Source organism: Mytilus californianus, unplaced genomic scaffold, assembly GCF_021869535.1.
Source record: "Mytilus californianus isolate M0D057914Y unplaced genomic scaffold, xbMytCali1.0.p SCAF_4, whole genome shotgun sequence".
NCBI lineage: Eukaryota > Metazoa > Mollusca > Bivalvia > Mytilida > Mytilidae > Mytilus > Mytilus californianus.
This window is the reverse complement of record NW_026262690.1, coordinates 15,579,687-15,682,280: the sequence shown is the minus strand read 5'-3', so window position 1 is coordinate 15,682,280 and position 102,594 is coordinate 15,579,687. Positions and strand designations below refer to the sequence as shown.

Here is a 102,594-nt window from a genome sequence, read left to right as displayed (position 1 = left end):
ATCGACAAGACCTACAAATACTTCACATGGCCGAAATTGTCCGACGATTCCTTTTTTGAGTTTTTGCTCTCTGATTTTTACCGGTTTTGTCTTATATTTAAAAAAAATAATAAAAAAGATAGATTTAAACTTAAATAAGCAAAACTTATCAGCAAGACAAGATGTACTTGTTAGTCTAATGACCAAAATCGTAATTTCAGTGTAGTATTCTTTTTTCATGATGAACCTTTTATTTTTGACATAATTGTCTGATATTAACATACTTGATTATATCTCTTTGCTTTTAAATTGATTATATTTTTAAACTATTGTTTTGATGTCTTTTCAAAATTAAAGCCTTTTCTTTTCAATTAATCAGTTAGAGAAATACAAACTAACATAACACTCTCTAAATTAACTCACGTATGCTCACTACTAACTTTCTGTTTTTGAATTTGCATTAGTTTAAATAAATGTTATTCTAACCTCTAAACTGTAGAATATAAAATTAACCTAAATTTTACACCGAAAAAGACTTCACTAAATTGCTGATGTATGAAATAAAATAACAAAATTTATTAAATCCAAGTAAAATAGATGACATTACAATCATTTGAAAATACTAAGACATTTTTTCTCTATAGAAATCCTCTATAGGGTCCCTTATTTTTATAAGGGGGGGGGTGTACTCAAATATTTTCACAATCTTTCAAAATCGTAGATATCAATCGTCTTTACGTTCAAAAAGAATCTTAAACTGGACACTTGAAGCTGTGATATTGTGAATTTATGTATAGAAAGTCCTTCTAAAAATGTCCTTTATATATTTAGTGTCCAGTAAGTACAGCGACAATTATATACTATTTTAAAAAAGCTGATAAACCAACCACACACGTTTGCATGCCCTCATTATTAATGAAAAAAAGTATAAGAAAACACGCTATTGTTAAAAAAATATCCACAATAACACATACAAAATAAGAAAAACTGGAAAGGAAAAACAAAGAAAAAACAGGGATTCTTTTTTTTTATAAAACCGGTAACATAAAAAATACATTTATGATTACCTTCATTTAACTGATACAGGTAAGTATTTTTGGTTATAATTTTGCCTTTATCTTTAGTCTCTTCTACCAAATCCAACGCTTGACTCAAATTGTCGTCTGTCTTATACCCGTCCATATTGACAACTGCATATAAGGAGCATGATGTATTTTTTTTTTGTAATAAAATACGAAACGGTCAACCTTGACCTGCTGATCCATATTAGCACATGAATTTAACGGGAATACGCAAAACAGCCAATTTGACATTTGTAAAATCTACTCACTTGTCAAAGTTTGAACGAAGATAGCCAAAAAAAGGTTACTAGGGTTTCATGTAAAAAAAAACAAAAACAAAATATAAATGGTTTGATATTGTCAATAAATATGCTATCCGTTCTTTTTCATTTAATAATCAATGTTAACAAATATAGGGTTTAGCATCGGGTGTAAGTTAGTTATACACCTCGGGATACGGCGTGTCTGGATAAGAAACCCCTCCGGCCTCCGGCCGTCGGGGTTTCTTATCCAGACACACCTATCCCTCGGTGTATAAATATTACAGAAACCATGGTAAATGAATAGGCTGACGTCACAACAATGGATTAATTTCAGTTAACTCATTCACCATTAACATTATTTGCGATGCACTACTGCACCGTGACGTTGTGAACCAGTGAGTTTAGCGCTGGTAGGTTAATCTCACTCCCATATGGTATGCATAGAATTGTTTGTCATTACAATTTCTTTATTTCGCAAAATTTTCTTAAATTTATAAACATCCATTAACTTAATAGATTAAATATTGATATTTTTGTCATACAATTTTGCAAAACCAGTATTGTTTTATTTGTTATTGGTATTTTGGATACGAGACCGAGAGAAAGTTTGCCATTCTCAAGATTATTGAAATAAATGGATATTCAAAGATCAAAAAGCTTCTGTCCATGCGATAAATACTGTTATCCCCTTCTGTATTAATCTTTTTTTATGAAATAAAATAGAACATGTTTCATAAAATTGAGAATGGAAATGGGGAATGTGTCAAAGAGACAATAACCCGACCATAGAACAGACAACAGCAGAAGGTCACCAACAGGTCTTCAATGCAGCGAGAAATTCCCGCACCCGGAGGCGTCCTTCAGCTGGCCCCTAAACAAAAATATATACTAGTTCAGTGATAATGAACGCCATACTAAACTCCAAATTGTACACAAGAAACTAAAATTAAAAATAATACAAGACAAACAAAGGCTAGAGGCTCCTGACTTAGGACAGGCGCAAAAATGCGGCGGGGTTAAACATGTTTATGAGATCTCAACCCTCCCCCTATACCTCTAGCCAATGTAGAAAAGTAAACGCATAACAATACGCACATTAAAATTCAGTTCAAGAGAAGTCCGAGTCTGATGTCAGAAGATGTAACCAAAGAAAATAATCATGATCAGCCAATCAAAATCGTTGTTTTACGTGATTATTGGGCTGATCATGATTGTCCACCTGGGCAAAATTTTAAACTTGTTTGGAACATCGGAATTGTACAAATCGTAATCATGGCAGATGAATTTTCATATGGAAGAAGGTTCTCACAAAGTACAACCATAATACGTTTGTTTTTAAAATATTAATGGTTTCAACATTTAAATACTTGAACAATTCCCGCTCAAATGTGTGTAATCGAGGTTAAAATAATCAATGTATCAGACGTAATCAGTGTATTTTAACCACGTTTCTTTTTTTTTCAGATATTAAATGCGTGTTTTATTTGCAACATTCTTTTTTAAAGACACATTTGATTCAGAGAAGAATGCCGTTTTTTCTCTCGGTTAATACATAGACTCTTAGTTTTATCGTGGGAATGTAATACATGTTCCTTTTACATTCGTACGTACCTTTTGTCAAAAGCTCGAATAGAGATTTCCAATAAAATGACATACGTACGTAACTCGACGTACGGACCTAATGGGACTGGTTTTTGCCAATCATTGAATTTGATTAAATACGTCGCTTAAGTTTAAACTAAGTATTCCAAGACTTTTAAAATCACACATTGGAATTTTCGTCCATATAAAATAATTCTATCATGACGAAAAATAATAGAAATCTTGCATTTTCATTTATCACGTGGTTCTCCAGATTCCCGCCTTTATTTTCACTGACATAAGATCATATAAAAACACGTATCATATACCTATCATACGATCGATTTGAGTTATCTTTCATGGTTTTTGATAATGACAATTATTTTTCAATATACTTTGCAGATGAACACCCCATTATGCCTTTTTTATCGTTATCCGATGTTTTTCTTTCTTTCTTTTTTCTTTATCCATCTTTCTATGATATTTGTTGCGGGGAAAACATTTAGCAGTATATTTTCGGACAATTTCAGAAATATCGAAACCAGTGTTTGTCGGAATCTGTCTCTCTATAAAAGTTGAAAATTGAGATAAAACTGTCGCTTCCATTTAATTTCTAAACAAAAGTGTTTTTCTTTTATCATAAAATGTATTGATAAAAAATTCCCTATATAGGTTGTATTTTAGAAGGTGTGCTCGATTAAGGATTGTTATGTGTTGTTTTGTTTAAGGGCATACGATACAATTTTGATCCCACGGTGAATTTGTTTACGAAAATTTGCATACAAGCTATTTTTCACCTAGCCAATTCAAATATGTAATAAAAAATATACCTTCATGTGCTACTTTAAGAGATAACAAAAGCGGATTTTTGTAAAAACATTTGGAAAATTTTCTTTACATAAATATGCTCTAAATTTGTATAACAATTCTTTGGAGATAATTATTTTTTTCAAAGTTTCATAATTTTACCCAAAAAAAACTGCATTTTTGCTGTATATTTATCTAATTTAAAAAAAATTTCAGCGGTGATTTTTTTATAAAAATTGGTACAAATAATCTTCATGCGTAATCAAACCTAGTGTCATTTTAAAAAAGAGGGATCCATGAACTCATTTTAAAGTTAAATCAGCCTGAATGATAAAAATCAGTCGAAAAAAACATCTTTTCACGATATGTCACAGTTTGAAGTCTCGAAAAGACATTTTACGTTAGCAACGTCATTACCTCCCCTGTAACTGTATCGTATGCCCTTAACGAGAATACTATCGGAGACATTTCAGGCATTTTTTTTTCTAATATCCCTTGAAGTAAATTAACTTATAGTATTTTTTTCATTTTATATATAAACAATTAATGGGGGGTCACCGAATTCGTTTTACTGCATAAATCATTAACTGAAATGTGCTAGGTAAGAAACATAGAACAAGATAAGATAATAAGATTTCGTTCCCAGATGTGGATGAAAAAGGGGGATCTAGGCAACGTTAGAAGTCGAACATGCCGCTTTCCCCTAAATCCTCCTTTTGGATGCGCTATGCAGTCAAAACAGCTCTTTCGACGTTTAATTCCCAATGCAGTGTAGAATATGACGATTTTGCGCAATGCTTAGATATAAGTATTTATAGGATGCAGGGCCATGTATATAAGTGTTCGTTGCATATGTATTTTACATATGCATATTTAGGACGAGAAGATAAATATGAACCAGACTTTGTATTATAACACAGAAAGACATGTCACCCTACCCGGACACATGATTCTGACTCCGGACCGACCAACCTCTGCTCTTAAAATTAGTTATATATACCATGCATTTTGACAAAAGCGCTAAACGTATAAAATTAGAAAACATAGTGAAACTTAAACTTTAATATCCCCAAATCTGTACAAAAGCATTTTAGAGGAGGTCATACATATACTTCTGTCAATTATTTTTGTTTTGATCAGGACATGTTTTTAATTCAATAATGAGAATTAAACCAACAGTTTCATTGGAATATATTGATTAATGCGCATTCGAAATATTATTATTTCATGATAAAATTCCACAAATCTGGATTTATTTTTCAAAGACAAGATATGTGTGCTAGTATGTGACCTATCAAGAGTATGGTCATCTACCATTCCCCTTTTGGGTGTTTCCTTAGCGTTGCAGAATGTACCAGTATGTACTCTATACAAGATTGTATTCAACATTATAACATGCTAAGAAGGGTCGTCCGTTTGGTTGTCCTGTATGTATAAATACACAGCCACGTCCAGTAGCAGTGAGGACGTCTAATCAAATCTAATGTAGGTGCGTACATTAGTTCTACACGGAACAGAACCAGGGATCCATAGGGAGCCTGTTGCAAGACAAAATGTCTGTCCCTTTGTAACATGCTCTTTTTTTCCAGGTACGATTGAAATTTATTCTGTTATGATGGTCGACCTAGTATACATATCTATGGTATTATTTTGTTTTACTTGTCCTGAATCTGCATGCAGTTTTCGTCTTTTAATGTCCGGCAACAACAATCAATTAATTAATCAATCAAACATGATTAAAATTATGATTTTTCTTGCATTCTGTAAATGCTGAAAACTATTTTTCAATTCAGATTTTCAATTAACCGTCCACTCCCTTTTGGCATTGACGTCTTTTAACAAAGTTGAGGCTTTTACTGCCAAGATTCATATCATTTGCTTCACCAGAAATAAAATTAAAGTTACGCTACTGTCGATTGATTGATTATTGGTTGCTTAACGTCCAATGGCAAATATTTCATGCATATTAAACGTGGAGAAAGCGTTGCATTCTCTCTACAAGTGGCATCGAATTTAACGTCCCCACTCTGACCGGACGTGACTGTGTACTTGTACATCCCGCACAGTCAAACGGACGCCCCACTCTGGCATTGGTTTAACTGCTGGTCGGAACAAGACCAATAGTGACCATATTTCTAATCCCCACTCACCCTGGAGGGGTTATTGTTGAGAAGCGCACGCTACCACAAGACCAATGAGACAGTAGTGAATATGGAAGATACATACACATTTTCATGTATTAATCAAAACATTTGCAACAAGAATATGTGGCCTTAAGTCTTAAGACACCGTGCCACTTCACATGATCATTATATTCAGTGCACCGCTTAATCCGGGTCAAACTCTAATTTGGTATATAATTTTAAACGTTACTTTTATATTTTGAACGGAACGGAAAAACTGACGGATGCACTGACCAGTAAATATAATATCCCTATTGCTATCATAAGTTGGTAATTAAACTGAAATGACTATCCTACTTAACAAAACTTTAAGCAAATATCCCGTGCATGTTCGTTTTTTGCATACGTATTTGCATAAGTTAAACGACAAACATTTTAGAAAAACAATTTAAGAGCATTGACGTTAAATTGCGCATACGTTTGTACGGACACTTCCTAGTATCAATGCATCACTATAATTAAAGACAAGAAGTAAAAACATTAACTGATTCAGGAAAGTGAAATCATATTTTTTCTTGAAGATGCGTCCTCATAAATTCCATTTGGTAAAATTCTACGGAAAGGTGACAAAGTACTACCAGAAATATGCATCAGTGATCTGAATTTCTACCTCTGACAAAAGTATCTTGAAATAAATTATAGAAGTATGTAAAAAAAAAAAAGGCAAGTCGTGTACACCTTTTACATTCCGGCGTGTATGAAACTTTTTTTTTTTTTTTTTTTTTTTTTTTTTCCAACTTCAGATACTTTATTTCACTAATAGGTTGTTAACAAAGCCCCTTAATGTTACAACAATGGCACCAAGGTTCTTCCCTGTATTGTTAATTACCAATAAAACCAGGGGATTTCATTGGCAAACTTTTTATAAATCTACATAGCATTACGTGTTAGTTACAATTTACAGATTAATTCTACAAGCATGTATACAATGAAAAAGAAAACGTAACTTTGACCGTCTTTTGTTTAGCTTTTAGTCTCGGATTTTAAAAGTGAAAGTAAAAGAGCATGGTTTCTGATTTATCGGATCAAGAGGTCAGTATAATTGAATTACGATTGTTTTTTAGATAGTATCTTATCATTCAAGTACACCAATACCATATCTGGTATTTAAACAAAAATTAAAGGAGCAGTTTTTGTTTAGAAATTTTTCTTCTTTTTATTTCGATGATATTTTTGTGATTCTAGGTCATCACATGCAAACAAAACAGATAGAGAATCAAATTTCTAAGATTTTCGTTATGAATTTTCTCAAAAAGGAATTTTTCGGATGATATAAAATTTGTGTTTCAATCTCATTTTTTAGGACTGACATCATATTCACATATTTAGTTCTCTTTTCTGATAAATAAAAGCATTTATAAATCACAAAGCAAACAATTGTAATAATATGATTAAGTACATAATATTCAACATCTTCAATTTTGTATCCTATTACAAGATTTTTAAGACAAAAAACATGTTGACCAATATTGAGATACATAAATATTTTGTGTAGTAATGTCCAATAACTTTTTACCCATGTGCATTCAAAGAAGAAATGATTATAGCTATCAGATTTGAAACATATCTCACAGTTTTCGCTGTTAACTACTTTCCAGCGGTACAGATTATGGTTGATAGCTAAAATATTATGCAGTAGTTTCCATCTGAACATTTTTAATCTATTATCTTTTAAAAAAAGAAAGGTAAAAGATAGATTTTTCTTAATGAAATAAATAACATTTTCGCATGATAATTGGTTTTTCCATGAGCAAAAACCTACTGGAAGCTCTTTATTTGACCTGATTATAATATTATAAATTTCTTTAAACTTAATTTTGTCTAGATTGTAATATAATCCATTACAAAACATTTTAATGTCTTGTGTTATGTTGATTTTAGTATGTTTTGATATATTACTCTTTAATTTTTGGATCCAACTTTTGGGTAAAGCTTTTCGAAGAGTACACAGTTCAGCGATCCAATTTTGTTTCTTTTTAAGTTTATGTAATACATTATGAGAAATTTCTCCTTTATCATCAATTACATCATTAACAAAAATTATGTTTTCCTCTACCCAATGACTAAAATATAAACTTTTGCCATGTGTTTTTATATATTGGTTTCCCCATATAACTTGCTTTCTAATATCTCTATACTTATCAGGTACTTTTGTCTTCCCCCCTCCGTTTTTAATCCAACATTTCAAGATTTCAAAGTAAAATGTAGGTAAGTTTTTTAGGTTTACTAGTGACTTATGAGAATTAAGATTCATTTTAAATATTAAATTATTTTCCCCAAACTCCCTGAAATAATAGGTAGGTATGATTTTCCAGTTAGCACAAGTTTCATCAGTTAATCTTTTAACCCAATTTATTTTGATAGCCTCAATGTATGCATCAATATCCGTCATTTGTAATCCCCCTTCAATATATTTTTTTCTTAACACTGAGCGTTTAACTTTCTCGCTACCACCCTCCCATAAAAAATTAAATAAGATTTTTTTAAATTGACTTATAATCTCAGTGCTCAGATTTATCAATGAAGCAACATATGTTATATTGGGAATAACTAGTGTTTTAATTATAGTTATTTTTCCAATCATACTCAATTTTCTTTTCTTCCAATCATTTAGTATCCTTTCTGATTTTTCAAACTGTTTATCTATATTTAGTGTTTCACATTCTTTTTTGTTAAGGCCGAAATGAATACCAAGACTTTTCACTTTATCTTTCCAATTGATACTTTCAAATTTGTCTTTGCAGTGTTTTAGTTTACCTAGCCATATACCTTCTGTTTTGTTTCTATTGAGTTTAAGTCCCGAAAAAGATCCAAAAGTTTCTATTAAATTTAGTGCATGTTTTATTTCATCTTTAGATCTTAAAAAGAGAGTTGTATCATCTGCTAGTTGTGAGATTTTTAGGCTATGAGTTTTTTTATCAATTTTTATTTGTATCCCTTTCAGATCATTATTATCTCTTATTCTACAAGCCAGTATTTCGACTGATAAAACAAATAATAAAGCGCTTAAAGTGCATCCTTGTCTAATTCCCCGTTGAATCCCGAAGGTTTCAGAGATCCACCCGTTATTTAAAATACATCCTTTTATGTCGTGATATAGTGTTTTGACCCACTTTTGAAAAGACTCGTTAAATCCAAATTTTTTTAATGATTCCAGCATAAAGTCCCATTCTAGTGAGTCGAACGCTTTAGAAAAGTCAATAAATAGTATAGCTCCATCAATATTAAGGTTTTCTGCATAATCTATAATATCTTGAATTAGACGTACGTTGAATCCTATATATCGATTTTTAACATAACCATTTTGATCTCTGTGTATGATAAGGGGTAAGATTTTTTTAAGTCTTTGTGCTAAAGTATATGTAATAAGTTTTACATCAGTATTCAACAAAGTAATTGGACGGTAGTTATCTAGGGACAAAGGGTCTTTTTTTTGAAAATCAATGATATTATCCCAATCTTTTGGGTATCAGATAGAGTTTCTTTGTCATAACATGTGTTAGAAAAATTCAATACAATATGTTTTAATTTTGGCCAAAATTGTAGATAAAACTCAACTGTTAAACCATCTTTTCCTGGAGTTTTGTTTAATTTCATATTATAAATAGAAGATGTTAACTCTTCTAAGGTTAATTTACCATCTACTTGTTTACTTTCACAAGGATTTAATAAGTGATCAATGGGGGTATTATCTATGTATGTCTTTAAAATTTCAGTTTCAGGACACGTGCTTTTGTACAGAGATTTATAATACTCTTTACTTGCATCTAAAATTTCACAGTAAATGATCAACAGTAACCTCACCGTTTTTAGTCATTAATTTATTAATAGATTTTTTAGCCTGCCTATTCTTTTCTAGGGATAAAAAGTACTTAGTATTTTTTTCCCCTTCCTCTACCCATTTTATTCTTGATCTAATTTGGGCTCCTTTGGCGTTTAAAGAGTATATCTCTTCTAATTCTTTTTCTAAGTTTTTTATTTGATTAGAAAGATCATTATTTTTTCTATCAGGCAGTTTGTCTAAGCTTTCATTTAAAAGATTTAGTTTGTTTTCCATTACTCAAATATTATTTTTCCTGTCTTGAGCTTTAGATTTACAGTATTGGATAGTGGACTCTCTTATGTCAGTTTTAAGCAGGTCCCACTGATTTAGGACATTCTTAAAATTAAAATTTTGCTCATACTTTTCAATTAACTTATTTATTAGTTTATTATACTGAGTATCAGTTAATATACTAATATTCATTTTAAAGTATCCCTTACCACGATTGTTTGCATAAATGTCTAATTTAAGCGAAATACCTAGATGGTCTGTGAATGAAATTTGTGCTGGCCTGATATCAGCAGATACAGTATTTATGCGTGCTTGTGTGCATATTATAAAAAAGTCTATTCTACTTTTTTTTAATCTTATAACTAATAAAATGAAAAATGAGAATATCATTTCGCTTCAAATTCCATTATTTTTATTTTTTCAAACTTAATTTTGATTTAGTTGCTTTTAGAATTCATTGCTTGAGAGATAAATATATGGGTCAAGTGAAATGACGAAGTAATGATCGTTGCATTTGATTACCGGTAACTGAATTAATTATTCTCTTGAAAGGTTGTTGTCAATACAATTATCCCAAATTTATTAACAAAATATGTAAAGAATTAAACTAACAGATTGTGTTAATTTTTAAATAGCATCTGTTACAACAAAGTATGTGTATTCAACGAGCCAAAATTCATGCAGTCAATGCTCCCTTCCGTCATCCTTCAATGCAATAGGCCGAGATATGGGTAGATAGGTTGGTTATGTCGAGTAATGTTAATTTATTGGAAATCTCTATTGAAACTGATTTTCTCCAATGTAACCTTGCATTAACACAAAAGTACAGATATCACTTTTAAAGACCTTCTAAAACATTCACCGTTGTTATTAGCATCTTATTAGTAATTATTATGTTTCTCGTACACAAAATAATATTAAACTATATTTGTCACTCTACATTTAACTGTTATATCTTTAATAGAACTAAACACTGAAAAATGATATATTCAGCTCTGAGAAATTATTCATTATTTAAAAGCAATTGCGTGATATACCTACTCATACAGTTAAATAGTCTTTCTTCCGATGATCTGATAATTTTAACTTCTTACTGGCCTCTCACATATAATTCCGATTTCAATTGAAATGTATGGTAAGTTCGAAACACCACCAAATTAGTTATTAATCAAATCTGTAGGAAGACAAATAACCTATAGTTGTTAATTTCTATGTCATTTCGTCTCTTGTGGAGAGTTTTCTCACGGGCAACCATATCACATCTTCTCTTCTTATTTTAAAAAATACAAATAAAACATTCAGATTTTCACGTACAGTGTCTGTCAACAAACCAATAATTTTCTACCGAGAGCCTCAATCAAAGAAAATTAATTTACCATTATAATTCTCTGCATAATTTGTTATTTTATATCAATGATTAAGAGTGATAGGTATAACAGTACATATTTATCATTTTAGTTACCTTATTCACCATTAACGTAATTTGCGATGCACTACTGCGCCGTGACATTGTGTGCCAAAGAGGTTATCGCTGGTAGGTTGATCTCACTCCATAATGTATGCATGGAATTGTTGGTCATTACAATTTCTATTTTCGCAACTTTTTTAAATAGATATAAGAAGATGTGTTATGAGTGCCAATGAGACAACTCTCCATCCAAGTCACAATTTGTAAAAGTAAACCATTATAGGTCAAAGTACGGCCTTCATCACGGAGCCTTGGCTCACACCAAATAGCAAGCTATAAAGGACCCCGAAATGGCTAGTGTGAAACCATTCAAACAGGAAAACCAACGGTCTAATCTATATAAAAAACGAGAAACGAGAAACACTTATGAACCACATCAACAACCACTGAACATTAGGTTCCTGACTTAAGCTAGTTAAAAGCCAAAAACAATTAATAATAAAAAACTTATTAACATCCAATTATTTCATTTCCTTGATACAAAATTGCATTTTTTTGTCGTACAATGTGACAAAACCAGTATTGTTTTTATTTGTTATTTTTGCTGATACTGTTCATCTTTTTTTTTAATAAACACTGGAAAAACTGGTACTTTGAATGGGAGACCGAGTGAAACTTTGCCATTCTCAATATCATTGAAATAAATGGATCTTTAAAGATCAAAAAGCTTAAAGTTCTGTCAATGCGATAAATACTACTATCCGCTTCTGTATTGATCTTTTTTTTTATAAAATAAAGTAGACCATTTTTGATGTTTACTTATAAAGTGAATGTAAAAATAGATAACCGATCTTTGTCTTGTGTGAATAACTATTGGAGCAGTTGTGAATTTTGATGTGCTTTATTTTTAAAAGTTTCTTTTTCATGATTTTATAGTATGCTTTCTTCTGTAAGACTGTTGTGTTAATTAAGGATGTATTCTTCTGACGTTTCAGTCTCTTTGAAATCTCGTTCTGGAATTATTTCCAAAACATGTAATACAAGTGGAAAATATCAATGAATTTAAAAAATATTATAATAAAACTTAACTCTGTAAAAAAAATCATGTATTTACAATAAGTAGTTTTTGAGTAATAAAATTTTCAAATTTTATAACCAATCAAGTCAGTCTCATTAGCCAAAATGTTGAGAAAATGGATGAGGGGTACAAGCAATGATTTTACCAGATACATGTACATCCCATATCAATTTTTTCTTTTCAAATTTCTTAGATATGTATTTTTTCAATCATTTATAACAAAGAATTTGAAATAACATGCTTTTTGTTCTAAAAAAGAGAAAAATCCCAAATTTACAAAATTGTCAACATTTGACACGAAAAAGCAACAAAATTTTATAAAACTTTCTTATATCAACACCTACCCATAGTTTTTTTTTTTAAGTTAACTTTATTCAGATTGGTCCACTTCATCTTTAGTGAAAGTAGGTATAAAAGTTTAATTGTGAAACTGTTTTTTTTTTCATGATAATAGGCCGAAAATGGGTAAAAATTAATGAAAAATGGGAAAATCAGCAAAATTGGGTACTTTTAAATGGCTGTAGCAAAAAAGAAGTGCACCACCATATGATTTTTTCTTCACCAATTATTTTTTTTACAGCCATATAAACCCAAAAATTAGGTAAAGAAAAAAATTTAATTCTAGAAATTTTTGGCTCCTCAGAGGTGTACATCCCCTATTGTCAAAACAGAGATTTACAATTAAACTTGACCTAAACATTTTGCAACACTTTTAAAATATTTATGTCTTCTACAAACAATAGATAAAATGAACTTTGCGTCGTAATATGTCTTTTATTTTTACAGTCTTCAAGAATCAGCTGGAAATGAAGATTAACAGCACTTTTATGACGTCAAATTTGTTCTTATTCTCCACTTATTCGATACGAATTTTTTGTTTGACTTCTTCTGTAAAGAGGAATTAAACATAACACGACTCCGCTAAATATAACCAGACCGCCAACAAAATAAAAAGGAATGCTGTAACTGCCGGTGCCATCATATAACCAACCTGAAAGTAACATTACTATATATTATATGAACACATTAAGTTAGATATAAACTTCAAGCTACAACATGTATAAGAGCAGTACTTCAGACAGAAATATGAAGTATGCCCTATTTGTTGCAGCTCAATTTTTTTGTGAATCATATATAAAACTGAAAGCTTTATTTTTGCATGGTTATGGTTAAGTCTAACATTTTTCGTATTGCCAAAGGTTATAGCTTTCATTGCTGTTTGTTTGGTCGGACACGTTCCCAATTGCTCTTGCATTCTCTTGTTTTGGTGTACATCCGTTTTACTGCCCTTGCTATTTTCTTGTGTGGTCATACATCTGCCTTGATACTCTTGATTCGTCTTGCTTTGTTGTTTATCTGTACTATTTCTCTCAATCTTTTTTAGCTGTACACTGTCTTGTTGTTTTTGATTTATTATGTTTGGTTGTACATCTGTCTTGTTTCTCATGATTTGTCTTGTTTTTCCATACGACAACCTTGGTTGACCGTACACCAGCCTTATTGCTTTTGATTTGTTTAATTTGTTTGTACATCTGCCTTGTTAGTACTAGGTATTATGAAGTCACTTTCTATGTTCATTGATTTGGTAGTTTTTGTTTTGTGCAGTGTTTATCGATGTCAATTATCTTAAGAGACGTCGCTTGGCCATATATTTTGTTAATGTCTGTGTTCCTTTTACCGGTAAAAGTCTTGTATATCCGTCGTCCTAAAATTCTTGTTTCTCACTTTTTATAATTTCAAATCGTTTTTAGGGTTTGAAAATTTGAATGATCGATGGATTACAAATTAGGTGATGTCTTAGGGTTAGGTAAGATTTAATTACCAATCCGCTGTTGTTAGATGTCCAATCTTTATTTCTTTTCAATGTATTTCATGAGAGTAACATGTGTCACATGTGTAGCTGGATCTTCTAACCTTTCCTGAGCCCCTGGGGACAATTGGTTTTAGATGATTTCTTGTTGGACAGTCTTTAGTTTTCAATGTAGTGTCCTGTAGAAAGGTTTTCATTTTAGTCGTATTTCGATTTTTGCAACGGAATTGTCAGTTTCTCTTCGACTAATGAGTTTTAAATGGGCCCTTGGTTACCTCCTGCATTCTTTTTGAATAACTTATAAACCTTACCACATATTGGTGGACCTAGGATAGTACCAATTCCCTGGAACATCATTAGTAGTCCTAATGCTTTATCTAAGCGTTCTGGCCCTATGAGGTCAACCAGTATCACAGTATTCAAACTTACAAATACACCTTTATTAATATAAAATCAAATATCTTTTAATTGAGAAAAAAATCTAACATAATTGTTTTTTTAGTATGACCTCTCATTTTATGATATTTAGAGTAATTATGAATATAATATGTGTTTTCAGCCGTGTATCACCTTCACTGGTGATCCAATGGATGAGTCTGTTGTAGAGTTGTCACCTGTTAAGACGTCCTTATCAAATAATTATTTCTGTGACTCCATCTTACGATCCTTTACGACAGATAATTTAGCTAATCTGCAATCAATTCCAACTTCATGCCTAATATATCATGTACAGTGTTACAACTCTAGATTCTACTAAAATTTTATGTTCAGTCTAGGTGGCCGAGTGGTCTAAAGCGCTGGACACAGTGCAGGCAGTGTTGGCTCGATATCTCAATAGCATGAGTTCGAATACCGGCGAGGGTAGAACAAAATATTTGCGAAAGCAAATTTACAGATCTAACATTGTTGGGCTGATGTTTAGACGAGTTGTATATACATAATGTACACAGCCATGTATCACCATCACTGCTGGTGATCCGATGGATAAATCTGTTGTAGAGTTGTCATTGGTTCAGACGTACTTATATATATAAATATATATATATATAAGTCTGAAAATTACACCCAACAGTGTTAGAATTAGACTTTTATGCGGACAAATTTTTGTCCCTCAACGGGATTCGAACTCACACCTTTGATACACTACAGCACCAATCGCTTAGCCTCATGTCCAGCGCTCTAGACCACACGACCACATCCGCTATATTAAAATATAACTTCAATAGTCGTAGTGTTACCTTGTCACGTAAGGCGAATCTAGAGATAGACATGAGACATGTGTTTTAAGCGTGTGAAGATGTTATATTATTATTTAATACACAATGTATTTGTTATTTGTAAGCAATCTAACTCAACAATTTTTATACGTATATATATACAAGTCTAAATTGAATACAACGTTCAAATTTATGTTTGCGTTGGATACAAATCGCAATTTTTATACGTGTGCATGCAAAACAAATTTCTTGGTAGAGGGGTCTAAATACAGCACAAACAACATTTTCCAAAAGACCGAAAAAGTGAAAAAGTATATTTTTAACAAAACGCATTTGACTAGCAGGTCGAACAACGGATGTTCTTAAACCCTGCTGACTGCCATTGGCGATTGCCAAATAAACGGATCACAAGATGTAACATAATGGATCTTAATTATTAATTTAATACAAAACAAAAAACAATAAACTTGCGGAAAAGATGGTATACCGCAAACAAAAGGTGCAAAATTTGTACACCATATCCGGATTTCGACAATTAATGTCTCTATATATATATATAACTACAATGCAATCATAGGTTTGAACGTTGTTTTCAATTTAGACTTATTTATATATAACTACAATGTATATTGATATATTTCCCAGTTGGTGGATTGATCAAGAGCGCTGGACACAGTGCAGGTTGAGTTGCCACTATGTCACATAAGCAAGGATTTGAATGCCGCTGAGGGAAGGACAAAATTTGCGAACGCAAATTTACAGATATCCGATGAAAAATGTCTGTCATTAAGTTGGCACATGTTTAGACGTATATACATATATTCGTTACGGCAGACAAAATAGCTGATATGAAAGGTACACCATCTACTTGCCACTATACATCATGTACTGTGTTATCTACTGTAACCATGGAAACAGCAAAAATATCCAAAATTTCCAAAAAAATCAAAATGCTGCAAACTGGATGAAACTTTACAGAAATGGTAACTGGCATGGGCACAGTTGCATTTTGAAGTTGGAATTTTCAAAATGGCCGCCGTAACCATGGAAACAGCAAAAATGTCAAAAATTTCAAAATGCTCCAAACTTAATATAACTTTACAAAAATTATAATTTGCATGTGTAGATGCGCTCTTTGACTTTGAAATTTTCAAAATGGCTGTCGTTACCATGGCAATGGGGGAAGGGTGCCATCCGTTATTGCTAGCAATTACAAAGCTAGTTATTATTATTTTTCTTCCACCTAATTTTGTCCGCCCGCTTTCTCAGAGCCAAAGCTACCAATCCGAATGATGGTTTACTATAACAAGGAACCCTGACTTTCCAGTTGCAGTGCAACTTTGAAACTAAAAGATGGCTGCCACCACCATGGAAACTGAAAAATGGTGAAAAAATATAATTTTGGAGTTCGCTGAATTATTTGAGAATGCTTAAGCTTAAAATCTTTAGCCCACTATATACTGGTTTGGGATGATTTTGGCAATCATTGGAACTGCTATGTTGCCATGGATACTACACCAAAAATTTCAAAAATATCGAAATGCTCCAAATTTAATAAAACTTTACAGTAACGATGAGCAACATTGGTAGATAAAGAATTTGGCGTTGGAATATCGAAAATGTCTGCCGTTATTATGGAAACAATGCAAAACAGGTCAAAATGCTCAAAAAACCTTATAGTGGCATTTACTTTCTTAATATGGTAGGTCAAATCCATTGAAATTTTGATGGTATGTTCCCTCCCATGTACCAATGTGGTATCTGCCAATAAATTTTTGGAATGGTCTCTGTAACCATAGGAACCATCTAAAATGTCAAAAATTTCAAAAATTTCAAAATGCACCAAAATTGATGAAACTTAATATGATTGTTGACTGGCAAGTCTGGATGAGACTTTTGACTTTGGAATTTCCAAAATGGCCACCGTTGCCATGGAAACTGCAAAAATGTCAAAAATTTTCAAAATGTTTCAAATTAATGAAACTTGATAGGATTGTTAACTGGCAAGTAAAGATGACACTTTCAAAATGGCTGCCGTTGCCATGGAAACCGCAAAAATGTGAATTTTTTTTAAATGCTCTTAATGTACTGAAAATTTACAGAAAGATGTACATGCATATATGTGCATTCACTAATTTTTTTGAAATGGCTGCCGCTTAGTGGCAATGGGGGAAGGGTGACATCCGCTATTGCTTGCAATGGCAATTCTGGTTATTATGGCACCCTCAACGGTGTTGGGATGACATACTGTTATTCTACGTTTCTTTTTTTTCTTATTTTTATTCCACACATTTTGTCCGCGCGAGTTCTTGGAATCCAATGGACCAATGTTGATGGAACTCTACTATAATAAGGACCCCCATGTAAAGTTGTGCACCTTGCTATGGAATGGTAAAAAATGGCCGCCGTTTCCATGGAAACAGCAAAAATGCGAAAAAAATCAAAATGTTCCAAACTGGAAGAAACTCCACAGGAATGGTAACTGGCATGTGCTGATTTGCAGTTTAACTTCGGAATTTTCAAAATGGCTGCCGTTACCATGGAAACAGCTACAATATCAAAAATTCTAAGTCTTTCGTTATAATATTTGGACAGTCCAAAATGGCCGCCGTTGTTATGGAAACTGGGGGCAAGTTTTACATTGTCCCTATAGGAAAATGCATAAAATCTGCATTTCTTAAAGAGTATTTCACCAAAGTAAATGAAACTTTATTAATATATAACATGACATGTGGCAATGAGATGTCTGCATTTAGAATTTTGGAATTATCCACTGTAACCATGGAAACAGCAAAAATGTCCAAAATTTCAAAACAACCAAAATGCTTCAAACTGGATGAAACTTTACAGAAATGGTAACTGGCATGGGCAGAGTTGCATTTTGAAGTTGGAATTTTCAAAATGGCCACCGTAACCATGGAAACAGCAAACATGTCCAAAATTTCAAAATGCTCCAAACTTAATGAAACTTCACAAAAATGATAATTTGCATGTGTAGATGCACTCTATGACTTTGGAATTTTCTAAATGGCTGTCGCTCGCCTGGCAATGGGGGTAGGGTGCCATCCGCTATTGCTTGCAATGGCAAATCTAGTTATTATTATTTTTCTTCCACCAAATTTTGTCCGCCAGTTTTCTCAGAGCCAAAGGAACCAATCTAAATGATGGTGCACTATAACAAGGAACCATGACTTTCGAATTGCAGTGCAACTTTGAAACTAAAAAATGGCAGCCGTTACCATGGAAACCGAAAAAAGATGAAAAAATAAAATTATAGGGTTTGGTGAATTATTTGGGTATGCTTTAACTTAAAATCATCAAATTTTAATACAATGTAGGTGTCCACCATATACTGGTTTTGGATGATTTTGGCAATCATCGGAACTACTATGTTGCCATGGAAACTACAACAAAAATTTCAAAAATATCAAAATGATTCAAACCTAATGAAACTTCACAGTGATGATGAGCAACATTAGTAGATGTGGTATTTGGCTTTGGAATTTCCAAAATGGCTGCCGTTACCATGGATACAATGCAAAAAAGGTCAAAATGCTTCAAAAACCTTAAAGTAGCCTTTACTCTCTTAAAATGGTAGGTCAAATCCATTGAAACTTTGTTGGTATGTTCCCTCCCATGTACCAATGTGGCATCTGTCATTACATTTTGGGAATGGTCTTTGTAACCATGGAAACCAGCAAAAATTTCAAAAATTTCAAAAATTTCAAAATGCCCCAAACTTGATAAAACTTCACAGAAATGTCAACTGAGATGTGCAGAGTTGCTATTTGTCTTTGGAATTTTCAAAATGGCCGGCGTTGCCATGGACACAGCAAAAAAAAAACTAACATAAACTGACTATGCAGTATGGGCTTTGCTCATTGTTGAAGGCCGTACGTTGACCTTTAGTTGTTAATTTCTGTGTCATTTGGTCTCTTGCGGAGAGTTGTCTCATTGGCAATCATACCACAACTTATTTTTTATATATAAAACACCTCGTAAATTTGAGGCAAAATTCCGTAAACAAGAGTATGTGCGTACGATCAAATACAAAATCTGTACTGCAAAACATTTTTCTAGAATATGCTAGAAGAAAAAAACATATAATTTAACGTGCTTCTATTCTACACAAAAATCGTTCTGTGAAGAGAAAATCGCCACCGAGAGAGAGAAAAACACTAAGAGTACATATTAGTGACATTTCTGTACTTGCATTACAGTAAACATCCGTGAATTACACACGTGCTAAAATATACACATTAGCTGATATCAATCGATGAACGTGTAATTTGATTGTACAAGATAAGAAACATGTATCGTGTGATACGCGAGCTATTGAAGAACAAAATTAACTGTTAGTATGCCGCTCCGTCAATATATACACATGTTTTCTGTTCAAGGTCCCCTCTAAAAAGAATATAAATGTGCTAAGTCCACGATAATATACTTGCGCATCACGTGACGCCACGTTCTTCCTCGCGCGTGGGTCTAATTTTAGATTCTAAAGAATTCCCAAAGTATGTATAGAACTCAAACTTATTCTACGGGAAGAGAAAAAAAAGGAGGGGGGGGGGGGGAGTCAAAGACATGCCAATTCCAGCATGGATTATAGATGTGCCATTTGACTTTGGTACACTCCAAATTGGGTGCTGCTACAATGTCCAGTACAGGGTGACATCCTCCGCTATTGCTAGCAATAGCAAATCTAGTTATGATTCTTATTTCACTGTGTGGTAATTCAAAGTAGAAACTGTGTTTAAACCTTTATGACTTACTAGTGATTAGTTTTCGTTAAAGGATTTAAAGACCGCTCTAATCTACGGTGTATAATTCATATTTGGCTGTCCATGACTGTCAATGACGTTAAAATAATAAATCCCTGGGATGTGTTTTAGTTGATTTTAGTCTCTGATGCATGATTTTTTATTATTAATTGTTTTTGGCTTTTTACTTTCTGTCAGTAACTGCGAGTACTCTCAAATCGTATTTTCTTGTTAATTTGACCTGTTGATACTATTTGTAATGCTTTTTTGTTATTTAATGTTTACTTATTCAGGGTTATATCTCGTCTATATAACAGCTTTGATAAGTGTTTGGTATGACTATAAATGTTCACTTCTTCGTACTATGAATAACAAAATTATTTATTTTGTAAAATATTTTTCCGTTCTCCATTTAAACTGTATACCTTACAACAAAATTATTTTCATTTACCTGTGTATATCATTGTATTTGGCGGCTTTTTGTTCAAGGCTGTTGTTGGTTTTTTTTTAAATTGTTTAACATCTCACAGCGGAATACTACTGTTGCCTTTATTTATTCACCCCTTATTTTATTGATTTTGTATTTACATTGTATCATAGATCAAATTTAGTCGTTCAGTGTATGTTCACTTGTGTTAATATGTCTTTTGATTGCGTTAAGCCATTTCAATTGATATTTTATAGTGTGTCTTTCTAAGTTGTGATGTTACACTATTGTTTCAGATAAGGGTAAGGTTGGTACCTATTAAAACGTTTAAATCCGCTGCATTTGTTTGCACCTGTCCTAAGTCAGGACATTGATTTTCAGTAGTTGTCGTTTGAAGATGTGGTTCATAAGTGTTTATCGCTTCTCGTTTTTTATATAGATTAGACTGTTGGTTTTCCCGTTTGAATGGTTTTACACTAGTCATTTTTGGGGGCCTTTATAGCTTGCTGTTTGGTGTGAGCCAAGGCTCCGTGTTGAAGACCGTACTTTGACCTATAATGGTTTACTTTTACAAATTGTGACTTGGATGGAGAGTTGTGTCATTGGCACTCATACCACATCTTCTTATATCTATTTGATAAAACAATTTTTCTTGAACTGGCATTGTATGGTATAACCGATAAAGCATAAAGCTGTTTAATGCATACAAGTATGTTAATTTGTTTTTAAACTTTTGTATTGTTCGATGTAGGGAAATGACAACTTTTTTGTTACTTTCGGAAAGTACTTTAACGTGACAGACAACTTGTCTTTTTTAAACAACATAATATATACCCGTGCTTTGGAATACACATTTCTTTCAACAAAATGATACAATGCATATTAATTTAAATATTAAATGAAAAATCTTGAACGTGTTAACTCATATTGTAAAAGTGAAAAATTCTTCATCATCTCAGATTCAAATACAGAAGTATATCTTCCACAATAAAGATATATTTCACCAGACCTGCAATCTCATAGCTATACAGTAGCAAAATCTTACATTATTGTTCGTATTCAGAAAAAAAACTTTTTTAAATCAAGTTGATAGATTCGGAGATGAGAGCAACAGGAACTCGTATCCACCAAAAAAATATCATTTCACAATTGGCCTACTAGATGTCCTCTTTTTATTAAAGGATTAAAAGATCGAGACTACAGTGGATACTTGACTTTTGCAACTTTATGCACATAAAAACAGTATTTTCACAAGAGTTTTCTGTTAAAAACATATTCAACAAAACCTGTGAATTTCTGACGTTAACTGGTCCATGTATAGTACATGTAACACGTAACAATGTAAACAGCTTAATACTTTTAATTTCTTTTGTTATGTTTCATGCCTCATGTAGTAACGTTGCCTTATACTGACCTATTAGAGATTTCCAATAACCTGACGTACGTACGTTACTCGACCTACGGACCTTATGGGACTGGACCTAATAGGACTGGTTATTGCCAACCATTGAATTTGGTTAAATACGTCGCTCAAGTTTAAACTAAATGTGCAAAGACTATTAAAACCAAACACTGGAATTTTCGTCCATATTAAAAAAATTACGTGATGAAAAATGAAAGCAATCAGGTATTTTTTATTGATAGCATGGTTCTACAGATTCCCGCCTTAATTTTCACTGACATAAGATCACGTAGAAACACGTATCCCTTACCTATCATAAGATCGATTTGAGTTATCTTTCATGGTTTTGATTATGACACTTATTTTGCCGTGACTGTACTTTGCAGATGAATGCTCCGTTATTCTATATTTTAAATGCTTATTTTTTCGTTAGCCGATGTTCTTTTATCTTTCGTTGTCTATTTATTTATATGTTTGTGGGGAAAAGATGTTTTTAAAAGAAGGATATTAAAATGTTCACAGTCAAGTTCGGAATTGTCAGATTTTATATAAAAGTTGAAAATTGAGATAAAACTATTTCTTCCATTTAATTTTAGTCAAATTCAAAGTATTTTTCATTTATCATAAAATTTATAGGTAAAAAAAATCCCTATATGGATTGTATTTTAAGGTGTGCTCGATTACGGTCTTGTTTAACGGGAATGGCAGTCTAAAATGTTATATGAGTCCAAATAGAAAAGACATTTCAAGGCAAAATATTTAATATCCAAGTACATTAACTTAAAGTATTTTATCCATTATATTGACTAACTGTTTATAGAGGGTCACCGAATTTGTTGTTACTGCATAAATCATTGAAGTTCATGTGTCATAAGTTCGAAACTTAGAAAAAAAGATAATAAGATTTCGATGCGCAATGCAGTCAAAAAAGCATGCTTATATTTTCCTTTTCGATGTTTTTATTCCCAATGCAGAGTAGAAGATCACGACTTTGCCCAACGCTAAAATATAAGTATCAACAGGATGTTGGATCATAAGTGTTCATTGCATATGTAGTTTGAGTATGCATATTCAGGACGAGAAGATGAATATGAACCCTGCTTGGTACTAAATCGACACGCTGATAAAAATTTTATAACGTGCTAGTTCACACGGTAACAGTCCGCAGGAAGACATGTCTTTTTGTGTGTTTTTGTTGTGCATGTACTGATTTTGTGTCATGGATGGATACCCCATATCCTTTGTTTTTCTATTCTGTCACTCTTCCCGGACACATTGTTCTGACTACGATCAGACCAATCTGACTGTGCTCTTACTCCTAGATTCCGACTGATTAGCAGAGAGGCTAACAATCTTTGATTTGAACCAGTCGAGGATCGAACCCAAGATCTCTCGCGTTCGAAGCGAGCACGCCACCTCAATACCTACGAGGCAGTTATGAATATTGGAGATACACATACATGTGCATGTATATTCAGAACATTTGAAACAAGAATGTATGGCCATAAGACACCTTGCCCTCGCATTTTATCACATTTTCATGTTCAGTAAGTCACTTTATCCGGGTAAAGTCCTAATTTGGTATATCATTTTCAAAATTGAAAATTTGAAAAGGGGGCGGATGAATGGACAGACATACAGACTAGAAAATATAATATCCCCTTGCTAGCATAAGTTGGTGATAAAAAATAATTGGATCCTACTTAACAAAACTGCAATCAATTATTCCACACGTCCATTTTTCAGACTATTTAAATAAGCTAAACGCCAAAAATTTCATAAAACAATTTGTGATCAATGACTTTAAATTACACAGCCACACTCTTCCGAGAACAAATGCATCTTTAATCTTTAACAAGAAGTAAAATAAATAACTGATTTGGTAAAGTGTAATCATTTTTATTTTGAAGATGCGTCATGACCTTATAAATTCCATTTTAAGAAATTCTACGGAAAGTTGACAAAGAACTCTCCGATAGATACATCAGTGATCTGAATATCTGCCTCTGACAAAAGAATATTGAAATAAATCATAGAACTATGCTAAAAGGAAGTTAGTCGTGTACAACTTTTACATTCCGGAGTGTTTGAAACTCTTGTTTTAAACTTATAACTTATAATAAAAAATGAGAATATCATCTCGCTTCAGTCTTTATTATTTAATTTTAATTTTAATTTTGATCCCCTCCGTCGTGTATCGATACAATAGGCCGAGATATGTTTAGATAGGTTGGTTATGTCGATTAATGTCAACCGATTGGAAATCTCTATTAAAAATGTAACGTCTGAATTTGCGGAAATTTACGTTACTGTGGTTAACTTTTCAAATTGTTTATTTTACTACATACATATCTATTTTGAAGTGTAAGGTTAACAGTGAATTAAAATTTCTCGCTAGTATCAACAGTCTTCGGCCTCTGTTTTTTAAATTGTTGAAGACTCTTTTTTTCTGTTGAATTGCATTGCGTGGAACACTGCAAAAATAAAAATTATCACCGACTAAATTTCAACCAAAGCAATTACGATAGTATTAACTTACATTTTTATCGTAGCGTCCTTCTTTACTTTTCCCTTTTTTCAACAATTGCCTTTAAATTGACAAGTAAATGTATTTATAAGGTCAAGATTTTAATATATTCACGCATGATTCAGTTATTTGTGAATCACTTTAACTCTAATGATTAATTTAAACAATTAAATATGATGGTTTACCTTAGTTTCAACAGTATACAATCCAAAATATGGCATTATACAATCTAAGTGACCAACGAAAGCTGACACCAGATTACCTATTGCTTTTAAAAGTTTTATAAGAAGGTCAATTGTATCAGATGTGTATAGAATTGTATAACGGTTTTTTTCATTTTTAAATATGCTGAAGTGAATCGCATTGTGAATATTCGTATCAATTTAATATTCAGAATATTTTACTCAATCGACTGATTTTTTTTCCTCCTCGTTAATAAGTGTTTCAGTATATCAGACATTTCATCGTTTTTTGAGGCATGGGTATGTTTTGCATATTTGTAAATTGTAGGTCACTTTATAATCTTAATCACAATCAAAACAAACAAATATGTCAACAAAGAAAAACAAAATTGCATATAGACAAAACACATGAGCAAAAATGAAAGTCAAGAATACAAAAAATGACCATAGCACAATAACCCTAGTTCATCATATTTCTGCTCAGACACTGCTTGTATTTTAATCTCAAATCAGTAGCGACACGATTCCGCAGTCTTATGTCTTTAGATACAGAAAATTCGACTGATAATTTTACTGATTGTTTCAAATTTTCAATAGTGACATTGTTACTGAGTATGGGTTGACATGGTGGGTGACAAATGATCAGTAGGAGACGCTTACACTGTTGACGCATCAGGGGTATACATTTTAAGGAAAAAAGGCTATTTTAAACAAGGCGGAGATTGCTTTAAATAGAACAACGCATATTCTTTTCGGAGGGCCAGCCGAAGCGCCTTTCTTAACTTGACTCTGGGATAAAATGCAATTTTCTGTGTAGAGTGGACGTATATTTTTTTTTCATTTAGGAAAAGTGTAAAAGAAACTGATTTCTTTAATAACTTTCAATCGAAGGAATGGGTGTTCAATAACTAAAATAAAAATGTGAATGACTGTATGATAAGTTACATTGACACCGTAAACACTTTTTTGGAGAAAATGATGAATCGCACATGTATAATATCGCCATGCTATAAAGCATATACTGTGCTTCTTCCCTAGATTGTGCCGAGTTGTCACACAAATAAACTCATCATAGATACAAGGATAAACATTTTGTATGCCTGACGCGCGTTTCGTCTACAAAAGACTCATCAGTGACGCTCTAATCGAAAAAGTTAAAAAGGCCAAATAAAGTACGAAGTTGGAGAGCATTGAGGACCTAAAATTCCGAATCCAAAAGGTTTTTCCGAATACAGCTAAGGTAATCTATTCCAAATCCGACTTATGGTCAAGGACGTTAAACACAATGAGACCGTGTTCTCTAATATATATACGGAGATTTACCTTATTCTATTCCATTTACACAATGTACATAAAAGTGCAGTTTATTTATATTTATATATTCATTTTGATATTTCTATAAGCAAATCACCACTAAGGCAGTCATCTGTTAAGTGCAGTGAGTGTAAAATTGTGACTTAAATCACCTTATTTTATTTGAATGTTTCTTTAGCAACATAGATTATTAAAGTTTACCTGATAAACGTTACCAATATCCGGATGTATCAGTAGCTACAGGAAATATTATTTATCTTACCTTTTGTGAGCTACGATATGCCAGTTGGACATTTGGACAGTGTTGATGGAACTACAACAACAAAAGTTAAAGATAAGAAGATAAAAAAATCGGTAACATTTTCGAATTTTATGTGTTAAATTTAGCATGTTTTAGTATTCAGGAATATATCTAAAAAGTTCAGATTTGTTTTACATGTATTACACATCGTGCTTGTTGTTTATCTGGCCAAGTACAAATAGGAATGTATTTTTGAAATAATAACTTAATATCCATTTTGGTATCCTAAAATACTATCTGAGGGTTAAACGTTGGACTTTTTTTGGATAGAAGTCTCATATGTTAAGATGAAGAACATACGTAGTATTTCCGAAGAGTATTGCAAAATAAACATTCACTTAGTAGTCCTTCCTTTTCGATTTCAATTGTATCGACAAGTTTGAAGTTTACAAATTAAGAGTAGCTTCAGAGTAAAGCATCGAATTTGCGCGGTCTTTACAATATAGAGGTGTTAGGTAAAAACTGTCACACATGGTAGTGTAATCTATACGAATCGCATTAAATCCAAAAGGAGGTAAATCAATGAGTCATTGTTAAAGTCTGGAACACGCAAAATGAGGATGAATACTTGTCAGAAGAACCATAGAGAAACCGTAAAAATCCGGAGATTGACTTTTGAACTTGTGATGAGAAAATACACTTACTACAGGAGTGATGTGATAGGACAATATGATAATACTTATTTTTAATTTATCAATTCAACATAAATTTCTTAATAATAATCAAGTATTTCAACAAATATGTCATTTGTAATAGGGTCACATTAGTTCTTAAGGGAGTAGCAACTCACTTTAGCCATATATTTCATTTGAGCTTCTTGGACTATTTCGTTTAAAAAAATAAAACGTTTTGCTCAGTTGACTCGTTTCTTTTCAATATTATTAAATACAACATTGCAATATCTGTTTACATCATTGGCATTTCTACAAAATATTTTTCAGTTTTACGACTTAATTGATATGGTGTAACAAAAAAAAACAAAGCCAACAATTTAACAAAATGAAGAAAATATATCCAATTTACAAAGTAATAGTACAGAGTAATAGATAAAACTAGAATGGGTTGTATTCGCTTAGTCTCTCTTTAGAAACTGACCAAACCAGACGAAATTAGATTTTGAATTTAGATAACCTAAAAAGTTTTAATATAAGATAAATGAAATAATTCGACCTTCAACAGGAAAAAATGGTATACGAGAGCACAATGTAAATAAAAAAAAAGAAAATGTAAAAAATAATTTAGACGATTTTTGTTTTAAATTAGTATAAAAAAAATAAAAGCCTAGAGTGTGGAAAATGCGATCATTTTGATATCGTTGCAAAATTTGATCAAACGGGTTAAAATATATGGTTAATCTGCAAGGTTCTAGATTCTTCATATAACTGACATCGCTGAAAGAGTTAACCTGTTCACACTGTTTTCGAAGGCCTCATTTCACGTTGTAATAATTGTGGGAATGATTTTGTTTAGCGTCTAGAAGACCACGCTGTATAATGTTTGTGATATGGTTTTTATATAATTTTGGCAAAGGTGCAGATTTTCATCAATTTACAAGGTACTAAAAAGTACAGACTTGAACCAAAGTTCCCTTTGAACATTTGTGAAGAGTAGAGCATGTTGATGTGTGCCTTAGGTAAAATGATTACTCATCAGACATCCTTATAGCTTTTGAAATTATATATAGTTTTCAAAAACCTGTAAAACTGTTTTACTGGACTATTTTTTTCTTTTAGGATAAGAAATACTACGATGTAAAGAAGACTATAGCTGAATGCTTGCTAGACTTGGCCATTCTGATAATCAACATCTTCATGGTAAAAGCCGTTGTGGATACTGGACCTAAAAATGCATATTTCGAAACACTAGTTGTTCTCCTTTCATTTTCAATTTTCTGTCAAATTTTTGTTGGTTTTCTTCTGTTGGTCATCGGAATTGGAGAAAGCAAGGATATCAGTAATAAAGTATGGCTGCATCGATTCAATACTGTCAACGTAGCGTTTATTATGCTGATTGCCATCTTGAATATTATCATCGGTGCTATAGGAATTGAACTCAATTCTGGTGATAATTCGAAATACAATAGGACTTTAGATGATTAATATCCTGAAGTGAAATTCCTGTTAAAACTTCAAACGAGATTTTGTTATATTTTATCACATTTAAATGAGATATCAACTATGAAAAATAAATTGAAATAAAACAATATTACCGCTTAAAATCTTTTACCGAAACGTTTTTAAATTATTGTTTGCTGTTGCTAAAACAATGTTGCCATGTACTAAAGTTATAAAGAAAAGGTTGACAACACACAAAGATCGTTTTATCAGAGATAAAGAGCACAAGTAACATTAAAACACATATAATCCAACAGGAATAACGTTGAAATATGCATAACACTTAAACAACTGGCATTTCATTTTACACACATACGAATTCCTTTGTGACATTTTGTCACAATATCAAAAATAAGATGCGGCTTAATCGTCAACGAAATTACTATCTACCAAAGGATAAGGATATAAACAACGACAAGTCGTTTAAACTCATCAAAGGCACCAGGCTTAACATAAGTACGCTACACGCGTGTTTTGTCTACATGAGATTCATTAGTCAATTTAATTCAACACAGTTTAACCAAATCAATGAAGGATTTAAAAACCTTTAAAAACCAAAAATGTCCTAAAATTGTGCCAAATCTTGCTACGGTAAACTACCCCTCTATGTTAACCAAACCTTATTGTTACGAATAATGATTTGAACATATTCTGATATATTTTGTATTGTCCTTTGTGTTTCTTTGCTTGAATATACTAGTTAGCTGATTAGCTTAAGTATTTACCCACTATTATTTTCAATTAAGATTCTAATTAAAGTCAGTGGTTTATTTTGATATACCTTTGTGAAAAAAATGGAATGAAATATTCTCATTTACTATACGATGGAAGTTTTACCCATTTCTCCTATTATTTGTTTTAACTTTTTGTAGTTCTTCAAAGATTTTCTTTTTCTCCAATCGTGTTAGGACGAAAAAGGTAGCTAATACATGTGATAATTTTTTCCTATTGTATATAATTTTTCTTTATTGGTTTACTATATGAATAAAAGAAGATGAGCGATAAATTTTATTACGACAAGTATTTCAAAATAGAGACGTTCAACATTTTCTTCCACACGTACTTATGATGCAATTGTAATAGTTGATGGAACATTTGAGTTATTTTTCAGTCGAAACAGTCCTTGTTCACGGGAGATAATCGTTTTTGAATTGTTCCCATTTGTAATTGCAAATACATTATATGACAATCTAATAGGTCTGATACGTAATTAAACACTAGAACGGTATTCATATTACACTATGACATACAGTAGTTCAGATTGCACAATAACTTAATGTTATTTGTATTACAAATTAGCATGAATTTATAAATTTACCCTATAACATGAAGTAATTCATAACACACAGTAACACAACATTATTCATAATGCTGTCCTGACAAATAGCATAGAAGATGTACAAGAAATCTGGATATAGTACAGTACCACACAAAGGGGCACCTTGTGAAAATCAACCGTAATAAATCTAAATATGTTTACCACAAAGCAAAAAGCTTAAATATAACATATTAAATAAAGACAATGTATTTAATAGAAACCAAAAGACCAACCTAGGTATAAAGAGAAACGAACACAACCAGGTATACATTTCAAAAGGAATAAGAAATGGTAGGCAACAATATATAATCTTCCATGAGCTGGTTTACATGTACAATGTGGCTTCTCACCAGTGGCAGCGTATAACCTATGTAGAACATATGCAGTACCAAGATGGACTTGAGGTAATGAACCTACTTGCGAAGGATAATGAAATGCTAGAATTGACAGAAAGAAAAATACTCAGACAGAAACAAGGATTGCCATAAAATATATCATAAACGGCTTTTCAAACTCTAGTAGGAGCAGAACCCATTGATATCATAGAGAAAAACGTACTTACCTTCTTTTTGTGTGTAGTCTTCTTTTGAAGCAATACACAAAACAAGTATCACAGGTTAAGGATTTTTTATTTCGTGCAATAAACATTATCCAAAAGTTACCCTGTAATAACAATGCATTATATTAATTAGCTTTCCCAGCATTTAAATAATAAATGAATAATATATATTTTCATTAAGTTTGGAGATAGTGGTCTCCGATTCTATTGATTTATGTAAAATAAGTAAATACCAAAATCTTATCTTAATGCATACTTCGATGCATTAGTATACATGACAACAGTCATGTAATGATCTGTTATATACCAAATTTAAACAAACATAATTAAAAATAACATAAACATGCAAAGCAAAAATATGCAAACAACACATCAAGCACTTTCAAAAGTGGACACTACAATAAGCAAAACGCACATAGATTCAACATAACAACACCTATCTCATTTGTGAATGCTTGGAATATATGTAAATAAAATCAGATCAGGTTGATGTCATCACAGTGCATCGTTCAAAATGGTGAATACCTGCATTACAAATATTAAAATCATAAGTAACCTATTATAAACATATAGCGTTGCTACAAATACATATCTAAATAAGATCATTGAGCATTTGAAATTATCATAAAGTATTCATCATATAGGATTAAATAGTTTATCCAATTCACTGAAAATTAGCCGTTTATTTAATTAACTGTATTGAACCATAAAGGCACATTTATTAAAGAGATTTTTTAAAGTTCTTTTATATTTTCTATTATTACACTTTAAGATCACATCTACATATCATTCATATATGCATTCATTCGAAACAGAGAGTAACTTACCTTTGAAACTTCAAAACCAAACTCCAGAACAGAATATAATGTTACAATTTACAAAGATTAGAAAATGGTGTCCATCAAAACAAAGTGACCATCTTGAATATAAACTTCTCGCAAAATAATTGAGAACTAATCAATATTAATAAAACTTAATTGAAACACCTGATACATTCACACCTGAAGGAGCCTGATATTTACACTCAGTCTAATTTAACCATGCATAATTTTAAGGTAATAAATATAATACTACAGTGGTATTGACTATATCTTCTGAAATAATAAAGTTAGATAAAAAATATAGAATTATCAAATTTAACATAAGATACAATATGATATAAAAATATACGAAACTACCACGTTACCACGTTACCACATTAATATTTCCAGAAAAACATAAATCATTAGGTGGGAATAAACTTATCATATATACGAGGATACAAAATGTGCACGCCAGACGTGCGTTTCGTCTACAAAAGACTCATCAGGGACGCTCGAATCAAAACGTTAAACAAAAAAAAACAAATAAAGTACGAAGTTGGCGAGCATTGAGACCTAAAATCCGAAAAGGTTTGGCCAAATACATCTAAAGTAATATATTTTATTTATAAATTAGACAAATAGCTGTTGCTGAACATAGAGACAAAGATTTTATCAATAGAGTAGGAAATAACCTGTTAGTTAAAAATCGTTTACTTCATTTATTTAATATATGAACTTAAAACTTGTGATGGATACATTCATGTTTATACGTTCTGATTTTGAAATAATCCCACCACCTACATTTATATTTATATACACCCAACATGTCTTCTATGAAATATGTACAGCCTTCGGCTGTTTTCTGCTCTTTGATCGGGCTGTTGTCTCTTTGACACATTCCCCGTTTCCATTCTCAATTTTATTTTTACAATGCATTACCTCTTGAAAATAATCGTATTTTATTTGTGTGACGTGAACATTCTTTTGTAACATACTGCACAGTTGCATTTTTTTAGTATGATTTCTTTAAAAGTAAATTATTATTTACATAGACATTTTTCTTTTTAAATGGGTGCGGATAGTTTTATTTCACACAAATATGCATAGTCTTCACTTTGATACCCTAGGGTAGTGCTCCATTATAAAAGAAAGGAAAGAAATGAAACTGAACAGTAGTAAATGACGAAAGCTGTCATCAAATCAAAATTGTGTTTTATGTCATATTTTATAAGAACACGCTAGTATAGGATAATGTGATTTATTCATATAAGACAGTTACAGGAAGAAAACAGGACATCATGATCTCCAATGCACAATAATATGAGGTTATCATATCAAACAATGATAAGAAGAAATCATATCAAACAAAATTATGAAGCAATCATATCAAACCATTATATGAAGTAATTATATCAAACGTTTATATGAAATAATTTATATAACTCAATAAATTTAAGTTATTAATACAACATGATAACGTGCATTTATACAAGATAAGACAATAACAAATAACAAATGTATCAAGATTCATATTATTCAGTTATACAGAATATCAAGAAGTGTATCTCGATTCCTATTGAAGAATAGCAGATAGCAATAATAACAGAAGATCAAAACTATCATGTACCTTTTGATGTATAAGGTAGGAAAATACATTTCAGTCAATTTTTATTGAGAGTGTTAAAATCGATACAACTGTCAATGGTCTATTCATTCTCCCTGGTATCCTGGTATAAAATATTTGAAAATGTGAATACACAAAATTGATAATGGGTCATATATGGATGGTATTGTGGGTTTATTCGCATCGTTTGCTAACAAAATTTTAATAACCTGGATCGTGATTTTCAGTCGATGTGAATAAATCACAACATAATTAGTAACCAAAACAGACTGTACCCACATATGAAATAAATCTTTTACGTTAAAAATACAACGGATGTGAATTTCAAGTCTTTTCTCTAATATTTTCTGACAAATTAGAAGAAAGGATGCCGAAAGGAAAATCTAATGAAGTAGTGGCGTCGGAAACATCAAAGCCAAGACAGCAAAATATTAAGAAATCGGTAAGTTGACATCTGTAAACAAATCTTTTATTTCTTATGAATACACACAATAGTGGCTGTGATATGTGGGATAAACGTCAGCTTGAAATAATCATATCAAAATAATAAAAAAAAAGCACTAATAGGGGAAACATTATAATTTAAGCACAATAACTCATATAGGAGTCAATTGTCAATTTCGATCATATTTGGCTTAAATGTAGATAATCATTTACTGATCATTTCAACTGCTTGTCGTTTCCCTCTATCAATTAGAGCTTTCAAGGAAAATACCTAAAAATGCAAAAGGAAAACGCGCATCACGTAAGGGAAATAACTCCATTACTGATCAAGAATTTTTTTATGGATTCATTTCTATCAAATTGAGAATGGAAATGGGGAATGTGTCAAAGAGACAACAACCCGACCATAGAACAGACAACAGCAGAAGGTCGCCAACAGGTCTTCAATGCAGCGAGAAATTCCTCACCCGGAGGCGTCCTTCAGCTGGCCCCTAAACAAATATATATACTATGTTTGTCGATCATTTACATTTTTATTTTATTCTACTATACCTTTTCAAAATTTTTGTATGTAAACATTCCTGGCTTTCAAACTTTTGGGTTTATGCCTTCTTATTTCAGGTAAATCCAATAAAGCACTTAAGAATATTATATTTAATTAATTTGTTTTTGGAATCAATACGGTTTTTCACAAAGTAAGACTTTTTATGATCTAAAACACGAAATTTGTTACTATGATTTTTGTAGAAAATGTATTCAATTTTCAATTGAGTATATTTAATATATTGAATTGTTGTTTATAAAAACAAAAGCCAATCATCTGACAGTCTAAAATAACGATCTGTAGAAAGAAACAGTCAGAAATCTCTGCAAGCTTCGTGTTTGCACATCGTTCAAAAGAAAATTTTGTATTTTCAAACAATGCTAGCATATTGTATATTCATCTATTATATGAAAATAAGGAGATGTGGTATGACTGCCAATGAGACATCTATCCACCAAAGGTCAAATGAAGTTTATGTAAGCAATTATAGGCAACCGTACGGCCTTCAGCTATGAGAAAAACCATGCTGTATAGTCGGCTGTCGTAAATTATTTCACGTACCTTGTTACTTAACAAAAGTGAATACTATATTCATAAGTTGGTCTTCATTTTCCAGGTACCTTACCAGGGGTAATATCAAACCGTAGTTTTTATTTAAATGATAATTATGTGACGAGATTTGAAATAAATGATTACATCCAAGTTCTGCTAATCATTTGCAAGTTAATAGTTCCTTTATCAAATCATCAATCTATCTGATAATGCTTTTTTTAGAGGTTTTTCTTTTCTTCTAAAGTTATGTTCGACTTTCGATTTTTGAAACTTGCTTCAAAATGCAATGCACTTTGCCGTATTATACATATTTAATTCATTGGCTCTTTTCAATATTTCAGGATAAAAGATCCTATGATAAGAAAAAAACATTAGGACAGGGACTATTGGATGTAGCATTGCTAGCATCAAATGTAGCTATACTGAAAGCAGTGATCAAGGCGGGACCGTCATATGAGTATTTTGTTCCTATGATTGTGTTCATTGCTCTATCGTTATTTGTTATAATTGTGGTCGCTGTTCTTTTACTGATCATCGGAACTACAGAATATATGAACAATATTAGAAAAAAATCATTGGAAAAACTTATAATTGCAAGCATTATTCTCATTCTGTTTGTATTGATTTTTAGTGCTTTTATTGGTGCCCTTGGTTTAAAGGCGGACGATGAAGACGATTAAATGTTACACACAATAAATCTTTATCTTATTTTATAATGACACTACTACAATATGATACAAGCAGGATTGTTGATCTTACCTTTACTTTTATACTTTGTTCATATCAAATTGTTTGATTGTTTCTGAAGATTTTGGATGTAAGGCCGAAGACGTATGGGGGTTTATTTTACTTACGGTAGTATGGGTTAAAATTTTCGCACCCCCTGTGCAGGTTGTTGCGCAATGATATCGTAAGTCGTGCTTATTGTCGTAACTGACAATTACAATTAATGTAGATTATTAATAATAATCGATTTTGTTTGAATACTGGTACAATTACGAAGAGTTTTGTAAATTTTGCACTTATGATTGATTGATTGTTGTCTGCTTAATGTCTTGTGGCAAATATTTCAAACATATTTCAGGACGAATACAAATTATCAATCGATATATTAGGTATGTCCTTTAATAGGGGTTTCCGGGATAAAGGTCGAGAAATGTGAACTGCCATTGGAAAGTTAGGGTAGATTGGATGGGAACATAAATTAAGAGTTGTGGCCAGGATTATTTACGTGCAGAGCGCGTGGCACTCTCTCTACATTTAATGGCATCGGATTTAACGTCCCTAATTCTGATTGGACTTTCATGCGTATTTATACATCCTACACAGCTAAACGGACGGCCCATTTTGACAAGTGTTTTACTTTCGATCACAAGAAGACCAAAAGTGACCTAATTCATATCCCCCAGTCGTCATTAGGAGTAACTGCACTTTTAAAACTGTATAAAATATATTATTGCAATTTTCATTGTCGCCGGAGAAGTGACAAAGACAAGATAATTCATAATAAACGAACACGTTTACTGCTAATCATGAATACTGTAATGGAGATTGAAAATTGTAGATAATATTTCGGTCGCTTATGATGTAGATTATACTTGTTTTACACTAAAAATGGACCAGCAGATAGAAAGAAATATGTAAACAAAAGAGGAACTTCTGTAAAGCAAGTATTTTACATCGTTTACTAATGATTTTGCAATATGCTAACGCTTATCCTGTCGACGCATCTGGTCTCGTTCCTTTTAGAGTTCGGGCTATTTCCTTTGTCAATTTCAAAACGAGAAGTCACTTTACTCATGATTCTGAAGTACATGTAATTTGAGCTATATAAACAGATAGTTACTGTCACAATATCAAAATCCTGTTTTTGTTGGAAATTCCTGAGAAGACAAAAACCTTTTTCTTAGAATTTCAACGGCTGAAGAGATAATCTTTATAAACGAAACACGAAACGAAAAAAGACGAAAAGACAACAATTATATAAAAAGAAATACGGACTGAGCAAAACAAACCCAACCAAATACCGGGGGAATTCTCATGTGCTTCGGAAGGGTAAGCAGTTCCTGCTCCTTATGTGCCACCCTTCGTGTTGTTCATGTAAGTACAAACCTAGTGATAAGTCTAATTCGGTAGGTCACATTCGGGGAAAATTGGACAGGATTGTGGTTATGACAATTAAAACATATCCGTCGTTATCTGTGAAAAAAAGATATTCCATAACTGTCAACCAACTCGTGATGACGTCCGTAGAATATTCGAAGAAATTATTTCAACTTCATCAATTGGAACTCTTGGTTCAGTATCTTCCTTGTATGCAGCAACCCTCTTTCAAGGCAATCATGATAGGATGTGCAACCTATGGATTTGTATCAACTGGGAGAAAAGTACTCCATATGCAGGCGCTGATTGAATGATGCTACATAGAAATGGAAAGTTCACAAACGGGAAGCTCCAATCATCTCTTTTGTTCTTAACAGACCCTCATTGTCATTTCTAGATGTAAGTCAAGATAGGAGGCAGATTTAACTGGGAGTGAAATATTGATAGAAATTACTTCAAGTTAATATTTTTGGCATTCTACCTCACAATCCTTGTGTTGTCAGTGATAAAACATCGTGTATAAACACAAATTAATTTACATATTGGGCTACCCTTACTTAGCTTTAAGTTGTAATTACTATTTTGAATCTCGTACCTCAGTTTGGATAATGAAAAACACTTTGAAAATGTTTTGAAAACTAGATCCAATAAGCACCAAAACACTTCGGGACCCCTTTTAGGGTGAAATTTCACTTTCAGTTATAGGAAATGAAGAACGGTTCACATTATCAACTTAAAAAAGGAGGTATGGTATGATTGTAAATAAACTAGCAATCTACAAATGAATACTGAATGTTTGATTATGCTTCATTTGAATAACCAAGTTATGCTAGAATAAGATTTATAAAAGTAAAAGACATATTAACTTAGGTGCATGTTACTCTCGGTCAGTACTTCAAAATTATTTCTCCCAACAACTGCTGCTTAGAATTAATTAAGGCTACAGAAGTTTTTCGATGTTCAAATCTCATTAATCGATGAAGATGAGACAATTCCAGATATCAAACAAAAATCAAAAACTGGGAGTAGTTGGAGTAAAATACATTTCAATGAGGTAATCTATTGTTTATATCCATTGTTGCTGTTAGATAATGTATAAGGGGGCAGCCGATATCTGAAATTAAAATTAAAGAATTTTGCAACATGGTTATGTTATTAAAAAAAATGTCTTAAAACTAAACGGTAAAGTATCGATGATGAGAAGACACAAAAAGACACAAAGGCGACATAAAATTGCTTTGGCTATTTGAAAGAGCAAATTGAAGAACGGTAAAGTGAATCCCTTGTCCAAGTTACCTAGCGCCGTGTGTATTCTCAAATATTACCTTTTTAAGAAGTCTTACAGTAAGTTCTTTGAGTCTGACAAAGCGTTTGATATCAACTTTGATATAGATGTAAAGCTTGTACTAGCTTTTTTTCAATTACTTCCACAAGCATATAAGATTCTAACAAAATACTTTCATATTTCTAATCAACTGCCTAAATATGATATCTTACCTTTTCACAATAAATCATAAATGGTAAATTTTTATTTAAACATGTATCTATATAAAAAAAAAAGTAGCTGTTCGACCTATCTTTTCTTAAGGGCAACTTACATTTGACCTACCGAATTAGACTTATTACCGGGTTTATACTAACATGAGCAACACGACGGGTGCCAAATGTGGAGCAAGATCTGCCTACCCTTCGAGACCACCTGAGATCACCCCCAGTTTTTGTTGAGGCTCGTGTTGCTCAGTCTTTAGTTTTCTCTGTTGTGCTTTGTGTACTATTTTTGTCTGTTGGTCTTTTTCTGTTTTGGCCATGGCGTTGTCAGTTTATTTTCGACTTATGAGTTTGAATGTCCCTTTGGTATCTTTCGCCTCTCTTTAACATGTAAAAAGATTTTAGAAGATGATCAAAATAGCATTTTATAATTTTGACAGTCAAGTCAGATAAATGTCACAAAGCAAATCTATTGTTTCATGATATGCCTTCTATATTGAATTCGCATCAACATATACTTTGTTTTATATAGATAAATTGGCACAAAGTACATGTGTAAATAAAATTTACTAATGTACTTTATGCCAATCTGTCTATATAAAAGAAAGTAGCTGTTCGACCTCTCTTTTTTCAGGGCAAATTACATGTAAAAATATGTTAGTAGGTGATCAATATAGTATTTTATACTTTTGAAAGTCAGATAAACGTTACAGAGAATATCTATGGTTTCATGATATGCCTTCTATTTTGGAATTCGCATCATCGTTAAATGGGCAGTGATTACATAGAAGCACCTTGGCTTTATTACAAATCAAAAACGACATTTGGGCAATAAAAACCTGAACGTTAATACGCAAAAGTAAATTGCATGAAAGAAATAATACACGCGTACATTGTAAGAAAATATATGTATACCTTGATTTTCGTATGCTCTTTCTATAGCTCACTCAAACATAAAATATATTTTTGCGATAATGTACATATATCGTATATTGTTCTTGCAGCTAGAATGAGTAATTTTACACAGTTTTTGCAATGGCTGGCATTTCATTTAATTGAAAAGAATGGAGAGGGTTTATGAAAAAAACCACACATTTCTTACATGCATATGCAAAAACCCATGGCAACTAAACAGCGCATATATTGCAGTGAGGGTCTCTTTTTTTTGCATACTCTTGACTTAAAGCAATTGTTTACATGTTTGAACAAAACAAAAGCTGCTATTATTATTATTTTCAGATTTATTGTCTTAGTTACACTTCTAGATTAGTCTTCACATCACCCCGGTTTTTCCGCATTGTTCAGCCTAAGTTTTTATGTTGACTTTTGTTATTTTTCGTTATTGGTAATGACTTTGTCGGTCTCTTTTTTGGCTTATGAGGTTTTATTCTTCTTTGGTATCATCCACTTCTTTTCAATTTTGTTATTCAATAGTATAAACTAGAATTAGGAATGTTACTCCCGTCCCCAGTATAACTTGTATTTTATGGTTCATGGCATTGTGTTAAAATTATTTTGCCATGTGGAACTCTTGGTTATCATCCGAATATCAAAGAAATCGCAATTGTTTAAGGTAAATTAAGGCAACAGTAGTTTAAAACCAGGTTCAATCCACAATTTTCTACATAAGAAAATGCCTGCACCAAGTCAGGAATATGACACTTGTTGTCCATTCGTTTGATGTGTTTGTGCTTTTGATTTTGCCATTTGATTAGGGACTTTCCGTTTTGAATTTTCCTCGGAGTTCAGTATTTTTGTGATTTAACTTTTTACTGATGTTCAAATCTCGTAAATCGATTACGAAGAGACAAATCAAGGTAACAAACAAAATCTGAGGGAATCGAATGAAGTCCAAAAAGACCGATACCGAGTGCGTCAATAGTGTAAGTGTCTTCTAATATGCATGTATCACCCACACATTCAAAATGTTACAATCAGAAATAGTTCACAATCGTTACTAAGTGTATCAAGGGAGAATCTATTAAATGATTAATTACAAAAACATCAAAATTCAACTTTGACATTGATTTAAAATCTAAAATTTATATTAAATAATACTTTATTCATTACCCCAAATCCCCATATAATATTAAAATTTTAAGACCAATAACGGGAATGACTCTTAAATGGTAAATCTCGCAACCATCAAGATAAAACTTCACCTGAAATATATTATCTATAGCATTGTGTTCTTTCAAACGATTTGATCTTGCAGTACTTTGATTATCATCCGGAAAACAAAGAAAACTCAATTCTAAGGTAACGATGGGCATTCTTATTGTGAAGAAATGTAAAAATAATCTAAATCCTTTCAATCTGTATCTTATGGCCCAAATTAACATTGCGTTAACATTTCGAAAAATTTAAATAAAATTGAGAATGGAAATGGGGAATGTTTCAAAGAGACAACAACCCGACCATAGAGCAGACAACAGCCGAAGGCCACCAATAAGTCTTCAATGCAGCAAGAAACTCCCGCACCCGGAGGCGTGTACATGTAAAAACAAGTCCATCAGAACTTTATTAGTCATATGCATCAGAAAACCAAAAGTATGACTGACAGACGGATATGTGCACGGACAAAATCTTTAAAACATTAACGTTTTTACGGATCATATTGCAAAATATACTGCTTTATACTCAAATCTGATTTTTTATAATTTATTATTGAATATTGACGGAAATCAAACGGACTATAATATGATTTCCTATGAAAATAGACAAAATTGGCATAAAACCTTAAATTGAATAGACACACAAATGAAACATTCAATATGAAACTGGTATAAAGTACACAATCCATTCTAATAGCAAGTTATTAATGTTATATCTCCTCACGCCATGGAGTATCCATTGCTCTTGGATTAATGTTAAGTCCTTTTTCCTTTTTGATAAATCTGATCAGTTCTTCCTTGCTCTCAAATATGTGAACACTAAATGGACTTCCCCGGACATCATGCCCCGACCATTTAACAGTAATGACGTATGCTCCAGGTTCCTGTGGATCATACTGACACAGAATTGTTCTATCATTGTGTTCTTCTCTTTCCATATCCACTTTAAATGCACCTGAAAGAACATTTTTTCAATTTCAAAATTTCATATTCGGTCAAATTTCAGGGTTTGAAAATGTATATTATGGTTTAAGCATTTGATGATGTTTGTAGGCTAGATAGAATCAAAACCAATCTTCTATTATGCGATACCTCTTGACCAATCCTACTTTAACAACCCTCATTGCTAAATCATTTTAACTACAAAAGCACCTGTATATATTTTTTTAAATTCTAACAACATATTTTTTCTCCTAGCTATTCACAAGCCCTTCTGATAATGACTGTTAGCTTTCCTCTAATCCCTTTAATTCTGACATGGTCTAGATTGAAACTAATGTATACATGTAGACTATATGATTCTGACCTGCAAGCTGTATACAATAGATCGGTTTACTATCTTAACATTTAAATCCCAATTCTTAATTCTGATTATAGGTTGGCCTCTAGATCTTTTTGTTATCACTATAAAGCTACGGATATATCATCTTACAGGGGACTGGACGTTAAGCAACCAACATTCAATCATTCTTATTAGGACGTTGGCACAATTCTATACCATTTGCTCCTTACAGTTCTAATTCCATCTGTTGGTTGACTTCTTTACCTCTGTTTGCTAACATTAAGACATTCATTTCTTTACAGTGGTCTACTTCCGCACCATCCGAATGTATTTTGAATGTTGGCGTAATTGTAAGCTCAATTCATACTTTTAGTTTACCTCAGAAATCTAACATTCTGATGGATAACTAATAAGTTATCATAATCTAACTGTCAATCCGGTTCTGACATTGCTGCTAAATACATTTACCTCGCAGGTCTCATATTTTGACTGCTCAAGAACATCTTAAACTTCGTATTCTGTCAAATAAGTCACAAACAGCCTTTTAAAATTCCGACAGCTTACTTCGCCGGCTTTTTTACTGGTAGTTTTCTTTTAGCTAGCTAAGCCTTTATATTCTATTCACCCACTTATAAAAGGAGTACGTTTTTAAGAGCTTACTTACATCTAGGTCAAAATATTCTGACTGCTTGCGTACTAGGCGCTCATAATACGACAGTATTCATAATTCTAAGACGATGCTTTCTGATAACTTACCGTTAGACCCTCAGATAGAGATTGCTGTCTTTGTCCTATGCCAGATTTATCCTGATTAATAACTAACCTCTAGGCCCTTTGATTCTGACAGCTAACTGTCCTGCACCAGCACCAGACGTTTCCACCAGAAATCTACTTTGGTATGAATGAAGTATCCCATCTTCGATACCAGGACCGTAGACATGAACTTTTCGCGGATCAGGTGGTTCCCCAATCGGTATTTTGAAAGGACTTCCTAAAAAGGAATTAATTCTACATAAAGTTTGATTTGTTTTATTTTTTCAGGCATAATGCATTGAACAATGTGTAACCATAATCAAATAATGGAAAATGAGTAACCATCTTAACAGCAAACATAATCGAATAATGGAAATGTGTTATTATAAATGACGTTAACGACGTCTTTACACTAAATCCATTGGACATTGGATGAGTACTGATTGATATTTTAATCTTTGATACCTGATTTTTTTATTTGTTGTTTTTGGCTTTGACCTAGCTGTCAGTAACTGTGAGATCTCTCAGATCTGTACTTTTTTGTCCTTTTTAATGTTAGGGATGTATAAATACCCTGCCACGTCCGGTCTGTGTTTATGTTAGATGTTTGTCTGCTTTGTATCGATCTGATGAGTAAAGCCCTTTTCATCTGATTTTTATAGTTTGTTCTTATGTTGTACTGTTACGTTGTATCGTTACACAAGTGTTCCAGATTAGGGGGAGGGTTGGCGCCTTCAAACAATTTAACCCCGCTTCATTCTTTATATGCGTGTCCCAAGTCAGGAGCATGTAGTTCAGTGGTTTTCGTTGGTTAATGTCTGTCATATTTGTTTTTCGTAAATTATTTTGTTATACATTAGGTTGAATTGTTTCATATTTTTCATGTCGGGGCCTTTTATATCCGACTATACGGTATGGGTTTTTCTTATTGGAGAAGGCCGTACGAGTGCCTATAATTGCTTACATCCACTTCATTTCAACTTTGGTGGATAGTTGTCTCATTGACAATCATACCACTTCTCGTTATTTCTATATGGTAAAGATAAATGAAAAAAACAAAAAGTCCGGACGGAATTAATACGGATTTATGTATAAAGTAGATGCATGTGTGGTTCTAATCCATTGCCTTATAACCATGCTAGTGAAGAATTTTTGTCCATGTCATGTTGGAATATTCGATCATTAACTAATTGTTGTTGTCCTAATATCAGCTTAACAAAAACTACTGCAAATGCCAGCTTAACAAAAATAATTGAATTGCCACCTGAACAAAAATGTTTTGGCTAAATAAAATTCAAAATCTTTTTTTAATTCAAATATACATGCATCATTAATATTCCTAGTTAAGTTAGACAGCTGACATAATTACAAAGAAAAGCCTCTGGAACCTATTGTTTTTCGCTTTAAATATTTGCAGTTTTCATGTTTTAAACACAATAACGGTGATCAATTCGCCTGATGTGTATTTTCCCAAACACATTTTCATGGGTCATACATTCTTAAAGGGTTTAAGTTATATTTGAATATTATTGTCCCACTTACTCACGTCCTCGATTGTGGTATTACTGACTCATATCCTATTCTAATATGACGTTCTTCAAACGCTTTGAGTACACACCCGTAGTAAAATTCGAATATATCCATATGTCAGCTGATATGTAACGTCATGATTTGTTTGGGCTGTTCAAATCCTACTCTCACGTCGTATGTATTTTATGAATGATTTACCTCATGTCAGATGCTGTAAATGACGTCATTGAAAGATGACGTAAGAATTTAAGGATTTTACGGGAAAATGCACGAATGGGCAACTGAAAGTCGTCAAAACATGAAAACATAAACAATCGATGGTAGGAATTTGTATAATGTCCATATCTTCTTAAAGATAGTCAATTAAATTCATCCAAATCTGTCTTAGTATCTTTTTGTATATCGTTTAAGAATTTCACTTATTCAATTTTCTTCGTCGTTTACGTCAATATTAATAGTGTGTTCAATTACGGAAACGGCAAACATTTCCCTTCACATAGAGCGCTTCGATGCAAAAGAATTGCTGTCTTTGTCCTATTATAATAGAAATAATTTGATGGGGCTTGAAATGATATTGATTTTTCCACGGGTTGGCCCTTTATGCTGATATTTTACCCCTCGCTATCGCTCGTGGTAAAATATTTAGCATAAAAGGCCAACCCGTAGTAAAATCACGATAAATTCAAGTCCCCATGAATTATTTCTTAAGTTTACTTGCATTAGCAACACTACGTGTGGGGCAGAAACTTGCTTTCTGGAGCACCTTGGTTAACTAACCCCAGGTATTAGTGGGGTTCGTGTTGCCCAAACTATGCAAGGATTTGTTATTGTTTGTCTTTTAGTCATTTTTATTTTGGGCCATGGTGTTGTCTGTTTGAAGTGGACATATGATTTTTGATTGACCTCTTGGTGTATTCTTTATCTTTTTAACTTAACGTAATATTTGTTCAATCATGCGTTGCATTCTTCTCACCGGGCACATTTTCATGGTCATATTTAATTGTCAGCGTGTGATAAGCCGCCTCTGTTGGAAAAAACCTTATCAAATAATGGCCATTTCGTTGATCTATTACATCACATCTTGCTGTATGAACTTGCCCCTGACACGATGCCGTAAGTTCACCTGAAATAAAATAAAAGTAATGGATTAAAAAGATGCAAGAGTATAATAGAAAAAAGCTATGACACAAGACATAACAATATTCCTGAGATCACCCTGTTTTTTGGGTAAGGTTTGGGTTGTTCAGTCTTTAGTTTTCTTTGAAGTGTGATTTAATCTCTCTTTTTTTTCTGGTTTTTTTTTTTGTCATGATTTTTTCGGTTTTTCTTTTATTTATTACTTTTACAAACATCAACCGTACCAATTTTACTGCACAAGTTGTGTCCATGAATCGCCCATTTTGAATCTCTGTCTCATTTTTGAATACTACTACTATAAGATTGTAAACTTGCCTTTTCAAGATAGTTGTCATTTTGCACCATTCAAGAATAGTATATAAGACATAGGTGTGATATTCTGAACGGTGTTTAAGATAATTGAAATGATTAAGTAGGTAGATCGCAGACAATACATCGTTTCATGATAATATCATTATGTATAGTTTTTGGAGGTGGATCGGAGCAGCTTTTTATATAATTAAAAATTATAAATTACAGGGAGCAAGGATGACCGTTAGGTGTCTTAAGGAAATGTACTGTGTTGCACTCATTGTTTCCTGTCATAAAGAGTAAGAGTAAACGGAGTGGTGATCGCCGTTTTTCAGATAAATAAATATTATAAATATGAGGGGCGAAGATGAATACATGGGGGGAGAGTTGCGTTAGATGCATAGAGAAAAAAATGCAAATTGTTTGTGTGTTGGGATATAAATGTTTTTAGAATAATTATTAATGATCTTGTCATCATTTTAGTGACTTATCTTATTGTTGATAAATTTTGCATTCCTAGATATCAATGTCGGTTGATGTACTATATTTTGTTAAGATTAGAACATTGTAAGGTTTAGAGACAATTTGAATCGTAAGATAATTATGTCTTACCGTTTCCAGCTTCTTCTGTATCTACAGTTACTCTAAGCTCCTGGCCTACATAACCTCCCTTTAAACCTTGACCGGAAACTTTCACCTTACTACCAGCACCCTTCATTGTTGCTGATATTTTGTACGGTGTACCGCCAATCAAATGTTCAGACCAATAAACATATATTAAATATGCACCTATCAAATTAAGAAATGATTTAGTTGAAACGAAGTTTGAAATTTTAATTTTATAGTAAAAGAGAATAAATAAATATATCAAAATCCATAAATATGAAAATATATATCATAAATGTAATAAATTGTGGCTTTGTTTTCAGCAGTACAATTATGCTTCATATGTGTTTACTGTTTATTTGATGAATCTTTAAACACCTTATATTTACAGAAATTGGTACAGTCGTAACTTGTACAATATTTTAACTTAGAAAGCAGGGTCTGCTTTCTTATACAATATATTGTATCGCAAATAACCTTTTTTTTTATGAAAACAATATGTTTATTTTAATTCGTCACAGGTTTCATTGGATTTTGTCTTCATAGAATAAAGCTGCAGAAAATAATTGATAATATTTTTTGGTCGTTCTAAATCTTAACCACAGATACCAGGTCTATAATTTAGTAATCCAGTTTTACTGCATTTGCGAGCGTCAAATCAACAATTGACGGTGATAACTCTTCAAATACAGTTCTGTTATTCCTTCATTTCAGTGGTATGACACATCTTACTCGGGAAGGGGATATATTAGAGCGCTAATAACCGTCTTATGTTAGTGGTTTACCCGTCGTTCTTACCTGTCCAATGAGTGGATTAAAACCACTAATTGCATCATATTTATCCATTCTTACCTGGAAAGGGAGCTGTATAAGAGCACTGATAACGATCATATTTCAGTGGCTTGATTGATACTGATGGATCCATTTTCACACCTTTAGCAATTACTTTAGGGATACCTGATAAAAGAATATTTATGTTTTATCATATCGTTATATCTATATGCATATATATGTATGTATGTGTGGGGCGTAGGTATGTATTTAAAACCCTATATAACTATTACGATAAGTAGAGAAATTTGATACAGAAAAAATATTTATAAAACATGATTGTATACACATAATAGTAAATGCTGGTAAATGAATATTCTAATCTATTAGTTATGAAATGTGTTCTTACCAGGACCAGCTCTTTTTCCATTAATTAAAAATTCAGCGGGAACCGCTGCTCTGGCTTCCCTTAGTCCGCTACCTGTTAATATAACCTTGGAATGGTCAACAGGTAATATTGGTCCAGGACAATAGGCAATAATTGGTGATGAATCCAGTGGAATATCTGACCAGTATAAATGTATGTAGTGGTCACCTATGAATATAAATAAATTATGGTTTCTTTAAATTAATTTCATTACATATTAATATGCCTTAAATCTAAGGGTTAAACACTATGCATTTTTTCGCAGCTTCAGACGTTGTTTTTTTCAACAGAATGATTAATCAATCTTCAGAGTTCTTACTTTATATATAATCAATTTCTACTGTTTGGAAATCAACATATGTGTACGAAATGTCATATCATGTCACAGGTTGAATATTTTATACTCCTGTAATGAATTTGTTTTGTTTATGACACAAAGGGATTTCTGATTGGCTCTTTATTACTGCTGCATTTGTGTGATATGCATGCTAGCAGCTAGCAAAATTATTTTCATGCATTAAAAGTGAATCATATATTCTTTGTAGATTGTTCCTATAATTAACATATCAGAAGTCATATAAAAATAAGAAGACGTGGTTGAACTGCCAAGAAACAACAATCCACCAGAGACCAAATGACATAGAACTTAACCATTATAGGTCACCGTACGGCCTTCAACAATGAGAAAAACCCATACCGCAAAGTCAGCTATAAAAGGTCCCGAAATAACAAATGTAAAACAGTTCAAACGAGAAAACTAATGGCCTGATTAATATATAAAACAATGGACGAAAAACAAATATGGTATACAACAACAAACGACAAACAGTGAATTAAGGCATCCTGAATTGGGACAGGCACATACATAATGTGGCAGGGTTAAACATGTTTGCGGGCGCCCACCCCTCCCCTAACCTGGGACAGAGGTGTAACAGCACAACATACGAACACACTATAAAAATCAGAAAAGGTCTTTACTCATCAGATCGATACAATGCAGAAAAACAAGTAACCAAAACACAGACCGTACGTGGCAGGGTACTTATACATCCCCAGAACAAAAGAGACACTAAGTACGGATCTGAGAGTAATCGCAGTTACTGACAGATAGTTCATACCTAATAACAACTAATCAAAAATCATGTATCTAAGACTAAATTATCAATCAGTCCACATCCAACATCCAAAGGATTTAGTGTAACGACGTCATTAACAGTCAGAGAAAACACGACCTTAAGCGATGCCAAATTACAGATATCGACAGATTGTAGAACTTTGAAGGTGCATATAGATGTAACAATAATATTTAGTTTGGTGTTAATTAACTGACCACAAAATCAATATTTATACCAATAAAAACAATATTCAAAGATCTAATTGTTGAATTGTTAACCTTTGAGTATTATTTTATTTAAAGGATGATAAGTTTATTATACCTTCTTCTTTTGCTATAAAAGCAACTTCTATCTGGTCAGTATCTGGTTTCCTCAAATGAACTTTCAATTTTCCACTAGGCGATAGAACTTCAGCATTAAATGAACCTTAAAAAAATATAATATTACGTCGATAGCCAAGCAATAACTCCTGCATCTTTAATGGATATCATTCATTGGTCTTTTTTTTACTTTTTCTTGTCTTGTGGTATCTATAGTCCATTATTTATTCTGTTATTTGTCTTATTTGTGTTGTACCAGCGCTCCAGCTAGAAATTGAAAAGGGCAGGGTGCCAGTGGAAGCATGGCACATTTTTAGGTTGGGAAAGGCACTTTTCAATTTTGTTGTCTATGTTTCTGTGCGTTCTCATCTTTGCTTTTTATCACATGTTCACATCATGTATTACTGTATATGATGAAAATAAAGATTGCATATTTTGCTATTGATTGTTTATTATGTTATAAAATCTGCAAAACATGGTTTAACGTTGTTTGTAACTGTGTAGGAAACTTGCTCAGTGAGTAGGTTATGTAGCCCAATGTTCCTGTAGCATATAGTCTGCATATGCTACAGAACAGAGATAATGCTAAAAATTAAAAATAAAGAATAGAGAAATTCGGGAAAAAAAAGGAAGAAGGGAGAAAAAATGGTGCTTAAATATACAGAATAGAAAAATTGTATAAAAATAATGAATGCAGTAAAATGCAGACTACCCCAAATCCCTACAAAGATCCTTTTTAATTTGCACTATTATTGAAAAGACCTCCCAAACCTTTGAGTCCTAAAGTCAAAAGTATGCATACAGATCTTGAGTAGGTATTTCAATACTAGGAAACATTATAACTAAGTTATCTTTCTTATATTCGGGAGTGCTTCTACTTCGGAGGATTGTACACAGTAGACGTGAATGCAATGTCCGCCCGTTTTTAAATTCTAATATCAGAAGAGAGGACAGGCAAAGACAAAAATACGTTTATATCAACATTTTAATGGAATTTAAGTAAAACCGTGATTTTAAAATAAGTCCATTTCGGTTTTCATCTCTCTGTCAATTACTTTTTCATCATGAAACTGCGTTAAACGTTTCAAACTGTGTGGTCCTGAGTCCAAATAATAATTACGCCTTGAAAGGCTATTTTAACCTGTTGCTGTGACGCCTTCCAGCGACAAAATTAAAATATCCTTTCAAGACGTCAAAATTATTTGGACTAAGTGTCGTGAGAAAATTTCTTTTCTTTTTAAAAAAGTTTATACAATTTCCTGATTACCACGTAAAAAAATATCTTAATTTATTTAAATGTAGCATAAGTTCTGCTTACATATTAAATAACATGTACATCGGCGAACTTTCCGATTTATTTGCGGTTCGAATTTAAAACACACTCAAAACGTCAATGTGCTTTGAGTTCTAAAATATTAATTTTGCCTGTCATTTTATTTGCGTTGACATAATAGAATGAGACTTATTACAAAATTTGTAATTACCATAAGCAAAATGACTCGTGGAGCAGGATATACAAACCGTTTAGATCACTTGAGATTAACCCAATTTTTTATGGGGTTCGTGTTCCTCAGTCTTTAGTTTTCGATGTAGTATTTTGTGAACTTGTTTGTCGTCTTTTGGTTTTTTTACCATGGCGTTGTCAATTGTCTCTTCGACACTTCGGTAAAATGGATTTTGTCAGTTTTTTTTTAGGATTTCTCCTTTATGAGTTGACCTTTTCGGTATTTTTGCTATACTTTTTTTTCAACTTACGAGCTTTGAATGTACCCTTGGTATCTTCAGCCTCTTTTTTTGAACTATTTCACAAACAGTAATTTGTTGATACAATTACACATTTAAATATCCTGGATTTACTTCAATACACGAAATGAAAGAAATTGATAATACAAATTTGGATTGATGACAAGGAAGGAGCTGGACAGAGCCAACATTTTCTAAGTTTAAAGGGCACTAATCTACATTGTATAAAAACTCAATAGACTGGAACATCCTACCTAATGCACATCTGCAAATTGGGATATAATAAAATAACAACTACCATATCAAAGCTAAAAAGGGTATGTCTCTGGGAAACTCAATAATCAACTAAAAAGTAAAATAACAAAAATACAGAACTCCAAGCAAAATTCAAAACGGAAAGTCCCTCATCAATTGGCAAAATCAAAAGCTCAGACACATCAAACGAATGGAAAACAACTGTCATATTTCTGACTTGGTTCAGGTATTTCCTTATGTAGAAAATGGGGGATTAAACCTGGTTTTATAGCTAGCTTAACCTCTCACTTGTATGACGGTCGCATAAAATTCCATTATATTGACAACAATGTGTGAACAAAACAAACAGACATAATAGGACAAAATGTCAAAAATAGGGGTGCAACAGTCAACATTGTGTTATAATCTTAATCACTATAAAACAAACAAATATGTCAACGAAGAAAAACAAAATGTCATAGAGACAAAATACATAAGCAAAAATGAAAGACAAGAATACAAAAAATGACCATAGCACAATAACACAATGGCGGGATGTATAAGTATCGAGCAACGCCAAAAGGATATTACCAAAAATGGACTAAACAGTAAAGGTTAATAATTTACAAAGGCAAATAAAAAATACTATAACGTAATTAAGATGATAAACAACGTCAGTACCTAGACTCTATAGCATCCTACCAACGTGCAAATAATAATATATCAGGATCTTACAATATATCAAGTGTCATGAAGATAAGATCAAACATGAATGAGGAGTTGCAATGACAAGGTCGGTGCTAAACATGACCAAAATTTCTACATTTAAAGGGGCATACATCTGAAAATACACAATGGACCACATGCACATCTGCATAATATTATGATATAACAATGTATTTAGTTTCATGTAGATACAACAAACCATGTAGGAGGAGTTATGATGACGTTCGCTCATAAAAAGGGTATAAAGTTATAAGGTAAAAATGGTATGATTATGGATAAACTAAAGAGAATGAAAAATCCTACTCAAATGCACATTTACATATAAGAATCTATAAAATGTACTAAAGTTGTGTGTAGATAAAATGAACCAGGAGTTGCGATGACCAGATCGGTTTTGAAGATGGGTAAAAATTTCTTAGTTGAAAGGGGCATAATTCAAGATAAACTTTACAACATCAAAATTCCTACCATCTGCATATTAGAATCTAACAGTATACAAAATTTCATGAAGATACGATAAACCATGAAGGAGTTGTTGCGATGACAAAGTTGGTTCTGATACGGGTAGAAATTCTAAAATGAAAGGGGCATAATTCTGGATAAACTATACAGAATATAAAAATCCTGCGCAACATGATGATTTTTATATTATTATAATGATCAATATTTCAACAAAGTTTGAAGTGATTCAAACAAGGGATTAGGAAGTTGGTCCGGACAGATTAACAAACAGACAGGCTGATTCATATAAACATAGCAAAACTATGTTTATGGGTTATAATAATACACACATATAGTAGCGTGGAACCCGAACAAAACCGGTAAAATTCTGACACTCTGTGATTCACTTAAAATATTATACATACCTGGTCCTGCATCGGTAATGTCATAATGTAACCGTGTTTCCTGATTACAAACTAAAGCCAAATGTCCGTTCTCGTCCATTAACTCTGTTAAATCATCCATTAAGCTTACTCGAGAGCGGTCTGTTATTTTCGTATGAAAAGGACTCCCTATTTAACCATAAAACAACAAATATAAGAGAATTTTATGAGAGTAGAATTCCACACAATTGATAAGGCAGGTAAATAAGCTTTCGCGAATTTCTTTTAATTCTGAATAGGCTAAGATAAAAACACTCAGAATTAATCATGTCTGACATTGCATGTTTGGCTTAATCTGAGGTGCCACAGTTCGAGGCATGGTATATTTTTTTATGTTCTTCAAAAAATTGCTCATTCTGACAAATCAAAACACGCGCAGTATTTCTGTTTATCTGTATTTCTTTTTAATTAAGAAAGGTGTTTTAATCATAAAAACTTTTCAAGAATAAATGTATGATTTAAATGATAAAACAGTTGAAACGCAGTAAATAAAATTCGTCATAAACTATTGATATACGATATGTCGATGCTGAGGTTTATAGTTTACTGTTAAAGTCAATAAAGATAGAGAGTTGCACAGTCTTTTGTGTTTCTATGTTGTGTTTTGTGTACTGTTGTTTGTCTTTTGGTCGTTTTTCTTTCTTTTTTTTGCAATGCATATGGCATTGTCAGATTGTTTTCGACTCTCTTTTTCATGTTTAATTCTTTCATTGGCATTATTATTGAAAGGTTTTGGACATGTAAAGATTGAAAGGAGAGGACATGTCAGCTACTAGAACGTAAAGATTGAAGGTGATGACATGTCAGATATATAAAGAATGATAAGTAAAAGGAGGAGAGGTGGGAAGTCAAATATAATCAAACAGACAGTAGTCTTAGAGAGATTTCTTGCGCATGTTTTAATACATTCGATCCTTACCCAATATTTCTCTTTCGTTCCACATGACTTTAATTGTGTAAATACCAGCTCTTTCTGGTAGGTAAGAAAATTCTAAAGCTGTAGAACTAATTTCACGCCATCTGGTATCAATCTCCTTATCATTCCCTATAAAACAAAACATATGGTATGTGTTCATTGCGGACATGTCGTGTTTTTTCTGTAAGCTTAATCAGAAAGGCTCGAAACCCATTAGTATATAATAAACCATTGTGTTTGCCAAATGAATGAATTGTTTCGAATTATTTGAATTCAAAGTCTCAAGTGGAAGGTTAAGCTAGCTATAAAACCAGGTTTAACCCACCCTTTTTTTCCTGTACCAAGTCAGGAATATAGCAGTTGTTTTCCTTTCGTTCTGTTTGTTGATAAAGTCAAAAGTTCGATTTTGTCAGTATTTATGGACTTCCCCTTTATAAGGTGCTGACCAAGTGTTGTTAATATGTAGCCGATCCATCATCCAAGATGGCCGCCAGCGGGGGACTTCGTTTAACATAGGACCCTATGGACAATACATACAAATGTCTTCTTTTAGAGAACCTATGAATGGAATGAAACCAAATATGACATGAATGTTCATTATGAGGTGCTGACCAAGTGTTGTTACTTTGAAGCCGATCCATCATCCAAGATGGCTGCCAGCGGGGCACTTCATTTAACATAGGACCCTATGGACAATACATACAAATGTCTTCTTTTAGAGAACTACTGAATGGAATGAATCCAAACATAGCATGAATGTTTCTTATGAGGTGCTGACCAAGTGTTGTTACTTTGAAGCCGATCCATCATCCAAGATGGCCGCCAGAGGGGGACTTAGTTTAACATAGGACCCGAAGGGAAATACATACAAATGTCTTCTTTTAGAGAACCACTGAATGGAATGAAATAAAACATGGCTTGAATGTTCCTTATGAGTTGCTGACCAAGTGTTGTAACTTTGTAGGCGATCAATCATCCAAGATGGTCGCCAGCGGGGACTTAGTTTAACATAGGACCCTATGGGAAATACATACCAATGTTTTCTTTTAGAGAACCACTAAATGGAATGAAACCAAACATGGCATGAATGTTCCTAATGATGTGCTGGCCAAGTGTTGTTACTTTGTAGCCAATCAGTCATCCAAGACGGCTGCCAGAGGGGAACTAAGTTTAACATAGGACCCTATGGAAAATACATACAAATGTCTTCTTCTAGAAAACCGCTGAATGGATTGAAACCAAACATGGTATGAATGTTTCTTTTGAGAAGCTGATCAAGTGTTGTTACTTTGTAGCTGATTTGTCATTGTCCTTATAAAGTCATTTCCTACAATTTCAATGAATCTATTTGTAATTTCTGTAAAATTTACCATAGTCTTCTGCTTTTGATTAAATTACGGGGCCAATATTAAACCAAATTTGGCCTCAATCATTATTAGAGTATATGTTATGATTTTAATCTATTTTTCCTTGATTTCCAAAACCAAAGTAGAATCAGATGAGCGACACAGGCTCTTGGGAGCCTCTAGTTTCATTTATCTTTGAGTTCGTTATTTTCGTTATACTTTTTTCCATAGGGATGACATCTGTTGGTGTTATATTAACTTCTCTTTTGAGATGTAGTTTCCAATATTTACATGTATTGTTTGTATAAATGAATGCGTATTTATCCTTATAACTGCATATGTTCTTAAAAGCTGTATTATGAGCGGATAACATATATTTCTAATTGTATTTTGTGTTTTGGGAATTTCCTGTATTGAGTTTATTTTGATAGATATTGTAATAGTTTTATCTTATAAAAATATCAGCGATTACACATTTCAAAATTTTAAGCAACGTTCCCGAACAATTACGGGCGACAAGGTACCTCTAAAATTAATCTTTAATAACTGATATATAAACGAAATGAACTAGATTGATGAATAGTTAAGAAAATGGAAAGATTATTTTTAAAACTACATAGTTCTAGAAAAAAAACTATTAATAGTTCATATTTGATCTGTATGTTGTCTTTTGTTAATTTAACTATTTACAACAAAACTCCAATAAACTTGAGAACTTTACAGGACGGCAGTACATAAAAGTCCTAAACAGATCATACAGAAAGTTCTATTTTACATAAAGGCAACAGTAGTATACCGCTGTTCGAAACGTATAAATCGATAGAGATAAAAATAAATCCGGGTTACAAACTAAAACTGAGGGAAACGCATCAAATATAAGAGGAGAACAACGACACAACAAAAACACAACATTAAAATGTAACACACAGAAACGAACTATAATATAACAATGGCCATTCTCCTGACTTGGTACAGGACATTTTAAGAAAAAAATGGTGGGTTGAACCTGGTTTTGTGGCATGCCAAACCCCCCACTTTTATGGCAACGTCAAACACAACACCAAAACGACAACTTACATCACATGACAGGACCACAATACAAATAAATGGGAGAACATATAGGACAAAGAAACACACGAATAATAGCTAACAAAAGGCACTTGGCTTAAAATTCAATACGCCAGACGTGCGTCTCGTCCACACAAGACCAACCAGTGACGCTCAGATGAAAAAAGGTTTGAAAGCCAAAACAAGTACAAAGCTGAAGTGCACCGAGTACCAAAACTTCCAAAAAGTTGCGCCTAACACGGCCAGGGTTTTCTGCCTGGGACAAGAACATTCTTATTATTTCGAATAATTTATAATTTTGCAAACAGTAAATTTTATAAAATGACTATATAACAGATATACATGATAAAACCGAAGTGGGGACTAACTACAGAATAAAAACGGATACATTACATAAAACAACTTAATCCAACACTTAAAAATACACAGCCGATTTAGCCAAAGCCTCAACGCACAAAGTGACGTCACATTTGAAATTCTAAAAAAAACACACAAAGTGACCTCACATTTGAATTTGTAAAAATATTTCCCAAAAATAAGATAGGATTAAGATTGATTCAAGATTAGATTCGTAATACTAACATTACATTTATTAATAACAATGAAAATTACAATACTTATTAATATCAAATTGTGGTAGTAATTAGATAATTAATTGTATTATCTAGCTATGTCGGTGTTTCTTCTGAATCAAAATGTAAACCAAATATATCGTATAAATTTCGTTGAACCAAATTAAAATCTAATAAATGAAGGGGGTGATTAATTATTTTTACCATAACACACGAATATAACAGAAAAGACGTTAAGACATTTGATAAAATCCGACGAGAATAACAAATATAACATAAAAATTAAATACATGAATTTGGGATAGAAAAGTACCGTGACACGTCTTATAGCAATGCGGTTTCACACTCTGCAAAACAGTCACAATCGGGAATAAGTCACGTTAGGTAACTAAAAGATCAGACGACGTAATGACAAACCACAATCTAACACGTGGTAAAAATATCCTTAGTTATTTTGGACAAGGACACCTCGTATGGATCAACCAATTCGTGATGGTGTCCGTAAAATTTACGGAGTGTCATTTTTAATCTGTCCTCCTCATACCTTTGTTGGAGCAGTTTCTGCGTAAGGAGCACACTCCTGTATATGAAGTCCGTATAGTGTGAACAAGCACGAGAATAACGTATCAATTGAGATATGTAAACACCATACGAAGGGGCAGAGGGTATGTTACTGCTGAGAAATGGGAAATTGATAATTGGGAAGTTGAAATCGTCCAGTTTATCATAGATTTTCGTGTGAAGTCGTCCATCTGTGTCAATATTGAGGAAAAGATCAAGGTATGAAGCAGTCCTTCTAGTTTCAGTAGTATCCTTAATTTCAAGTTCACTGGGATATATGAGATGTACATCTGGTATTTACGGTATTTTTAACATTGCCATATAAGCGGGAGGTTTGGCTAGCCATAAAACCAGGTTCAACCCAACATTTTTTCTTAAAATGTCCTGCACCAAGTCAGGAATATGGCTGTTGTTATCAGACAGTCCGTTTCTATGTATGTTGGCGTTTACTTTTGTTGTAGTTCAGTGTTTCTGATGTTCAGTTGTTTTCCTCATATAGTTGATGTATTTACCTCGGTTTTAGTTTGTTACCCGGATTTGTTTTTGCTTAATCGAATTGTGAGTATTGAACAGCGGTATACTACTGTTGCCTTTATTTACTTACTTTTAACCAATACAGAAATGTTGCCTCCAATGTCACCAGAATTAACCTGAAATTTGCATTCTTTTCCTTTCAATCCCCTGACAATACCCTCACCTAGTACTGTTATCTGACCTGGATCTACTACATCTAAACTTTTTGGTGATCCTATTGATGATATATTGGATATATTTAAGCTTTTTAAACACAATGTCTTAAACAATTTCCTTAACCTACAGCAATAATTATCCATGAATTCGATATAAGTGTATTAATCAATGCTATCTATTAGAAAAAGCACTATATCTGAAATGGTAAGAAGATGAAAAAGCAGTGAATATGCGATGAGAAAAGAATGAAGAAAATAATAAAAAAATGTGCAACTTCTTACAAGAACAATATACTCAAATATACTCAAATATCTCCTCTTTTCCCTAAAGTAAACAAAAACCGTAAAATCTATTAAAACTTGATCTGCAGATGACAGAGAAAGGCGCAAAGAAAACCCTTCTCCTCTAAATGAACAACTAAAGCTTAGAAAACATTCAAAATCTTTAAATATGAGGACAAAGACATTCAAGAAGTTACGCATTGGAAATCATACCACATCTTCTTCATTTTATACATGTGAATTGCATTTAAACATTACATCATAATGAAAGTGGAACTGACGAAAAATTTGATGTTCAGTTAATAATGTAAAATGTGTAAGTATTGACAAATAGGAAATGGCTCTGTAGGTTCGATCTGAAAATTTCTTATATGGTATCTTGTGTAGAATCTACGCCATAAATTATATCATTCACACACATATCAATGAAAGAAAACTATAAAAAAAAATATTCATTGAATGCAGTAAAAGTCTATAATATCTCAAATAATCAAGTGGATGGTTCGCTTAATATTATAGCCATCTAGACCAATTCAGAATCGCGCAATTTTACCTAATCCAAGATAGCCTTCGCACAATTTAAACAATGTCAATGACTTAACTTATAACTTACTTTGAAAATCATTTTCATGCTATCATTTTGTAATTAAATCAAAAACTAATTACTCCTCACAACCTAGTCATTCAATAATGAAAAAGGTCCAATTTATATACAGTCAATAATCTAAGAACTGCTTATTTTTATTTCGGAATAATATTTATCTATTTATATTAAATTGGTCAGTCTGATATCTAAATTGTCGGTTTGATGTCGAAAATAAAATATAAGACGTGTCTATAATATTTTTTTTATTTATATCAATATGTACCTGCAATTTCTTGTCCGTTGAATTTGACGTAAACGAAATAAGTACCAGAGTCGTTTGGCTTGAATATAATTTGATATGAATCTTGTTCTTCTTCGTCCGATTTCACTTCACATTTCACTTCTTTCCCAACATGGCGTACATCTGCTGTTACAGTTCCTTCGCCAGCTTCGGAGCAATTTACTAAAATTCAATGTATATTTATTAGTTTTATAGACAAGGCCTGTCTCTTTCTGATAAACCTAAGCAGTAATTAATTGCAGATGGATCAGTTTCTCTGATAAACCTACCAACAGCTAATAACTACAGATGGCTAAGTTTCGGTTTGTGTCGAATCAATAATTCCATATAACTTGCTACCTGATGTATGATAATTAAATAGATGTTGATGTCCGACTTAACGTATAACATTTTTTCTACCTTTAATGAATATCCAGGTCTTTGTAGGAAGATCAGTGATAAATCATTCTGATCGTGAAGATAACCAATCACTGAGCATGTCTTCTTCTCGGAAGAAACCTCTCATGTTTGATCACCTTGCATTTTACCTTGAAAATTAGCATTTTCTCCAGCTACACCTTTGCTAGGTCCAGTTAACCATGCTTTTTGTGGATCATGGGCGACAAACACAACTGGACTATTGCTGATCTCTTCACCGTCAATGTATCCATGGATCTTCCATTCACCTGTGTGCAAATGAAAAAGAAAATATCAGGATAACCTAAACGTCAAGGTAGCCATGCATCGTATCTGAGAGTCAAATACATACGTTATAAGTGTTTAAAAAATTTAGTTCTCCATATAATAATGTATGCTATGTCCACAGTGTTAGAATCAAGTATGAGCGGCTTTATCCGTAGACAAAGTTCCTCCAATTAATGGTTCTCTTGTTTGTAATGGCTCCTTATTTCTCCATTTTACATTCAGACATACGATAATTCCATTTATACGAACCAATACTAAACTAATACATTCTATCTCACTAGCTTGGTTACTAGGTAAACATAGGGTAGAAAGTGACAGCTCAAATCAATACTGGGTCTCAGAAAAAACATACCAACATGTTTGGGTTGAAATACAGTTCGGTATATCCCATCGTCCTCTTGACATTCCATGTCCTTGATATCACCATTTGGATTGTGTATTTCTATTGTCAAGACACCTACGATTTTGTCTGCAGAATCAACCTAATTGAAAATTTACATATCCTTTAAATAAATGATTGTCAAGGTTAAAGACTGAGTGTATGCAACCAACCCTGTCTTCTCATAGTTATTGCAACAACATCAATCTATTAATTTAAAGGCTAACCTGGATATTATTATGCGAGCCTACCCAACACAAAACTGATGATTATATGTAATCCACTCAACTGATGTCTGTCTGAGCAACACGATATCTAATTTTTATGTCATTTGTTATCCACTCATAAAAGGTCTGTCAGAGTGCCATGACATCTTATTTTTGGGTTTATTTTGTGAGCCATTCAACTGATAAATGTCGAAGTAACACGACAGACAACTTTTTAATGTTCTTTTGTGATCCACTCATCTAATAGCTGTCGGATCGATGGAGTAACACGACAGTTTATTTTTTATGTTATTTATGGTTTATGCGTTTCAAAATTATGTTATTCTTTTTTTATTAATGAACCCTTTTACATGATCTGAGAACTTTAGTGCAGAAAGGTAACTTATGGTATCATTATTACGTCACAAACATGTCGAAATTGACGTATATGGCCGAAAGAGGAAAATAGTCATTTAATGCATATTTTTGGGAGAAAATATATATAAGATCTTTCCCTCAAAAAAAATTACACACATTTTTGCAAAACTATATCTTGTAACAAAATACCTTTTTGGTAAAGTCTAGGCTCAAATCTAAATATACATGACAAGATTTCAAAATGAGTCCTGTTAAAACGTTTCAATATTTACATATCTCAGTTGATACGTTATCCTCGTGCATGTTCACACTATAAGGACTTCAAATACAGGAGTGCGCTCCTTACGCAGAAACTGCTCAAACAGAGTTATGAGGAATAAAGATTAAAAATGACACTCCGTAAATTTTATGGACACCATCACGAATTGATTGATCTATACGATGTTTCTGTGTCTAAACTAACTAACGACATTTTTACCACGTCTTAGATTGTGGTTTACCATCTACGTCGTCTGGTCTGCTAATTACCGAATGTGACCTATACCCGAATATGACTGTTTTTCCGTGTGAATGTGCATTGCTATAAGACGTGTCTCGGTATTTAGACATCCAACATTTATGATGTTTCGTTTGTAATTCTGGTTAGATATTGTGTTATGTATTATCGTTTGTGGTTTGAATTCTATTTTTATTTTCTATATGAATGTAAAAGTTAAGATAATTAATCAGCTAGTTCATTTATATGATTTTTAGTATAAAGCTACTATATGCACAGGATTTATTGGTTTTTAAATAGTTTTGATTTAGAAGAAAAACCGACATGGTTAGAAAATACAAATAATTACACCATTACTAACACAATTATATATTAATATTCTTGTAATGGTTAGAAAATACATAAAATAAACCCATTACAAACTAAATCCCAATTTTATATTCTATTTTTAGAAATTTTCTTGTGACGTCACTTTTTGTGGCGTTGATACAGTCGTGTGACGTACAGTTCATAATTCATTGCGATGTACATGGGAAGTGTCCGTTGTTATTCTATGGTTTACATGTTGTAATGTGCTATTTTATTATTTATTTATGTATTCCTCTGTCCTGTTATTTTTGCAAATTCACGGTCAGATACTTTACAGAATACTCGTTGAGGTAAAAACCACATATGTGATAAGACTATTTGACCAAGCTAAACGAGGACAACATCATTTCATGCCAATGAAATTATTCTGCTCGTAATTATATGTTAAAGTTTCCAGTGAATCTATTGATTACATGCTTATATCTGTTAGAGTAAAAAGACATATTGTTTTATATTCTTATGTAATTAACTCATCTGATGTCTGTCGGAGTATTTTGACATATTATATTTATGTTATTTTGTTGTCCACTCACCTCATGCTTGTCGGAGTATCACGAAAGCTTATTTTTTATGTTAATTTGTGATTGAATCTTTTGGTGTCTGTCGGAGTAACACGACATCTTACTTTGATGTTATCTTGTGATCCACTCATCTGACGTTTTTCGGAGTAACACAAATTATGTTTTCATATTCCTTATTTTATACACTTATCTGATGTTTGTCTGAGAAGCACGAAAACTTACTTTTGATATTTATTTTGTGATTCTTTTCATTTGATGTCTGTCTTAGTAATACCACAGCTTACTTTTAATGTTTATTTTGTGATTCTTTTCATTTGATGTCTGTCTTAGTAATACCACAGCTTACTTTTTATGTTTATTTTGTAATTCTTCTCATTTTATGTCTGTCGGAGTAACACCACAGCTTACTTTTAATGTTTATTTTGTCATTCTTCTTATTTGAAGTCTGTCGGAGTAACACCACAGCTTGCTGTTCGTGTTAATTTTGTAAGTCTAATTATTTGAAGTCTGTCGGAGTAACACCGACGCTTACTTTTGATGCTGTTTTGTGATACGACTTGTCTGATACTTTTCGAAGATTAACCTAACCTTACTTTTGATGCTATTCTGTGATCTTACCAGACTTTTTTTGTTTTATCGATGTAGCTAGCCAGCTTATGCTGACATAATTAAGCTTTCCTTACCAATAATTAATATCTATCAGAACAATAAAATAATGTAATTAAACGTTATTCTGATCGTACTGAACCTATGTCTTTATGTGTTTTCTAGCGGAGAAATTTAGCAGCTTAACTGGTCACCATGTTGCGTAATGCGTCGGAGTAACAGATAGACCTAGATAGTTTGCTGTGAGCCTACTTGAAATCTACTGTATATAAGAGTAACAAATTAGCTTACCTGATAATGGTCAGTGAATTCTGCGCATCCCATGTCTATCGGAGAAACCCTTCAGCTTAGTGGTGTGGTTGTGGGATGTGTTTGTGGGATCCTACAGGGCATACGTTGTGTTTAGGAGTAAACAATATTATTCTATGATCTAAACGACATCGGATATTTATCAGAGTAACAAAGCAGCTCACCTCAATGTTATAATACGAACCTAAACCATATGTGCTGCCTGTTTAACAAGACAGCTTACCTGTAAGTTATTTTGTGATCCTACACGACATCTACTCTCTGTCGGAGTAATAAATCGTACTGTAGATAGGTCCTGTTTTACAGTAAACACTAACGGACATCCTACCAACTTTTTATTGTTATATGTGATGTTCACCTAAAAACAATTCGAATGGTCAAAATGATTAAAGAGAACGTGCTGTAAATAAAACTCATCAACAAATTGCAAAACGAAGTAGCACTAATAGCTGGCGTTAGTAGCGTTTAAAAAATCTCGATGAATATCGTATAACGGTGTGGTACGCAAATAAGGTATGACATATGGCTAACAACAACAACCTCTTCACTACCGGCTCCCGGATTGGAACAGGGATATAAAGGATATGGCGGGGTTAAACATGTCTGTGAGCACTCAACCCTCTGAGAAATTTATGACAGTGGTGGTACAGTACAATATTAGAACAAACTGTAAAAATCAGTTGAAAAGGACTTGACTCTTACGATTGGAAAAACTAACAAAATACATAGAGAACCTACCGATCTCAGGGTAATAGTTGGTACTTACAGCAAGTTAAAAGCCTAATATCAATTAATTAATTGACCATGTTTTCCAGAATAAAATGAAAATCAGTACACCTTTAACTGTTTAAATGTAACGACGCTATAAGAAGTCTTTGAAAAAAAACACGACCTTGTGCGATGTCAAAAAATATATAAAAGTCATTTCTAGGACAATTTTGCACTAGAAACATCTGAAGACATCTCATGATTTATACTTTACATACGAAGTAGACAAATCAGACATCTGTATAATGATGGTGTAACGAGCGATGGAACAAATTTTGCATTTTTTCTTTTTGAGACTTTTTCTCATAAAAGGGAGATAATCCAAGTTGAACTATGTCCCATTGTCCATAAAAACGTGTTAAATCAACTGAATTAAAGTAAACAGAGTTTACAATAGTAACCATTTGATAGCAATCTTATATAACGTTTTGGTTATACTAAGATAAAACATAAAACTAAAATAATGGTATGACTATAAGAGTCGTATGATAGCCGACGAGAATTCCGTTTTTGGTGTAATACGTCTTAAGTTTACGAAGACGACGGCCAGGATACTTACGGTATGTGATAATTAGAGATTGTAGTCTCTCATAATTACATTGTAGTGCAACAAAGGACAAGGTTGATGCCTGTTCTTGATAGACTTGTACAAGTTGTAGCTTTCAAGTAATGATTGTACCGTATATGACTAGTCGTAGCTTGTAAGGCACTACATTGTACCAATAGGACAATTATGTCCCTCTTTAAGTACAAATTGGTATTTGGTCAGATAATGTCAGTTGTATATAAAATTATGTTAAGATAGATGATTGTATCGATAAATGTTGCTGTTAAAGCAAGAGCATTTGTACATATCTTAGTTCAATGATATCATTTTATGAACACAGTTTACTTGTTGGATTATTTGTGAATAGAACATTTCGGATCTAGTATCAAACTTGTGACGAACCTATTCTATAATAAAAATAGACACGCTTACCCAGTGTGAACGTTACAAATGCATTGTATGTTCGATACAGAGTTACAATTTTTGTTGTTTCAGTGGACGAATCTTAGAAGAAGTGCATTGGTCTTGTATTATTCGAAAAATCAAATGTAATCGATATATCTGAAATTGTCCTTAGTAAGTGGTTAACTGACCATGCCTTGTTAAAAGCAAATATCAGTAGTGTATTTTTCAATATGTTTCTTTAAATAGTATACTGGTCTTACAGTTGTAAGAGTAAAATCATTGGTGTATATGCCATTTTGTTTTTCTTTGTTGACAGAGTTGTTTGTTTTATAGTGATTAAGATTAGTACACAATGTTGACTGCTGTACCCCTATTTTTGACATTTTCACCAATATGTTTGTTTTATTCACACATTGTTGTCAATATAATGGAATTTTATGCGACTGTCATACAAGTGAGAGGTTAAGCTGGCTATAAAACCAGGTTTAACCCACCATTTTCTAAATACGGAAATGCCGGTACCAAGTCAGGAATATAACAGTTGTTTTCCATTCGTTTGATGTGTTTGAGCTTTTGATTTTGCCATTTGATAAGGGACTTTCCGTTTAGAATTTTCCTTGGAGCTCGGTATTTTTGTTATTTTACTTTTTCCTGGATTAGGGCCTATATAGTGTGTACTGACCATGTATTAGTGAGAGCGAAGAGCATTTAGTCCGATTAATGAAACTGTTTTAAAAAAATGTACATAACAAAAACCAATTGTCTATTGCTTGAAATTGTACCTTTATGAGATGTACTACTGGCCATGCATTTTCATATCGAGTTTAAGTTCAGTTCATTGTAGAACGATATCACAATAAGTGGGGTACTGAACAAGCAAATAACATTTAACTGGTTCGGGGACTATGTCCGGATAATAGGTTTACAAGACAAGCTATCATTTGCAATTAAAATAGATATGTATAGAATATACATGATCGATAAAACTTACATTGTATTCACCAGCTTCCTTAGGTACAAATTTACACTCCGCATATTTCTCTTTCCATGCTGTATCACAATTTATTTGTTCTGACGGTCCAGCAATATCGACTTGTAGTAATTCCTTTTTTAAATCCTTTTCGAGATAGAGTAGAGTAATTAAAGCCTACAAATAAAAATGATACGTGTTATCGTCATTTTCGATTGACAGATAGATAGATTTAGTACTGAAAGTCTGGCATGTAATGTGATCTGTTTAGGTTCCATGCATAATTGTAAATAAGAATCCCACCAAGAAATAAGATATGTGAAAGCTTCATACGTATATATAGTAATGGAAATGTAAGAAAATGCGTAGCAGAAATCAACAAGCGGATCCGAAGATCTTGCACCGCTCACCTGCAAACATTTGCATATTTTACTATTTTCCTATTTGTAGATCTTATCGACCTACCCTACCGGAGTACATGAGATCACAGCTGATTTTTGGAGGTGATTATGTTGCTTAGTCTTTAGTTTCTATGTTGCGTTTTGTACACTGTTGTTTTTCTTTTGTCGTTTTTCGTTTTGTTTTTGCCATGGCGTTTTAATTTTTTCGTCGATTTATGAGGTTGAATAACCTTTTGGTATCTTCCACCTCTATTTGTCTGTTTCTCTTCGACTTGTGAGTTCTGATTCTCCCTTTTGGTATCTTCCGCCTCTATTTGTCTATTTCTCTTCGACTTGTGAGTTCTGATTCTCCCTTTTGTATCTTCCGATCCCCTTTTTTCTTTCTTATCTAGCTGATAATTTGGGGTGTTTTTTGTTCCATTAAATTTTCAAGAAAACATCCAAAAATGCAAAAATGGGTGAACATTTTATGTTAGTTATTCCTTTTATTTGTGTTGATTTATTTACATCTTTATTTTACTGATAATTTTTGCTTGTGATAGATTCTCTCTGTGTTATAGAAAATAAAAAAAAATGGTAAAACTTGTACTTCAAAGTAAGAACTCCTCTAATGAGCCGATTGACAAATTCGGAAATTTTTGCTCATTAGTTGATCTTGAGTTGCTTATCAGTTTTACTGTTTACATTTTCTCTCTATCTATTATAGATTTTAAGATAATAGACAAAATTCAAAAATTGCGTAGAAAATCATCATTTTAGGGAATTAACTGTTATAAGGAGTCGTTTGACATTTTAGTCAAGTTGATTTATTAAACAAATCTATTGACAATTTCGATCATGTTTATCTTTTGTAGTTCTTATTGTGCTGACATTTTTGCTATTTCCAGTTTCCTTCTATTTATTATAATTTTTAAGAATATAGCAAATATACGCAAATTATTGGAAAATTCGCAATTTAAGGGCAAAAACTCCTCAATCATGTCGATCGAAAAATTCGTTCATGTTGACATAATTGTAGATCTCAATTTGTTAATTATTTTGACTGTGTGCAGTTATGCTCTATAAATTATGGTTTTCCAGATAACAGTCAGAAATGAAATCATTAGGTAAAGATTCGTTATCTTATGGTCATTACTCCTATAAGGAGTCATTTGATGGTTTTCGAGGAAATGGGAAGTAGGTGGATTTTGGATCAAAATTGCAAACAAACGACAAACCTGTACACCAGTTCTGATGTTCTTTAAATCTGCCTTGATTCCAATTTTTTCTTCGTCCTTCTTTTTCGGGACGAGATGTTGAAATCTTGCTATGTACGTCATCAAACTAAGATGATCGACTTTAGGGTCTGCTATTTCTTCTGCTGTCAATAGTGGCTCTACACCAAGTTCTTTTCCACCGTCGATTGCTGGTAAAAATAATGACAACAGTATATAGTGGCTAAAATGTATGCCTGTTTAATAGCTATGTTACTAATCCCACTTCGCTATCACTGCCTCGTGAGAATTAATCATACCAATTAACTTCACGTGCTACACTAATACTAAGTATACTAGTACTTTTTATTTATTTCTAGGGCCAAATAATATCAAATAGGAAAACATCTGTTGAATTATATGTATCAACTTAGATTAGGCAATCATCGGCATTATAAGCAAACTTCCATATATTGTAATGTCGGTAATGTCGGTAATAGAACAAACTCATTGAAAAATTATACATATAAACTCGGGAAAGTTCTTACATCAGCCAACAACAAGAACTACAGACGTGATATACTAATTCAGTTATTATATGGTTCTTTCTTCTGATGGTATGACAATTTTCACAATAATTATCGGCTTTTCAAAATTACTGCCGATTCTAATCAAATTCATAATGAGATTTCATGAAATCTGCTTGGTTTTTTGTTTCTATTTTTTTTTTTTTTTTTTTTTTTTTATCTAGTGGAATTATTCAACCAAATAGTTGTGGATACGTGAGTTTGCTTCCTGTTGTAGCCAATACTTGAAGTACATTACAATGATAACAGGAATCACCAATCTAATGTATATTGACCTTAATCAACTTAGATATATATTTCATCAAAATAACATTAACAGTACCAATGTTACTACACCAGATGCGCATTTCGACAATCTATATCTCTTCAGTAATGATAAAAAACAAACAAATTTAAAGTTCAACCTCTAATACAATCGTTAAAGAGCTGATAAAACCAAACAGGACCAAAATGGGATCCAAAACCAGGACACGGAATCAGAGCTGTGCATGCATTCCATTTGAAGAATGTCTTTAATCTTGAATTCTTTTATATGTATAGTCATCGAAAAAATATTTCATTAGATAGGAAATGTTTTATCTGATAGAAGAGAGTGAAGTATACAAAGTAAAGAAATCTTAACTGTCAACAGTAACGAACAGTTTATTTATGTTCACCGTGATTTTCATACCTTTCTGACAATTGCTGACATGATCAATCCTGTCCAGATTTGGCCATCCTTCAATATGTCCACCCTGCGATGCAACTATGGCACACAAATTATAACCATCATTCCAATCAGTCTGTAAATAGATATTATAGGGGTGCACCTGATGTAGAATGTTTTGGGGTGTACTTAGAGTAGAATTTGTGGGAGGTACTTGGTGTAGAGATTATAGGGGTGCACCTGGTGTAGATTTTATAGAGTTTACGTGGTGTGGAGATTATAAGGGTGCACTTAATGTCAAGATTATAGGGATTTATTTGTATTTAAAATGAAGACATGGGCTGCATTTGTGTCGAGACTATATATAGGTGTGCATTTGTGTCAACATTATAGTAGTGCATTGAGTCGAGGTTATACGAGCTACTTGGTGTAGACCAGTCAGTCTGTAAGAGTGTACTTGGTGTAGGCTGAAAGTGTCTATATATAGATTTCAGGTGTGCACTTGGTATATGATAAAGATGTCTGTAAAAATTGATAAAAGGGGTCCGCTTGTTGTAGGCTGAAGGCGTCTGTAAATAGAGATTATACGGGATGCACTTGCTGTAGGCAGGAGTTGTACTTCGTATGGAAGAATAAAGCATACCGGTATACTCGTGTGAGTTTGTCGATTGCGAACATCGGGTATAGGCTAAGGGTAAACTTCATATAAAGTCTAAGGATTTGCTTCGTATGTTAGCTAAACGTTTATAGAGTACTTCGAAAACTGCAAATCATGATTAAAAATGGAATATCTGAATTTTAAACATACGATGGAAAGGTTAAAAATCCCAACATATACAAAACTGATAAGTTCGAGCTGGAAATAAAAATACATGACGTTTGACTTTCCATATCTAAAGTTACAGAAAAACGAGAAAAACATTTAAAATAAAGGATGCACAACTACTGACAGGTTTTCAGCAATCAAGAATCCCAGTGTACTTCTAACATGTCAACCTTATTAAGAGGTGTAAATGGTACGAACAACAATAAAAATCGGGTACAGAGTTTGACGCTTTCTTATGTTACGTCTAAAATAATTGAATTTACCGTCAGGTTAGAAATTGTGGTAGTCTTCAACTGCTTGCAAACCCAGTTTAATGTAGCATAATAACCTGGTGAATTTGGTTTAACAAAATACGACAGGTAAGTCATGGCCGATAACTCGTCTAAAGCTGGATTGGCAAAATCTTCCGGGGAAATAACTCGTGGAATATTTAAATGATCTTTAGCCAATACCATGGCATCTCGACAGTTCTCTACTCTAAATATAAAATCATATGCAGCGGTCAGAAAGTTGTTACAGAAAACGTGCAAATATAACTGATTCAGAAAAACAGTGTTAAAAATCTTCATTTATATACAATTATTTTGTGTTTTTGTTGTCTTATGTTTTTTCGATGTATTGGTTTTTTTCAGCTCTGGAGTAGTTTTCTGTTGTGTAATTAGACACACTTTCCTAATGAATACTGTAATATCTGTGTAAAGAATTTTGCTCCTCAATCAGAAAAGTCTCCGTCTTAAGTATTAGCTCAGATGAACAACAATTTAGAGAACCCAGTTAATTGGAGATCAGCTGATTTGATGATATAGCTAGGTACTTACTTATTTTGTTTGTTCAGCTGACGCCACTGTGGTGATATTCCTGGTTTTAAGTTATCAATTAACGCACTGAAATTGTACAATAAATTTGTTTCTTAACGGGTTTTATGATATCTTTCATTATCATTGTAACGAACATTGATTTATACTAGTAAGCTTGGTATGCTATTGCACTTCATTGTGTATATCATAGCATTGATTAGGATAGAAGGTACCAAGAGTGTTATCAACATTATATGGCAATAAAACCATGGTTAAAAGGTTAATGGTGAACTATGGAAGGATCAGCAGTTCTTGTTAACTAGTTGCATCAGTCGGTTTTAAAATCTGTTGTTGGGTCATATGCGAAGTAATAGCAGATTTATACATCTAATACTGGATTACATTTAAAAAAATTGTTACAACCTATATTTTAGACTTCCTATAAGTTTGTTATGTTTGTAGTGTTTATGTGAGAAGAATAAACAACTTACTGTAAAGCTATTCCATCGTTCCAATCCGTTGTGAAGTTGTTGACACGGACGCCAGGTATTGACACTCGAAACCAATTCATCATCAGCTGTTTCGGAGGAGACTTTGTCTTTCGAGTAGAAATTTGATATCGCATAACAAGGTGCCATGTTAATCCCAAAATTAATTTTAAGTTTCCGTTAACTATATCTTCGTTTCCTGAAAGATACATCAACATTCTTTCATATCGAATAGACATCAGCCCATAAGGACATGTTTTGCAGTCACAAATTAACCCATTCTCCTGAATATGCATGTGCTATCTGTAACTATGTGTTAGACAGCCTTTAATCATAGAATCATACTGTATAATTCATTGATTGGTTGTTGCTTAACACCCAGTGGCAAATATTTCATGCATATTCAGAAAGAGAACAACATAACAATTACTACAATAAATAGGTCGACCAGATTGAAGGATGGGAGATATGGACTGCCAATGGAAAATGATGGAGTGTTGAATAGGGGCAGAAATATTGCCTTGTTACAGGCCACATAAGGACACCTAATAGAATTTTTGCAAGGTTTATTTAACACGCAAAGGGGTTGGTATTCATCCTAAACGAGGCATTGGATTATACGTACCTATTCCAACGGGATGAAGCTGTCTATTTTTATATATCGCACAGCCAATCGGACGCCTTACTTATGTAAGCCTTTTATTCTCGGACAGGAGAATTCAAGGGATGACCATATTTCTATAACCCAGTCAACCCTTTGGGTTCACCGTTTAATTTTATATAAATACAAACAAGTGAATGTATATCAATATTAATAGTATACTAGATATTATAAATGAAATAAGGAAAATTTTATATTAAAAAGTTTTTGTTATGAAAATAAAAAGATGTTGTATGGTCTCCAATGAGACAACTATCCACCAGCGACTAAAGGGCGAGGTTATAAATAACTATAGGGCACTATATGGCATTAAACAATTATCAAAACCCATACTGTATAGTATGCTATAAAGGTCTCGGCATAACAAAATGTGAAACATTTTAATAAAAAAAGAAAACAACGGCCTGATTTATGCTTAAAAGAGTTAAACGAAAATCAAATAAGGCAGACAGCAACAAACGACAACAACGGAATTAAAAGCCTTAACTTGGGACAGGCATATAAAGAATATGGCCGGGTTAAACATGTTGGTGAGCGCTCGATCCTTCCCAAACATGGGCCAGTGGTGCAGAACAACATAAGAATGAACTTTGAAAATCAATTGAAAAAGACTTGACTCGTCCGTTCGTCACTTTACACACAAACAATCCTAACAAAAAAAAATATATAAGGTACCGATCTAAGACTTCTCTAATTACATAGAACAATTCATAACAAAAAGAAAAAAAACATAAGGTATCAATTCAAGGGTACTTGTAGCTACTGAAAGAGGTGTCAGTAAAATGCATATTTATTCAGCTGCAAAAGGCACAAAATGACGACGAAATTAGTTATTATATGCTTTATTTTGATTTTTTAAATTGCCTGATGCTAAACCTATTCAATTATGTGTTCTTGCTAATTGGTAATGCATTTATTTGAATGTAACTATGACCTTTCAAATGTCTTGAAAATCAGATGCTTTGTCTAATCAAAATGGATTCATTTTTTTTTTAATCTGATAAAAATCTATCAGTGTGTATGGCAACATAAATATTGAAGTGTTCATAATTAAAAGCATGATTGATAAGCCAATGCATTTCAAACTAAAGCCTCACAAGTTTCTTTCAGGTCCGTGTACAGTGGAACTGTCTATATATCCTTTCAGTCATGATTTATTTCTTTATAGTAAAGGTGGCGGGGAAATTATGACTTTTTTGTTTTATTATCAGGTTTCAATGTCTTTTTAATAAAATTGATAGTATTACAGTAGTCTTATACTTTGAAGACCTGACAATATGTTGTCGTATTTCCTTGCCTTTACTTTGAAGCCCTGGCAATATATTGTCATATGTTCTGGTCTTTATTTTTAAGTCCTGGTAATATATTGTCATATGTTCTGGTCTTTATTTTTAAGTCCTGGTAATATATTGTCATAATTATGTTCATGCCTTTACTTCGAGTTCCTTGCAAAATATTGTCATATATTCTTTTCCTTACTTTGAACTCCTGGTAATGTATGTACATTGTCATATTTCTTGCCTATAATTTGAAGTCGTGGTAATGTATTGATATATTTCAATGTCTATATTTTGAAGTCCTGCTAATATTTTGATATACTTTTGTGTCTATACTTTGAACTCCTGGTAATGTATGTACATTGTCATATTTCTTGCCTATAATTTGAAGTCGTGGTAACTTAGTGTATTGATATATTTCAATGTCTATATTTTGAAGTCCTGCTAATATTTTGATATACTTCGGTGTCTATACTTTGAAGTCCTGGTAATACTTTGATATACTTCGGGGTCTATACTTTGAAGTCATGGTAACATATTATACTTTGTAGTCATGGTAACATATTATCACATTTTCCTAGCCTTTACATTTGAAGTTCTGACAAAATATTTTAATATTTCCTTGTCGATACTTTGAAGTCCTAGCAGTATATTTTTATTATATCTTCCCAACGAGGAAATGAAACGAAACAAATTTCGTTTTTTTAATAATATTGTCGTACCTAATTACTAAATGGTTTCGTTGCATTTAAATCTTGAAAAAGTACCACCCAGTCTGGACAATAAAATATTTGGCGTGATTATGACATATGGGTTAATTCAGATGTTAAACGGGTATACATACTTGTCGTTTTGTGGTCATTAAATTTTATCAGATACTGGTTTTTCCTGAGGGTTAAGACATGTTTTAAATGACTCTATATGTAGATTATTTACTCTTATCTTATCGCTTTTGATAGTAAGTAAACATTCCGACGTTCAATATTAAGGTATTTTGATAGAGACATTTTACCTGTATTTCAGGTGTGCATGAATTTTAACCATAAATTATTAAAAGTATTTTCTGTGTAGTAAGTGTGAAAATCAAATAATCGCAACATTTATTGATCACTTGACATGTCTTGCAAACTCCCGAATATACTGTTATTGGTACTTATATGTATGTGTATGTGGTCAACATTCATTTAGGATTGATATGCTCGTTTAAATTTGGTTTTGAGAGAACTTTTTAGTTATTTTACTTCTTAATTACATATAGAACTCCGTAAATGTCAAACTTTTCAACTCAGTAAAATAATAAACACCAAACAATTAAAAAAGTAGTTAAGTTCTACTTATTATAAAATTGATGTATAGCCTACCTATATTGACTAGTTTGATATTGTCCTCAGTAATAGCTTTACATGCTATAGCTACATTTTGTATCATTTGAATCCGTGTCGTCGGCTTTGCATAGACCTTTCCAATTTTCTTTAATTGTAGGGATTCTACTAACGCCACTAAGTTTACTCCATCACAAAAGTCTGTTCCAAGATCACTAACAGAACGGTTACTAACTCTCAGTTCTTCGTTTACCCAGTTTGTAAAAGTATTTTTCTGAATTTCTATCCATTTTGTTTCTCTATCATTAGTGTTGTTACTCATAATTTTACACTGAAGATTTAATTATCGGTTATTGATTGACAGAAGAAATACTGTCACATGTCTAGTTTCATTTTATCTGCCTTACGTTTTTAATATTTATAAAAAGGGGAATGAACTCTAGGTTGATAGAAAAGCGATAACGTGAGTGTTTGAAACAGGAAATATATCAATACGTTATAAAGTCTTTTATTATATTTTAAGAATTTAAACGACTTTCTTCAGATTTTAACTACAGGTCCATCCGTGTACAAGTACGACGAATACTTTTCCTTTGTCAAAGTTCAGACTGAAAACACTTAGAAACGAAATACTAGTCAGAGTTTTTTATTTCCATTCTTTGGAACGATTTGAGTCATGAAATCTGAATAGAATTTCATTTATATTTTTCACCAAACTTTTTTTCAATCTCTGCCATTAGAAAATTGAAAATTGATTGTGAAAAGTACATTAAATTTTATAATATATTTTGAAGGATTTTAGAGATGAGATTCGTGTGTGATCTGGGCTGTACAGAGTGTGGTGTAAACTGAGGTGTCTAGAGTGTGCTTTAAAGGTTTGCTTTTCGTATTATTTCCAGGCACATGAAACTCCATTGGATTTTACCAATTTGCAATGACGTTATTTCACATAAACGAACAAACTTTTCAACGCCTCAACTGTACCTGAACTGGGTCCTTATAGCTATATAGGGTAAAAAAAAAGAATTGCGGCAAAACAAATTTCATTGTATATACTTTTTCATAGACTAACCGATAATTATAATTTCCGTACTTTACAAGCGAAGTCTGTTCATCTCGATATTGTGACGATATTGATGAAGGTTGCAATTTATAATTTCCATATTTTACAAGTGAAGTCTGTTCATGTCGATATTGTAACGATATTGATGAACACAAAATCACTACTTGCACATGGATAAAGGATATATAGTTTTTATCAATTCATTACACAAGATAGCTACATGCAAATGAAAAAAGATAAAGTATATATCAATTCATAACACAAGATCACAACCGGCAGATAACAAAGGAAAGGAAAGGGCTGTATTTCGGATTCATGTCCTTCAACACGGAACAAACCCTTTTTACTTCATTACAAGTTCAAGAAGGCCCCTATTGCCGATCAGAATAGAGTTCTTTGCTAGATGTTGATAGGTTGCATATATGTATCTGAGCATTGAAGAACACATATTTGGGGTAATATCGACAAAATATGAAGTATATCTGACAAATAAATCTAACAAATACTGTATTTTTTCTAGTAATTAACAGACAAAGGTATTCTAAAAAATTGTTGGAGAAAGTAGAATAACGTGACTGATTGATGTTAAAACCAATGAAAAAGAGGGAAAAGATAAGTGACAATAAAAACTAATTAAGTCGAAGTTGACAGAAAAGCTAAAATAAAAGACAAAACACTACACAGAAAACTAAAAGTTGGGCAACACGAACGTTACTAAATTCTGGGATCAGCTCAGGTACTCCAGAAGGTTAGGCATTTCTCCTCCTCCACTTGTGGCACCTGCCATGTAACGTGTACTCATGACACAATTTATTTATTTTTGGCGTGTTGGCGTGTAGAACGCTAAATTATACGTTGTCTTAACTTTATAATAAAATGTTTAATTTGACTTGAAAATACTAAACCTGTTTATGAGTTAGAGAATTGACATTAAGTTATTAAAAAAATATTTATTTTCCTTCGTTTAAAAAGGCAACGACGAACGTTAAGAAAAAAAAATCAGAAGAATGGTGCTTTATTTCTCTTGGCCAGACTATATTTACACATACGCAAACAATCTTAGTTTACGAGATTACTCAAACACCATTTGAAACGTTGTTCCTCTAGGCCTAGAGTTAAATGTGTATAGCGTCTTGAAAATGAAGACATGAAATTGTGTAGGAAAATATCCTGTCATTAGGAATTGTTTTTATTTTGACAAATACGTTTCGTATATCATAACATCAGTACCGGTGTAATACATTCTTTGTATAAGAATAAAGATATACATATAGTTAGTATAGTTCCAACTTGTTTTTCAGTCAATTATTTAACTTAAACTTGATATCGAACACCTGTACCTTCCTGTCACAGGTATCTAAAGTTTCTTTATACAATGCCCATAAAAATTGTCGGAATCATATAATTCAATCAATAAATTTCTGTGTCACTTGGTCTATTGTGGAGAGTTGTCTCATTGGCAATCATACCACATCTTCTTTTTATATTGATTTGTAATATGTTCAATATCTTAACATACTGCATCGCATTTTTCTGATATCAATCGCACCACACAAACAGCTATATATCGGCTTGGTAATTCGAAATTTCTTCTTTCTTTTTTTTGGAGTCGATTTTCATTTCTCCCGTGACAAGAATCATCTTGATTTTTTTTTCTTGAATAACTGTAGTTGAAGCATTCACACTAATTTGGCATTTCTCATTACCTGAAAACGTATTTAAAAAGTGACGTAAAAAATATTGTTTATCAAAAAAAGAAAGGAGGAAACTCCAATCAACAACAACGATTGGTCTACTTTGATTATTTTTTTTAAATTACACAACCCTAAATCTAAGTCTTATTTAAATAACATTTTAGTTTGCCGCTCAATACACTACGTATGCAATGGGTTGTTGTTAGATCCTCGTGTGGGAGCATAGTAAACTGTACGATTGTCACTTACCTGAACTTCATTTTCTTTTTCAATGTATTGTTCAAATTTTGAGACGAATTGATATTCATGAAATTTGAACCATGTGCATATACATTTTGTTTTATTTAGTCCTTTAACAATCGTAGGGTTTGAGAGCAATTCTCTATAATCACCAAACATTTTATTTTGGGGGCTGGCACGCATGATCACCGATTTTCCTGAAACTAAGCATAACTATATAATTGGGTTACCACGACAGCCAAGTCAATGGTGTCAATATTTCGAGGTATGAGCAGTGAACTACTTTGCAGTGATACCGAAGGATGACCAGATTTTGTTAAATGATATCTGTTATCTGTTTTCAGAAATATAAAACTTAACAAACAAAACAGCAATAAAAAATGTTTTGCCTTAACATTGTCACAACCGAATGTGCAGGGGCAACTTTTTATTGAATTTGCTAAGGCAAATTTTACACATTATGCATGTACCAAATAAACATATATCATGCATCCGTCTCCATTTAAATTGAGGCTATAAATAGAAGTTTCAATGTTTCTTATCAATAAATTACAACAGAATGTTTGGGTTTCAAGGTGACAGGATGGTTGCTATGGGACCTAAAATGTGTATTTTTTTTCTTTTTTCTACAGAAATTTGAGTATGTTATTAAGATAACACAAACAAATGATATATATATTGAATGAATATGATATGAAAAATATTGAGCATAAAATTACCTTCAATTTAACCAAAGATCAAAGGTCATTGATGACATTGACCTTTGACCGTTGGCATATTTATTGGCTTTTGTAAGAAAAGTTAATAGAAAGAATCATACAATACACGGGGAAAGTGTTCAGGACGATCAAAACCACTATTTGGTCGAGAGGTACACGGTAAGGAGTCAAGGTCATGTTAAAATGGCTTAACAACCATACATATTTTGTTTTCGGACTATATGAACTATTACATAGACCCTTGTTCAAGGTCAGAGATCCATGTCATCACATAAGTCCTTAGAAACCATTCAATTATAGTGGAAAATTGCCTGGCAACCATATATTTTCTGGTTTCTGAGGACATAATTCCGACAAAAAAATTTTAATATCAAATATGTAATTTTTTAAAATTAGGGATCCCTTTAAGAATGATTTTTTTTAAGAAGAATATTCATTAAATCCAATTAAAGGGCCCGCTTCCGAGCATATACATATATATATAGTATTAATTATACAGTAATTTTTAAGATATATTACATTAAAAATAAATGATGGAATAACTACGCTCCATACAAGATGGTGTTTGAAAATAAATAAAATAGAATATTAACTCTCTCTAATACATAAAAAATAAACTGAATCACTACTACATGTTTATTTAGCATGTTTAGTTTCTGGAATGTAAATTTTCTCTTATTTCAAAACAAGTACTAATAAATCTTGACACTGACATATTAACATTTTCAGACTCACAGGACATCAACCAAATAAACTGTTCGTATTTTGAAATATAAGGGAAGTTTTTACATGGAATGCATGTTTCATTAAGAATAAAATTACTTCCCTTTTCGTATGCAGTGCATTCCATTAAAAATGAAACTCGTCTTCAACTTGCATATTTTTACACTGCCCACAAAATCTTTTATCTTTATCGATTTTTTATATCGACCTTTCTCGATAGCTAACTGATGAGCACTGATTCTAAATTGAGTTAAGCTTTTTTCGATACTGGAATTTATTAACTTGACATAAAAATGCTTCCCTTTTGAAGATGTTTTTAACTTTAAAATAAGTACGCATTTTTCCTTTTTTAACATTTGCATTATCGTCTATAGTATTTTTCCAGTAAATCCTATATCTACTAATCAAAATATTTTAAACCTTTCCAATGTCAAAACTTTTCATATCAACACCAATTCATCTTAAAATATATACAATATTAGAATGCCAAGATGACTTATTACATTTGTGAGTGTCCAAACTTGTGACCAAGGCTTGTAAAAATTTAAGAACAGAACAAATAATGTCAATATGCAATGGAGTACGACCTAGCTCTCCCATAACAGCTAAATTACATGACTTTTTATTTACCCTGAGAATGTATTTGTAGAACTTTAAACTTTTAAAAGTTCTCGCAATCAAACTTACTAATTTTTTTCTCAATTTCAAAGAGGCTGTCTGTTTGACATTTCGAAAAATTAAAAGTACAAGTTCTCCAAATTTCTGAGCCATATGTTAAAATCGGCTTTAATGTGAGGTCAAAGATATGTAAACAACTATCAATTTTCGGGATGTTTTCTCCGAAAGTACGTTTTAACTTGAAGGGAACACATTGCATGTATAGGATTGTTGAATAACACCAACTTGATTGTAATTATTATTATAGTATTATATATAGTTCTCAAGGACGACAAACGAATCGCATAAATTGGTGCAAAGGATTATTGAGGGCAGCAACATCTATAAAAAGTGTATTGATAATTTCGGTTATCATATAATACTTCCATGGTTATAGCAACTTATTGTTAATCTTATCTAGTTGATATGGTTTGCAGAAAGTGAGAACATCATCATTCACGACAGTTACTGATATAAGGAGTCGATTTCCAATTACATGTATGTTATGTTAATATATTTGACTTATCTATGTCTGCCTACTGTTTCATCACACTTATTATACTATTCAAGAAAATAACAAAAATTTCCAAAATGTGTCGATTTTTATCATTTCGACTAATTTGAAGATCTTCATTTTGCTTGTTCTTGCTTATTACATTTCCGCTTTGCTATAACAGTTATAAAAAGATATGACAAAATATGAGGACAAAATGACAAAAGTATGCGAAAAATGACTAAATGGCAATATGAGCCGATTGCCAATTGACTTATTTGTAGATTTTATGTTCCTGAACATTGCTGCTGCTTACAGTTTACTCTATCTAATATATTGCTTTTGTACAAAACATAAATTATAGAAAAATGTCATTGAGGGGCAAAACTCCTTTAAAGAGTCGGCTGACGATTTCGGTCATGTTTTACAAAATTTAGTACAAACTCGGACATCTTGTCTTTCAGTACGGGGCAATAACTAGAGTAAACATAGTAAAGGTTTTATTTGAGGACATCCAGTTTATTCTTTACTACATGTACATATATTAATCATTAATGTATTATACAATTGACTACATGTACATATACTAATCATTAATGTATTATACAATTGAACTACAATGTGAGTTAGTGTTTGTATTATGGTGTACAAATATAGCACGCTATAGTTTAGCTGATTCCTACCTGACTTCTATCTTATCTTATAACACAGCTGTGTTATAGCAAGGACGTATAAAGTAAAATAACAAAAATATCGAACCCCAAGGAAAATTCAAAACGGAAAGTCCTTTATCAAATGGCAAAATCAAAAGCTCAACCGTATATATTATATGTCATTGATTATAGTAATAATCACATCTTAGTTTATTGTTTTCATTTATTTTTTTCAGTTTGTATAATACTACTGATATTTAATAAATAAATAAATAAATGAATATATCTACCTATAAGGGAATAAAATAGGAATAAGGACTAACGGACTCGGGCCGAACAGTTAGAACATGAGTAGGGCGACCAGGTACAGGGGCGAACGTGTTTGTGAGCTGAGACGAGTTTTTCTTCTTCTTCTTAGTATCAGCCTCCTTTAATTAGGAGCACCTCCAAATATGTATGGAGTTTTGCCTTAACTTTAAAATTTAAAAGGATAAAACAAAAATGTTCTTTTTCCAACATATGTACAGCACATATAAATAAACAATAAAAGTGTCATGCAAGGCATATTTACATGGACCTTTTTGTTATAAATTAGTCTACCATACAAGTAGATTCACTTACATGTATGTATGTATCTCAGTTTTATTTATAATTAAAAATATGTTTCATTTGAATTTGCTTTTTAATATGCATAAAAGATACATTAAAAGGAGGTTATATTTAATAAGATCTATATACTAAAATAATAAGTTAAGATGTAAGAATTTAGTAAAATCTAAAAAGGCAGGGTTTCTCAGTGGAATGTTATATGTACTTCATGATCAATGTATATAAAAATCATAATAAAGTAATAGAAGCTTGTTTTGTCGCCATCAGTAAATTTAAAAGGATATATACATGATATGGACCCTATCATAAATGTATTAGTGAGTTAAAAAATAGGAATGCTTATTAATTATTTAAATTTCTTACAATTATTAAATGACAGACTCTGTGTTGGTATATATATGTCACTTATGATAATCATTATTTTCATTTGATTGTCATTTCCTCCACTTAAAGATATATGTATATTTATATACGTATATATATATGCAATATGTGTCTTGCTATTTGTTGTCCATAATTTTCAATCTTTCTATATGCATCTGGAATAACATATTTCTGGTTTTGCTTTCAATATTTTCCATGAATTTTTCACAGTTATCAAATAGCTCCTTATATTTTGAACAGTCTATTATTTTTTCGTATGTGTACTTATCCGATCCGCGGCTATGTTTTATGTTCGGAATCTTTTTGATTTTAGTATAGTAATAGCTGGTAATTCAAAAGACATCCGCACGAGTGTTATCACATGAAAATTCAACATGGCTGTCAAAGAGTTGATTTTTCGATCGAAAACCAATATTTTGCACTTTTTATGCATTTGTAAGTAACAATTTGTGAGAGAAAGATTTTTTTAGCCAATATGTCCCCTCAAAACCATTTTGACTTTAAAATAATCTGCATCAGACTGTTGTGACACATTTATTTGTACAAATTTCCTGTTCACCAGTGGCAGTTCTAACATCAATCGAGTTTTCGATTAGATCTATCTTCATGTCAATTATAGTGTTGTTGAATCGGAATGAAAGTCCAAACGATAATCAGTGATTCAATCACTATTGGGTTTATTACAGGTTAGTTCAATTTTGGAATGGTATAAAATTAAGATTTTTGTACATTTCCTTATTTTAAAAAAGATACATGTAGTACATTTGGTTCTACCTATATTTTAGGTTGGGGAAGATCCTTATAAATGGGTACTATACCCAAACACCAGGGATTCCCAAAAAATACTGATTTTATTCTCTTAAGAATTTGCAGTTAAAGGCAATCAAGGTAATTGGAGAATCAAAAACAATTTACAAATGACTGACATGAAACAATTACCATGATTACTTTGTATTTTTGATATGGATTCTCTGAACTGACATTAGTTCAAGGGTCCGGAAACGGTCATATATGCCAGACATGACCGATTTGGAAACTGAAAAGACCGAAATGATTTATTGGGATTTAGGTCTTTTTTTTTTTTTTTACAGAAATAATTTCGGTCATTTCATTGAGATCAGGGTTTTATCGGTCGCCATTTTGAACTTATTTTTGTTTTCAGGTCATCAAGAAAAATAGATTTGTTTGAGACAAAATAAAAATTTTATTGATTTGTGTTAGTGATTTAATAATATTTATCATTAGTCTGTTGTTTATTCTATAATGTAAGTGAAAACAATGTACAGGACTCTGTCGAGTCACACCGTGGGGTAAGTCTGGGTTCAAGCCACTAGGTTTGTTTACATAGTAATTATCACCACTTGAGGATAGTAATCAATGTCCAGGAAGTTTGAATTCGGCTTGGGTGTCGTTATTGTCTTGATTAAAGCCATAAAGGCCATGTACACAAATCTCACCTGTAAACACCTGTTAAGCAATAAAAACAATATGGCGATTTGCTGTGCATCAAATTTAACGTTTTAACCATTCTGACCTAGATTTTCCCAAAAAGATATTATTTTATTCATTAAAGAAGTTAAATAACACTGTTGACTCGAGAATCTGTCCATTTTTATCCAAATAAAACATATAATCCATTTATAATCGATCAGCTGATTTGGTCAACGTTTGTTAAATATAGATTTATGTTTACTGAGTTTGCGCATGGAAAATGGGGATCAACATGGGTTAATTGATGATCTTATTTGAAAGATCGATTTTACTGTTAACTTTTCGGTAGGAAATGGCAGATAAAGATATTAATAGATTTACAAAAGTGGTAAAGCGTATAATTTATAGGAATGCAGAATTAAAAAAAAATGTTTAAAAAAGGAATTAAAACTAAATAACGTAATTTAGATTTGAAGCCATACAGCCTATTTAGGAAATATACTCAGCGAATGAACAATCTCGATTTCTTTTTGTTTTTTTTGCACTTCCGATTTTTTGAAACCATCTTACTCACAGAATGTAATGGGCGTTATCCTTTCTTTTGTTTTCCTGGCTAAACTTCCGATTTTTACCCAAGTGAAGCCATACATTCTCTCTGGACTGTATTACAATGCAATTGTTTTTCATTGAACTGTTGTAATTGTGTACAAACTTCTGTTCAGATAAATTATTTATTTATTTAAAATCATGAATTTTATTATTAAATTCAATTGTTATCACTATACCAGACTTGAGTTATTTATTCAAAGAAAAGTTGAATCATAGTTTCCCCTTTTTGATCCTCTTATCGTAAACCAGGTGAATACACATTATCTTGTTGTGTATTAGGTAATCACTTACACTCATCCAAACAGCAGCAATTTGAACAATACAAACGATATCTTGTATATGCAATAAGAAACTCAACACAGTTTATTAATTGGTTTACGTAACTTTATTTCAAAATGATGAAACATGCCGTAATTATTCCTCTTTTAATTTATGCAAATTTAAAGGGTTATGCATACGACCTCAGTGATGCAATACACAACAACAAAACGTCTCCTCGTGTAGTTTCTAACTCAGAGACATCACTGTTACTGTTAGATCAGGGTACAGTTACACTTGTTTGACCCAATACTTCACAAAAAAGGACTTTACTTGTCCATGTGCAAGACTTGTCACCCTCAGAAAAATGCATTATTGTGCATCACGATATTATTACATCACAAAAAAAAATGACCGAAATGACTTGGGAAAATTTCCGGATCCTTGCATTAGTTCATATATTGATAGTTCTGTTAACTGACAGTGTGTAGAACATCAGTGGATTAACATTTAAAAAAATAATATTTGTTTTAAAGCGATTATGCTTTCTAAAACCAAATGTTGACTTGACAGAGATAAATTTCTGAAAACCTGACATTAGTATAATTTTGTCAAGCATCACCAAGTTTAACCCTTAATGTGCTAAGAAAAAAAAAACTAATGTTTTCTGTGGTACAGAATAAAAGATCAATACATTGTACATACATGTAGTAAAAAGTAAAAAAGGAATTTCAATCACTAAGGTCATGAAGGTAGGATCCTCGTACAGAGATAGGTATACAAAACCTCCATGTATTTGTCATGTTTGTAGAAAACTGCTTTATCTGAAACCATGTTTAGTTCAACTATATCAGGTAAAAATTACATGTTCAGGACTACAGGTACAAATGTAATAGCAGGTGTGCAGGGGTGTGAAAATGCTATGCCCGACTCGCCTGACTCGTACATTTGAATAAACGGACAAGTAAATTTTTTGATCTGGGTTGCCCATGGACAAGTAAAAAAATTACACTGGACAAAATTCAATTTAATCAACTTACATGACTTATTAAAATGTATATCTTTATCATGTTTATGTAAAAGAAACCAATGAGTAACACGTGAAAAACATATATTTAAGTCAAAACATCAATGTTCATGACGACAAGTATTAAAAAAAAACAGAAATAGGTCGATAACCAAAATAAAAAAAAAATAAGTACATGTATGCGAATTCGGGTCTCGTAAAAATTGCGTTATTTTTCTCCATTGACCTGGGATCGTCGATTAGGTTTTATCAGCCATCTATTAAACCTGCTAACAGAAGTGTTACATTGTATTTCAATTTTTCATGATTGAGTTTTATCAAGAGGGAGAGATGATACCTGATAAAAACACCTTGACCGGGTAATCAAGACAAAAAGAATGAAAATAACAATGACATGAATGATGAGTCGAAAAAAAAACGGAAAACGCTGGCTGAGAAAGACAGGGAATGTGGAACAAAACGGCAACAAGAATTCCAGACATCGTGGTTTACAAATTGCAATTTGTAGGAAACACCAACAACTTTCTGATAAAGTCTTACTCATTTGTTGGTAAATTAATAGATAGAAGGGACACTTTGGTGGCCCATCAATGCTCTGCAAAACACCAAGCTTGTCAGATGAAAGAAAACAGTAAAATTAAACAGGTGTCTGGGGAAATGGACAAAACATAAGTTGCCTTCTAAATGTTTTTTGGTTGTATTGCTTTTGGGTTTATGTCTCATTGATGTAAACCCCCATTCCTCCTTTTATTTATTCACATAAACAAATATCACAAAAATCATTTATACATGTATTGCGATACAAAACAGTTTTAAGAATCATTCAAACTTAAAGTAAAATAGGACTAAAATACTTTAATATTTATTGGGAAATTCAGGGCAAGTTACTTTTTTTCAATACAAGTAAAATTTACGGGACAAGTGGTCACAACAGATATTTAAACACCCCTGTTGTGAGAAATTATTGTTTTATAGAATTATGTATTTTTGAGTGAGAAAACAGGTGAAACAAGTATTGAAGTGAATAAAAAAGTGAAAAGTGAAAAAAACAACAATTGAAAAAATATATATTTATCTGACACCTGTACTCAATTGTTACTAATTATATATAATTAACACTGTCCAGGTACATGTAATTTAGGTAAGAAGTTAAACTAACTACAATTATGGACATAGGAAGATAGCCCAAGTTTATAGTATTGCCTTCCAATGCTTTGTACATTGCAATGTTTAATGTATTTCTGACTGTAAAAAAAGTGCAATCTTTTCCCTTCACTGCTCACAAGCACTTTGATCATGAAATATTTTCAAACATTTAAATTACCTTGTATTGATCTTATTTTTATGCCACCACAACAAAATGTCGGAGGGGATATTAAAAGAGGGACGAAAGATACCAGAGGGACAGTCAAACTCATAGATTGAAAACAAACTGACAACGCCATGGCCAAAAATAAAAAGACAAACAGACAAATAATAGTACAGATGACACAACATAGAAAACTAAAGACTAAGCAACACGAACCCCACCAAAAACTGAGGGTGATCTCAGGTGCTCCCGAAGGGTAAGCAGATCCTGCTCCACATAATTTACCTCTGTCCGTTCTTCCGTCCGGATTAGGATACATTGTTTGTCCAGCTATCTCCTCCTACAGTTTTGGAGGTACAACTTCAATATTTTGTAGGATGTTCATTCACATAATGAAGGTGTGCATGGCCACAGGATTTTTCTTTTTTTCAAATATTCTGAATATGACAGGTAGTTGGACTTAGTAATTTTTTTGGTACTAGCTGCATAAAGAGATCATGCTTTGTCCAGCTATCTCCTCCTACAGTTTTGGAGGTAAAGCTTTAATATTTTGTATGATGTTCCTGTGCATTCATTAAGACCCGGTACCCAGTACTTTTAACCGCCTACGGAAGCGTCTGGTACTGGCAGAAAAAATAAAAATACAAAAAAAAATGTGTAAAATTCTTTTGAAGATCGTTCAAATCTAATTTCTTTCTTTCCTTGATAATCTCCGTTCTACGCCGTTCATGTGTATGTTTATAGGTGTCTTCGTCAAGGTCCGCGTTTAAGTATAGATCTATCTTCTGCCAATTTAGGCACACCTCCAAAGTAGGAGAAGTGATAATTATAAACCATGTGTCTGTATCTGTATCGTTAGAGCGCTTTAAAATGCGACGATTTAACAGTATATTTTCAAGAGGCAAATTGTTGATGAATTTAAACAACAACAGAAATATTATGTCTAATAAAAGGAAAGCAGCTTGTATCACAGATTATTTTATGAATAAGAGGTTTAATTAAGGTGAACATTCTATGAAATTCAGAAAATCGTTAATCGTATCAAATCAGTTCGTTTCCCGTTAGACGTTGTCACTGATCTCTGTTTTCTCGATATGTGTTCTATGTTGTGATTGAAATTTTTAGTGTAAGACTTCGTGAAACAATCTGAATTAACATAACTGTTAAGTTTACAAAATATAATATCTGACGAGATTTAAGACTTCTAAAATTAAAAAAAAAGACAGCTCTGAAGAAGTGCATGTAAACAGATGATGATTGAATTTGGGCAGATGGATGATAATGATGATGATGAAAGTGATAATGACAGTGAATATGACTTTGATTAAAGTAAACGGAAAATTTAAAGTGAAGTCAATATTTAATTGTTTTATTTCATTTTTGAAAAAAAAGTTATAATTACTCTACAGGTGGCAGTCTGACAGATTCACAATATATGACACTAATTACTTACACAAACAATTGACACAGTTATGATTATAACAAAGCAATAAAAAAAAGTTACAACAAGTTTTATTATCAATTTTTTTTAATAATATACTATGTAACTTATGAAATTTCATTCACAAAGTTGAACAAATGCAAAACATTTAATAAAAATATAAAAACAAACAAAAAATTTAAACAACATTTCACATGAAACCCCTGCATTATAGGTCATACCATGGAAGTATTATATTGACAATATAATACTTCCATGGTCATACATATTTTATAACTGACTACAAAATAATTATAAGCAATGTATTTTCAGATGATTTCTCTAGAAAAAAAACAATTCAATGTTAACTTACCCAAAATTGAAGCAAATATTACAGACTTTACCCTTTATTTTTTTAAGTAAATAATTAAGGCTGAAATCCCTAAAATCCAGGAGCTTCTGGGGGGCTTTGCCCCCTGGTCCCCCTACCAGAGCTAGCCCTGGACCCACTGGGGGCCTTACGCGGCTCCCAGACCCCTCGCCATTTGGGTTTGGTTCCCCCTATAATCTCAAAAGTACCTCCAGTCTAAAAAAATAATGAAACCCCTGTGTTCATACACATAATGGAGGTGTGTGTGTGGCCACAGGTTTTTGATTTCTTTTAAATATTCTGAAAATGACAGGTAGTTGGACTTAATAATTTTTTTGGTACAAGCTGCATAAAGAGATCATGGATTGTCCGGCTATCTCCTCCTACAGTTTTAGAGATACAGCTTTAATATTTTGTAGGATGTTCAAACACATAATGGAGGTGTGCATGGCCACAGGATTTTTTTTTCAAATATTCTGAAAATGACAGTTAGTTGGACTTACAGTGGTGTAATATGGCCTCTTCCAAACTATTTCATTTTTAAATTTCACTTTCATGACTATCTGAATATGCTTATTTTGATGATTATGAATCTTATTTTAAGAAAACCATTGAACTCTTGTTTGATCAGATTGCATGTATAAATTGAATGACAATAATAAGGTACATCAACTTCTGTTTTTTTTTTTTAGATTGTCTCATCAGCCAAGTTACATGTCAAGAACTGATTGTAACCCATGCACCAAAATATGTTACATTCCAACAGCAAGCAGACAACCTACAGACAAGTGATGTTTCTAAAGTGATAACACATACACTTGGTGTTCCAACAGAGGTAAATATAGCAGGAGTTAGGTCAAGGTCAAACAGACAAGTGATGTTTCTAAAGTAGTAACACATACATGTACACTTGGTGTTCCAACAGAGGTAAACATAGCAGAAGTTAGATCAAGGTCAAACAAACAAGTGATGTTTCTAAAGTAATAACACATACACTTGGTGTTCCAACAGAGGTAAACATAGCAGGAGTTAGATCAAGGTCAAACAGACAAGTGATGTTTCTTAAGTGATAAAACATACACTTGGTGTTCCAACAGATGTAAATATAGCAGGAGTTAGGTCAAGGTCAAACAGACAAGTGATGTTTCTAAAGTAATAACACATACACTTGGTGTTCCAACAGAGGTAAACATAGCAGGAGTTAGATCAAGGTCAAACAGACAAGTGATGTTTCTAAAGTGATAACACATACATTTGGTGTTCCAACAGAGGTAAATATAACAGGAGTTAGGTCTAGGTCAAACAGACAAGTGATGTTTCTAAAGTAATAACACATACACTTGGTGTTCCAACAGAGGTAAACATAGCAGGAGTTAAGATCAAAGTCAAACAGACAAGTGATGTTTCTAAAGTAATAACACATACACTTGGTGTTCCAACAGAGGTAAATATAGCAGGAGTTAGGTCAAGGTCAAACAGACAAGTGATGTTTCTAAAGTAGTAACACATACATGTACACTTGGTGTTCCAACAGAGGTAAACATAGCAGGAGTTAGATCAAGGTCAAACAGACAAGTGATGTTTCTAAAGTGATAACACGTACATTTGGTGTTCCAACAGAGGTAAATATAACAGGAGTTAGGTCAAGGTCAAACAGACAAGTGATGTTTCTAAAGTGATAACACATACACGTGGTGTTCCAACAGAGGTAAATATAGCAAGAGTAAGGACTATTAGACAATGCAAGGTATGAATATTTTTCAGTATATATTATACATATAACACCTGGTATCCCATCATTGATATCTATAAGCATGATAGGGACTGTTAGGTAAAGTACATGTACCAACAGACAAGTGATGTTATATAACACAGACAAGTGATGTTATATAACACAGACAAGTGATGTTATATAACACAGACAAGTGGTGTTATATAACACAGACAAGTGATGTTATGATAACACAGACAACTGATGTTATATAACACAGACAAGTGACTTTATATAACACAGACAAGTGATGTTTTATAACACAGACAAGTGATTTTATATAACACAGACAAGTGGTGTTATATAACACAGACAAGTGATGTTATATAACACAGACAAGTGATGTTATATAACACAGACAAGTGATTTTATATAACAAAGACAAGTGATGTTATATAACACAGACAAGTGATGTTATATAACACAGACACGTGATTTTATATAACACAGACAAGTGATGTTTTATAACACAGACAAGTGATTTTATATAACACAGACAAGTGATGTTATATATCACAGACAAGTGATTTTATATAACACAGACAAGTGATGTTTTTAAATTGATACATTTGTAACACACATGTACCATGTTGACTGTATGTTCCAATAGAGGTATAAATGTATGGTAATTGTTAGATAAAAGTCAACCTCAACAGGCAAGTTGTTCTTCTGAAAAAATAACACACATTCACTAAAGCTTGGTGTTACATCTGAGAAAACTACAGCTACTTTTATAGCAAACTGACAACCAACAAGCAATTACACATACACAATCACCCAATTTTTGACATGGGTACATGTAACTATCATGACTATACTGAATGTAGGGTCAAACAGAAAACCGATGGATAAGTGATATTTCTGGTTTACTTACATACACAGTGTATATGTTTATTCAAACTAGGGATGGGGAAATCATAATCTGTAATCGTTATCAATTATGATCGTTTACATTTATGCAAGTTCAAACAGACACAACAGTTTAAACAATAGCTATTGTTAGGTCAAAGTAAAAAAAGCATAGAAACAAACTTAATTATACACATACACTTAATGTCAATTCATGCATGGTAAGGAAAAATTTCTAAAATCTGCAATAAGACTGCAAGAGGATCTAAAGATTTGATCCTACAAACACTATTGTCATGATTGTAAACCAAGTTATTTTCTGGGATAGTTTATTTCATATTTAGCTTTTTCTGAATCACTTCATGGAGATTTATATTCATGATTTTGTAATTTTCGTGATGTATTTATATAAGGGAAGCTCCACGTTTTACATATCCTGGATGATTTATATTTGCTCTATTTTTCTAGTCGTCTAAAATAAATCGCACATCAAAATTAGTTGGTTTACAGTAACAAAATTGCAACAAAAAATTGAAAATGAGAGCCTGAGATTTATTTAACAGATGTACAAATGTAAGAATTGACATTAAACTTTATCTTATGTGTGTGGAAAAAAAACCAACTGCATTATCATGACTATGTACATGTATTTGTGAACATTAACTTGAATGGTTTTGTTTATCATACATTTGTGAACATTAACTTGAATGGTTCTGTTTATCATACATTTCTGTATCTTGCATTATATATTTATAGTAATAAATATGGAACTTAGTCATGGATGATTATATTTGTTATTGTAGGATGTAAAATGGTCAGGAGTTACCCAGGGATCATTGTTTAACAGACCAAAAGCAAATGTCCTAATGACAGTTGTAACATCAGAAGGAAAGAAACCACTGAGTGTGAAAAATATTGCAAAATATCCAGTTAAAAGCGTAAGTTTTTGTTATTATGGTACAAAGTCATAGCTTGTGAATTTTCAAAATTCTTTCTATCTAACCAAAAATAAAACAAAAAGGGAAATTCCAAACAATAATTAAAAAGAATTAAGAAAAGACCAGCAGATAGGATTATTCCATAGATAATAATTCCACAGTAATACTATTCAAACGATACACCAATTCTACTATCAACAATACAGGAAAAAAGGATTGTACATACAACATTCAGATTATATAGTTTATCTCTTTCAGGAAATTCCCCCAGTAGATGTGGGTCAGATGATGAATCAGTGATGTTACATTATTGTTTATCTCTTTCAGGAAATTCCCCCAGTAGATGTGGGTCAGATGATGAATCAGTAATGTTACATTAGTGTTTATCTCTTTCAGGACATTCTCTCAGTAGATGTGGGTCAGATGATGAATCAGTAATGTTACATTAGTGTTTATCTCTTTCAGGACATTCTCTCAGTAGATGTGGGTCAGATGATGAATCAGTAATGTTACATTAGTGTTGTTCTCTTTCAGGACATTCTCACAGTAGATGTGGGTCTGATGATGAATCAGTGATGTTACATTAGTGTTGTTCTCTTTCATGACATTCTCTCAGTAGATGTGGGTCAGATGATGAATCAGTGATGTTACATTATTGTTTATCTCTTTCAGGAAATTCCCCCAGTAGATGTGGGTCAGATGATGAATCAGTAATGTTACATTAGTGTTTATCTCTTTCAGGACATTCTCTCAGTAGATGTGGGTCAGATGATGAATCAGTAATGTTATATTAGTGTTTATCTCTTTCAGGACATTCTCTCAGTAGATGTGGGTCAGATGATGAATCAGTAATGTTACATTAGTGTTGTTCTCTTTCAGGACATTCTCACAGTAGATGTGGGTCTGATGATGAATCAGTGATGTTACTTTAGTGTTGTTCTCTTTCAGGACATTCTCTCAGTAGATGTGGGTCAGATGATGAATCAGTGATGTTACATTATTGTTTATCTCTTTCAGGACATTCCCTCAGTAGATGTGGGTCAGATGATGAATGTTATACAGGATACATTCTTTGATACCAATCCTTTGATGATTGATACAGGTGTGGACAATAATGTAAGTTTTATTGATACAGGTGTGGACAATAATGTAAGTTTTATTGATACAGGTGTGGACAAAAAAGTAAGTTTTATTGTAACTGGTGTGGACAATAATGTAAGTTTTATTGATTCTGGTGTGGACAATAATGTAAGTTTTATTTATTCTGGTGTGGACAATAATGTAAGTTTTATTGATACTGGTGTGGACAATAATGTAAGTTTTATTGATACTGGTGTGGACAATAATGTAAGTTTTATTGATACTGGTGTGGACAATAATGTAAGTTTTATTGATTCTGGTTTGGACAATAATGTAAGTTTTATTGATTCTGGTGTGGACAATAATGTAAGTTTTATTGATTCTGGTGTGGACAATAATGTAAGTTTTATTGATACTGGTGTGGACAATAATGTAAGTTTTATTGATTCTGGTGTGAACAATAATGTAAGTTTTATTAGGGCCCCGCCGAATGGCGGACGCCCTATAGTGATCAGTCTGTCCGTACGTCCGTAACAAATTGTGTCCGCTCTATATCTAGAGAACCGTTATGATTTCAAAGTTTGTACTTGACATGTATATTAACCAACACCAGAGGGTGTGTCATCATGTATGTACAACTTCCTAGGTCAAAGGTCAAGGTCAAAAACTTTGGTTTTAGTTGACAACCCCATGTCATATGGTTAAGATCGTGTCCGCTCTATATCTTGAGAACCATTATGAATTCAAAGTTTATACTTGATATGTATATAAACCAACACCAGAGGGTGTGTCATAATTTAAGTACAACTTCCTAGGTCAAAGGTCAAGGTCAAAAACTTTGGTTTCAGTTGACAACCCCATGTCCAATGATAAAGATACAAATTTTTTACCACACATTATTCACAGCAGGGCCCACAGACAGTCAGGGGTTCTACTTGTACAAGTAATCTTTATTTACTTGAAGAAGTAAATAAAATATACTTATATAAGTTAATTATAATGTTTGAATAATCTCCCCTTAGTTTTCTCAAAAATTTACTTGTATAAGTAATTTTTTTTTTACAATCCCACAAATATTCTCAAGTTTTGAGATGTAAAAACATGCCTTTAACAATTTTTCTCAGGTAAGCTCATAATTTTTTATTAGTGTTCAATGTTTCATCTCATTAATTCAACAAAGAAACTGATTGCGCAAAGATTTTAAGTATTTGCGCAAGGCCTTCAAAAATTGCCCCTTGGGGGCTTGTAAATGAGCAGTGTTCTGAAGATAACAGACAAATAAGATTTTCATTGTGCATGAAATTACACTTAAATGATTAGTAAAGACATCTGCAAAGGACAGACAACTAAAAATTCTATTAGAGCAAAGAAGTCCTAAGAATTCAAGAAAAGAAGATAGGATGACTTTTTTACTTGTATAAGTAAAAAAATCTGAATGTCTAAGGGACATAACTAAACCAAAAAATTATTTACCTATACAAGTAAATAAAATACACTTGTATAAGTATCCTACAGGTTCACTTATATAAGTATATTAATATTTACTTCTTCAAGTAAATAAAAATTACTTGTACAAGTAGTAGCCCTGACTGACAGAGATGGCTCCCATCTCAATGATATCTAGTTGATACTGGTGTGGTCAATAATGTAAGTATTGATTCTGGTGTGGACAATAATGTAAGGTTTATTGATTCTGGTGTGGACAATAATGTAAGTTTTATTGATACTGGTGTGGACAATAATTGAAGTTTTATTGTAACTGGTGTGGACAATAATGTAAGTTTTATTGATTCTGGTGTGGACAATAAAGTAAGTTTTATTGATACTGGTGTGGACAATAATGTAAGGTTTATTGATTCTGGTGTGGACAATAATGTAAGTTTTATTGTAACTGGTGTGGACAATAATGTAAGTTTTATTGTTACCGGTGTGTACAATAATGTAAGTTTTATTGATACACCATAGGCAAGTGGAAAAGGAAACATCCACTTAGGCTGGCCACCATATGAAATGGAAAAGGCCAGATCCTTTATGCTGGCCACCATAGGAAAATATTAAAAGCCAAATCCACTCATGTTGGCCACCATAGGAAAGTGGGAAAAGCCAAATCCACTTATGCAGGCCACCATAGGAAAGTGGAAACAGCCAAATCCACTTATGTAGGCCACCATAGGAAAGTGGAAAATGCCAAATCCACTTACGCTAGCCACCATAGGCTAGTGGAAAAAAACAAATCCACTTATGCCAGACACCATAGGCAAGTGGAAAAAGCCAAATCCACTTATGCCAGCCACCATAGGCAAGTGGAAAAAGCCAAATCCACTTATGCTGGCCACCTTAGGAAATTGGGAAAAGCCAAATCCATGTATGCTGGCCACCATAGGAATGTGGGAAATGCCAAAACCACTTATGCTGGCCACCATAGGAAAGTAGGAAATGACAAATCCACTTATGCTGGCCACCATAGGCTAGTGGGAAAAGCCAAATCCACTTATGCTGGCCACCGTAGGAAAGTGGGAAAAGCCAAATCCAGGTATGCAGGCCACCATAGGCAAGTGGAAAAAGTCAAATCCACTTATTCTGGCCACCTTAGGAAATTGGGAAAAGCCAAATCCATGTTTGCTGGCCACCATAGGCAAGTGGAAAATGGAAAATCCATATTTGCTGGCTGCCTTAGGAAATTGGGAAAAGCCTAATCCACTTACGCTGTCCACCATAGGCAAGTGAAAAATGGAAAATCCATATTTGCTGGCCACCATTAGCAAGACAAAATGAATTATCCAAATGAGAGTAGTGTAATTATTACAAATGTTTATTTGATCCTAGAATATTTATTGAATTATTTTTATGGTTTCATGTCCTCATTGGTCTTCACATCAGAATTCTTTGGTTTCATAACAGTGATTAAGGTATTCAAACTATAGAGCATAATAAGTACTCTTGACTTTATAAAGTTCAAACCAAATTGTAAAAAACCACATGCACCTAGACTCCATAATTGTTTTTGAAGTTAATCCCTGAAGAAATATATTGCTATTATATATCAACAATAGTTGCTGACCCTCAACATATACCAATGATTGATGTGAACCCTCAAAATATTACATGTTTATTAAGATCATTCTATATATAAAATAGCTTTTCTTAATATCATTGCAGTTCTTTGATGTGCATACAGATTTTGATGTTTTCCGTAAGTTACCAGATACAATGAGAAGAATGGCTGACAGACTATTAGACTCTGATTCTGTGCTGAATCAGCATACAGTAGGAACTTTGAATAGCAGTCATCCAACAGACCTGAAATTAATGGGAGAACTTCAGATGGTTCAAGATGTTGTTAATACGGTTTGTATAACTCATATGTGTGAAAAAGGGGGATTGTAAGGAAAGAGGCAGTCCTCCATCTGACCTCAAATTAATGGAAGAACATCAATTGGTTCAAGATGGTTTGATATATGTATGTAACCATGGTAGGATTGTTTGTAAAACTCAAATATCGGAAAAAGGGGAAATTTAGGGAAAGAGGCGGTCATCTAACTAACCTCAAATTAATGGGAGAACTTCATATGCTTTAAGATGGTTGAGGCTATTGTCAATACCGTTTGTAAAACTCAAATATCAGAAAAAAGGGGATTTAAGGAAAGAGGCAACAATCATACTGACTTCAAATTAATGGGAGAACTTTAGATGGCTCCAGATGATTACTTAACTTTGTATAATTTTGATAATTTAAAAATCTGGTCAACTGCATCAGTGATTGTTATAGCTGCTGTTCAAGAGTTGAAAATTTAAAAATTTATTCAGCCCCCAATCAAAGTTTGGAGAGTTATATGTGACATCATTGATAGATATAAGAAAAAATGTAAATGGTTTAAACTGGCAAGGTTATGTTAGTTATGGGCAGACAAAAGACAAATAGTACATTGCTTGTACATTAACACAGTTACATTATGGATTTGATCGATATGTCATCATTGAAGTATACCAACGTCTCCCTGTTAGCAGAGTTACAACAAACTGGAACTCGGCTAACAATTTTATGAATGCTATCCCAGCAATATATCAGCTGTTTACAATCTTTGGTGAATAATGCACTTGTGGGTGAAAAGAGCCGTTATTAATTTTGAGGTCACTTTTCAAGTGTCACACTGAAACTTTGGCAAAGTTTTTATTTTCAATTATCTGATATATTACTCATCAGACCTTACAATCTTCGACAAAAAAAGGTCTATGACACAATAAATTGTTTCTTGTACTACTTTGTGAAGATCACAATACATGGTGCTTTTTATAAGTAATTTTTTTGAAGCAATGTCCACAAAGTCACCAGATCCTTTCTAATTTACTGTGACAGGGCTACGTGACATTATGGACAAATATGTTGTCAATCGTGTTATGATTGATTTGACTTTATTATTTCTTTTGTAGATATCAGACAAACCAGAGATGATGTCCACAAAGTCTCCAGATCTATTCTCATTTACTGTGACAGGGTTACGTGACATCATGGACAAACATGGTAGCCAATCAACACAAGCAGCTGATGCTAGTGACCTTGTGAATAATTTCATAAATAAGGTATTTCATACTGTTAAGATACTTTTTATTTTTGGTAGCCATTTAACCAACTCAGACAGTTCACTGAAGTATCCCCTCCCCAATGTTCCTTTCCAACTTTGATCATGTAGATGTGACTGTGTGTACTAATATGTCAAGTTATTTCAGGTAGACCATTTTCACAGGGCACAGCACCCATCCTTTTTATTTGAAGCCATGTAGGATTCACAAAATTATGAAGTGTTAATTTCATTTACTAGTACTAGGTTGATACCACTGCTGGTGGACTGTTAGTCCCTTAGGTTATCATCAGCTCAGTAGTCGGTACTTCTGTACTAACTTGATTTTTAAAATATTTTCTTAAATGCTGTGTTGGTAAATTAAGAAACTAAGGTTCTAACTTCCTCAGTCAAAGTTGACCTTCAATGAATTTGCTATCCTTTATGTGTCCCTTTTTGTCATATAGCTCCTAATGTAGCTACGTATTTATACATCCCTCACTTTCAAATGTTCAAAATCATTGAGTTTTTCCCCTAAGTAAACTGTTAGCATTCCAGTCTGTACAAGGCACATGTTTTTGCATGCTACCAAGGTATCTTAACAGTCTTCCTAAAATATGCTAGACCATTGGACAGATCCCACAAATATGCTTTAGTCCAGACAAATAATGGCCTGATCCTATATTCTCGTGCTAAAATCAGTCCCAACACTTATGTGTAGCTGCCTTGATTTTGATTAAATCTTTTATATAGTATTTGCTAACCTTTTTTGTAAAAATTCATGATTTATACAGTAAAATATTGAGAAAATAAAACCAGGTAAAACACTCATTTTACTGATAGCACATAGTCCATAAATGTTTAGTCGGACTGTTTTTGGTTTGACTGATTTTTTGTCTAACTGATTTTTGGTCAGTCAGATGAATGAATCATTGCAGTTTGTCAAACCAATTGTTTGACAGTCCTTTGAGGAATTTTTACAACGTCTCCTCTAAATAAAAACGACTTATATTTTGATAGGGTTTAACCATTCAAGATTCATCCAATGTTGTGACTAACAGAAAAACTTAGATTATTAAGAAAAGATAATAATTTTTTCATGTTTGTTTCATTTTAGATGACTGAAGATTTTAAAAAGTTATATAAAGATAACGTAATGATAGAAGTTTTGACTATTGTACCAGAGAAAGCAGGATATGTCCGCAAAGTTAGGAGTTTAAAAGCTGACCCCACACCAGTAAGTTTGTATTTGGTGAAGTTTTATCAGAGATTGATTAAATGAGAACTTAAAACCTGACCAGTAGTTATAGAATGAGTTGGAATATTCATGCTGATAATTTGAAACGTCACATCTGTATACTATTCAAAAGGGGGGGGGGGAGGGGGGGAGAAAGTCATTCTCCTACCAGGAGCGTACATTGAAAGCATGGAATGTAGGTAATGACCAGTGACTCATTTCACAAAAAATCTTACTTGAAAAAATACTAATCATGAACATTTCAGTATAACTTATAATCAATTTTTGTCGTAAGATTCTTTGTGAAAAGAGCCCCTGACCTAAACCAGTGACTAATTTGAGTACAGGAGAATTCTTGCTAGACAAAGGATAATATATCTCTAAACCAGTAATTAATAAGGAGTGTAGGAGAAATTTGTAGACAAAGGATAATTAATCTGTTAAAAGTTTAATGCTGATCTCACACCAGTAAGCTATCACAAGGAACTAGTAAGTTATTGACGGGAACCACTGAGCTATTATAAAAAACCAGTAAGCTATTGCCAGGAACTAGTAAGCTATTATAAAAAATAGTAAGATATTACAAGGAGTGGAAGGGAGAATTTTTAATACAGAAAGCATAGCATGATTCAAAGTCAAGCATTTGAATCCTGATTCAGCACTAAATCAGTCAAGTATTATAAGGAATGTTAGGGCTGATAATTTACCTGAGAAAGCATGATACGGTTTAAAAGTCAGGCATTTGAACCCTATTAAACACCAGTAACATATTATGTGGGGTGATATCTTTTACCATAGAAAGTATGATACATTTTAAAAGTCAGGCATTTGAACACCATTAAACACCAGTAACATATGTGGGTTGATATCTTTTACTAGAGAAGGCAAGATACGTTTTAAAAATCAGGTATTTGAAAGCCTTTAAACACCAGTAACGTATTATGTGGGGTGATATCTTTTACCATAGAAAGTATGATACATTTTAAAAGTCAGGCATTTGAACACCATTAAACACCAGTAACGTATGTGGGTTGATATCTTTTACTAGAGAAGGCAAGATACGTTTTAAAAATCAGGCATTTGAAAGCCTTTAAACACCAGTAACGTATTATGTGGGGTGATATCTTTTACCATAGAAAGCATGATACGTTTTCAAAGTCAGGCATTTGAAAGCCTTTCAACACCAGTAACGTATTATGTGGGGGTAATATCTTATACCAGAGAAAGTATGATTCGTTTAAAAAATCAGGCATTTGAACCCTATTTAACACCAGTCAAGTATTGTGTTAGGTGTTGGTGTGATATTTAAACAGAGTAAACAGGATTTGATTGTTAGGGTTAATCATATAGTAAGAACCTTATGTTAACCACAAACAACATCTACAAGTAAATGAATCATTTTAATGTTACTTATGTATTTTACAGACACCAGGACCTGATAATTCTATGAAAGAACTAAATTTATCCAAAGACTATGATGAAGATTATCCAGCCATTTTCAACATTATATTGTGGTTTATGATTATCCTTGCTATTGTTTTATTTGGTGTTAGCTATGGTATGTGGCACATGGACCCAGGAAGGGATAGTATTATATATAGAATGACAACAACAAGACTAAAGAAAGATTAATTACAAATAGAATGAAAAATATTTAATTACAACTTGACTGAAAAAAAAATTAATTACAACCAGACTTTAGCATGTTTAGAACTATTCACTTGACTGAAGATTTCGTTTCATAGCACTTAATGTACTAATTGTTTTATGACAGTAAATGCTAGTCACACAAATTGATGTGTTTACTTATATATGTAATTAGGCAAGTGTAAGTGTCATTCATTTGTGGTAAACTTATCAATTTGTTGTCAGTTATATCTGGAATTGAGTGTGACAGATGATAGACAGTGTTTATGAGTATGTGTATAGATATTAGAGTCCCAAGTTTATTATATAGACTTAATAATTAGATTGCACATATGTACCTGAAATTAAGTGTAATAGATGTAAAGTTACTTACAGATGTCAAGTTTGTAGAAGACATTGGTTTGCTAGCACAGGTGTACATGATATTGAGTTTGAGAGATTGTGAGTTCTTAGTATGCTAAATGTATAATGATGGTAAAAAATGAGTATAAAAGTATAAAAAAAAGAAAAGGGTGACATAAGATAGCTCTAATGATTTCTTTTTATACAACATTTATTGTGTTGATGGTATATTTATTGGTGAAACACAGTGTATATTTATATACAGTAAAACATGTATTTTGCATTTAACATAAATGACATTGCTATTTAACCAGAATTGATTTATTCCGTGAAGTTTTCTTGTTAATTTACTATGCGATATATTGGGAAGTAGAGTGAACATATATAGACATTTAGTACTGAGATAATAACATTCCTTAGTAGTTGGGTGTGTGTGTGTGTGTGTTTGTGTGAGTTGATGATTTATGTAAAGGTAAGGAAGGATGTAAATGGTGTTTTTTATTAATATATATATATTAGATAAACTATTAAAGTGTATTATTTTTTAATTATGAATAATTTATGCATGGAGATGTATCAATGATTTAATTGTTTTTTTTGTGCTATGTTGTACAGATAAATATGTTCTCAAAACCTTTGCACTTACTCTCCTTATATGTATTGATCCTTGCATCATTTTTTTGGATGACTGGATTTAATGCTGTGCTATCATTTATCTTTATAATAACTGATGTATTTACCATTACTTTTTATAAGCTTCTGAATGTTTTTCTCACTCTGCAGATAGCTAACAATTGGTTAGTTGCACTGATACACCAAGATATTTCTGTCTCCATAAACCTCCTGCATGATCGTTTCGAATCCATTACAATAAAGGACAGAATCAGATAATAACAATACTTGACAGTTTTACTTGCCTAAGATTTACCAATACTTGACAGTTTTACTTGCCTAAGATTTAACACTACTTGACAGTTTTACTTGCCTAAGATTTAACAATACTTGACAGTTTTACTTGCCTAAGTTGCCTAATTGCATTTCACTTTTGTGGTTTTTTCATTCTAAATACATTTTGTTGATGTCCATCTTTTAATCTGAACCCTACTTTTAAATTTATTTTAAAGGTCACAGAGGGCTGCCTCTTTCAGCAAGTCAGTATAAAATAGTTATCAATATAAATAAATTTTATTTTACTATTAATTATTTGGGTGTTTTTCTGACCTTTTGACGTATACCACATATCTCATGAAAATGTAAAAAGATACATTACTTAAGCTTGTAGCATGTTTAATATTAATATGTTATTTTCTTTCAATTCTTGTTAGTCATGCAAACATAGAACCATCTGTTCAAATAATTTATGTAACAATTAGCTTTGTCAGGAACCTCTATCTTCCAGACTAAATATGAATTACACAAAAAGGATACATGTACCAGAAATTATTTAAAATATTGAACAGTGCAACAGACAACATCACCCACCAATACCAGATTCCTCTAATTAAAAAGACATGATAACATTCCTTGTTATAAAGTATTCCTTCACTATTGGATGACATTTATGGTTTTGGTTAACTGACCATGATTTATTGAAGTGAATTTATATTATAACTTATTTCAGAATAGGTTCAGTTTTAGATAAAATGATAATGTTCCGTAATATTTACCGACATCAATCTATCATTTAACTGTTACAGAATGAAAGTTGATTTGTCAATGGAGATCCAAAAAGAGTAATTTCCAATTATAGCTCTAAAATAAATGATTGATGGTTTCATGCTGATATTAAATTATAATACTGTTGTCTCTGTAAACAATCATGATTCCAAAGCTTGTGATCTTTATGATATTTGTAATTATATATGAACTATGTTGTTGGTAATAAACAAGATCAAACTAATAGTAATGTTGTTGTCATAAAATCAGATATAAGTTATCATTGCTTATGTGTGCTGCTAGTAGATCATTCCACTTGATTTATATCATAATAGAAAAGAAAGAATATAATGTATCAATTCATGACACAAAATCATTATGTGACATCAATATACTAAAAGTTTAGGAACAGCAGTTCTATTTCTGTTCTCTATATCAGTCACAGTGAATCCTTCAACATGGAGCAAAAACTCTTAACCTCACCACAAGTTGAAGGTGGTCACTAGCACCAGTTGAGATTTATTTGCTAGATGTCAGTTAGGCTACATCTGTGCATTGATTAACAAAACTGTGAGGTAATATCAACAAATTATAAATTATATCTGATAAAAATTTAACAAATACTGTCATAAATGACCTTTAAATCTCGGTGTTAAAACAGACACAGAAACAATACATCATATAGACAACCACAGGGCACATCAAGATACGAGTTAGATAACTTGGTAGGAAATAATGTAAGAGATGGGGAAAATACATCACACTGGATTGTATTGCCATTTCAGTTAAACTGACTACACCATAACTGTTAAAGTACTGAGCATACTTCTCAAGTACGAGGAAACTTTTACCACCTCCACACAGCACGAGAGACAAATGAAAAGCTCGAAACCCAATAGCCGAACAAAGATACACTCGTGAAAACATGTTTTACAACAATTATCACAGTTGTGCCATTCTAAAAGAGACCCAACAGCATGCAAGCTATTACTGTTTCAAGTTAACTGCAAAAAACACAAAACATTATAAAAATTACCATTTAAGGAAAAGAGTGTTAATTGTCAAATTGACCAATAAGTAGGTATTCTAAGTGTTTGGGATGGCAGTTTTTTCTCCATAATTGTCCCAGTCCAATGTGGTGCAGGGGAACTACCAATAACGCGTTCATTAGCCTGTCTGTGTGTCCAGTCTTGTAAGTGCTTTCAAGTGTACAATTCTTCCAAGATTTTGATCAAATTTATATCAAAGGTTTATATCAGCAATGTATTAAAAAAAAAAAGTGCCTAACAACTATATGTTAAGGAGTTATGACCCTTAGAAGTATAAATTTTATAGATAATTGCATTTTAAGCACTCTCAAGCCTACATTTCTTGAAGGATTGTTAAGAAATTTGTATTAACAATGTATGGGAAGAGGCTGATTAATTATTTTTACACGAGTTATGTCCCTTAGAAATGTAAATTCTATAGAAAAATGAAATGTAAGTGTTAAGTTTACAATTCTTGCCAGATATTTATGAAGTTTATATCAAAGATTTATATTGGCAATGTCACAGACAAGTTTGAAAATCAGAGGTGATCAACTTTTTATAAAATTTATGCCTCTTGGAAATATGTTTACTGTGGATTTATTATTATTCGTTGGATTCCAATTTTTGTAGGTTTCGTGGGAACATGTGAACCACGAATTTAAATGTGCAACCAATTACAAATTTTCTATTACCTAGTACGTAGACATTGGCAAAACCACGAAATCAAATTTCCACGAAAATGCAAGTTTTCCTAAATCCACGAAAATAAATGAATCCACCGTATAGGAAATTGCATTGTAAGCACTCTCACACCTACATTTCTTGTTGG

General features: G+C 32.4%; 2 protein-coding genes and 3 long non-coding RNA genes across 5 annotated transcripts; 3 read left to right on the top strand and 2 right to left on the bottom strand.

The window, feature by feature from the left end:
* Positions 1–13,016: 13,016 nt before the first annotated feature.
* LOC127737564 (uncharacterized) lies at positions 13,017–14,656 on the bottom strand. Its single transcript, XR_007999689.1, has 2 exons — positions 14,536–14,656; positions 13,017–13,405 (listed from the first exon to the last, which is right to left on the bottom strand). It is a non-coding gene; the product is annotated as an uncharacterized LOC127737564 (long non-coding RNA).
* An 11,536-nt stretch (positions 14,657–26,192) lies between these two features.
* LOC127699225 (uncharacterized) lies at positions 26,193–28,560 on the top strand. The gene is made up of 2 exons (XR_007981140.1): positions 26,193–26,410; positions 28,091–28,560. It is a non-coding gene; the product is annotated as an uncharacterized LOC127699225 (long non-coding RNA).
* A 4,262-nt stretch (positions 28,561–32,822) lies between these two features.
* LOC127699224 (uncharacterized) lies at positions 32,823–35,012 on the top strand. Its single transcript, XR_007981139.1, has 2 exons — positions 32,823–33,217; positions 34,657–35,012. It is a non-coding gene; the product is annotated as an uncharacterized LOC127699224 (long non-coding RNA).
* Positions 35,013–40,414: 5,402 nt separating this feature from the next.
* Positions 40,415–73,392, bottom strand: LOC127737562 (filamin-A-like). Its single transcript, XM_052248394.1, has 21 exons — positions 73,036–73,392; positions 69,740–69,935; positions 69,270–69,335; positions 68,715–68,928; positions 67,650–67,761; positions 66,417–66,604; positions 64,820–64,975; positions 62,332–62,466; positions 59,197–59,326; positions 58,688–58,825; positions 58,143–58,322; positions 56,907–57,050; positions 52,759–52,884; positions 51,822–51,968; positions 48,254–48,358; positions 46,800–46,985; positions 46,472–46,576; positions 45,626–45,802; positions 44,559–44,708; positions 42,126–42,293; positions 40,415–40,975 (listed from the first exon to the last, which is right to left on the bottom strand). The coding sequence occupies exons 1-21, from the start codon at positions 73,316–73,318 to the stop codon at positions 40,731–40,733; spliced, it is 3,351 nt and encodes a 1,116-aa protein (XP_052104354.1). The 5' UTR covers positions 73,319–73,392; the 3' UTR covers positions 40,415–40,730.
* Positions 73,393–80,562: 7,170 nt separating this feature from the next.
* Positions 80,563–100,978, top strand: LOC127737561 (renin receptor-like). The gene is made up of 8 exons (XM_052248393.1): positions 80,563–80,666; positions 87,348–87,490; positions 90,079–90,213; positions 91,231–91,329; positions 94,453–94,641; positions 95,725–95,874; positions 96,970–97,089; positions 98,515–100,978. The coding sequence occupies exons 1-8, from the start codon at positions 80,606–80,608 to the stop codon at positions 98,719–98,721; spliced, it is 1,104 nt and encodes a 367-aa protein (XP_052104353.1). The 5' UTR covers positions 80,563–80,605; the 3' UTR covers positions 98,722–100,978.
* Positions 100,979–102,594: the final 1,616 nt, after the last annotated feature.

What these genes read in the sequence shown, in the direction of transcription:
- LOC127737562 (XM_052248394.1), bottom strand. Translation starts at nt 73,318, where the DNA reads ATGAGTAACAACACTAATGATAGAGAAACAAAATGGATAGAAATTCAG. An exon ending in TGTCAGCAATTGTCAGAAAG is followed by an intron (nt 66,605 to 67,649) that starts GTATGAAAATCA and finishes TATTTTTACCAG; the next exon opens with CAATCGACGGTGGAAAAGAA. An exon ending in GATCACAAAATAACTTACAG is followed by an intron (nt 59,327 to 62,331) that starts GTAAGCTGTCTT and finishes ATTTTCAATTAG; the next exon opens with GTTGATTCTGCAGACAAAAT.
- LOC127737561 (XM_052248393.1), top strand. Translation starts at nt 80,606, where the DNA reads ATGGCTGTCAAAGAGTTGATTTTTCGATCGAAAACCAATATTTTGCAC. An exon ending in CAAAATATCCAGTTAAAAGC is followed by an intron (nt 90,214 to 91,230) that starts GTAAGTTTTTGT and finishes TATCTCTTTCAG; the next exon opens with GACATTCCCTCAGTAGATGT. An exon ending in ATACAGGTGTGGACAATAAT is followed by an intron (nt 91,330 to 94,452) that starts GTAAGTTTTATT and finishes ATATCATTGCAG; the next exon opens with TTCTTTGATGTGCATACAGA.